The sequence below is a fragment of the Hyaena hyaena genome, unplaced genomic scaffold (genome assembly GCF_003009895.1).
Source record: "Hyaena hyaena isolate Hyena2069 unplaced genomic scaffold, ASM300989v1 scaffold_393, whole genome shotgun sequence".
Lineage (NCBI taxonomy): Eukaryota > Metazoa > Chordata > Mammalia > Carnivora > Hyaenidae > Hyaena > Hyaena hyaena.
Genome location: NW_024081025.1, coordinates 731,387 through 875,565, shown reverse-complemented (window position 1 = coordinate 875,565; position 144,179 = coordinate 731,387). Strand labels below are relative to the sequence as shown.

The window sequence follows — 144,179 nt, the reverse complement described above, 5'->3', positions numbered from 1 at the left end:
CTATTTCTTAATTTACTGTATTTTCTTTAAAATTGTTTTTAATGTTTATTTATTTTTGAGAGAGAGTGAGACAGAGGATGGGGAGGAGGGGCAGAGAGAAAGAGGAAGGCATAGAATATGAGGTAGGCTCTGGGCTCTGAGCTGTCAACACAGAGCCTGATGACGGGCTTAAACTCACAAACCATGAGATCATGACCTGAGTCGATGTTGGACTCTTAACTAACTGGGCCACCCAGGTACCCCATAATTTACTGTATTTTCTAAAGTTTCTACAATGAACCACGTATTTTATTGCTATTATAAATATAATCATATAAATGTGTATATTTATTAAATGTATCTATTTTGCATATTTCTGAAATTAGTCACCATTATTGAACTACTATCAGTTCTAAATAGTACTAATAGTTTCTCAGTTGTCTTATTATTTAGCAGCCCAGACAGATGTTAACTAATTGTCAATAACCATGTGTTACTTCTGATTTTAATATTTCACAATAAATATGATAGCTCTCATTTTTACATAAATATCATGTATTAAGTTACAGAAAGCATTTTTAAGTAGTATAACAAATGCTTATTTGGCATCCTACTTGAGTGTCTGCAAGAGACTGTTAATTATTGTGCTGTAGAACACTCATTCTTTTCTGGTATGCTTTCTCTTCATTTTCTTTTTAATTACATAACTCCTTGAGTTGCAGCTGAGTACTTGGCTGTCCAGCTAAAGACCATGTTAGGAGTAAATTTGGTCCAGTGTGATGTCAGTAGAAGTGATAGCTTCACCTTCTGGATCATGGTTATTATAAGGAAGGAGTTTGTTTTCTATCTTTTTCATTTTTCTGTTGATTGGGATTGGGTGACTGGGTCTGCTGCCTCAGCTCCATGATGGAAGCCACTTCTGAGAATGTAAAAACAACTAAACCACTTCCTTTGTGTCCAAAGCAGCACACTTCACATCTTAGTCTCTACTGCTCCTTCCCTTGTATCTTCTCTTTCCTGGAACTCCACATTGTTCTGAAGTAAACTTGATCTATCACACATAATCCATTCAGCAAATCTATCCCCATTTTTTCATAATATATGTCCAATGCAGCCACTTTTTAGCACTTCTCTCTCTAGACTGAACTTGTCGTAACATCCCTCTAATTGTTCTTCTATTTGTATTCTTTTGGTTATAATATGTTACCCACCAAGTACAGTGCCTTTTAAAAAATGGAAATCAAATTATATCACTTCTGCTTAAAACCCTCCAATTTGCATCCTTTAACAGTTAAAATCCTGGCAAGAAAGTTTCTGAGAGATCTGGCCTCTCTCTTCTCTGACTGCATAGCATATCCTTTCCTTCCTACCCCAGTCCTCTTTGTCAATAGTGGTTTTCCTACTGTCACCAAGATACACCATTGTCATATTCACCCTGGGGATCATATATTTGTTGTTTGCCTACAAAGTTCTTCTTTCACATATTCTCTTTCACATATTCTCTGCATCATCCAACTTCTCTGAGAATTTTTTTTTTCTCACTTGCCTCCTAAAATATCTTCTTCCTTATTTGACACTTTCACTGCATCCTGTTACACTTTTGATCATAGTACTTAGTATTACTGTAATATATATTCTTTTTTTAAAAAAATTTTATTTAAATCCAAGTTAGTTAACTTACAGCATAATAATGATTTCAGGAATAGAATTTAGTGATTCATCAATTACATGTAACACCCATTGCTCATACCAGGTGCCCTCCTTAATGCCCATTATGCAACCCTCATTTTGTTCTCTGTTTAAGAGTCTCTTACATTTTGCCCCTCTCTCTCTTTTTATCTTATTTTTCCTTCCCTTCCCCTATGTTTATCTGTTTTGTTTCTTAAATTCCATTTATTAGTGAAATCATATATTTATCTTTCTTTGACTGACTTGTTTCACATAGCATAATACACTCTAGTTCCATCTATATTGTTGCAAATGGCAAAAGTTCATTCTTTTTGATCACTGCATAGTACTCTTTTGTGTGTGTATGGATATATATATATATATATATATACACACACATATATATATATATTTTTATCTGTCAGTCGATAGACATTTGGACTCTTTCCATAATTTGGTCTTTTTAAAATTTTTTTTAACATTTATTCATTTTTGAGAGAGAGAGAGAGAGAGAGAGGAAGGGTCAGACAGAGAGGGAAACACAGAATCTGAAGCAGGCTCCAGGCTCCAAGCCAGCTGTCAGCACATAGCCCGACGCGGGGCTCAAAACCACAAACCGTGAGATCATGACCTGAGCTGAAGTCGCCGCTTAACTGACTGAGCCACCCAGGCGCCCCACTCTTTCTATAATTTGGTTATTGTTGATAGTGCTGCTATAAACTTTGGGGTGTATGTACCCCTTCAAATCTGCATTTTTGTATCCTCTGGATAAATACTTAGTAGTGCAATTGCTGAGTTGTAGGGATGTGGAGAAAGGGGAACACTTTTGCACTGCTGGTGGAAATGCAAACTGGTGCAGCCACTATGGAAAACAGTATGGAGGTTCCTCAAAATATTAAAAATAATATATATTCTTTTAATTAATATTTAGTACCATTCTCTCTCACTATAAGTGGAATGATGACATGAATGTTGTATTGCTTATCCTATATCCCCAGAACTTAAACTGCCTGCCACATAGTGTATACTCCAAAAAAAATGTGTTTAATAAACCAACGTTAGTGTTATATGAAATTAGAAATTTTATATCTTATGTTGATATAGTTTATTAATAGAATTGCTATTATCCACTTATTCCTAGACTAAACTCTCTTCATCGTGCTCCATTTAATTTGATGTCTGATATTTTTTTTCTAGTATTTTTTTGATATTTATAGATGAGACTAATATAAATTTTTGTGTTATCTCTAAAAGCTTCATAAAATGAACTGCAGCCTTCCACATTTTCTTATGCCTCAGAATTTTCTATAGAAGAAATACTATCTTTTCCTTATAAACATAAAATTGCTAAAGCCAGAATAGTTACTTGAATAATTATTTTATGACTTTCAAAATCCTTTCATGATTAATAGAGCAACCAGGTACTCGATTCCTTCCTTTTTCAATAACGCTTCATTTTTTTCGCCAGACAAATATTTATTCATTGGAATTTTCAATTTTTTTTTTTTTACAAATAGTTTATTGTCAAATTAGTTTCCACATAACACTCAGTGCTCATCCCCACAAGTGTCCTCCTACATGCCCATCCCCCCTTCCCCCCACATCCATCAGTCCTCAGTTTTGGGATTTTCAATTTTAATATCAATGATATTTTATATTACTCTATGATGATTTTAATACCTATCTTCGGTAGTTTTATTCCCTTCTCATTCCCAGTCATATGTGTGTGCATGTGAGTGAGTGTGTGTGTGTGTGTGTGTGTGTGTGTTTGATCCTTTAGATTAGTCATAAGTTACTTCTGCCAGGAAAACCACAGGTTTTTCTCATTGTACCTCTTTTCTTCTTCTTGACTGTTTATCTCCTTTATGTCTCAGTTTAAATAGAACTTCCTTATGGAGGTCACTGATTGCCTCAGTTCAATGAGGTTTCAACTGAATTCCACCATATCTTACTGTTTTGGTAACATTAGTTAACTATAAACAATTATTGAAAAAAAAAGAAGCAATATAAAAAAAGTGTGTGTGTATGTATCTATCTACATATACATATATATGGGTTGGAAGAGACCTGTGTGGAATTTTGGGGGAGTTGGCAAACTTTCTATTTCTTAATTTGATGATGTTAAATAAACTTTTACTTAGTGATAATTTATTGAACTGTAGACTAAATATTTATGATGCTATATTTCACAATAAAATTGTATTACAGACTGAATATTGATGATGCTCTATTTCACAATAAATTTGTATTTAAAACTCCTCTTTTTCTCATTTTTCTGATAAGAACATTACCACAGACCTGGCAACTGTTTAAAAAACCGACATTTGGACACTATTGCTGTGATAATTTGGGGGTTATCGAAATATTTTAAATAAGAGAGTATAAAATCTATAAAATTTAAGAAGAGTGAATTTAGATATAGGAATCAGTTATGAAGATATTTCAATAGTTCTCTTGAGATTATGATTCTGGAAAATATGGAATTATAAGGACCAGGTTTGCCTCCATGCCTGATTCAACCAAATCACAGACAATATTTTGGATAATGGTTTTTAAGGCATTGTATAACTGACAATACAGGACAATGATTTTCCCAAGAGATGGGAAACAAATGAGGTGAGATCTACAATTTCCCAAATGAACACCTTGACAGTGAGTCCAAGCCTTGTGTAGGGTGGAAAACCTCAGGCAGAACCCCACAGGCTCCTTAAGTTGGCAAGATGGAGCTGACCATTTAGGGAGATCAAGACAGATAGAGTTCACAAGACAAAGCAGTGGAGAGAAGGTAGCTACAAAGGGAGAGAACTTCTGAGATATCCAGAAAGTCACTCTCTTGTATTCAGCTGAATCCTAATCAGTTTGTGCATGTAAGGAAAGGAAACCATTTGAACAATCCAAAAGGATTCAGCAGAAAAGTGCCCAATATTTGTTCCGGGCCTGGAGTAGTGCCTTTTCCTACAAGCCAAACTAGAAACTTTATATATGGAGATCTGGATAGAACACCTAAGAGTTATGTTTCATTAGTGGGAAATAACTAGCTATAAGACTAAAGGCTGCTCTTGTCTTGTCTAACAAAGCTTAAAAGCAAGGCACAATAGGATTGTTTCTAAATAACTTAACTGTGTCCCAGAAAAAATTTCAAGAATATTTATAGTAATACAAAAATATTTAGCACCCAACATGGTAAGAATTGTAATATCTAGCATCCAATAAAAAATTAGCAGACATTCAAAGAAGCTGGAAAATATAACTCATAGTAAGTAGAAAAGGAATCAGTTAAAATATACCTAGAATTTAAGTAGATGATAGAATTAGTAGACAAGAACGTCAAAAGTTATTACTGTATTCTGAATGTTCAAAATGTTAGGTAGAGACATTAAAGTTTTGAAAAGATCCAAATAAATCTCTCCCAAATGAAAACTGAAATGTCTTAGATAAAAATACACTGGATGAGATTAATAGCAGATTATTTTGAAGAAAGAAAAATTAAGAAAATATTGAATATAAAAGTGTAGCATTATGTTAAACCATTTTAGCTTTTTCACATACATGTTGCACTTCTGGCTGATGATGCATAAAGATTTGCAGTTAAGCTGAGCTGCACTCACATTTTTAAATGGCATCAATATCAATGTCATCATCCTTGTTGTCAGACTTTAGGTACACTGGCAGTCTTTGAATACACCAGCTCTCATCTTCATCATCTTCTTCACCACCAGAGGATTCCTCCTCTGCTTCCTTTAACTGTCTTATGAATGGTTCTGCTTTGACACAAATCTCTTTGTCAAGGTCTTTTGAAACATACTTCTTAGAGGCCTTTTCTGATCAACTTATGATGACTTCTTTCAACAGATCTGCATCATACACCTCCTTCAAAATATGGGGGATCTTGGAAATGAGCTGAACTTGATGCATCACTACCACACACTCCAAACCATGAAGAAGGTACCATTGAGCTATTTTGTTGTGACAAAATCATAGGAAACGGTTCCTGTATTTCTTAACTTGTTCTCTAATCTTCTCATTAAAAAGAAATTCATGCAAAACAAGAGGGGCCATGGCTTTTACATCCAGTCTTTTTGCTTCAGCAACAATTTCTTTGTCTGATGAGTCAATAATACCTTCTTTCTTTTTCTTAACAAAATCAAACAGGATACTGACCTGCTCTTAAACAGTCCTTTCCAAATCATCACTGAGTCCCAGAACTTTTGCATGGTCACTGATTTCATCCATTCTGCGTCTTTGAGCTTCCTCAGTTGTATCCTCCCCCAATCATCCTCCTCCTCTTCTTCCACAGCATATGGAGGAGGACTGACCTCATTTGGTGGTGGGGGCGTGGGGGCGGGTCTCACTGCTGGACATGGAACCATTTTCCTTGTCTTTGCCCTTCCTGTTTTTCTTTTCCTTTTCTTTCTTTCCTGTACCACTGTCATTATTCTCAGGTGGGTTTTTGAGAATGAACGTGCAGGTATGATGTGTGTCAAGCATGTCTTGATAACCACAGACTTTACAAGAATTGCCTATTGTTTGCTTCTTTGGATTGACATGCAGATCTGTTTCAGGATTCTCACACTCAGGACAGAGAACAAATTTGTTTTTAATGTTTTATTTACTTCTGAGAAAGAGAGAGAAGACAGCGTGAGCAGGGGAGGGTCAGAGAGAGAGGGAGACACAGAATCCGAAGCAGGCTCCAGGCTCTGAGCTGGCAGTCAGCACAGAGCCTGATGCGGGGCTCAAACCCACGAACTGTGAGATCAAGACCTGAGCCGAAGTCGGACGCTTAACCGACTGAGCCACCCAGGCGCCCCAGAGAACAAATTTTTTAATGAATCCATCCAACATGTCTTGTAGCTTATTTGCCTCATGAGACCCATTGACAATGTAATTATCATTCTTTTTTTTTAATTTTTTTAAATGTTTTATTTATTTCTAGGAGAGAGAGAGAGACAGCGTGAGCAGGGGAGGGTCAGAGAGAGAGGGAGTCACAGACTGAAACAGGCTCCAGGCTCTGAGCTGGCAGTCAGCACAGAGCCCGATGCGGGGCTCGAACCCATGAACCGCGAGATCATGACCTAAGCGAAAGTCGGATACTTAACCGACTAAGCCACACAGGCGCCCCTGTAATTATCATTCTTAACATCAAACTTGATCTATGCTCCCAGCTCACAACCAAACTATTTGGTGGGATATGTTGGAGGCCAATTAAGTGCCTTTGCAATGTCAACCATGTTGACTATAACTGTCTTGATACCATTTCCTTTGCCCTCAACCTGGGAAATCAGACAGGGCATCTTGTAGCGATAGAATTGGTCTGACACACTGCAGTTGATATTGACAGACATTTTGGCTTATTAGTGGCTTTATCAATAAGATGAAGAGATCTTTGACTGCAACTTTTTGGTATCTTCTGTTTGGAGAAGAAGGGATGACATAAACGACTGCAAGAGTTCTCAGTCTCTGACATGAAAAAATTTTTGCCACTGAGGCTGTAAGTTTCTTGCTTGTATGCTGTCTTCCCTATACAGGTACCAATGGTTGTGCAACAACTCTCTGGCATGTTCTCACTCTGACTCAAGAAAATAATTGAATTTGAATACATAATAATGTAAACTTTCTAGAAAGCAGAAGGAAAAACATACAGAACATCTGTGATTAATAGGAAAACTTCAAGAGACCCTCTATATGTGTAATTGGAGCCCCAAAAGGAGAAAAAAGAGAAAAGAAAACAAAGAATTTTGAGGAAATAGTGTCTTGACAATTTTCAAATTTTAAGAAAAACTGTAAATCCACAGATCCAAGAAGATCAACAAATCCCAAACACAGGAAACATGAATACACGTATAGCAAGACATACAACAATTAAAGTACTAAACACACGTGATATAGAGAAAAACCTTAAAACAACTGAATGAAAAAATATACATTATGTACAGAGGAGCAAAGTTAAATATAAGAGCACATTTTTCTTCAAAAAGAATGTAAGAAGACAATAAAATATTTTTAAGTACTGAAAGAGAAAAAAAGACCTCTAAAACTAGAATCCTATACCAAATGAAAATATCTTCCAAAAAGAAGGTGAAATGTTTTTATGTATTTACAAGATCTGAGAGAATTTAACACCAGTAGACCCACACAAAGAACATATGTTTGAAAGTTCTTCAAATAGAAGGAAAATTGTATCTCTCCATTTATTTAAATATTCTTTAATTTTTTAAATCAGTTTTTTTAATAAATGTCAGCATTGATATCTTTTACATTTATAGCTAATTAATCATGTGTCTGGTGCTATTATAAATAACGCCTGTTTTAAACATTTTAATTCTAATTTTTCATTGCTAGTATGTAGATACAGAATTGATTTATGGATATTGCTCTGTACTCTACAATCTTGCAGTAACCTATGGGTATGGAGAATTACATTAACTATTTTTTTAAGTTGATTTATTTATTTTGAGAGAGAAAGTTTGCACACACAAGTGGGAGAGGGACAGAGAGAAAGAGAGAGAGAGAATCTTAAGCAGGCTCCACACCCAGAGCAGAGCCCAAAGTGGGGATCGATCTCATAAGCTGTGAGATCATGACCTGAGCCAAAATCAAGAGTTGGACCCTCAACTGACTGAACCACCCAGGCACCCCAGATTAACTAATTTTCAATTAGAACTAGAGCTTTTAAAATTTTTTTGGTTGATACAGTATTATAAGTCATAGTGCCCACAATAATAATGGGCCAAAGAGTTAAGCCAGACCAGAATGTCTGATCCAAGAGTGTCAGCCTCAGATGAGACTGCTTTAATTTTTTATAAAATCAAGAAATAAACCATATGAAAGATATGCCAGATATTAAGGACAATGACAGCCGGAGGAAGTTTACCTCCCCAGAAACTACCTGTATCTAAGAAAGCATACTCTTAGTTTAGTGATCCTAGCAGCCAGTGTAGGACATCTATAACCATGGGTGATTCCTGTCTTTTATTCCTTTCCAATCTTTGAGGTTGTCTGAGAGGATACTATTTTAGTTTACTTCATGTCATCTGGTCATAATGTCTACATCTGGGTTATCTTAATCGCTGTAGTACAGTTCATATCTTACTTTATTTTGTGATTCACTTCTAAAAATTGTTTTAAAGTTTATTTTTAGAGAGAGAGAGTGAGAGAGGGAGAGGAGAGGTAGAGAGAGAGAGAGAGAGAAAAGCCCAAGCAGGTTCTGCGCTGTCAGCATGGAGCCCAACATGGGGCTCTCTCTATCTCATAAACTGTGAGACCTGAGCTGAATCAAGAATCAGATGCTTAACCAGCTGAGCCACTCAGGTGCCCCTTTTGTGGTGCACATCTTGCTGCACCACTGAGCCTACCAGTCGAGGCCTAACTATGACCTTACCATAATAAGCTGATGCTCACTATGTGCAGAGAAACTCTGGTAATCATACAAAGTTAAGCAACATATTGGAAACATGCATTTTCTTGAGATATGAAAGAAGTACATAAATAATCACAAATACAAATTTTATATGCAATGACAATGATAAAAGCTGAAGGAGAAAATGTTGGAAAAACTGGAGCATTTTATTCAATAAAAGGAATTTCTAATGATTTCGTTTAAATGTGAGAGGATTGCTGCATAATATAAGGAGTTCATTAACTTTGTTATATTCAAACGGCAAAACTAAGACTAGTGGGAAGAAATATTAAGAAAGGAAAATTTAAAAAGTGTAAGGAAGAACGTTAGAATCATTAGAGCTGTGGGGGAAAAGGAGAGAGGCAAACCATGAGAGACTCTTGAATGCTGACAAAAACTGAGGACTGATGGATGTGGGGGGGAGGGGGGGTGGGCATGGAGGAGGGCACTTTGGGGATGAGCACTGAGTGTTATGTGGAAACTAATTTGACAATAAACTATTTGTAAAAAATTAAAAAAAAAAGAATCATTAGAGCTGTTTGAAAATAGAAAAGCTTTTTTAGGTAATTAACTCCCTTTTATTGGTAGTGTCAAACAGAAGGAGAAGGGATATATGTCAGGGATACTTTGAGTAAAATTTCTGAACTGGTAGCGGTTTGTGAAAAAGAGATTAATACCTTTTTCCCCCAAAAGAGCCCCATTGAAGTAGGTCACCAAAAATATTTTTAGAAGGGTGAAAACACTACCTTGGAGATAGAAAACTTTAAGTCTCTGTCAGACTAAGAAGGCACAAGGATTTGGTATCCAAACAAGCATTTTGAGAAATCTCAGCCCTGTCCGTGAAGTAAAATTTTGTAGAACCCCATTTAATTAGAATATTAGGAGCAGGCTATTTTGTTTCTCTGAGAATAATGGAGATGTACTCCCTCTTCTTGTCCTTTCGTAGTATTCCAGAATGTTTGTCCAAAGAATAGCTGTTTACAAAAATTAGCATATCACTTTTTTTGTCCCCTGTAAATTAGCATCCCTAAGTGGCGAAAAGATTTTTCCAGGCTTCCAAGGACCTTTATAGCATTCATCAGAGTAACTCAAGCTGAATACATTTTTTTGCTTACACAAATTTGTTGCTAAGCAGAAAATTTGGTACATCTAATTATGTAATGCCACTTATCCTTCTCCCTAGGAAACGCCCCAATTTTCACCACATTAGAGAGCCCCAAACTCAGCCAAAGCATGCTTTCTGCTTCTTCCTGGATACTGGGCAACAGGGTAGTCTATGGGATGGGAAAAAAGAAAGATTCATTACTTCTGTCATCAGACCACTGAACCTACATAAGAGTCCTCTAAAAATAAGCAGTTTCTATCATTACTTACCTAATGGTGCCATTTTTAAATGTCTTTATTTTAAAGAACATGAAGTGCATTTTATGCTAATTTAGGGTGCTGATAAAACTTATATTCAAGACTTCAGAATATTGCAAATGGCATCACAAACAAGATTCTTAAACTGCCACTACACCAACGTTGCTACAAATGTAGGTCTTTCATATTCTGTGACAAGCTTAATAGAATATGCATTTATTGATCTACTTAGCCATTCTATTTGATCTTGGGTCTAGAAGAGACAACTCCAGGTGGAGATACTTTACCCATGAGAAGATACAGGTCATTACCTCGCTCACCCCTACCTTCTTACAGCATAATAATGATGGCATTCCATATATCCTTCATCTCTTCCTGTTGATGCTCTCATCTTCCTAGTCAGCAGTCTGATTATTAACCAGCCAATTAGATTAGAATAATCTTTTTGCCTTTATTACTATTCATAGCAGCAGTTTCTCATTTCTAACGCGGTCTTATTATGGAAGGATCTATGTGAGTTCCTTTGAAGACACCTTGAACTCTCTGCTTTGTATTTAATGTTGTCATTTGTCTGTACTTTTCTCAGCAACATACATTTTAAGAATGCTATTAGAATTAATATGAAATTAATTTATATGTCCATGAACTCAAGTTTGTCAATGAGTTCCTATCTGTGGTTATTGCCTTCTTAAATTTATAAATTTGAACAAAGACATTAGCCTGGTTAACTTTGTAAGTGATATATATTTGTGTGTAGTGGGGGTGGGAGAGGATTGGTATTTTGTGCCTGGTCATAGCAGTTATTACTTCACCATCAGCTCCAATATCAGAGAACATTAAGAAAATGTGACGTCCGAGAGAAGCAAATCCTGAATATTTTCATATATATAGTCATACAAACCAGGCAAAAATCTGTACACTACAATAAAAAGACTGAAAGGAATTTATGATCTAGTTTGATTCATTGCCATTAAGAAAAATATTGGAGGTGTTTCTGAATTCAGATGCTAAAGTTAATACCACCAAAAAGTTAATATCAGACCTTTGTCTCCTTTCATTTGGCATGTCCAAAGACCTTTTTCCATTGGTTCAAGGATGGATGTATGTATACAAGTCAATTTCTTCATGAAACAAATCGATTTATACTGGATTGAATGTCAGGAAAGACTAATTTGCATGCAAAATGTATAAACTTTGTGGAGGTAAAGCTACTTTTCTTGTCTTTCCTGACGTCCTTTGGGTGCTGAACGTGGCACCTGATTGAGCTTGAACTTGTCAGTAAAATGGTTGGTCTTTGATTTGTCAAATTCTTCTCCACCAAAGTGGGTCTCTTCAGGTTTGGACTTCACTTTGAAGATTCCATCTTCAATAGGGATCCTGCTGATTCCAAAAAAGTGTCTTCCAAGAACCAAATTATTACTTGACTCTTTACAACAATATTCTTGTTCAAGTAATTAGAAATAGCAGGAAGAATTGACTTTTTCTGGATTCAAAGCCTTATTAAATAAAGTATGCTTTCTTTTCTCTATAAATAAAAAATAACAATTTTCGTATAAATCATAAATAATAAGGATTCATGATTCAAAATTTAAAATAGAATTAATGATATAAAATTTTAAATTGTGAAGAATTAGTATATTCTTTTTCATGGTCCATTTTTTTAGCCTCCCAGTGTTTAATGTCATGTAATTAAATAATTTTTTAGGCTTCCTCTTCCTTATCTACATTTGGACTAATGAGGATAATCTAAATTAGTATTTTCATTTGGATACTGATTTAGTTCTTTGTTTTCTAGTTCTGAATTTTCCTATATACGGATCCAATGTCTTAGTAATAAGAAATAAAATGTTTAGTGGAAACTCAATTGAAGGTCATTTTGTCTTGTTCCATTATAGCAGAACCACAAAATACCACACTTGGTGAGATTTGACTTTCCATATAATTTTCTACCCAGTGATATAATTTCTTTATAATTTCCTTCTTTTCTGAGCCAGTTTCCTTATTAGGAAAATGTCTATTTGGCAGTAATATAGCTGTCCTTTTTAAAAATGTGGGAAAAACTCCACTCACATTTCAGTTATCAGTTGATTTAGTACATAATGTATGGCAAAATGGCTGATGAGTCTGCAGTTTTGGTCTTGTTTGACTCACCTAGTATTTATCCAGCTAAGAGACCTTAACAGGTGTGGGGAAATGTAGTAAGTGTTGAAAGACATGCAGATAGAAAAAGGAAAAAATATCAAAAGCAAGGACAATAGGTGACAAACACTTAAATTTTTCATGGTGGTGATTTACTACATCCTGAAAGCTGGGTTCTTCAATTTTTTTCCCTTCTATGTGGAAATTATGAAGAAAAGAATATAATATGCCAAAAGTATGTCAAAAAATGAGATGAAAACAGAAAGTAGTAAGACAAACTCATTTCATTTTCTATATGAAACAGCAAAGGGAGAGGAGGCTTCTCATCTTGTCCAACTGTCATCTGTTATTTCCTTTTGGATGTTTTTCAAGGAAATCTAAGGGTTTTTTTTCTCTGCATTTCTTTGTGGCTCTGAATGTTACAGTTAAAATTTTTTATACTTTCTGGGAATTATCAATGTTAATAAGATTTTAGTATCAGAAATTATAGGCAGTAAACAGTGAATTGGTATGAGAAAAGGTATGAAAAGTATAGTCTTTTGCACAAATGTAAATTATTCCATCTACAACTATCATTTATAATATTAAATATCTTTTGTCATCTACCTGAATATTATGATTAATTTTTCATGTTAAGGCTTTACAATTAAAAGAATTTCTAAGGTCTCTAATCTTTCTTTCATTTGACAAATATTAAAATTATACTTCTTGGAATGCAACTTTATTTATGCCTTAGCTGATGCAATGCTTAAACCTGAATTTAATTCACCAAGGTACAAGAGAGGAGAAAATGGAGATAAGAGATTTTTTCCCTCAGTTTTAACTGCTTTTTGTACTGTCTTAAAATATCCATGCTACATTTCTGGCATTTAATAATTGCTACATAGCTTGATAACTTTTTTACAGAAATCGGGTTTATTTATTTTCAAAGAAAATTGTGTTTTTGAAATATTATGAACATTTGAATCCTTGAGATCAGATTACATGTGAATAGAAATAATAGTAAAAATATGGAGAAGAAATGACACAGTAATATAGAAAAAAATATGTTTGTTTTGTATTATATTTGTGCTTAGAGTTGAACAATATCATAAGTGATATTCTATGAACTAAAGTAATTCCAACAAAATAATTGATGAGACAGAGATTTATCTATTATTTATAATTTTATGGGGAACGCTTAAATTGGTTGCCTTTGTCACCTTAATTAATATAAAACATTGGCTATTTGCTCTCTCATCTCATCTTATTTCATCTCATATTATGTTGTATTTTTCTGGAACTGGAAAAATAAATAAGTGAGAGATTTATAATTTTTAAAACATGTAGTTTAGCAACTAAACTTTTGGCTACATACAGGCAAGTAAATACAGATGGGAATAATGGTTTAATAATAACCACTGCAAAGGAAAGAGGTGATTCCCTAGCAGGAAAAGCTTAGAATATGTAGTAAAGAGACCTGAATGTACCCATGGATTTATAATTAATTATCTATTACTTTTTCCAATTAGCTTCTCTGAGTCTTAGTTTTCTTATCTATAAAATGTGGTTTTGAATTTCTATTACTTCAAGTATTTGCAAAAAGAGGTAGTACATAAACTACAATGCAACAGCTATAATAAAATAACCTTTCATAGATAGCTTACTAGACTATTGAATGAATCAAGTTTAACAATATAGAGCTTTATAAACTGTGAAGCACTAAACAAATATTTTTAACAACAAAAAAAGGCAACTGGGGAACACTGTAAACTCTGGTGAAGAAAATCCTGACTCTGAAGCTTGTTGGCGTACTATGAGAAGGGTGCAGTTAAAGAATGAGGCACCTGTTCAAATAAGAAAAGGTTGGGTATAATTGGGTATAATTTTGTAGGGTTAGTGTCTGATTTATGCAAGGCTAATCATATACCTTAAAAATTATAAGTTGCTTTCATAAACATGATTTAATTTAATTTGCTGAATCTTTGCAAGGTGGATTTGTTATAACTCAAATGACAAGTGAAAAGACTGAAAGATCCAATAGTTAAATGCCTTAGCCAAGGCCAAAAAGCTAAATAATCTCAGGCCAGCATTCAAACCTTGGATTTTACCTTCTAAGGTCATATAGTTTCAGCCATATTGTCAGTGATGGTTTGGATATGGGACAATAAAGTAATGAATATGGAAAAAAACTTTAAAATGCCTAGACCAAATATCTCTTTTTTGAATCCATTATTTTCTGCCAAGAGAGCACTGAAGCCAGGAAACTCCTCCATCAGTGGGAATTAGAGGACAAAACCACTTGAATCAGATATCAAACTTTCAGCCCAATGAAAGCAACCTTCAAGAGCTGACAAGTAACCACAGTTTGAGAGTCCATGAAAGTAAGCCAATAAATCATGGTATTTATTAAATGTCTCATTAAAATGACATTAAGATCTAGCCCTTTGCCTATATGATTCCAACATTGCCAGATTTAAACATGATAAAGATGGTAACAAATAACGAAATACCTAGAACATCTAAAAAGGACAGGAAAAGGAGTAGACCATTCTTTCCCTCAAAAAAAAAGTACTATGTTTACATTGCTACTTCCTAAATATTTAGGAAAATATTACAAAGAAGATTTTTAGATAATGACAAATTTCAGGTTTTCTCTTTTAGGAAGTATTTATGCCATAAAATCATGGGTTAGCAGAATAATTTGGATACCTTTAGAGGGTGTTGTATGTGCTGTGACCTGCATATTAAAGTACTTGTATTCAAAAGCTTTAGATTTATTTTATACTTTTTTATCTTTTCCATTTTTCATTTTTTATCTGTAACTGTAAGTACATCAATTTGTCACATTGAAAATTTATATTTGATAATTAATTATAAAAAGTAATAAATCGCTTATCTAGTGTAGAAAATAATTTAAGGTAAATAGGTTTGTGAAATAAATGATGGTGGCTAAAAGATGATCTAAGTCTGTAGGCTCTGCTTTTTATGCTAGGATTTGATAGCCAGTAGAATCTTAATAAATGCTATTTGAACGATTAAAAGTGGATGGGGACTATCCCTGAGTCTTAGTTTTCTCATATATAGAAGGAAGCTAAAAATACCTACAATAGTGTTGTTTTTAGTGAAGAAATTTGTATATAATTTTTATAGTAGTGCCTGAAATACAACAGCTGCTTAAAATTGGTAGGTGTTATATATAAATATCAATTTCCTCTCCTACTTCCTTTTTTTCTATTTGATTCATTTTAAGTGGAAATCTTTTTAGAGTGCTGTTCACACTTGTCTTAAATTGAAAGTATCTAAAGTAATTTTGATGTAGGAAACTAAGCACATAATAATAACATTTATTGAGTTGTAACATGTTCTGAGACTCATAGTCATTATTCTCGTTTTAACTATGGGGAAACAAAAGCTCAGATATGAAAACAACATCTACAAAGCCATTTAGTGATTAAATGGAGGAGCCAGGGTTTGAACCTAAGCACTTGGAACCCCCTAATTCCCATACTTATCCTTAATGCCATAATGTTATGAATTTCAAGTCCTATATTGGGTTTGAACACAGAAAAACTGTTAGAAACTACTAATCCTTTTTTTGATCTACACTGAATATTCTAAATAGACACGTACTGTTGTGCTTTTACAAGTTCAGGCTGTGGTTCTTGATAACTTTTTGGTCTTATGTTCATTGACTAGCACCTTGAGTTATTTTTCCCTTCATAGTCCAAGAGAGTGCTTTCATTTCACTACACTTATATTATCTAGGTTGAGAAAACATATAAGTTATTAAGAACTTTGGGTAAGACAAAATTAAATATACTTGAGGAATTCTTCTCTCACTAAAAGGTATAATATTTAGAGCCTGAGCTTCTGAAATAAAGTTATTGATCTAACAAATACACATTAAGCATTGGACATTAGGCGGCATATATAAAATGGGAGAAGACTTGTCCATTACTTCATGGACCTTACAATCAAGACCTTACAACATGAAATATTATAAGTAGATAAAATTCTACAAAATGGGTTGTGGGTTTAAACTTAAGAAACAAAATGGACGAACATAGAGGAAAGGAAGGAAAAATTTTTAAAAACAAAGAGGGAGCGAGCAAACCATCAGAAACTCTTACAGACCAAGAACAAACTGAGGGTTGCATGAGGGGAGGTGAGTGAGGGGATGGGCTAAATGAGTGATGGGCAGTAAGGAGGACATTTTCTGGGATGAGTGCTGGGTGTTGTAGGCAAGTGATGAATCACTAGGTTCTACTCCAGAAACCAATACTATGCTATATGCTAATTTGAATTTAAATAAATAAATAAAAACTAATAAATCAGGGGATACTCATTTTTGAGTGGAAGAGGAGGCAATATAAAAATTATGAGCACATTTGGAAGAGAGATCAGTACATATTCTTTAAGTGCAATTGAATAGAGGAACTAGCATTTTTTTCCCCAGATCGTAAATGTCTTAAAGAATATAAAGAGGAGATACTAAAGGATGGAAAATACATGGACAAAAATTAAATATTAGGAAAACCTATCCTCTGAATAAATGTTTTCTGAATAAGCATATTTTAACTCAACTCTCGAGTTGGGAATATAGAGGTGAAATGAGTTGTTTCTGTCTGTACCTCTCACCTTAATACCTGCTCCATGTCATGCTCTGCTGAAACTGACTAGTAGCTATTTCAGTAGCATTTACTAGTGTGGCAGATTGTATTTTCCAAAGATGGCAGCAACAATATTTCCCATCACACATGCTCTTTAGCAAGGCAACAATAGAACACATTTCGGGACTGCAGAAGGCAGATGGAAGTGAAGGGATGGCTAAACAGACTAAAAGAAACTATGGCCCAGTGCACTCTATTGCAGGGCTGCAGGGAAGGAAGAAGCTAATATCCTAGTGAAAAACTTGAGGGTGAGGATTGGAATTGAAATCAGAACAATTAAAGGTGTTTTTCTAGAACTGTTTTTCTGGTCCTGTCCCTCCTCCTACTTGCCCATGTGTATGTACTAATGACAGTAAGTTAGGATTTACCAGCAAAAAATACAGTGAAGAGCTTTCTCTAGAGCAACTGAACAAAATTTCCACGAAGTGTAAGGTTTCCTGAGGTAGACTTTGATGTTTAGATTAAAACTGTGTTTATATTGACATCTGGGGACCCAAACCTCCAGGCAGACATCTCATCTGTACTCTCCAACTTAAAATGTACCCTTTGACAAGCTCTACCTAGTGATTGAGGGTTCTTTATTCCTTCTCTTTCAACAAGGGATGTATAAATTCAATAGCAGAGGAAACCATTCAACTAGTTTGAATCAACCTATTCATTTATTATTAAAAATAAAGATACAGGTAGAGATCATTAGGCATGTGAGTCAAACCAGCAGTATGTAAGAGAAAGATCATAATTAACAAAACAAGATCCAGAGCAAGCAGGGATAATTTGAGGAACAGAAGAGAATATTAATATTTATAATTTCTATTTTTAGAGAAATTCAGAAGTTATTATATTCATTTAAACAGGAGAAAATTAATGAAAAAGAATGATTAGAAAAAAACAGAAGGAGCTCATGGAAATTTAAAAGAAGATAAGGATTGCCAAAATATGGCTTAAGGAGGAGTTAGTAGATGAAACTGATGAAGTCTTCTAATATATAGAAAAGAAAGACAAAATATGAAAAAAAGATAAGAGACATAGAGGAGTACTCCAATGGCCCAATGTCTGAACATCTCACAGGATAGGAGTCCCATAAGACAACAAAAAATGTGAAAGGGAACATATGATCCAAAAATAATAAAATTAAATTTCCCAAAGCTGAAGAAACAAAATGTCTTCTGACTGGAAATACTTACAATAGCCTGGCTATGTTACATGAAAATTACACACAAGGAATAAAGGCAAATTTCCAACATTTACCAGAGAAATGATGAGGAGAAAAGAACAGGAAGAGAAAATAGAGGCAAAAAAAAAAAAAAAAAAAAAAAAAGGAGAAAGAGGAGCCCTGTTTTTAACAGTGAAGGTAGTGGAGAGAGACTTCTAAAGTTCTGAGGGGAAAAGATTTTGAGTTTATGATTCTGTGCTCAGCCAAAATTGTCAACTCAGTTTGAAATCCAAATACAAATATTTTAAGACATACAAGGGTTGAGAAGGCCTACCATCTAAGGACTTTTTCTCGAGAAATTGTTTAAGATCTTACTCTAGTAAGTTGTGTGAGAAAACCATGCAAGTGGAAGATCTGAGATCCAAAAGAATCAAACTCAAGTACCAGGAAAGGGGAAGTGTTTGCATGTAAGCTCAGAAGACAGTTGAGAGCAGAAGTAGTTCAGGTTGGAGAAGGGGACTGGTAGGTTCAGAGACAGTCTGTCTCCAGGAGAAAAAAAAATAGAGTTTCCATGCATCACATAACCAGATTAGAATAATGGGAACTCTAGAATAGTGTGAAGACAGATTATTCTTTCACCAAGAGGGAAAAAAACTGAAACTCTGGAAGAAAAGAAAATGTATATATGTTATGGTTAAAATACAAAGAAAACTAGAATGTGGCAGAATAATAGAAAATAAAAAAGTAAAACCTTGGTTTAAGAGCATAATTTGTTCTGGAAACATGTTTGTAATCCAAAGCACTTGTATATCAAAGTGAATTTCAAGAATTATTGGCTAAGTTGCAATCATGTGACATTTGGGGTTATGTACTGCTTGTGTTGCAAGATATCACTTATTTATCAAGTTAAAATTTATTTTAAATGTTTGCTCATCATGTGGAACACTTGTAGAACAAATTACTCATGATCCAGGGTTTTACTGTACACTTGATTTTGATGTTAGCAACATTTCTCCTTGAAAGGCACGGGGGTTAGGGTACTGGACCTGTGAGGAAGTAGCATAATTCTAGTATGTTATTTGGCTTTGAAATTTATATTATTTTATAGACATAGTAACAAAGCAACACATATAGGTGTTCAACGTTTAGAATAAGCCAATGGACAAACATATGGACCATTTTTCACTCATCTTTACACCACCAATATCTAGCACAGTGACTTGTTACATGACAAAAGTCCAATATATATTTATCAAACTGACGCTGAGCAATGATATTATTTCCAAAATGAAAAAAAAATCTAATTTATCAAAAAGACATTTTTCTTTAAGCAAAATTTTATATACAGAAAATCTTGAAGTGTTCTTAAAATGTAAATAAGATGTTACTCCAAATGGGAAGCATTTCAGTGATTTCTGGTTACACTTAGAATCTAAGTTCTAAAACTTCTACACAAGACTCTGTATGGTTGACCTTTGTTTTCATCTTATGTATAGGGTTTCACACTCCATCCTCAGCATCTCTCCTACTTGAAGGAGATTCCTTACCATTATCATGCAACCCTACCACCCTCTAATATTATTCCTTATTTCATCTGAATGTTTGTCACATCATTCTACTCATCACAGGTGTCACAATTCTGCTTCTTAACGTTGATGTTTGTTTTTCAATTACTGCTAGAATATAAGTTCAAGAGGCAACAATGATCTCTGTCTTGGTCACTGTTGTGTTGTTGTTTTTTGTTTATTCCAGCTCTCACATGTTTGTTGATTCACTGAGTAAGCAGCCTGTCTCTCCAGGTCCATATGTGATTTGCGAAGGTAGGATGACATATTTGGATAAAAGAACTGAATGTAATTCCCTCAATTATTGGTCATTCAATCTTTCTAGCAGGTTACGAACCCAAGACACATGGCTGAAGGCTGAAACAGTACAAGTTTTAGTACATATGGAATCTACATTCTCAGTGACACCTTGATGAGTGTCTTAACAATGTCTAAAATAGTAACTTTGCTAAAGAGCACAAAATTTGAAGGGGACTTGTTGTCTTTTGAAAAAAATTTCCGAAATTTGGGCTGCCTTGTCAGCACAAGTGTAATACTTCAGCATGGATAACCTCAGGCCAATGAAGAAGTGGCTTAGTTGTGACAGAGCATGGAATACATGAGGCTTCCCATATTTAAAAAGCCAAACAGATTATTAAGACTGATTTATGAAATTAGTAAGAAAATGTGTGTGGAGTTCATATAGTTGAATTATAGCTGGACTCATTTTAATGAATATGCAAATCATCAGGATGCTACTCTGATAATATAAATCTCCTTTTTTAAAAATTTTTTTAATGTTTTATTTATTTCTGAGAGAGAGAGAGAGAGAGACAGCATGAGCAGGGGAGGGTCAGAGAGAGAGGGAGACACAGAATCTGAAGCAGGCTCCAGGCTCTGAGCTGTCAGCACAGAGCCCGACGCAGGGCTCAAACCCACGAACAGTGAGCTCATGACCTGAGCCGAAGTCGGACACTTAATCGACTGAGCCACCCAGGCACCGCAGAATATTTCTCCTTTTATTGTACCCAAAATTGCTGAGATAAAAAGAGTTTTAAAGAGGATAAACACAGTGATCTCATCAAGCATCATACCAAAACAATAAAAACTGTCATTGAGTATGTAAGGGACTCTGGGCACTGCTGAGCCATCAACATACATGCCTTCATTTAATTTTCCTAAAGAACCTTTGATCTCATCCCCATTGTACAGATAATATCCATATTCAGACACATTATATAACTTAACCAAAGTTACCAATTTAGTAAGTAACAGAGCTAGACTTCAAGACTGTGATGTTATAAAAGATCAAAATCATAAGACAATGAAAAATCAAGGCAATTCAAATGAAGAGAGAAAGAATCTTTCGTAAATTATTTACTCTGTCTAATCAAAATAATCTGAATTCACAGTTAAAAATTACAGTGTTTTTCTTGGTTCCAAGAGTAAATTAGCAAATTGTATGCTAACGGCATTAAAAAACGAAGTGACATGGAGTTCAACGGATTTGATAATGAATTTTATAATGAGAAAATCAAAGAGCTTTAATAAATCCTTTTCCCTAATAGAACAAAGATTTTTTTTTCTTCTAAATCAAACACGTAAAAAATGCCTCTGCTGAATAGGTAGTGTCATTATTAGAATAGGACTTAATGACATTAAATGCCTTGGTAAAAATTCTTAAGAGGTAACATTTGTATATGTTGTACTAAAATTCAAAGACTAACTAAAGCAACAGAATTTTTGGTGATCAAACACTATTTTTAATGCTTCGTTCATAGGAAAAGCAAAAGAGTGTCCTATGTTTCATTGTTATTCTTATAATTCAATATAACTTGGATTATTCTGTGATGAGTAAAGTAAGCTGCCCAAGACTCCAATTATTTCCGGCTGTATAGGATACACATAGAAATAACATAAAAATTTTTTAGCTACCTTGTACCATGTTCCCCAATGATGCTATAGTTACCTAAAGTGACTGTTTAGTGTAGCTGATCTCATAACAACTAGCTATTTCAATTTTTTGATAAATAAAGGACTCACAACTCTTTTGTGTTATAAAAATCTAGCTTCATGATAATGTGCTACCCATGGGGAAAATTTGAGAAGCACACAAGTATATTTTTACCAAAAATGCCTTACAAAACATATGCATACATACCACACACTCCCTTTCTCAATCATTAGTCACATAGCCTGGAAATCAGACATTAGAGATTTGCTTCTTTTTCATTCTCAAAGTCAAAACTTTCTCAAGTAATATCAACTATGATTTGAAATAATGTCAGCCATGCCTGCATAGGGTTTTCTGAGATAAAAAGAATATATATTTCTTAAAAAATATTTGGGCTGAAAAATGTAAGGAATTATTACTATTTATATTTTAGCAGTGAAATTAGTTTAACAATTAACTTTCCTCTATGACTGCAAAGAGCTCAGCATTGTTGGGGTCAACTTTTCCTTTAGTATTTAGTTAAGTGTCATATTTAAGACAGAAACTGATGGTTTCAGATGCATTGAGATGCTTAGTATATAGAAGCAAAGACTAAGAGGAGAAATGATAGATAATTCAAAAAATATAAGTCTAAAGGAGAAAGAGTTGATATGCTATATGCTACTCAAGGCTACAGAATTTGTGCTATCAGGTTAATGTTAAGGGGAAAAGGTTTGGGCTCAAAATAAAAGGTGTGTTTTATTAATCATAGTTGACCAGTGTTGGATTATAATTCATTGAATGAGGGGAAGTTTTATCCTAAGTGTTCAAGAAAAGGCTAATTTGGTAGTTTCTAAAAAATGCTCTAGGAGGAATTTCTTAATTTCAGAGATTTGGTTGGATCCAGTGACTGTTAGTAATCCTATTATTGTCCTAGAAGGACCAGAACATAGTGCAAGGAAGACTTAAACAGTGTGGATACACCATTGTCTCCCAGCCAAGGGGAGAGACCTCACCTGTTTTCCAGGGGAATTTTTCATGATAAGGAGCAATTTGATCATTAGATTCATATAGATAAAAGGAAAAATTAAAATCTGACTTTTAATGAATTCCATTTATTTATTCACCCATTTACCACTTCATCAATATAACGGTATTCTTGGAGTGCCCAATATGCGAAAGCACTGTGATGACAGCAAGCTTGGAAGGAGGCCAGATGCAGCCAGAGTACTCATGGTGTCTAGAAAAAGACCACAGTGATAAGTCAATAGAGAGGAGAACAATAATGTGTTGGAGGCTGATGGATGAGAAGGGTGGGTGATTTGGGAGAGATTTGATAAGAAAGACATGTCACAAAAACATTAGCCAATTTATTCTTTCCTCTCTCCCTTCCTCCTTCTCTTTCTTTCTCTTCTGTTTTTTCTCTCTCCTCTCCCCTATATTCTGGCTTATGTTCAGTTGGAGCAATAATAGTTTTCATCAGTCTTTTTTTAATACTAGCTGTTATGAACTATCTATTTTCCATGAACTCTGACTGAGGGTAGCTTGGCTGTTCATTTATAATAGTACCTCTTTTACATTTTATTAAAGATAATTTATAGTAATATACCTCAAGAAAGGATTTGAGTAAGGTTCATTGCTCTATTACTCAAAAACCTACCAAAGTAGTTGTTTACACGGAATAAATTCTCAGTATTTCTTTAATATATTAATTAATTTGTAAAGGATACCAAACATTTACCATATTTGTAATATTTTGCGCTTTCATATATAGTGTCTTATCTAATGTCCTAATAACCATTCTTTTTATTTTTAAATTTATTTTTATTTATTTATTTTTTTGTGTGATTTATTTTCTTTTATTCTGAGTTAAACATACAGTGTAATAATAATTTCAGGAGTAGAATTTAGTGATTTATTATTATTATTTATAGTTAATCTTTGTATAAATTAATTTTACTATTTAAAAAAGAATTTAGTGGGGCGCCTGGGGGCTTAGTCGGTTAAGTGTCCGACTTTCGCTTAGGTCATGATCTCGAGGTTCATGGATTCGAGCCCCGCGTCGGGCTCTGTGCTGACTGCCAGTTCAGAGCCTGGAGCCTGTTTCAATCTGTGACTCCCTCTCTCTGACCCTCCCCTGCTCACGCTGTCTCTCTCTCTCTTTCTCTCTCTCTCTCTCCTAGAAATAAATTAAAAAAAAAAACCCAAAACATTAAAATAGAATTTAGTTGGTTATTCATCTGACTTAAGCTCAGGTCATGATCTCATGGTTCATGCGTTCAAGCTCCTCATCAGGCTCTGTGCTGACAGCTCAGAACCTGAATCTGCTTCAGATTCTGTGTCTCCCTCTATCTCTGCCCCTATCCTACTCACACTCAGTCTCTGTCTTTCTCTCAAAAATAAACATTAAAAAGATTTTTTAAAAAGAATTTTGACCATAATAAGGTAAATGTATGCAGTCATGAATTGGGAGTAATTAAATATAAGGCTTAAATCCAGCCGTGAAGGACTTTGTAGCAGGTCAGGAAGTATTAAATACATTTTACAATTTAGCAAAATGTGGCTTAGGTAGAATTTTACCCCATATCAAAGAGCCATAACTCTTTTAATCTAACTCTTTTAACCTCAAAATCACTTATTTTTCCATAATAAACTATCTTACTGCCCTATTTTTGCTGATGTCTGATGAAGATAGGATGTAATGGATAAGCATGTTCTCTTTTCCCAAGAATACCTCACTGGTTCCAAACATGAAACACAGCTGGAAGTCTTCAATTTTCAGTCAACGTTGGTAGCACAGACATTCTGTAATCTTGACAGAAACAAAATTTTAAAAAAATTCTTAAGAGAAAACTGAATGTTGTACTGAGTTTTAATAAAATGCTTTTTGAAAGTACATATTGCTTAGCTTTTCTGGGCTCAGTTTCCTTATTTGTAAAGAGAAGACAATTGGATTATATGGTATTTAAATTCCTGGCAAGAGCAGGATTATTTCACAATTATGAAGAAAGTTCTTATATTTTTTTCCAGCTATTAGTAGCTTGTTTTCTTCTTTCTTTTCATCACTCTGATTGTAGACAGTTTTCTAGCGTGATACATTCGTATATGATGGCTGATAGGGATGGCTTCCAAAACACTTATAAGATTATACATCTCCCTATCTAATGACACTAATTTTGTTAACTATTAGAAATTTGGGAGCAGGGGATTTTAAAACCAAATGTCATCGGTTACTCTACAAGTCTGCTTCATATTGGTGTGTCAATTTTAGGTGTTCATTCTTATCTCTTTCTGAAGTGGACAGAAATTATATTCTCTTACTTATATCTCTGAAACATATCACCTCGCAGTGAAAGACATGTTGGTGATATCTTGCTGACAGGAAGAATGGTCTGTGTCAGCAGTAACAACCACGTTCCTCTTTCCTGACCCCGGCATTTATCTGCTGGGTGCCACTTTTCATACCTTCTATAGGCTTGCTGGGGAAATTTTTAACTGACCATTGTGTCAATTTTCTCATGTGGTAAGGATATGCAGACTGCTACACTTGCCAAGTACAGAAAATGGCACTTGCAACAGCCCAGAAGTCACCTCTTCTGACTCTGCAGTGGCCAATGACACAGACTAAAACACGTGAGAACTGCTGCTTGTCCTGGAAAGATAAGCATTTTCTAAAGAAAGAAAACTATTTTGGAACTCCTGGATATGACAACCTTTCTTGTTCACACTCAGTAAACACATTAGCTGGATTCGTCTGATTGTCAATTAGCAGTGCTTTCACCAGGAAGACTGGCACCGATGCTGTTTTTAGCACTGAAAACTCTTGTGAGAGAAATGAGGAATTTAGCGCATTGTAGGTATTATGATTCCTGAGTGTCTGACAGTATTCTCAGGACCATTATAATTAACTTTTCAATCAGAAAAACTGACTTTTGCTGGTGGATTTCAAGAGTTTCTTTTAAAGACAGTAAAATAATAAAGGCTTGTATTGAATCTACTTTCTGAGGCAAGTCACATCTCACATTATTGGGCACTTGAACTGAGGAGCTCATAGGGCAAGTGAGGCCAAGGTCAGGAGGCTTCAGACATCATGGGCCAAATGCCATCTTGTAAGAAATTATTCTCTCCTCAGTTACAGTCCATGCCTCTGGTACTGACTTGTTCTCTCAACAGGAAATGATATTTTTTCCCAACACAAGGAAGGCCATAAAAGGGATCATGAATGACAGTGAAAATCATCAGAATACTGAAATAAAGCAGAGAACTAGACTAAATATGGATTTGTAGCTTCCCCTTTATATTAAGCTGAGCCACACAAAATTGCCATTTTGTTAGTCAAAAAGGTAAAATGATGGCAACTTCATATGAATTAAATGTACATTTTTATGACTATAATACAGGAAAGAGGATTTCGAGAATTTGAAAGTCACCTAGGTGGATTCTTTTTCATGCAAATATAACTTCCTCAAGCTAAATGATCAGATCTATAATATTTTAAATACAGGGTAACCTAAAATCAAATTTTAGTATAAACAGGATGAAAAATCTACTTAAAAAATCATCTATCTTATTTAAGCCCAGTTAATTTGGGGGGCCATACCATGTGGTTATTACTCACATTTAGAGCCAGGATAGAAGGGTTCAAATTGCACATTACGTTTACCTTGAGCAGGTTACTTAACTCCATCTGTGACTCAGTTGCCTTACATTTAAAGTAGGATTGATAATAATACCTATCTCATAAAATGCAGGGAAGATTAATTGAGTTAATCCACATAAGACATTTTGGATGACACTCAGGAAATATTAGCTGTTATAAATACAGCTACTTATAGCCAGTGAAAGAAATGAAATAGATACGCAGATCTATGTTTTTTTGAAATAGATTGTCAGTCTAGAGCAACAGAGCCCAGGACTATATTTTAGTACAGACTAGTAGTGGTAAGTAAGCTCATGTGCTTGTTGGGTGATAACATTGTCAAAGATATTGAAATATTTCACATGGTGATCTTTAGAAGAGCCAAGAACTCCAGCAAGCTCTAAAGATAGATCATCAGCTGCATAGAACTGGTCCCTTGCTGGCTTACAGATCAAAAGTGTTATGACCCCATAGTGAGCCCTTCAGGAGATAAGTAAGATTATATGAGGACAATGTTACTGACTTCTTTGGTCATCATGTTCTAACTTCTATCCAATCTTTGATGTCTGAACTTTTATTATACTGATTCTTGTCACCAGGAAAAAGGAGCCAACTCTCTCTTGTGTAAGAATTGTCTGAGGCTCAAGAAATACATAACAACCAAGTTTTCATTTGGGAGATAAGTTCTCAATATGCCACTAGGGGATGAAATACCTGAGATAGCAGTGTTCATGGTTGGATGAGTGCTGAAAATACAGGGAGGTAGAATCCAAAAGCCAGGCAGATGTAAAGTGACATCTCATTGTGGTTTTTATTTGCATTTCCATGATGATGTGTGATGTTGAACATATTTATATATGTCTGTTTTTCATCTGTATGTCTGCTTTGGAAAAATATCTATTCAGGTCCTCTGCTCATTTTTAATTGTATTATTTGTTTTATTGGTGTTGAGTTTTATAAGTTTTTTTATGTATTTTGGATATTATCTCCTTATCAGATATATCATTTGCAAATATATTCTTATTCAGTAGGTTTTATTTTTATTTTGTTGATGGTTTTCTTCACTGTGCAAAAGCTTTTTATTTTGGTATAGCCTCAATAGTTTCATTTTGCTTAAATACAGAGCACAAACTGGTGGTTACCAAAGGGGAGGTTGGTGGGGGATGGATGAAATAGGTGAAGGGATTAAGAGTACACTTATCTTGATGAGCATCGAGAAATGTATAGCATTATTGAATCATTATATTGTACACCTGAAACTAATATAACAATGCCTGTTAATGATACTTGAGTAAAAAAATAAATTAAAAACAATAGGCAGAATTATCAGGGCAGTGGGTCACTACCATTTCCTTTTTCCACTGGAAACTAGGGAGGTTATGGACAAATGGCTACAGCTGCTAGAAAATGGATCCCTTTCATATGGTATTTATCAGTGGATTTAAAGCGAAAGGTCCCTGGTAATTGTTTTACTCTGATGATGTTAGGGGGAGTGGATGGTTGTACAAATCCTTATAACCTCCCTGTTCTCTCTCACTGTTTCAAATGCTTGTTCTGACAATTCCACAACCCTAATTAATTGTCCAATTACTCCTAATTAAACCAAAGTAAAGGAAAATTACTGGGAAAGAAATACACAATTCAGCTAAGTGGTTTAACTTTAAATTCACAGTATCTTTCAGATGAGCAATTGATACTGCCTTATAGTCCTATGAAATTTTCCTTTCTTTTAGGGTTTGTGGAATCAGTTGTGATGAATCCCTTTTATCCTTGATTTTTGGTAATTTATGTTCTTTCACCTTTTTTATTGACCAGTCTAGTTAGGGGATTATCAATCCTCTTGACCTTTACAAGGGAACTATCTTTTGGCCTTATGAGATTTCTCTGCTGTTTGCTTTCTCTTATCTATATTATAGCTTGTGTCAACTTATTTGGGGTTTACCTTGTTCTTTTTATTTTCTGACTTCTTAAGGAATCTCAGGTCATTGAGTTTTAGAGGTTCTCAAACCTTTGGATCTCAGGACTAATTTGCATTTTTTTAAAAAACTATGGAAAACTCCAAAGAGCTTTTGATTTGTGAATTATATCTATGACTATTAATATTATATACAATATAAAAATTAAAACCAATGTTATATCTTAAAAATGGCAATAATATTACATGTTAACAAAATAACATATTTATGAAAAATAACTATTTTCAAAAACAAAAATATTAATGAGAAGTGACATTGCTTTAAATAATTTGCAAAACTCTATATATGTTGTCTGGTTTTATAGAAGATAGCTGGATTCTCATTCCTGCTTTTTTATTCAGTCTCTTGAAATATACTGTTTGGTTGGAATTTGTGAAGAAAATTCAGCCTCACACAAATATAGCTGGAAAAAGGAGGATTTACTTTAATAGCTTCTTGAGATAATTGTGGATATTCTCCTTTAATACTACCCCAAAACTCAACAAGTGGTAGTTTTTCAAAAGTTAGTTGTAGTGTAGAATCCAAAACCATATTGATTAATTTTTCCTACTCTCTTATATTAAAATCTACTGACCTACTTTAAATTTAAATGGATCTTTAGATCTTTTGTGTGTGTGTGTGTGTGTGTGTGTGTGGTGTGTATGTGTGTAGTATGTGTGTATATGTATATATATAACATCATGCATTGGTTTTCAGAAGACTCAATTCATGGAGTTATGCAAATCTTCCAAAGATTGACACATTTTATTATACAATGTAAAAGTCCCATTTTGTTAATATTGCCACTGATCTCAGCTAAGTCTTTCAACATCTGGTATTTGGAATTGGTTAAATTCACTGTGGCACATAACTGGTTTCCCAACATTCAAAATTTTGTATGAAAGCTCAAATTCTTTATTACTAACAACTCATAGTGTCACTTGTTTTCCTTTAAGTGACAAACGCATTTCATTTATATTTGATAACATGTCTTCCAAACATCCAAATCTGGTTAACCATTCCTTGTCTGTCAGTCATTATTTAGGTAAGAACAATTCCATGAAAAATGTGTCTAGCTCATCTTACAACTCAACCACACAGGTGCTTTTCCTCAAGACTATCATATTTTGGTATATAGCTGAACTGCTTTTATCTATCATATAAAATAATGAAAAGCTGTGTACACCAGGGTTTAGATTTAATAAAATTAATGTTTCTACTTTGTTAATGATATCCTTAGATGAAACTGGCATTTTTCCCCCCTTGCTACTAATGATGGTGCAGAGTGTAATGGCCACTATTCGAGATTGGTGCCATTGCTGTGATTTGTCCTAAGGCATCAGCAATTTTACCCTTTATTGCTTTTGCATCGTAAGTGCCAATGTCCACAAAGTGCAAGAAGACAAAAATAGCATAGCATTATTATGAATGTAGTTTTCTCAAAGTGTCGTGGTTGATCCCAGATTTCTAGACAATCTCTGGCCTACAGTAATAAGAACAGATTCAAATATACACATTCGATAATGCTTTTTCTACTAAAACTTTATTCTTTAATAAACAGCGTATTATTTTACTTATTGGATATTAATTTGGGGGTACAATATAAGCAAGTGACAAATATCTAGAGAGAATAAAGAACTTTTTCTGTAAGCCTTGATGGCTAATCTCTGTGTAAACTAACTTTTTGTCTATGGTTGTTTGCATGGGTGCTTTTGAACAATAGATCCCCAAAGATAAGCTTTTTATTAGCTTTTTGCACTTATTAGAATGACAGTAACTGCCCTTCATTAACTATTAGTGTATGCCTGGCACTCTTCTAAGTACTTTATATTTGCTAATTCATTTGCTTCTCACAATAATGTTGTGATATGGGAATTATTATCTCTGTCGTATAGATGAATGCTTGATAACTTCTCAGCAAAAATGTGCTGAATGCATGCAGTCACTCATCTAAAGTTTCTCCCTCCCACAGTCATTTCCCCTACTACTACTCAGTAATAGAACCTAGACTCAAACCTGGCTATCTATGAAGACTACTCCTGCTACCTCTGTAGGTTTTCTGTAGGGAATACTGTAAAGAATTCTGTTAGGTATCCTGATAGAACAAATGTCTTCCGTTTACATCCTTAACGTAGCTAATTAGTTCTGGAATTTAATTTTCTGTATGTCTTGAGGCAGAGAAAGGTAGGTGCCATCTGCAAAATCCATTCTTGTTTAAGGGTCCCAAACCACTGTAGGCCAACACTGTGTCCATGACATCATAACCCCAGAAACTTCCTTTATTAACTGTATCATCTCACCTTCCAACTTACTTCTCTACCACTGATTATATAGCGTAGTAAATATGTTTAATTCAAATGATTAAGGATTTTTAAAGTTGTATTTTTGTAACTAAAAAGTTCACTTCAAAAATGTTTTTATTAATCTTTCCCTTCTATTAGTTTATCCGTACTTTGCACTGGCTATTTTGAAACTTTCCTAGGTACTGCGAACACTGCTGAAGGACATTTAGAACAGATTTAGAAAACATCTTCAGAGGCCTAAACTCACTTGACAGTATTGGGGGGAAATGCCATTAAAATTGTTTTGATTTTTGAAGTACTTAAGGGTTCAAAACATGCAGATAAAAATAAGGTTTTATCCTAAAATATCTGAAAACCCTTTAGTAATATATTATTTTTTTCTTCTCCTTTTTCATATGGAAAAAAAGTCCCCACACAATGTAATAAATACTTTATCTTTTATTTGATCAAAGTCCAAGACAGTTACAAAGAAATACTCCTCCCCAAATGAAAGAGCACCGTTCTCAAAGAAGAGAACATAGATCTTGAGATCCATGTATCTTTCAGTAGACTGAAATTTATTTGAAACAGAATATAATAATATGATTGAAAGTTCAACCTACTAAAACTAGTGACACTCCAGTATTCCTGAATACCTAACTTTGGCATTTGACTGCTACCTATGAACTCACTATCTCAATAAAACAAAAAACAAAAAACAAAAAACAAAAGAAAACAAAACTAGTTCAATTTCCTTGATTGAGGCTTCACAAAAACTTACGGTTTAATTGTATTTCCTGCACATCTTTACTATGATATTTAACAAGCTAAAAAAATACTGCACTGTTGGGAAATAAACTAGGAAGAGGTCACATAAAAGCTGTTTGAAGTCTGAAAAATTTGGTACATTTGAGCCCATCAGAGAAAGGTGACAGTTTTTACTGCCCCATGAAAACTTCTGGTAGCTTAATTCTGTTACTTGTTATTTTGTCCCCACTATTTTTAAAGGCATTTTTCCTTTACTCTTTTTTCCCCTTCTGAAACAGATTACTACAGACAATACTTAAAACAGTTTTGCAACCCTCATACCATGGGGGTATTATTAAGGGCAGATAAGATCCTGAAGTTTATGGCTTAGCTTATTCCAAATATTCATCACCGAGAAGGCACTTAAATCTTTAGCACTTTGAATATAAACAATGGTGTTTCTTTCCTTGTGATTGATCACATTCCTATTTGCTATTGGAAAGGTATATTGTTTTTACTTGTCAGGTGAAAAAAAAATCCCTGATGTATATGAGATTTATCTTATAATTGTCATCCTGTTTGAAAATTTAAAGCCTATAAATAAAATCAATGTGAACATAAATCAAACCCAAGAATTTTAAACAGGTCTGTTTTTTCAGGAGTGTTAGTTTTTTAAAGGACATCGGTTTAATGATAAATTAAAACAACTTTAATTTATAGATTTTCAATCTGTTTGTCAAAATCACTCAGGCTGATCCTGAACTCCCTACTCGTATCGATTTAATTTCTTCTAAGATCATCAGTGGGCCTTTGTGGGAGAGGTTTTATTTTTTATATTTTATAATATGTTTATATTTTCTACAGGGTCTATTTTCTCCAAAGATTTGTATATTTGATATATATACTTTCTAGGAATTTATAATTGTGTTAAGATTTTCCCCCTATACATTTCAATTTTTTTTAACCTAGCCAGAATTTAAGAGTTTATAACCATTTAATTGACCCTACCCTACTTGACTTTATTGTGTAAATAAAACAAACATCTTCATTCTACATTTCACTTTGATAATTAAGTGTAAGGAATCAATGATGGCTAGTGTATTATGAAGGGAAGTTTGTTTAAAATAAGTGAAAAGAAAATGCTTAGTTAGCCTGGAGAATATTTGGCTATCAGCATTCACCAAGACATGTAATGTGACTAAACTTAAATATAACCAAAGTTAATTTAATAGCATCTTTTTATCTGAGGATAAACAACATCAGGACACAGATAGTCTTCTGGTCTCCAAGAGATTTTAGTCAGTGCCTCAAAATCAATAAGGTACAGAGCTTATGCAGCCTCAGGGATGCATCAAAAAATTTTTTCACCAGACAGGAAGAATTCTGGATTTTTACCAAAAATGCAATATGTATTGCTATTCCAAACAAATTAAATTAATCCAAAATGGAAGAAACATTTTAATTTCATGGTTTAAAGTTCCATGAGGACTTAAGGAAATAAATAGGAAAAAAAAAAGAATTAATAGTTTATCCAGAGTTCTGCACTTAACTTGCTATTGCCAGTAACACTACTCAAAAAACAGGGTTATAATGGGAGTCTGGGATCATATAAATGAAATTAGTTACATATTAGAATACAGACTAATCTAATATAATAAATATACCAATAGTACAGCAGGTCAGACAAAAGGTAGGTTTATTTCATCTTTACATAATAGTTCAAAGGTAAGTGGAAGATTCAAGGTAGGTAGGTGGCTCTGTCCCAGTGGGTCTTCTGGAAACCCAGGTTTCTTTTATCTTGCTCTATCACTTTTTAAGATGTTGACCTTATTTGTATGATAGGAGCTGGTTCATGGCTAAGTGCATTCCAGACACAGTGTGTGATCTAAGAGAACAAACACTTGGAGGTAAGAAAGGGAATAAAGACTGAACAAATATGGGGCACCCGGGTGGTTCAGTCGGTTGAATCTGGCAATGGTCAGCTGAATTTTGGCTCAGGTCAAGATCTCACAGTCATGGTATTGAGCTCTGCCTCAAGATCTGCACTAAGCAGGAGTCTGCTTGAGATTCTCTCTTTCTCCCTCTCTGTTCTTCTGCTTCTCTCCCCTACTCATGCTCTCACTCTGTTAAAAAATATATATTGGGCCAATATGACTTAGGAGTATATGGATATAAAGGGTTGTAGTAATAGAAAGAGAAAAAGAAGTGAGAAATTATGAGCCATTTTAGGAAAAACAGTTCAAATCAGAACTCTAAAAATAGGGTGATCTCATTAAATACTGGAAAAAGAAGACACTTCGGCACTTATCTTGAAGTTCGACTCAAGATTTGATAATATGGAAGAGGAAATGCTAAAGAGAAAGATAGTGACATTTGTATAGTGATTTTGTACTTCACAAATCAGTAACTCAGTCTTAATGATGTGCAATGGCATTAGTATGAATAGCTACTTTGTAATCACCAAGATGTCATGTAGAATCTCACTGAGAAGTAAAAGAGCAGTGTGGGCATGGATATACTTATATCTCTTATTGTTGAAATTCTGAGGGGCATGTTATTTCCTAGGGATCTCCAAGAAGAAAGAGCTGGGAAAGGAAGTACTTAGGCCCCAACAATTAGTACGACTGAGCAATCATCCTGTAAAGCAGAGATCACTGAACTTTTTTCTGAGAAGGGCCAGAGAGTGAATATTTTAGGATGTGTGTGCCACACAGTTTCTGCCACAACCACTTCTTTCTGCTACTGTAGAGCAAAGTAGCCATAAGCAATATTTAAAGAAATGAGCATATGTGTGTTCCAATAAAACTTTATTTACAAATAAAAAGTGGAAGGCTGGTTTAGGTCCCCAGGCAGTTCTTTATTGGCCTCTGTTCTAAAGCAACAAAATGGGAGTAATTAAGTAAATTAGGCAAAGTTCTTTGAATTGTGAGTTTGTAAAAGCTTATAAATAAGTTACACTCTACTAGATATAAATTATTTAGAGAGATGGAGAATAATGTAGGATAGAGTAAGCTGTATTATTTATGAGTCAATGAAGAAGATATTGATGCCCTTAGAAGGTGCAGATACTTTGGAATAGAAGATAATTAATGTTATTTTGGGGGTGCCTGGGTGGCTTAGTTGGTTAAGTGACCAACTTCAGCTCAGGTCATGATCTCACATGTTTGTGAGTTCGAGCCCCTCAGAGCCTGGACTCTGCTTCAGATTCTGTCTCTCTACCCCTTCCACTCCCTTGTTCATGCCATGTCTTTCTATCTCTCTCAAAAATAAATAAATATTAAAAAAATAATTTAAATGTTATTTTCATTATATATAAATATTATTTCCTCTGTAAATATTTTGATCCTAAAACAATATTGATGAACTAGAGTAAGTTGCAAGCAAAATACTATAAAGCATTAAAAGTATATTTAAAGTAACTTTTAAAAAGATCAACAAATGAACAGTTATTGAGTACTTCATTCTAAGGGCTTCTTTCTTTCTTTCTTTCTTTCTTTCTTTCTTTCTTTCTTTCTTCTTCTTTCTTTCTTTCCTTTCATTCTTTTTTATAATTAATTTAATCTGCGAGTCTGAAAAGAATTCGTCTGGCATAGATAAACTTAATCTAAATCTCTTGCCAGACTTTCAAATACCTTCATAATTTAGAAAGTTATGTCAGGAAAAGGTATAGAATTTGAAGTAGAATAACAACTGAAAGTTATTCCCTCCAAAGGATTTTAAACACTAAATAATTTCATTGTTTATACAACACTACAGTGCTTGTAAAGATTATAAAGTAAATGCTATTTTAAAATACTTTAGAAAAACATTTCCTATGTAATAATGCTTGAGGCCCAAACAATATTTTTTGTATACAAATATCTCCTCAGGTAATAAAGGTCATCAGAAGTAATTACTTTCAGTACTTTGGAAATTGATGATCAAGTAAATAATAGCAGTTCACTCTAGGCTTAAAAGGGTAAAAACTTCTCCATTTGTGAGAGTATGCTTGCCTGAGGGTTGTGCCCTAGGTGTGTTAACTGCTTGGATTCTTGAAACTCTTGGGGACTAAACACTTGGGGCCAAATTTGCTTCTTCTAACCAATGGCATCATGTTAAGCCTCTCTCCATATAAGTGTTATTTCTCATCTGTTAAGAACCAATTTGGAAATCTTCAAAAAGTGAAATGGCATTGTGTGATGATGCCCTACACTTGAGGCACTTTACAGTTTATAAAATATTTTAATCAAAATGATTGATCTTCAGGTTTCTGACCACCATGGAGGTAGACAAGGCAAACATGTGGTTCTTACTTTCTCAAGGAGAACATACACTCTAAAAGGTAAAGCCAAATACAGTCCACAGCTTTTAAGAAAGCTGAAACAAGGACAAGATTTCAAGTTTTCTAAGACTGCCAAGTTAGTCCACTTCTCTGTTTGATGCTCATTAACGTCTACACTCTAGTATTTCCAAAGTCCATGCCCTCTTTTTACTTCCCACTGAGAGCTTTGAGATGAACTTTTTGTAGTTACTGGGAATATCACAACTAAACACGTCAAAAAGTGAAACAGCACCTATATAAAAGCTACCTACCATTATAAGAAACCAGAGTTCTTGGCCCTCTATTCTGTATATAAATTGTGTGTCCTTGGATAAATTAAACAACACATCTGCGCTCCGCTTCCTTATCCATTGGGTGAAATGATTGTGCAAGATCCCTCCTACACATACAATTCTGAAGTATTAGTAAAGGAATCCACATTCTTAAAAAAAATCTCCCTGTGTTGGTCTCTCATAGAACTGCTGGAATGAACTTCAGACTGCAATATTACAGCTGCCAATTTTTTAATGGTTTGGACTGTGTAGCACTAACTTAAATCCACCTGTGGGAATAGAGTTGGAGGCAATACACCATCTCAGCTTGCTCTGTTTGCATTTTCAAAACCACTAAGGGAAGTCAGGCTGAAACTGGTTTTGTAAAAATACAGAAACTCTATATCAAACTTGACAAGAAAGATAACTCTATGCCATATTGATGACTTCTGATCATATTAGTAATTTCCTATTGCATTGTTTTGGGATTCAGTTATGTTGGCACAAAATAAAAAACAATATGGTTACAATTTAATTTAGTCTATTACTCGCTCCAACATGGGACACAGGTGCATGCTATTTGAATGTATTTAACTAGTACAGGTTAAAATTTACATAATTGACAAATTGCAGGTTTGATTAGACTGACATCAATAGGAATGCCTGGCTAATATGCATTTCCTGAATCTCTCCTGGGAGGCATCTTGCCTTTCTTATCTTTGTTCATTACCAGGCCTTGATTTTAACTTGATGAATTTCCAAAGATAAAATGGTCAGTCTCACAATCAACAATATCAACCCTATGCCTTTTATTTCTGCTCTCCTCCACTCCTATTTTATGAACTTTAAAAAGATGATTATAAAGGACACATACTTCTCAAGAGTATCCAGCACTGCTGCCCACAAACATATCTTTGTATCCAGCAGACAGGCCTGTGGTCATTGCTTTTTTTGCCTTTCCTTTATAAGGTAGGGTTATCCAGTTCAATTCAGAGGCTACATGCTGAACTGCTATTTCTCTAATTCCAGAAAGTAGCTTGCCATCCAAACACATAATTAAAGAGGGAAGAAGCATGTGTTCCAGAATGGTGATGCAATATTTCGGGGAAGAGTCTGTTAGTGAAATCAGTAACACACCCACCTAGCCACTACCATATTTGTCTAACAGAGGCTATTTTTCCTACTTTGTGAACATTTAAGGTCAAGTATATTGTTTCTATAAATGTGGTTTGAGTCCAAGATTTGTCCATATCAAAATTAATCATATATACCCTAATGAATACAAAACTGTGTAGAATGCCAGAAAACTTATGTGTTAGTTTCCATGTTATAAAGAACTTGCCAATGACCTTTATCAAGTTATTAAATTTTTCTTTGCTTTAGAAATCTAGACTGTAATCTATAAAATAGATTACAAAACTTTACTTGATTTACAGAGAATCATAATTAAAAATTTTTTAATGAATCTTAAGCCTATTATGAAAAAGTAGTCTACAAATACACAGTATCTTCTCACTAATTCACAGATCATTTGTCAACTTGAGCAGTTAATTTTTCTCCTATGTTTAAATTAGATCTTTAGAAATGTAAGATTCTAAAGTACTTCATTAAAAGAAACGTCTTGACCATTTTCACTACCAATTACTTTTCTTCTTAGTATATCTGTTGAAATTATAAAAGAACAAGATAGACTGTTAATCAGAAATGGGCAAGAAATGTTTGCCTTCTTTGTATTTAAATAGGGAGTGTATTTTGGTACTGAAGTATAATTTTATTTATTGTGGGAACTAAACTCAATTTTTCACAGAGGAACTTTTAAAATCAATTACTGATATACATATGAAATATTGTCTGTCTTCCCTTTACCTCTATATATAAATGCAATGTCTCTTTCCTGGAAAGTATGGCATAAATAGGGAATATAGAAATATAGCTCCTTTCATGCATTTCCTAATTGCAGGGTTATATTAGTATTAGTAAGAAATTCTGTTTATTTTTTAAATAAATTTAAATGTTTTTTTTGTTTTTTAAAAGAGAGAGAGAGCATGAGTGGGACAGGAGCAGATTGAGAGGGAGATACAGAATCCAAAGCAGGCTCTAGGCTCTGAGCTGTCAGCACAGAACCTGATGCAGTGCTCAAACCCATGAATCATGGGTTTGTGACCTGAGCTGAAGTTGGGCATTTAACTGACTGAGCCACCTTGGCACCCCAGAAATTCTTTTTTTTTTTTTTTTTAAATTATTACTCCAAAGGAAAGCAAACCCAGGAGCAGAAGAGTAACAGTTCATATCCAATTGGAAACTTGTGTGTGTCACTTTGTAAGAAATTTTGAGAGACTTTTCTGTACTAATCTTTCTGGTATAGGAGACCTGAGAGAAGACAGGAATGTGATGTGCTGATCTCTCATGCCATGTGTAGCTATAAACACCCCTGACCCTTGGAGAATCTAATTCTGGCAAGAGCATTCTGAATCCTACCATCTCCTTCCCCATTTGCAGTGCTTCAAGAAGTTAAAGTAGTTTTTAAAAAAATCCTGGGAGAATTAGACTATCTAAACTTATTTCTCTAGACTTTTCTATACATGTACCAGGATGAACTCCCAGCAGACTAGTTTTTTTCTGAAGTGAATAGAACTTGTCATCTGCTGACAGAAACTGAAGGACAGACTTTCACACCCTCTATCTGAATCTATATAGAGAAATTGTAGTTGGGAATTAATAACATTCATATGATTCTGTTCAAGCTTCTCTGGAAACTATAAAAACGGATTTTGGACATTTCTGCATAAAAATCACCTTTGACATGTCACCGTTATGAAAGATGAATAAAGAGGAAAAACACTCAGGGAAGGGTATGAAGAGGGGAGTGAGGAATTGCATGGCTGATGTTCCATTTCAGAGAAACCAGTTTCCCCAGAGAGTATCCTAACATTCGACTTTATTTTGCTATGTAAATATAGCCTCTACAAGCTTTTCTTCTTCTCCTTTCTCTTCTTTCTGCCTTCTGGAATGAAATTCTCATTTTTCTGTAGCTGAACTTCTGAATGTAGGAATTTGAGAGTTTATTTTATATTCAATTGACTCAACTTACCACACAGCTCTTATTTATCTGGATTTTCATTTTGGTCAGTGTGAAGTAAACCATATTAAGATTCAAGGACAGGTATAATGGAGTGGTAACTTATCAACATTTAACCATCTTCAGAAAAAGAGAACATCCTGGGGTACCTGGGTGGCTCAATCGGTTAAGCGTCTGACCTTGACTCAGGTCATGATCTCTCAGTTCATGGATTTGAAGCCCACATGGGGCTCTGTGCTGACAGCTCAGAGCCTGGAGACTGCTTCAGATTTTGTGTCTCCCTTTCTTCCTCTGCTGCTCACGCTCTGTCTCTCTCTCTCTCTCTGAAAAAGTGAATAAACGTTAAAAAAAAAAAAAAGAAAGAAACTTCCTAAAAGCATTCCTTTCATTGCCTTCATCTGGCATGTTTCTTTTTATTAGGATCAAAGATTCGACAGAGATGAAAGACTCCCAACTTTACACACAAATATATATCATCCAGGAAGAGATCCTTAAGTGGAAACATTCTTACAATAGCTTTCTTTATTTCCATCTCTTTATTTAATGAATTTTCTCAGATACCTTAAAGAAGGAATGGAAGAAAGGAAATATTCTAGGTAGACAATTTAGATTATGGCTGCATTCAACAAACAGATTGAAAAAAATAGTCAACACAGCTATTTTTTTTTAATTTGCTAGTTTGTGTCATGTCGATCAAAGATTCAGATGACTAAGAAATATTCCATTGTTATTAAGATATTTGGCACCAAATTGGAGTAAAATTGGCACATAACTTATTGTTCAGACAATTGAAAGATGCTTTAGGTTGCTTTAAAGTTCCCAGTGACCTTTCTGTACAGAGGACAAGCCATCTCCACATTTCCAACTCTGATCTAAACAGAAAATACATCTTTTATTTCTTTCCAACAAATGAGTAATTCTATGTCGTATAGAGTAAAACATATCTTATTTCCAGGGAACACTAACAAACTCATGTTTGCTTTGTCTTTCTTATCATTATAAACATTTTATTTTTATCATAAAAATAGTACACAATATATATACAGAAAAGAAGAAATTAAAAATTACTTATAATTTCCTGTTCCTCACCACTCAGAGATAGTCTACTGCTGCTGCCCCAGAATGGTGGGAGATTCCACTGATGGGGATTGAGTTAAATGTCCATGGGAGGGTTGAGGATTGGGCCTTGAATCTTCATAGAAGAAAGAGTATTTGAATAGAAGCCTAGATTATTTACATAAAACTGAAATAAAAATCTGCACAGAAAGGAAACAATGAACAAAATGAAAAGGCAAACCAAATAATGGGAGAAAATCACATATACATACAACTCAATAGCAAAAAAACAAATAACCTGATTAAAAAATGGGCAAAATGGGGTGCCTGGGTATCTCAGTCAGTTAAGTGTCCAATTTTGGCACAGGTCATGATCTCATAGCTCATGTAGATTCGAGCCCCACATCGGGCTCTGTGCTGGCAGCTGAGAGCCTGGAACCTGCTTCAGATTCTGTGTCTCCCTCTCTTTCTGCCCCTTCCCCACTTGTGAGCTATCTCTTTCTCAAAAACAAATAAACATTTAAAAATTTTTAAAAAACGGGCAAGAGACTTACTAAATAGATGTTTTTCCAAAGAAGATACAATGAAAAGGTTCTCAATATCATAAATCATGAGGGAAACGCAAGTCAAAACCACAAAGAGATACCACCTCAAGTGTGTTAGGATGGCTATTATCAAAAAGTTGAAAAACAGCAGGTGTTGGCAAAGGTGTGAAGAAATGGGAACTTTTATATAGTGTTGTTAGGACTTTAATTAGTACAGGCATTATGGAAAACAGTATGGAGCTTCCTCAAGGAAGTAAAAGCATAACTATGAAATGATCCAGTAATCCCACTTCTACGTATATATCCAAAGGAAGTAAAATCACTATTTCAAAGAGTTCATTGCAGTATTATTCATATTAGGCAAGATTCAAAAACAAACTAAGTTTCTGATGATAGATGAATGGATAAAGAAAAATGTGGGGTGTGTATATGTATATTATATACATGTATATATTATATGTATACATGTATATATGTGGTGTGTGTATATGTATATTGTATACATATATAATAAAATATCATTCTGCCTTTATAAATGATATTCTGCCATTTGCGAGAACATGAATGAACCTGGAGGAAATAAGCTAGACATAGAAAGACGTACACTATATGATCTCATTTACATATGAAATCTAAAAAAGTCAACCGCATAGAACCAGAGTAGGATTCTGATTACCATGAGCTGGGGATGGTGGAATTGGAGAGATATTATTCAAAGAGAACAAACTTGTAGCCTAAGATGAGTAAATTCTGCAGACCTAACATACAGCACAGTGGCTACAATTAATAACAGTATGTTGTATACTTGAAATTTGCCAAGAGAGTTCTTATCATGGGGGTGGGGGTGGGGGGAAGCATAGCCATGTGAGGAGATGGGTATATGAGTATGCTAATTACCTTGATTGTGGCAGTTATTTAACAATGTAGACATATACCAGAACTTTAAATGGTTCTCCTTATATGCTTTTTTTGATAATCATGCCTCAATAAAACTGGCAGAAAAAGCCTAGTTTCTCCAAAGATTTTATGTTAACAGATACATTTAAAAAATAAAACAATTTCATAGGAAACTTGTATGTTTTTGTCTGGGCTCAGGATCAGCCAGCCTCTCCTGAGGAAAATAAAAATTCTGGGTTATTTTCCCCATGAATTTGAGGTTTGAGATCCCCCTAAAGAGAAATCAACTAAAAAAATTAATATTTGTTTGGGTTATTTGGCAGAAACAAATACTCCACCAATTTTGGGAGGACTCTCCCATTGTAGAGTTGTTATCAAGAATTTCTGATATTAGGAAAATGAAGTGCAAGATAATATGAAAATATATGTTTAGAATGATTTAGTATCAAAATAAGGAATCAAAATATGAAGAGAATAATAGCAAACAATGAAAAGAACAGACTCATCTGAGAAAGAACAAAATAGAAATTCTAGAAATGTTTCCTGTGTGTCCCAGAGACCTCTTAATACTGGATACCCTCAAGGCTTAGCTCTCAGTTCTCTTCTGTATTCCCTCATGCTCTTTTTTTTTTTTTAAACTTGTTATGGAAGTATAGTTGACATGCATGTTATATTAGTTTCAGATGTACAACGTAATGATATTATACATTACAAAATGCTTACCACAGTGTCTGTCACCATGCAATGTTATTACAGTATTATTGACCATATTCCCTATGCTGACTTTTTATCTCCATGACTTATTTATTTTGTAACTGGAATTTTATACCTCATTATTCCCTTTACCAACTTTGCTCTCCCCCACCCTCCCTCCCTCTGGTAACCACCAGTTTGTTCTCTATATTTATGAGTCTTTCTGATTTTGTTTGTTTGCTCATTTGAGGTTTTTTTATTTCCACATATGAGCAAAATCATATGGTAATTGTCTTTCTCTGATTAATTTCATTTAGTACAGAACCCTCTATATACACTCATGGTGTCATAAATTACAAGACTATTCTTTTGTGGCTGAGTAATATCTCATTGTACTACATCTTTATTCATCTATCAATGGATGCTTAGGTTGCTTCTATATCTTGGCTACTGTAAATAATGCTGTAATAAACATGGGGTGCATATATCTTTTCAAATTAGTGTTTTCATTTTCTTTGGGTAAATACCCATTAGTGAAGTTACTGGATAGTATAGTATAGTATTTCTATTTTTTATTTTTTGACGAAACTCAAACTCTTTTCCACGGTAGCTGTGCACAGTCCCTGTGCTCACAAACATTGCACAAGCGTCCCTTTTTCTCTGCATCCTCTCCAACATTTGTTATTTCTCGTCTTTTTGATTTAAGCCATTCTGACAGCTGTGAGGCAGTATCTCATTGTAGTTTTGATTTGCATTTTCCTGATGATGACTGATGTTGAACATCTTTTCATGTATCTGTTTTTCATCTGTATGTTTTTGGAAAAGTGTCTATCCAGGTCCTTTGCACATCTTTAATCAGATTATTTAAGGTTTTATTTTATTTTATTTTATTTTTGGCATTGAGTTGTGTAAGTTCTTTATATACTTTGGATATTGACTTATTATTATATATGTGTTTTGCAAATATCTTCTCCCATTCAATAGGTTGCCTTTTGTTTTGTTGAAGGTTTCCTTTGCTGTGAAAACCCTTTTTTATTTTGGTGTATTCCCAGTTTGTTTTTGTTTCTCTTTCCTGAGGAGACTTATCTAAAAAAGTATCTTAAGGTGGATGTCTAAGAGATTACTGCCTATGTTTTCTTTTAGGAGTTTTATAGTTTTAGATTTGACACCTCATGCTCTTAATGATCTCTCTAACCTAAACAGTTTACTTCAACACTGCATTTGAATATTTAATAGACATCTCAAATTTAATACGTCCTTAACTGAACCAGATCTTATGCCCAAATCTGTTTCACCCACAAATATCCCCATCTCCGTTAATGGTTCTACCCTTCTTCTCTTTTTGTAATATCCATGTCATCTGTTATTGTTAAATCCAGTTGGCTCAGCCCTTACAATAGATCTACAATTGTGCCACTTCTTACCACGTTTATTGCTCTCACTCTATTCTAAATCCCTATCATCATGACTCTTCTAGGTTACTGGTCTCCTGGCTTCCATCTTTGAGCCCTAGAGAGTGTACTCAACATAGTGGTCAGAGATAAACCAGATCTTTCTATTCTTTGCTCAGAATTTTCCAGTGCCTGCCAATCTTGCTCAGAGTAAAATCCAAAGTTCCTTAAAGTTCCCACAAGGTTCTTCTAGTTCTGCCCCCCATTACTTTCTCATCTCATCCTTGCTCCCTCTGTCCTAAGCATGCTAGCCTCTCTTTCCTCAAAACTCTGGGTCTTTGGATTACCTATTTCTTTTTCCTGGAATCTCTTCCCCCAGGTATCCTCATGGCTTCTCTTTCACCTTTTTCGGATCTTAGCTAACACATCAACCCTAGAGATCCCTTTTGTAACCACCCTGCTTAAAATTTCTCCCCACCCCCAGCAATCAGTAGTCCTTGTTCTTTGTTTTTCTTTTCAAAACTTGATTCTTCTAATCGACTATAATTTACTGATTTGTTTCTTGTCTCTCCAAACGGAATACAAACTCCATGTGAGTGTGGGTTTTATAAGCTTTGTTCACTGCTGATGGGATTAAAAAACAACAACAACAAAAAACAAAAAACAAAAACCTTGATGCACCTATTCCTGTCATTCTTAATGACAGTTCTCTGACTTCATGAGAACACAGTACTTTTTAATTTAATTTAATTTATTTAATTTTATTATTTTAATATTATTTTATTATTTTTTAAATGTTTATTTTTGAGAAAGAGAGAGTAAGGGAGGGACAGAGAAGGGACAGAGGATCTGAAGCAAGCTCTGCACTGACAGCAAAAAGCCCAATGCAGGACTTGAACCCACAAACCACGAGATCATGGCCTGAGCCGAAGTTAGATGCTTAACTGACTAAGCCACCCAGGCACCCTAAGAACACAGTATTTTGAGTAGAGTTTCTTATACAAAGTTGCACTGAGAAAAAATATTTTAAAAATACTATGTGGTTAGATAAAGGCTGATAAAAAAGGAAAAGAAATGAAAAATGGTTGAATATTTTAAACTGGACTGGAGGAGTTTGTTGATGAAGCTGGAAATACTAGTAATACCTGTGAATTAGAAGATGACAAATTTGTTCTTTATTTTGGAAAAATTGTCTTTTTAGGCATTTAAAGCAAAATGTCTTGTAAGCACTTTGGTTTTAGAGGTGCAGTTAAGTCTTAGATTGAAACTTTTCTCTTTTGGTTATCCTCAGATTAGTTATAAAAATTCTGAAGTTTAAGGGTAGAGTAAAAAATTTTTATATTTATGCATTTCATAAAAACATTTGGACACTAGTGACTTTAGGAAAAATGAGTCTCTCCCAATTCCTTCAAAGCTGTTTTAAACGCTTTCAGTTTAGCTTTTCCCCTATCTGTCGTGAAATGCTTTTTATCACAGGACAAAGTATCAAATATGATAGATTTTCAGTGGAAGTGATAATTATCCTCAACTTAAAAAAAACATTAAAGAAACAAAGAAATTATTTTTGAGGGATATTTTAAGGTTGAGAATTTAAACCGTAAAGGCTTTATTGTTCTTCTGTTGATCTTTTTTATTTCAAAATATGGTCTTTGATTTTATGCCAAAAGATTTCTATTTTTGCTTTACTAAGAAGTTCCCTGATGGATGATGATATTCTCCATACTCTGGCTAGTGATTCGTCTCGACATTGTCCTGGTGAATTTTATACAAATAATTTTACAAAGGTTTATTTTGTCTCTAACCACCTCCCATGGGAACTTGGGTTTGGCAGCCTTCTATTAGTGATTATAATATTTAGCTTAAGTTGAATCAGGCTGCAATATATTCTATTTAAAAATCCATTTGTGGGGGCACTAGCAGAAAGTTTATGAGAGTATTATGATACTGTTTAATGGAAGGTAGGATTGTCTTTAGCTGTGAGAATAAATAGAATTTGATTAGATTTCAAGAAGTGGTTTAAGGTTCACCATTTTCTTATGTATTTGAGAAGGCAACCAATATTTTAGTATTAAAGAAAACCTCAGGCGTTTACTTTTAAAAACAAGTTAGATTCTTATGGGTTAAATCTATATGAGACAGAAATTTATCCTGAAATGTGTCAAAGATCTTATAGTCTCCCCTTCCCACTTGCCCTTGGCCTGCCTTCATGCTTCTGTCTTCTGAATATCCGTGGCTCAACTCATTCCATTGACCTCTTCTCTTATCTTGTTATATACATTCTCCTTTTTCTCTTATCCAGTCTTAAGGAAATTAAATAGCATTGAGGCGCCTGGATGGCTCAATCGCTTAGCCATTTGACTTTGGCTCAGGTCATGATCTCATGGTTCGTCTGTTCGAATCCCTTCCCTGCTCATTCTCTGTCTCTCTCTCTCTCAAAAAGAAACAAACATTAAAACAAATTTAGAAAAGTAAAAAAAAAAAAAAAAGAAAGAAATTAAATAGTCAGTGTACTGATGACACTAATATTTTTATCTCCCATCCAGAACTCTCTTCTGAACCCAGAAACATATCCAGTAACCTAAATGCAGTTGCTCCTTTAGATATCCCAAAGGCCTATTAAACTTACTATATCCAAAACTCATATTTTCAATATAAGGAGTTCCTAATATTGAACACTCCTCACCCTCAATTCGGCTCCTCCTACAGGTTTCAACCCATTAGATCCAGATACCACAGATTTGCCATTCTCAGAATAATTAATAGCATCTTCTTTAACTTTCAAAATACTCTCTGTGAGGCAAACCATGAGAGACTCTTGAATGCTGACAAAAACTGAAGACTGATGGATGTGGGGGGGAGGGGGGAATGGGCATGGAGGAGGACACTTGTGGGGATGAGCACTGAGTGTTATGTGGAAACTAATTTGACAATAAACTATTTGTAAAAAAAAAATACTCTCTGTAAGTTTCAAAAGTCATGATATATTATTTACTCACATTAGTTAATGTTAACTATTTTCCATGTTTAGAATCCCAACAGATATCTATGCTGCCTCTCTTTCTTCCAAATCTCACATGTAGTTTATTAGCAAATCCCGTGGGTCTTGCTGCAGAATGACACCCACTTCTTACATGTCCATTGTCACCACACTGATTCAAGCCAGCATCTTCTATTACCTGGATGATTGTAATAGCCTCCTAACCAGCCTTGCTGGTATGTAGAGTCCCTTACTAAAGTGTATATGATATGATGTTACTATTCTACTCTAGACCTCAACTAAGTGACTAAGTTCTTGCTACCACTTGCCAGACTTCCTGATGTCAACATTTTACATCCTGCTTGGACTTAGGAGATATAATCTCCTGTCTCAATTTAATTCCCCATTGCTATAGTCCTCTTATCCATTTAGAACAGCTACAACCTCTATCTTGCCCACTTGCCAAAACCAAACCTTGTTACCTGATTCCTGGTCAACAAAGGCTGTGAGACTGGACTTTTGTTCCTTAGGTTGCATCTGCAACTCTGTCCATTCTCTTCCTTTGCTCCTGCTTGCCCCAGCCATGTTAAGTAGGCCATGAATGGCCCTAATAATTCCTGGTATGCTCCATCTTGCTTTAAGTAACTGGTCCAGATCCATTTGGTTGTTTAATTAAGAACATTAACACCTTCAAGTAAAAGAGAAAGACAAATTCATTAGAAGGGAGAACTAGTTTGATGACCAGTAGTAGGGATGTTCATGGTATTGTACTCAAATGTATCTATTGCCAAATTGCCTGTCCTTTGATTTGAAGAATATATTTAGACTTACATTTAGATTTCACACTACAATTTTATTATTTTCAAACACTGACCTCTTTTTAGGTAAATATATCTTGAGAAGGTGAATTTCCACAAAGACTTTAAAGGAATTTAAATAGTTAACTTGGGAAGAAATACACAAATATTTCATCAGAATAACCCTTGAGAAATATAGTCCTTTAAAAATGGTAATAGGTAGTTTGTTAGCACTTGAAATTTTTTTTTTATTTTTTTTAATGTTTTATTTATTTCTAGAAGAGAGAGAGAGAGTCAGCGTGAGCAGGGGAGGGTCAGAGAGAGAGGGAGTCACAGACTGAAACAGGCTCCAGGCTCTGAGCTGGCAGTCAGCACAGAGCCCGACGCGGGGCTCGAACCCGCGAACCGCGAGATCATGACCTAAGCGAAAGTCGGACGCTTAACCGACTAAGCCACCCAGGCGCCCCAGCACTTGAAATTTTTATTCAAGCTCCTTACCCAATACAACTTTTATGATGGCTTTTGCAAGAGTTGAGGTCACATGCCTTTTTCTTAACCATGTCAAATTCTGTACCTATATTCAAAATGAAGTAAGACATGGAAAAATTTTGATATGCCTTTGTTTTTAAACAGTTACTTACTAGAAAGCAAGTGCCTCAGTCACTGATATTTTTGTTTTGTATCTTGCTAATTGCAAAATTGTACTAAATGACTTCAAATTTAACTCAAATAATCACTCTCTTATCCCTTTGTTAAAGTGAGAAATTTGTAAAGGTTTAAAAATAAACCTAGAAAATCCAATAACACAATGACAGGTCATAATCATCATTCTTGCATTAATTCCTACTGAAATCTATACTCCCTTTGCTTCTGTTTTACTATAAAGTCTACCTTTAAAAACTTACTGAGGCACTACTCAGAATGTTTGGTTTTTAACCAAAGTAGCTTAGTGCAATTCAGCTTTACTCTTTGCATCTATTTTTCTGTTTTAAATTCTATTTATTTTACTTTTTGGGCCAGATATTTCCCACATAATTTTCAGTCACAAACACTTCTTTGTGGAAAAGATTAGGAACTATAAGCATGAGAATTTACTCCTTAGTTTCATGTTTTTATACAAGAAAGTAATTTGTAGAGACATTTTAAGTTAATGTTGAACGTCCATGAAAAATCACATAATCAGTGCTGTATACACTTCTAAGTTTCTTGAGAACAGTGTCTTCAAAATTCTTAGTTAACATTTGAAAATATTCAGTTGAATGAACAAGTGAAATATTGAACATACACATTAATGAATGACACTTCTTTAAATTGCTTTTAATAAATTAATGTAAAAAATAGTTTAAAATTATATCTGATCCAATTGTTCATGGTTGTTTTCAAAGACTAATATATGCTTTATTTTATTTAATTTTTTCTCTAGTTTAAGTTTGATTTAGTCTTCAAATATTTTTAAATTAACTTGTAGTTTTGAGATAATTATAGATTCACATACAGTTATAAGAAATTATACAGAAATCTCATATACTCTTTATAGTATTTTCCAATGGTAACATATTACAAGACAATAGTACTGTATCATAACCAAGATATTGACATTAATACAGTCAAAATACAAACACGTCATTAAAAGGATTCCTTATGTTGCCCTTTTATCACCACACTCACTTCTCTCCTTTTTTCCCTAACCTCTTCAACCACTAATCTTCTCTCCAAATCTTCAATTTTGTCTTCTCATTAACATCATTAAAAAAATTATTTTTGAGAGAGAGAGTTAGAGTATGAGCTGGGGAAAGGAAGACAGAGAAGGAGACAGAGAATCCTAAGCAAGATTCACTCTGTAAGCACAGAGCCCAATGTGGGGCTCAAACACATGAACTATGAGATCATAACCTGAGCCAAAACCAAGAGTCAGATGCTTAACTGACTGAGCCATCCAAGTGCACTTCATGAATGTCATTTTAATGGAACAATAAAGTATTTACCTTTTTAAAATTGGCTTTTTCCACTCATTAAATTATCAGAATATTCATCCAGGTTCTCATGTATATTAAAAGTTTTTTTAACCCAAATCAAAACCACAATGAGATATCACCTCAATACCTGTCAGAATGACTAAAATCCAAAATGGAAGAAATTATAAGTGTTAGTGACGATATGGAGAAAAAGAAACCCTCATGCACTGTTGATAGGAATGCAAACTGGTGCAATCATTGTAGAAAACAGTATGGAGGCTCCTCAAAAAATTAAAAATTGAACTACCATATGATTCAATAATTCCACTGCCAGGCATTTACCAAAGAATATGAAAACATTAATCCAAAAAAATATATGCATCCTATGGTTATTAAAGCATTACTCAAAATAGCCAAATTATAGAAATAGCCCAAGTGTCCATCAATAGATGAATGGATAAAGAAGATGTGATACGTATGTACAATGGAATATTACTTAGCCATAAAAAAGAGTGAAATCTCGACATTTGCAACAACGTAGATGGATCTAGAGACTATAATGCTAAGTGAAATAAATCAGAGAAAGATAAATACCATACGATTTCACTCATGTGTGAAATTTAAGGAATAAAACAAAGGAAAAAAAGATAAACCAAGAAACAGACTTAACTATAGAACAAATTGATGGTTACTAGAGAGAAAGTAGGTGAAGGGATGGGTGAAATAGGTGAAGGAGATTAAGAGTACACTTATCTTAATAAACACTGAGTAATTTTTGGAATTGTTGAATCACTATATTGAACAACTGAAACTAATATAACACTGTATGTTAACTATTTTGGAATTTTAAAACAAAGTTATTTTTAATAGGTGAACAATATTCCATGTTTCATACTTGTTTAACCATTAATCTGTTGAAGGACATCTGGACAGTTTCTAGTTGCTGGTTATTATAAATAAAGTTTCAAGGAACATTCTTATGTAGCTTTTTGCATGAACCTAAATTTTCATCTTTTTAAGATAAATAACAAGAGTACAATTGCTAGGTTCATAGTAGTTGCATTTTAGGTCCTTGAACACAGAAAAGAAAAGACTGTCAAACTGTTTTCCAGAGTATCTGTACCATTTTATTTTAAACTGAATTAGTTTCTCCACGTATTTGTCAGCATTTAGTGTTGTCACTACTTTTAAATTTTAGCCTTTTTGCTCAGTATATAGTGATATCTCTTTGTGGTTTTAAGTTGCATTTCCCTAATGAGTAATAATGCTGAACACCCTTTTAGTACTTATTCACTATCTATATATCTTTTTTGATGAAATATATGTTTAGGTTTTTTGTCCATCTTCTATTTAGATTTACTTACCTTTTATCTGCTGGATTTTGAGGGCTTTTCATATATTATAGATACAAGTCCTGTTAGAATATGGTTTGCAGATACTTTCTTTGAATAGGTAGCTGAGCTTTTTATAATCTTAACAGGGTCTTTCATAGATCAAATATTTTTGAAATTGATGAAACCCAATTTATCAATTTTTGCTTTTTTGGATTGGTATGACACTTAAGTAGAAGTTTTGGTTTTTGTTTCCATTTTTCTGGCAAAATTTACTGAAAAGGTTATCCTTCTTTTATTGGTGAGTGAAATGGATGAAGGTAATCAAAAGATATAAATTTCCTTGATTTTATTTCATCATTGGTTTCAGTTTTAAGCATACACATCCTGTATACTTATTAGAGTTAGACTTAAGTATTTAAATTTTTGAATACTTATAAATGGTACTGCATTTAAAATTTTAGTGTCTAGATGTTTATTACTACTATATAGAAATGTAATTGATTTTTGAGTGCTTATCTTGTATCCTGAAATCTTGCTGAACTCCTTTTTTAGCTCCAGAAGGTGTTTTGTATGTTCTTGGGATTATCTATGTAGACAATGATATCATCAGCATATCAGTCTGTTTTATTTCTTTCTTTCCAAGTTGTCTGACTTTAATTTCCTTTTCTTGCATCATTGAATGGATAGAACTTCCAGCACTAGTTTGAATAAAAGTGGTGAGAGCAGACATCTTTTATTGAACTTAATTCTATTTCTTTTCTTACTTTACTGAGTTTACTTCAAACTTTAAATTGTTTTTAGTCTCTAAGAGTTCTGACCAGTGATCTTTATTACATTTGTATGTTAACTTGCATACAAAAATACTCACTTGTAAAATGAAAAAGCATGCCTTCCATCCTGTCTTTGAGTTCCTAAAGACAATATTAAACATTAGTACAACAATATGACTTGAGAATCACCAATTGGAAATATCCTTGCCTTGGCAGAGACAATGCTAAATCTTTCTGTTGATACAGCAATAATATAATCATCAAACAAGAAAATCCCAGTGGAGCTATAAGTAATTGTTTGTACCTCAATTGTTTCTATAAAGTAAGGCAGAAGGAAAGAATAAGAAGAAAAATGTGATAAAACATAGCAGAGAATAACTGCAGAGCGAAGGTCTTCACTAGTAATGACAGGAAAATTTCTTAGGTTCCTTAGAGTCGAGAGACTGTAACATAAAACAGGCTGAGGCCCATAGATTATTCACATTTGGCTTCATCAGTAACTAGTATATGACCTGGGCATGTGAAGTCTTTACTGATGTCTTTAATTTTAATTTAAGGATAAAAATATCTACTTCAAAGAGTTAGTATAAGAATTAGATTAGATAAAATCTAATATTTCTATGATATAATAGTCTGGCACATAGTAAGTATTCAGTGATGGTTTTATTTTACTTTTTCTCTCATTGTTCTGCTTATCCAAAGTGTTCCACAAACCTATCTGATACTAAGGAACAGAAGGTAGTAGCTTATAGAAGGCACATTGCATCATGTGAAATAAAGATGGTAATGCTACATGATGCATCCATAATTGCAATCATTTGTTCACTAGAAAGTGCAAAGACACATAGCTATTGATGTGGACATGTTTGTTTGAGACATTGTATTGTATTTAAATATATATATTATTTTATTGTATATTTATTTATATACAATTTATATTTATATATATTTATATATATTTACATACATATGTATATATATACATATATATACACATAGTGAACATCTGAGAGGCTGGTATTTCTGACACAGTGTGGAAACAATCTAACACAGAGGATGAGGAACCATGAGACAGAAGAAGGACCAACTGGTAACTCAATGAGCAAAAACAGGAGACAAATGAAAGCACAACAGAGCATATTTCCTAGTGACTTCTGTCTAAAGAAGGAACATTGGTACTTTGCTCCAGAATTGCATAAAATTATGCTTGATTAAATCTGTAGGTGATTATTCATTGTGAAGATGGAGATATATTGTTCCTGGATCTTGATAAATGACAGTTAATGATAAAGAGAGATGTTTTGTTTTATTTTATATTTATTTTCATTTCGAAAGCTTTATTAGGTAAAGAGGATCTGTATCCTTTTGGGTGTGCTACTGATTGCTACTGATTACACAATTGTTTTTTCAAAACTATGCCAGGGGCATCTGGTTGGCTCAGTTGGTTAAGCGTCTGACTCTTGATTTAGGCCCAGGTCATGGTCCACAGTTTGTGAGATGGAGCCCTTCATCAGGCTCTGGACTGGACAGCACAGGAGCCTGCTTGGGTTCTCTCTGTCCTTCTCTCTCTGTACCTCTCCTATCACACTTTCTTTCTCTTAAAATACAAAAATAAACAAACATTTTTCTAAAACAAAACAACAACCAAAAACTATGCCATACAGGAAAGACTCAGAATTACTGCAAATATCAAAGAAGATTATAGCTGTGTAGTATCAGTCTGTTATAAAAAAGTATTCATACTGGATGGCTGAAATCACTGCTCCAAAAACAAGGCTGAAAGGAGTACATTTTTCTGGGTGGATGAATAACTGATCTTTGATGCTTACCTCTTTCTAATTTAATCAAATATTTTTGAACATTCCTGTTAAAGAACTACAGAGCAAATCAAGATGCTCCCCCTGGCTGTTGCCCTTTTAGTTGGCAGGAACTGATGAGCTGTGTAATTAGATAAGGGTTCCCACCATACCAGTGGTGCAGTAATGTTTTTCATCTTTTCCATTATTGTACACTTAACTATGAAGCATACACTCATTTGGTATTCTAAGCACTTCTGATTGATTTACAATGTCAGTAAAATTTACAGATTATGCATTCCAAAAAATAAGAGGGAATTAATGTCTTAGGAAAAGTTTTTAGCATAGCTCCTCTTGCCAACATTAGTTTTTTTAGCATTAGTTCGTCTAAGTGTACAGAAGCAAGTAAACATGGATAAATGTAATCCTATTTAAATTGCTGAGAATATTATTTTCCATTTCATTTGCTCTGGGTTTGTAAGTAATAGTTCTTGATGTATACTTTGAAGTATGTCCTGATTTTTATTAGAGATGTCAAAACAATGTTTAAAATGCTATCTCAGGTGTTGTCATAGGACAACATCTTTGGACATACTACCCCCCCCAAAAAAAAACCACATGTACATTTAAAACAAATATGAATCCATACAAACAATAAAAGAAGCATAAAATGAATTTCGAAGACAGAATATCAAAGCTCCTCTTGGTATTTCATAAATTTTGCATTGTCTGATAAGACAATCTCAGATTTTTCACAATCTACTTTACCCTTACTTACAAACTTCATGTACCTTATTATAAAGGCTATTCAAACAACTGAGAAACTAGATCTCTAAAATCTAGTTAACAGAGAGATTTGATGGCTATATAAAATTCTTCCTACTGTTACATAAATCACAATGTGGATATATCAGTAGAGAAAATAAGTGTTAAATATAATGGTTATATATTATTGAAAGTAAAAATCAACACTTTGAAGTCTGAGTTTAAATAAGCTCCACAGAACTTTGTTTTATAAGATAATTACATTTAAGTGTTAGACCATTCTTTAATTTATGATTTACAAAAGGTAAATCTACTATTTTAGGAGTTAAGTGAGTTTTTAAAATAAATATTTAGAATTTCCAAAAGGCATTTTAGCTGTTAGGAAAAGAGCCAGATTTTTAACTAACAAAAGAATCTATTTATAATCAAATTCTGAATAGTTTTTTGTTCAGGTTGCATTTGAGTAAATGCAGACAGAATTGCTTCATGGAAATTTAGAAGTATGGGTGTTTGTCTGATGTGAGACACATAACTTGGCTTCTGAAGAAAATGAATATCCACATGGGATTAGGACACAAACATTCCTAATGTTGGAGTCAGTGAGCAGAGATTGTAAGAGACATGTGATTATGCCAAACTATGATTAAAGGTGATTTTTCTCTTTGGGTATATAGCTTATGTGACTCCTGAGAAGTCTGGATGAGAGGAGAATTTTCTTTGTTTTCTTTGTTGTTTTTATTTTGATTCATTTTGGGTCATCATTTTGAGTGCATTTTTCATCAGATCTTGACAAATCTCTTTGGGCTGTCTTATGACTTTTGACTTTAGAATCTAAAGATTGAACTATTCATATGTTTCCTTTATAGAAGTCCAAAGAGAAGAGCTACTAAAGCGTTAGTTAATTAAGAAGCTACACTTCACTTACAAATAATTATTCGGGTATATTATGAGACTAGGCTCATGTTTAAGCGTTCTGATAAATGGGATTCATAGAGCTTCTCCAAAGATTCTTGTGGTGAAGGAGTATTTAGGTTAAAAGGTGGCGAACCAGTGGGCAGTTATGATGTCAATCCCCTGTTTCAATCAGCACAACTCCACCTTTGTCTCTTATTTTCCATGTAGGCTTTCACTTAAGAAGAAGTTCGAATGAAATTTGTACTGTCTGAACTCAAATTTACATGCTTTAATAAAAGAGACATTATTTAGAATTTAAATCAATGCAATTCATCAGCCAGTTTATCAATTTAAGTGTCTTCTATGTGCCTAGCATTTTTTTCTGTGCATTTTAAATTATTCGAAAAAATAGAACCATACAATAGCTTCTATGATTTAGTTTCTTTAATTGAAGTAAAATTAACATATAACATTATGTTAATTTCAGGTGTATAACATGAGTCACTATTTGAATATATTGTGAAATGCTCATCACAGTAAATCTAGTTAACATTTCTCACAATACTAGTTTTTTTCTTGTAATAAGAGCATTTAAGATCTATTCTCTAAGCAACCCTCAAACTTACAATATAATGTTACTAACAGTCACCATGTTGTACATTTCATCCCCATGACATTTAATTTATACCTGAAAGTTTATACCTTTGTACTCTACCTTGATACTTCTGGCCTATTCCCTAGATCCTGCCTCTGATAATCATCAGTCTATTCTCTGTACATATGAGTTTAGCAGTTTTGCTTGTTTGTGTTCAGATTTTACATTTACTTTACATACATGTGAAATCATATAGTATTTGTATTTCTCTGTCTGGCTTACTTCACTTAGTAAAATGCCTTCAAGGTCTATCCATGTTGTCACATGGCAAGATTTTCTTTTTTATGGCTGAATAATATTCCATTGTATTTACATACCATATTGTCTTTATACATTTATGCATTATTAGACACTTGCTTCTATGGCTTGGCTATTGTTAAAAATGCTGCATAGAAAATGAAGGTGCATATATATTTCTGAGTTAATGTTTTTGTTTCCTCTGGATAAATATCTAGAAGTGAAATTGTTGAATCATATGATAGTTCTATTTTAAGTTTCTGAGGAATCTACATAACTGTTTTTCATATTGGCTACACCAGTTTACAGCCCTTACCCCTCACTGTAGATGAGCACAGAGTCTCCACTTCCTCACCAACACAGTTATTTCTTGTCTTCCCCCACCCGTCTTTTGATAATAGTCATTCTGACATATGTGAAGTGACATCTCATTGTGGTTTTGATTTGCGTTTCCCTGATGATTGGTGATGTCAAGCACCTTTTCATGTACCTGCTCACCATTTGTATAACTTCTTTGGAAAAATATCTATTCAGATCCTCTGCCCATTTCTCAATGGAATTGCTTGGGTTTTGTTTGTTTTTGCTGTTGAGTTGTATGAGTTCTATAAATATTTTGGGTATTAACCCCTTATTGGATCCATGATTTGCAAATATTTTCTCTTATTCAGAATAATTGCCTTTTCATTTTGTTGATGTTTGCTGTGCAAAAGCCTTTTATTTTGATATAGTTTATTTTTGCCTTTGTTGCCTTTGCTTTTGGAATCAGATACAAAAAATCATTGCCAAGAATGATGTCAAGAAGCTCACTGCCTGTGTTTTCTTCTAAGAGTTTTATGGTTTGCAGGTCATGTTCAAGTCTTTGATCCATTTTGAGTTAGTTGTTTTGTGTATTATATAAGATAGTGGTCTACTTTTCTTTCTTTCTTTCTTTCTTTCTTTCTTTCTTTCTTTCTTTCTTTCTTTCTTTCTTTCTTTCTGTTTTTGTTTGGTTTGTTTGTTTGTTTGTTTGGGGATTTTTTTGCATGTGGCTTTCCAGTTTTCCCAGCATCATTTATTGAAGAGACTGTCCTTACCCCCATTATACATTCTTGTCTGTTTGATGCATGGGTTTATTTCTGGGTTCTATTTTGTTCCATTGATCTATATGTCTATTTTTATGCCACTACCATAATGTTTTAATTACTATGGCTTTGTAGTATAGTTTGAAATCAGAATGCATGATGCCTCCAACTTTGTTTTTCTTCCTCAAGATTGCTTTGGCTATTTGAGTTCTTTAATAATTTTCTTACACTTATTTGTTTTTTAAATGTTTATTTATTTATTTTGAGGGAGAGATTAGGGTAGGGGCAGAGAGAGAGAGAGAGAGAGAGAATCTCAAGCAGGCTGTGCACTCTCAGTGCAGAGCTCTATGTGGGGCTCAGTCTCATGAACTGTGAGAATCAAGAATCAGACAATTAAGTGACTGAGCCACCCAGGCATCTCACTTAATAATTTTGGGAGTACATCAAAATAAAAAGTTCTTCCACATCAAAGGAAGCCATCAACAAAACAAAACAAAACAAAACCTCTACTGAATGGGAGAAGATATTTGTAAATGATGTGTCCAATAAGGGGTTAATACCAAGATATATAAAAAACTTATACAACTAAACACCAAAAAATCTCCTAACAATCCAATTAAATAATGGGCAAAGGATCTGAATAGACATTTTTCCTTTTTTTTTTTTTAAATGTTTTATTTATTTCTAGGAGAGAGAGACACAGCGTGAGCAGGGGAGGGTCAGAGAGAGAGGGAGTCACAGACTGAAACAGGCTCCAGGCTCTGAGCTGGCAGTCAGCACAGAGCCCGACGCGGGGCTCGAACCCACGAACGCGAGATCATGACCTAAGTGAAAGTCGGACGCTTAACCGACTAAGCCACCCAGGCGCCCCTGAATAGACATTTTTCCAAAGGAGACATACAGATAGCCAACCGACACATGAAAAGATGCTCAACATCACTAATCATCAGAAAAATGCAAATCAAAACAACAATGATATGTCATCTTACACCAATTAGAATGGTTAAAATCAAAATGATAGTAAATAACAAGTGTTGATGAGGATATGGAGAAAAGGGAACCCTCATGCACTGTTGATATGAATGTAAATTGGTGCAGCCACTGTGGAAAACAGTATGGAGTTTCCTCAAAAAATTACAAATAGAAAACTATATAATTTAATAATTCCACTACTGGGTATTACGCAAAGAATATGAAAACACTAATTTGAAAAAATAATGCATACCCCCATGTTTATTGAAACATTATTTACAGTAGCCAAGATATAGAAGTAACCTATAAGTCCATCAATACATGAATGGATAAGAGAAATATGATATATACACTTGTATACACAATGGAATATTATGCAGCAATAAAAAGGATGAGATTGTGCCATTTGAGACAATATGGATGCATCCAGAGAGTATTATGCTAAGTGAAATAAGTGAGTTGGAAAAAGACAAATACCATACAATTCTACTTATAAGTAGAATCTAAAAAAATGAGTAAACAAAAAGCAGAATCAGACCCATAAATATGGAGAACAAACTGGTGGTTGCCAGAGGGAAGAGGAGTAGCGTGTTGGGCAAAAACAAGTAAGGAAAAGGGAGATATAGACTTTTTGTTATGGAAAGAATAAGTCATGGAAATAAAAGGCACAGTATAAGGAATCCAGCCAATGATATTGTTAATAGTGATGTAAGGCAGCAGATACAGCTACACTTATGGTGAACAGAGAATAATGTGTAAACTTGACAAATCACTAACTTTGTCATTGAATTTATAACATTGAGTGTCAACTATACTCAAATAAAAAAATAAAGTTTAACCTGTCATTGGCAACTTAAAAATTAAAAACACTATTTACAAGAGTGCCTGGGTGGCTGTTAGTTAAGCATTCGACTTCAGCTCACGTCACGATTTTGCAGTTCATGGGTTTGAGCCCTGCATCGGGCTCTGTGCTGACAGCTCAGAGACTGGCTTTACTTTTCTGTGTCTCCATCTCTTTCTGTCTCTCCCCTACTTGCTCTCTGTCTCTCTTAAAAATAAATAAACCCTAAAAAACTTAAAAATATAAATTAAAAATCATTATTTACAAACCATTTAAAAATAAACAATAATTAATTGAGAACCAAAATGGTTCTCAATTGAAATGTCATAACTGTAAATGCTCAAAAGAAATAATTTAATCAATTAGAAAAATAACAATTAAGTATATGTAATAGTAAATTAAAAGTAAAATAGTTATCAATAAATAAGCATTCATTAATAAATTAGGAAATCACAGAAATTGGGGTTATTCAGTAACTAACAAGGTGTGCCTTCAGAAAGATCCATGAAGTGGAAAAGAGGAATCATTTTTGGAAGTCTATTTAATCAAAGAAAGGAGACTATAGAAATTGACATTATAAATAAGAGTATCATAGTAGTAGGATGTATATTAAAAATATCATCTGTCTCCTTGTTGCCTATGATAAAAAGCTAGATGGAGAGAAAACATAAGAAACAATGATTTAATATAAATGTGTCAAGTCTTATAAATTAAAACTGTTTTCTTTTTCTCAGCATCTTCAGATAGCAAATGATTCCAAAATTAAGAAATGGCTTCTAGTCAAAAATCATATTCAAGCCCAAGGCAAACCCTTGTGAAGACCTCAAAAATCTTTGAGATATTATCTCACAGATCCCTTCAAATAGTCAAAAGTTCCTGCATGTGTCTTAAGGACACAGTTTGCTCACCCTTTCTAGTAAATGTTAGGGCTTCTGAGAGTGTTAGGGATGTTGTTCCTCCTCCTGCTGGCTCACAGAGATCCCAGGAAGAAAGTATTTAATTCAAAGAGATTTGTAAGTGGATTATAATGGAGTCAATTACAAACTGACACACAAAAGCTTTTTAAAGAATTATACCAGCTTAGACAGAAAGGAACGGAGAATACAAAAAGGGAAGAAGAGCTATGAGTTCCTTCACTTCCATGGGCAGGAAGAAGACCCAAAACTCTATTCAAGTGTATGTGTGGGCTAAATTTTATTGAAAAGAAAGGGTAAATACAAGGGCCTTGATGGCAAGGCCAAGAACCACAGTAAATAACTCCCAGGTAGTAGCACTGAGCTACAGTCAGAGAACTGGCAATATGTGCAGGCTGAATTTCAGAATTGTTATGGACCATTGACTCCTGTGAGTCTTATACTTTTATCCTTTTTGAGTGGAAGTGTGCATAATGATTATCTTCTGCCTCTCTTATCATTATACGTTGGATATGAGGGAGGCAGATAATTTGTCCCTTTATTTCAAAAATCATTAATTGAGTGGAAATGTACCTGAGGAACTATATTTTGAGCATCATTCATACTTTCATCTGATTTAGTTGACAAGATCCTGGATTTTCAGCTTGTTGTAATGAGATGGTATTGTGGGTCTTGGTAAAAAGGATGAATATTTTTGTCATGTGGGAGAGATGTAAACTGGCAGGAGAGGGAACTGTGGCAGATTGTATTTTCTTCAAATGACCACGTATGCTTGTATCATATGTTATATTATAATGTACTATATTGTGATGAGATGTGGTATTATATTGTGTTATACTGTGATGTCATATTATATCATATCCTATCACACAAGACCTTCTCATGGAGTGATATTGATACTATCAACAGGAATGGGGAGGAGGGATCTATATTACTTCTCCTTGAATCTGGGTAGGTCAGTGACTATGATTGAAGTGACACTATGTGACTCCCATGGCTGTGTCATAAAGTTTCTTCATAGTTCCAGTTGGAATACTTACTCTTCTATTACCATGCTGTGAGCAAGCCTAGGCCACAGACATAATGGAGAAGGAACACTCTAGTGACAAAAATATGGGGGGAAATAATGAATTGTGTTTTTGTAAAGAAATTTTAGAAAGTAGACAAAGCATAGAATATTTAGTGGATGCTGTCATCAAAAAAGAATATAGTACATGACATTTTCAATGTATGTGAATACTGTTTTGTATAAATAGTTACAGGATTTCAATATCATGAATGGGAATAATATACCACTAAATATACTTGAGTTCATTTATTCAATGGTAATTCAAATTACACAGCCCAAGACCAGAAGCTCATAGTTGTTTTCTACCAGAGTAGGTAATAGAAATCAGCTTCCTTTCCTTCTAAACTGAGGCTCTACCTTGAGCCATATCAGCATTTTTTTTTCAGCCTATACCATCTATCATTTCCTTAGTGCTAACACAATTTCCCAATAAATAACACACATAAATAAATGTTGATGAAAAGATGAGTGAAACTCTCTAGAACATTGATAGGTGCTCTCCTATGCCCTAGGATTACACACTTGAATAACCAATGATTAATGTCCATGGGAAAGCACATTTCAACAGACTGCATCAAAAATATCCCATTCTTTCAATTGAATTTATTTTGGGTAATTTGTCTTTTTCTAAACTATTTATCTTTTTCATGTTTTGTTAACATTAGTTCAACAATAACAACACAGTTTTCTTACCAAAAAAATCTGTTCAGAGGGACAGGCAAATATTTCTTTTAAATCAACCTTATAAACTCATGCAAAGATTACTGACTTCCCTCTACACAGATACACCTCGATACTGGGTGGTAAATACCTTATGTGTTTTGTATTTTCATACAAATGAAGTCTTTTTTAAAGTATCTATTTATTTAGCTAAAAATAAGTAAACAGATGTTATAGTCATTAAGGTTTATTAAATATAATTCTTTATGAAATACCATAAGGAGTGAAATGTTACTACAAAAAAACTCAGATTATAAGATTTTAGCCTTATGCTGCTTAAATTCTGTATATTAGTGAAATACTTTTATTTCAATCATTACCATATTAAAATGGTCAAGAAATGGAAACCCCAAATATAAAAAAAAGCTTTATTTTTACTGCTTTTAAAGATTTCTTTGGAGAAATTCTAAAATATAATAATTTATCTTCATGTGAAGTATGGTTTAGAAAGTTATAGAAGTGAAAAATCTTTCCAAATAATAAAATAAATAGACTCTGTATAAATATAATATGGAAATAATCTCCTCAGAGTGGGTGGGCTTTAAGCATGTACTTTCCCCATGGCAAAATACCACTGCTTTGTGCTTCGCAGAAAACAAAAAATTAAAAATGTTCAATACATTGTTTTGAAATGTATTTTAAATATTGTAGAATGACAAAACAGATTAATAATTTCACCAGAAGAGAGTAATAACTCGTGTTACAAATTTAATCATGAAAAGAGTCAATGCAGCTTAGTGGGTAAGTCCCAGGTACTGGAGCCAGACTTCTTGGATTCCAGTTCTGACTCTGTTAGGTACTAGCTGAGCATTTGTGCCTAGGTTTAAGTTATTAAACCTCTCTGTAAATGGGATAACCACATGACCTACCCTTGAGTGTAGTCATGAACATTAAATGTTAATATGTGTAAAACCCTTAAAACAATATATGAGACATTCGAAGTGCCGTTATTTTTTAAATACATTTTTAAAGTTTATTTATTTATTTGAGAGAGACAGAGACAGCACAAGTCAGAGAGGGGCAGAGAAAGAGGGAGAGAGAGAATTCTAAGCAGGCTCAGCAACATCAGCGCAGAACCCCATACAGGGCTTGAACTCATGAACTGCAAGATCTTGACCAGAGCTGAAGTTGGACATTTAACCTACCGAGCCATCCAGGCGCTCCTAGAAGTGCCATCATGATGAATAGATTCTTTTTTTTTTTTTTTGCTTATGCTTATTGTAATAATAAGTACCATTCAGTTAGCACATAGAAATATTTCTATACATCCTCCAGAAAGATGTTAAGACTTTTAACCATAAGAGATTTTCTTTTTAAATTTGTAATGCTTTTCCCCGACTACAGCTACACCTATCCCTATCTCTCTCTGTCTCTCTCTGTCTGTCTCAACAAGAAGATATGCTATAACATCTTTTTTGTCTTAATTTATTATGGGCATGTATGCTCCATAGTCTTACATATAAATATTCGTAGATAACCTTTAAATTGGTCTGCAATATGTTGGAAATGTTTTCTTATTTTTTAAACTAGTTATACTTATTTTTATATAAACTATAAAATATAATATAATATAAACTTATATTTTATATAAACTAGTTATACTATACTATTTTTAAACTAGTTTATAATATTCTTGACATTCAAGTGTTTTATAACAATTATTTTCTTAGTATGAATGTGTAAAAAAGACTTTTCATTGCCATAATTGTCCTACAGATGTGTTCCTTTATTATTATCCCATTTTCAAGGAGATATTTGGGGGAAAGAAATATGGTCAGTTATTTATAAAGATATTTATATTAGAAGGTATATAACTTTGCAGTCTTGATTATGCAGTTGTGCAAGATCACATATCAAAATGGGGGATCCAGAGAATATTCATGGGAAGGCTTTGGTCACCATTTGTCTGGCTCTTCTCCATTGATGGTGAGTAGAGTAGTGAGTTGTGAAAAATGTCCAAGTTAAGGCTACTCTTGCAAGATGGATGTGCTATAATTCATATGTATGTATGTGTGTGTATATACAAAGTTTTTCTTATGAAAAGTACCTTTGCATCAATATTCTCATTTTTAAGATTTTATTTTTAAGTCATCTTTACACCCAATGTGGAGCTCAAACTTACAACCCCCAAATCAAGACTGGCATGTTCTACTGATTGAGCCAGCCAGATGCCTCATGCATCAATATTTTTGATTATCTCCTTGAGATGGTTATAAGACTTGCATCAAAGTTTACAAATGTCAAGGATCTTATATGTGGTGGATACGTATCGTCTGGGCCGTGCAGCTTCTCCCAGCGCTGCTTCTGGAAATTTCACTTCACTGTTTTCTAAAATGTGACTTCCAAAGAACCTTCCATATGCTGATTTAACTCTGTGTCTATAGCCTTATTGACTAGGCCTGGATGCCTTCATTTCCACTATGCAGCGCAAGTCGACGTGCAATGAAGGAGGAAATGAAGTTCACTTATGGAAACACAGATAGTGTCTTAATTGCAGTAGAGTTCCCAGTTTCAGTGGTGCACGAGCTGCATCCTTGTCCTTTTTGTGACCAGACTTTTTAACTCTTCCTTGGATATCAGGAGTTTCCCTCAGTCTCTCTCTTATTAAGGAAGCTTGAAACGGAGTCATATTAGCAAACAGTTGTTCAGAAGCCTGTAACAATTAACCACCACTAGAGCAGGAGCTGAGGGCACTCTAATGGGAACAGGCTTTTTAATTTGTTCAATTTAATAGTTTGTAATTGTTTCGATTTGCATTTAATTACCAACAAGGTGAGACTTTTTCCCATATGCTTATTAGACATTTATATATCTCTTTTATGTATGTTGGTTCATATTTTTATTAAAATTCATATTTTTGCTATGTGTAGACTTATTCACATTTATATATAATTTCTAATATAAAATCAATGTGTGTAGTTATTGTAGATCATTGCAGAGAATTTATAAAACCTGGAAAAGTATAGAGAAGGAACATTAAAATATGTCTTTCTGAGTGTTTCTGTTCTAAGCCATCTCACTAGGCATCACAATGTTAGGTTCACACTGTACTTACTAGATTGTGATCTTCTTTCCCATTAACATGTGCTTAGCCATTTTTCCCAGCACTATGTCTTACTCTAAAGCATAATATACAAACCTTGCTTAAATAAACCCCTATTATTGGCCATTAGGCTCATTTGTACTTTTTATTCTAACTAAATATAATGCCCAGTACCTTACACATAAATATTTGTAGATGACTTTTCTGTTGTTTTTTTATCTTAATTTCTTTATTGTGGTAAAATACAGAACATAATATTTACTATATTAATTCTTTTTAGTGTACTGTTCAGAAGTATTAAGTACATATTGTTGTATAACCAATACCACCGTCTATGTGCAGAACTCTTTTCTTGCATAATTCAGAATCCATAGGTATTAATAATTCTTTATTCTCCTTGCCCTATAGCCCCTGACAACCACCATCCTACTTTCTGTCTTCATCATTTTGACTATTCTAGAGTAACTCATATAAGTCGAATCATACAGTATTTGTCTTTTTGTAACTGGCTTATTTCAATTTCCTTTCTTTCCAAGGCTGTAGACTATTCCATCATATCTATCTATCTATCTATCTATCTATCACATTTTGCTTATCTATTTTGTCAGTGGACACTTACATTGCTTCTATGTTTTAGGTATTGTGAAAATGTTGCTATGAACATAGGTGTATCTTGCCAAGAATCTTGCTTGTGATTCTTTTAGGTATATACTCAGAAGTAGAATTCCTGGATCATATGGCAATTCTGTTTTTAATTTTTTGAAGAACCACCGTACTGTTTACCACAATGGCTGTATCATTTTACATTCCCACAACAGTGCACAGGACACTTGAAAATATACTGTTCAAAGGTCATTTCTCATTGCTCCTTGAATCCTCTCACTCCCACAGACCTGGTCTTTCTCCTGTACTGTGTATTGTCCCTGACACACAAACAACAAATCTGAGAACTACATACACTTCTTATTAACTTTTCTTCACATTTGCCAAGATTTTATCTCCATTTCTGCTTCTTCTGCTTTGGCCCAGGATCTCATTATTTCTTACCTGAATGTCTTCAATGACTCCTTACAGATCTCCTACCTTTTGTTTCTCCTTTCTCTAATCTGCACATGATATAGTAAGCAGCTGGATATATCAACTTAATGCTCTCCCTTTCCCATCCTCCAAAATAATTTCCCAATTATATATCTTTCAACCATGTCCATAGACAGAACATTGAGGATGAAAGCAGCAACCCCCTGATGAACTGTGTCTCTATTACATGGCTCGTGTTGGACAAGAATTCAGTACCAGATAGTATCAGTAGTCTTCATGAAATGGTGGACGAAAGACATTCATATTTCTTATTTCAATATTGAAGAACAATTTGTGATGACTTTTTCAGTACAAAAGAATATGAAGAAAAACAGTATTTAAAAATAAATTCTATAAATATGATTGGAACACTTTGAAATAATTTGTAAAAGAGAGGGACATTTGTAATGTGAAACGTTCTCTATGTCTCCTTTCCTCTCTACTTACTTTTAGAGTAGTCTTTCAAAATGAAAATTTAATAATGCTATTCATTTGCTTTGAAATCTTTCAATAACTTCCCATTGTCCCTAGGACAAAATCCCAACTACTATGACAACATGGAAAGTGCTCCAGGACTAGTCTCATGTCTTTCATTTTACCATGTTATGTGAGCATTAACTCTTTTACACCTTTTTTCAAGTCTTTGAGTGATATAAATACATGGATAGATAGATGATAGATAGATAGATAGATAGATAGATAGATAGATAGATAGATAGATAGATAGATGATAGATAGATAGATGATAGATAGATAGATGATAGATAGATAGATGATAGATAGATAAATGTAACTCTTCTGTGCCTTGTGACTTTTCTGGTTTCTCTTATTTACTTGTCTTCTAATCTTACCCAGAGGGCCCCTTCTTCTAGAAGTGTCTCCTGAATGCCTCACAGGCTGGAATTGGTGTAGCAAATGAACACAGTTTGGGAATTGAATACCATCTCTACAATTAATATGGAATGTTAATCTCTAAAATTTGCACCTAATTGTCCAATTTAGGTCACTGAAACTCTAGGCAAAGACCTGCGTTTGGCAAATATTAGGTACTTTTACAAGGAATGTGTGAATCAAGGGGTTTCTGTGTAAAGCTGGAGATTTCTTTTATCATTTAATTCATTCTCCCTTTCAGAGTTTTTGAAAGTTTATGAAAAAACCTATAGAATCTCAAGAAAGGTATTAACATCATACTCGAGGGAACAAATCCTCTTTGCTCAGATGGAAACTATCTCTTCCTGACCTCTTTATTTACTGAAACACAATAAGGCTACATCACATATGAGGCTGTTCTTTGTAAACTGGCTAATTCTAATTCATTTGGCTGAATAGTACAACCTAAAATGTTTTTATGGCTCACACTGAGAATGTTTTTACTGAGTTCTTTCTTTCCCCCTCCCTCCAACCGTGTTTTTACTGAATTCTTGTACAACACAAGACATGTAATAAGTATTATCAGTTCATCAAATGATTGCTGGCACATTCCTGTTGTTATTATTATTGCTTTCTGGTACACATCATGGATGAGTTCTATGTATGTATAATTCTTTACTCCTGCACATTTTAAAAAATAGTGCTTAGATTGATGGAGATCCGACTGTAGTTCAGACTGCATAGGTTCAAACTTCAGCTCTGCCACTTACTAGCTTTTGACTGATGCAAATCACTTTTATTTTCTAAGAATCCATTTCCTCCTACATAAAATAGAGATAATAACAGGATATCTAGGAAGATTAAATAATATGGTTTATATTAAATATTTAGTTTCAGTGCTATTAGTTACTGTGTAATCATAATTGGTCAAACTATTGTTTTGCTATTAAATCTAAAAATCATTTTCCCCTACTTCACTTACCTTTACATACTTAACTAATGTACAACCCCAAAAGTGAGATTTCAGGGACAAAGTTATCTCCATTTTTCTTCAGATCCAGACATCATCATCTAAGTAGAGGTTATTTTGGTTATTATTGTTAAGCAGTATGTTGTTACTTGAAAACGATTCAACTTGACTTTTAATTTTCATTTACCTTTATTCCAGATTCAGGTATATATGTTTCATTTAAGAACAGTAGACAAGATTACTTTCGGTAGGTTTTTAATAATTTCTCATGAAGAAAAAAAAATAATGTCTGGACATTTGGTAAAATTCTAAGTCCCTGGACATTTGGTAAAATTCTAAGTCCACAAACATAATTTAAACATTTTTTCTATAGGAAACTATAAAATTGCCATTCACCCTCAATTCTCCCATTTCTCGTGGATAAAGTATCTGTAGCTTTGTTAAAATCTAGTGCATTAAAGACCGAAGAGGTGAATAATAAAGCACATAATGTAGTTAATTAAAAAAAGAAAGAAAGAAAAACAGCAGTAGGCTTTTCTTTTTTATTAGAACTCCCACTCCCACCACAAACAAGTTCACACTTTTATGCTTCTAGAAAATCATGAAGTCATGGGTTAAGATTTGGGGATTACATATCCATAGCCCTGTTTGGATAAGAAAACATAATAAGGAATTGTAGGTGAGGAATATATGCTCTATAAAAAAATATTTGTAGAGACAGAAGGATCCCATATAAGACCCTGGTTTGTGGATTACATTCAGTGGGGAAAGTCTAAATAAAATCAATATAAAATTTTTTTCCAGGAATTTTATTATTTTGATTAACTGCTTGTTTTTATCATATGTTTACATTTACCATTAAGGTTTCACTTCAAACTCTGAGAGCACTCTGAGCAGATAGATTTGGCATAAGGATGGTAGAAGTGAGATGCCACTTCACTGAAAGATGGATATCTGCTGTGACTTGGTATCAGGAAGCCAGTTCCAATAACAAAAATTTACTTTACCTGTTTTTCCCTCCTTACCTTTCTACCTTTTCTGTCTTCCAACTCTGCTTTAATGCCATTATTTCCAACCACCTCTGGGATCCACATTTTATTCAACCACACTTTTGCCTCTCCACTGTAGGTTATCTTCGACACCAGTCCTTCTTGTTAGGTCTATAAATGTTCTAACATCATCTCCCACATTTCTTCACTCTGTCTTCTGCACAACTACCTTCACCAGTCTCTTCCCTTTTGATTTAAATATCTTGATAAAGTAGTACATATAGTCTGTCTCCATTTTTTTTTACTTCTCATTTATACTTCACATCATTAGAATTTAGTATTTTTTTCATCTTCATATTGAAATAGTTCTCTCAGAGAGTCAGTAAAATATCCTAAGTATCATAACTAACTAACTAACTCATTATAATATAGTTAGTAGGTACATTCAAATAGCTACAAGTTAGTAACTACTTGAGTCTAGGAATTATGTCTTTTCTTATTTTTGCAATTCAGGTATCTAGAACTGTATTTGATACATGATAAACACTTAATAAATATTTATTGGATTAAATATTCAAGCTTCTTGATAAATAATTCTGACACTCTGGAAAGAAAACAAAACTGAAATGAGCTTTTATTAATCCTCAGCAGATCCTGTGGAGAAGTACTGTTATCTCCATTAGAGAGTAAAGAAACTTATTAAGAATAAATTGATATTTCTTGAGTACATTTTTTATAGGCATTACATTATGGGATTAACATACACTTTCTCATTTATCCTCTCAACCATCCTAGGTATTTGGAATTATGATTTTCATTTTTACCATTAGAAACTTAAGACTCACAGTTTTATGTATTTAAAATCGCACAAGTTGTGAGCAGCCACAAAAGATTGAAGCCCAATCTGACTGACTCTAAAGTTGGTGTTCTTTCTCCTCTTTTTTTTCTACACACATTTACATTTTTTAAATGTTTTATTTATTTCTGAGAGAGAAAGAGAGAGAGACAGCGTGAGCAGGGGAGGGTCTGAGAGAGAGGGAGGCACAGAATCTGAAATAGGCTCCAGGCTCTGAGCTAGCTGTCAGCACAGAGCCCTATGCGGGGCTCAAACCCACGAACCATCAGATCATGACCTGAGCCGAAGTCGGACACTTAACCAACTGAACCACCCAGGTGCCCCTCCACACACATTTAATATCATGTCAGCAGACTTCCAACTTGGACCTGAGGACTCCTGGTTTCTCCAAACACTTTCCTAGGTGTTCATTGGAACACAGAGTTTTAGATACTCAATTTCTAGTCAGGGTATCATATGAGTTCTGCTTTCCACCTTTTATATCTACCATTCTTCCACCTTAAAAAGAAAGACATATTAATCCCTAATCTTGCCATAGAATATTGTCCCAGATAGTTAAAAAAAAAAAAAAGAAAAGACAAATGGCAACTTCATAGGGACCAAAAGGCAGTTCAAAACATCAGTGTCTAGGAAGTGTTATCAAGACACCATCTCTGTCTCAGTTATATATTTTTCATGGAAGAGGAGTTAAAAAGTTTCTAATTTAATTCTGATACATCAGTGTTAAATCTATAAGTAAGAGAAAAATAAGTCAATATAATAATTTATAATTAACATTTATAATATAGAATAATGTTCTATATTTTCAATATTTTTCCCACTTGTAAGCTAAATTATTTCTTTATCATTTTTTCTTAACATGGGCAAAAATCTTCTGCCCACTGTCACTCTCCACTACTGTTTTCATTTATTAACTGTATTATATTTTGATTAATTCAACATAATGTGTGTGATGTAAGACTCAGTAACAGTGACTAATACACCTTTGGTAAGCCACACCCTGAAGTGGTCAAATACTTTCCCTTCTCTTTGTTATTTTCACAAAGTCTTACTTATTCTAGCAACAAATAATATTTATTAATGAGTGCATCAGCCAGTTGGAAAAAAGCTCCATCCATATTACTAAACAATGTATTCCTCAAAATGTACTTTTATTATAATAACTATCAACATATGGATTATACGTATATTGTTTTGGTCAGTCATGTACAAATAATATTTAAAGAAACTGTTTTAATACTTAGACTCTGAAGTGACAGAAAGTTAAATAAAAGGCATTCAAATACATTTATATGTTTTTGTTACAGCAAAAAATGTTAGGGTGATTTTAAGGATAACAATATATCAAAATAGGACATAGTTATGTGGGGAAAGTAGAATGGAAATATGAATCCAAAGAGAAAAGGGAAGAAGTAAAACAGTTACTTAAAAGAATTTGCTCATGTATTTTAAAAGTAAATAATGATTGGTATTAAAACATTACAATATATGTTACGTTGGATAAATTGAAATAATGAAGGAGTTTTATTTTAAAATGTCTAATTTAAACTGCATCAAAATCACCATATTTATAACTACTTAAACTTTGGAACCTTGTTAATTTATAAATGTTCCATGGGGTAGAAATGTTTTTGGAATTCCTTTAGGAAACTTGTGAGCCAAGCTTTTGAAGACAACTTTGTAAAAGTGATAGAATGTGGGAAGGAGTGCCCTGAATATACGCAGAAAACTCCAAGGTCTCTGGCAGCTTCTACTTTCCCAGAGGACTCACTAATCCTGTGAATTTGGGCAAGTTACTTAACTTTTCTGGGCTTCCCTTTCCTCAGCTACAAAGTCAGTATAACCAAGCCCACCTCACAGGTAGTTGGAAGAAGGGAGTTTCAATAAAGAAACAAAAACAAAAAAATATTGCTAGTATTTTTATTGATATAGTTATTGTTACATTTTAATGACCAGGCACTTAATGGCCCTGATATCAATTTGCAGTGAATATGCCAGCACTTAGGAAGGGCGGGTCTGTGTCAGCTTTCATATCCAAATTTCTTTCACTTAGGGCACAAATGTTCACATTTGCCTCAGTGTGAATCTGTTTCTTGTTTAAAATTTTTCTTGCCTTTCCTGTAACTGCTTCTCCAGTGCTCTTCCTTCCCCTCCCCAAATATTGGCCCTAGGCCCACTCAAAGGTTTCTCTCTTCACTTTTGTCCAAAACTGCTGGTCTCAGCATGAACTCTACCTTGTTGACTTCCTTCACCCGTCTTCATGACCAACCCTGCTCCCCTCCAACACAATTTAGCCTTCTTCCCACCGGGACCAGTAGAGACCCATTCCACCTTAAGCAAAACTCCTAATTCTTCTGGAGTAACTCTATGCAAAACTATTTTGAGATTAGATGTTATGCATGATATCATATTAATTATTTAACATGTTAAAATTGTCAAAAGGAAATGCTGATAGACAGGCTGAGTTATAGGTTGTTTTACAGCAAAAATACGTTATGTCAGTAAAACAGCAGGAAACCAAAAGAAGCTATTGTGCACTGAATTAACTTCACAACTTTCGTTGTGAGCTACATATTGCACTCAGTCATGTCGTAAAGCAATAATGTCCAGAAATATGCTAAGGAATTGATTAAGAGGGAATCTTGAATTTCTGAGATGAAGGAAATTGTAGAAAATATAGCAACATCTTTCTTTTGCAGCTTTATTAATAACCTACATGAAAATAAGTTTATACCACTTTTTAAGTTAACAAGGACAGTTGCAAAATGTTATCAGAGAAATAGAGGAGATAGTTATCCTAGAAATACGAGATGAGAATTCTTTCCATTAAACATAAATATAGGCAACTTTCTTCCACTTGTCAGTTTGACATGCCAATCCTTTCTCTCCAGCCCTTGACCACTTATATTCATATTTAATATATACAAATAGATATATATGCCATACATGTAAGTTATAAAGCACAATAATAATAATAATAATAATAACAACAAAACACTCTTTAATCTACCACCTAACTTTAAGTGATAAAGTATTATTAATTCTGTGTTAAGTCCCTGTGCTCCACCCAACCTTTCCTGCATTTTCCACCTATCTCCTACCACTCTCCATTTGCTTGAACCACAAATGATTTGTGTAGTCACATCCAAATGCTTCTACTCATCCTATTTTTTTTTTTAAATCTCTTCTCTTTCTTGTTTTTTATTTGTTTAAATTGATCCCATGCAACAAGGGCCAAGCAAATCCTAGCTCTTCCATTACAACAATATCCTACACCACTCTGGGCTCACATTTAATTCTTATATCTGTAGCATCTCCCGGCTACTTTCCTTCCTAAAATAGTAGCTTATCTTAGCTAACTATTGGGTACTTTCTGTTCATTGGTTCAATAACTCACGGAGAACCCATCAGGTCTGTCACTGGTCTATGGTCTATGCAGTGAAGCCAGAGCTGAGCTGCACTGCTTAGAGGCATCATTTTAAACACTCTTCCCAGTGATCTGTGTGCTAGCACTGGTGGTCTCCGCAGTTTACAAATGAGGACATTGCGGCTTCGGCTTCAAGAGCCTAAGCAACTTGCTTAAGGTCACACGGTACATAAATAAGTGGGGATGCTGAGATTGGCTTCAGAGCCCAAGTACTGCTAATATGCTGTCCTCACTGCCATACTTTTCACTGCCACGGTGGTGACCCCACTGGCTGAATGGAAGGTCACATGCTTTGTACACATGGTCGTGTCTTGGTCTGCAGATAATTCCTAAGCGTCCTAAGTACAATCTGTTCTTGGTCAGAGTTCCCTAGAGTCTTTTTTTTTTTTTTCCTAGCAAGCAGCACTTTTCTTCTCATTTTCCTAGTTCCAATCTTTTGTTGAATGACTGCTTTAAAACTCACATTTTCTTTGATCCCTGTGGTTTAAATGGCTGCATTTTATAGACTCAGAGGCATTTAATGTCTGTTAAGGAAAATGGGAATAATCTCCAAATCCCTATTGCATTTCCCAAATTATTTGCAGATTTCAGTTACTAACTGAACAGAAGGCCTTCATTCAAATATGAATAAAAAGAGCAATATGGCATTTATTCAACATTTCATTTTTTCTTCTTGATTCTTTTTACTTCCCAGCTGTTCCCATTGTCCTTTTTCTTATATCCAGACCATGCCAGCCTTGCCAATCTTGGCAGAGAAGGGATGTCTGTCCCAAGAGGAAAACTGAGCTTTCTCCTGTCATTTACTTTAAATTTATCTACTCTAAGCTCCATTTCCTAGGACACTAGCCTCTCCATATTGAAATGATGATGGGTGCTGGAGGGTCTAGAGATTTTCTCTTTGAGATACATTATATTAAAAACATGTTACATTTATAGCTTATTCTAAGAATAATACATGTTAACTAAAATAAAGTTTGGAAAATTTGGGAAGTGTAATTTCCTTCCATCGTTTCTTACTGTTTATTTTATTTTTACAAAATTAAGAGCCATATTATTTGTATAATGTTAAACTTGAATATTTTCTACTTATTATTTTTATTAAAAATGCTAAAAAAGTATGGTAGGAAAATATTAAGAACTATAGCCATGTAGAATTGAAATTCCTCAAATAGAAAAAATGTTATATGAAAACAAGTAAACATCAGAAAACGTCTGAAATCTATGATAGATAAATGAACCGTAAAACAAATAGACAAAGAGCTTCCACAAATAAAGATGAATGACCTAGTTAAAAGCAGTCAAAGAACACAAGCAATCAATTCATAATAGAGCAATGACACCCTAACAACATTACATATTTTCAATCTTTTAAATCACTATCAGTTAGACTTAAAAGATACATTATTATTTCAATTGTAATTCTCTAATAATGAGTGTAAAGTCACTTTAACTACAACCTTTACAAAAAGAGTTGCAGTAATGATTGGAATTTCAGAATGAATATAGAGAAACTATGTTTTGGTGATAATTAATCTTCCAGTTATACCATGGGAGTAGCTTATCCTGCCTCTTAGTCTGAAAGTTTCATGATGTCATGGACCATTTCTTTTTGTCTTCAACATCTGGTTCAGAATGTAGAGATAATATATGTCCAATACATATTTTTAAAAGAAAATCTGATGTTATTGAGGTTTTTAGAATCTCTCTTTTCATTAGTATTATAAATTAAAGTGTGCATTTTAAAAAATTATTATCTAATGGTGTCACCATGGAAATAGTTGCTGTTTTACTCTTTGCTCAAGGGAGTTTAATATCTGTCTCAGCTTCAGCACATGAGGCCTAAGGGTGTGATTAGCAATATATGGGAGTAGGGCACAATCAACATGATGCTGCTTAGGTTTATCGGATTAAATGTTTTGCTGAGTCATCACAAGTGACCTGTAAAAGGAGAATTGGCAATAGGACATTTGTGAAATAAGGCAGGGTAAGAAAAGAATGATGCAAAGAGACAGAATGACCAGAAATTAATTTAAAAGTGGGGGTAAATTTAGCAAACTAAGCAAAAGGAAAGAATTAATGCTGAGAAAGTAGAACAAATGAGTTGTATGATTTTGGCATCTATTCGGTGTTTATGAACTCATTCACTGCATTCATGTCTCTTTGGGCCCAGATCCTGAGGTCACAGCTGTTCTTAGAAGCTATGTGGGTGGGAGCTGGGACAGTACCCAAATATGACAGCATTGGCTGACGTGTGATTATCTCTGTGTCAAAGGTGATGGCTAGTGCTGAGGTGCTACCATTATGCTGCTACAGCTTCCTAGGAAATTTGTGATCAGATTTTAGGATGATTTGTACAACAAAGCATAACTCGTCACTTCTTTAAGTGTGGGCTGCATGCAGCACCTTCTTTTCAAAACAATGTAAAAAGAGGGGAAAGAGTGACTATAGTGGAGAAACTTGACAGACTATCTCAGCTGTCTAATTAAAGTTAACATTAAAGGTGGTAAGTCATGTTGATGATATATACCCTTGATATGATATGGTAAAAATCGCACTTTACCTCTGTGTTCTTACTCCTAATCCTGGTATAACCATGGAAAATGTATCAGACAAATCTCAGTGGAAAGGCTCTCTAAAAAATACCTGACCATTACTCCTCAAAATGGTTAAGGCCATCAAAAACAAGGAAACAGGCAGTGAAACCTCCCAATCACTGGGGATTGGCAGTCTTGCTGCTGAAATGGAGGACTAATTGGAACAATGTTAAAAATAAAATTTCAAAAGATGTGAAAAAAAGTTTTAAAACAAAAAAATCAAAGTTGGAGCCACACCTATAAATAGGAAATTGCTAGCAATTTCAGAGTTGTGTTTGCCTTTTTTTGAGATCCAATATTAGCTGATCTTAATTTTTATTAGTCCATAAAAGATGTCTTTAAATATCACGTGTTGTCAATTACACTATTTATTTTCTAGCAAAATTGTATTTTCTGATACTATATGATTCTAGAGTACAATATAAGTTTTATTTGAACTGGCAAATGTTTTTCCTTACAAGTAGAAGTTTGATTTTCTTAGAATATGTTTTCTGCTAATAAATAGTAAATGAAATGTAGTCAACCAGTTTTCTAAAGAAAGAAACTTCTCATACACGTTCTTCTTCCCAGTGTACCTCTGGGTGTGCTAAAAGCACTCCCTAATGAAAACTTGCAAAGTTTTCTTTTCATTCTTCAATGTTATGTGGAGCAGCCATTATTCAGGCTCTGTTGATTTAGTTACATGCACTGGCCACAGTGTAATTTATCACTACAAGCGTGTACAGTGGTCTCCTTTCCTGTGTTTCCTGGATGTTTCCTTGCCTGTGTCAGCATGATGATTGATTTTTTTATTTTCTCTAGTGTAAAAGTAGTAGACACATGTTTTTGTTGCCTATGCATTCATATTTTATGGACAATAGTAAGAATGAACATGAAACTAACAACATTGTTTTTTAAAACATTGTTTTTTTTAAAAACATTGTTTTTTAACATTGTTTTTTAACAAAACATTGTTTTTTAACATTGTTTTTTTAAAAAATGTTAAGAAATGAGAAATGTGATTTGTGATATAAACTATTAATATATGTCATCATTGTCCTTGAAATTAAAGTCATAAATTGGAAAACCAAATCTCCATTTCTATACTTCTATTGCTATGTGTATATCTAACATAGAAGAAATATTAAATAGAGATTTATCCTAATGGTTGTATTATTTGACCAAAGCACATATATTTGTAGTTAATAATTTCTATCTCCTGGGATTTATATTTTACGATAAATATTTTGGAGCTTATTTGAAATTGCTATTAGGTATATCGATATGCTATTGGAACTAAAAATAAGATCCATGCTATTTGATTGAAACATACAATGAATAATAATTTAAATAAAACAATGTGACAAAAGCAGCTAGAAAAACTCCTTTATATGATCTTGTCGCAATGCAGAAAAAAAAAAAGGTTTAAAAGTACATAGGGGTATTTTTTGGACAATAGAAAGAGCAAAAATGAAGTTCACAAAATACAGAAACAATTTTGCCCATCATGTTAAGCAATCAGTATTATGGTAGAAAGTTCTTCTAGTATACCCTTGATATGGCACAAAAACGTAGACTTCCAAGATCTCTAGGACTGGAAAGAAACCGCAAGGTCAATCACCTTGTCATTGAATAAGCTCATTCAGGGTTTAAGGCATGGCTGTCCAGTTTTTGCTTGAACTCTTCCAGTGAAAAGTTTGGTTACATGCTAGAGCAGTTCTTTCATCTTGAACAACATGATGGATAGAAATTCATTATGTTAAATAAAAATCTGTTTTCTTGCAATTTCCATCAGTTTTTCCTGGTTTTGCCTCAAGTGGATAAATCTCACAGCCACAACACAGTGAAGATCATATGGACTAATGAGTAAATTGCAAGGTATTTCTCTTTTCTTTCTTTAAGCACAGCTTTGATTACATAATTCCCAATACAAAGATTTCCAATGGCTGCCCCACTGCCAACAGAATGAAGACCAACTTCCTTTATTTCTACAAGTGATAGTGACCACTATCTATCCCAAACATCTGCATTATTTTTTATTGCTATCTTCATTGAGACATTTATCTCTTTCTCCCTTGTGTGTTAGTAATTTATATATATGTCAGCTTCCTCTTACTCCACTGTGACATCCTTAAAAGCAGGATCTCTGCTTGATAATAACTTTATATTCTTACAATCTCAACCTTACAGGAGACATTGTAGTTCCTCAGTAATAAAAGAATAAATCATGGCCTCACAAAATGGACATGCTCCAGATGGCTTTGAGAGAGCAGAACACAATAGAACCATTTCTTCTCTTGTCCTTGACACTCAACTTCTATTAATGCAGCCTCAAGTTGTCTTTACCATTTTAACAGCTAAGTCATGTTGCAAGTTCATTCTGACCTTGTAGTCAACTCCAACTGCCAAATCTTTTCACATGAATTGCTGCTAATCCTGTAAGTATGAGGTTAATTTTTTTTTAACAGAAATGTAGAACTTCATGTTTCTAGCTCTTAAATTTCTCCTTGTTTTTTTTCTGGCTCATGCTGTCATATTGTTGAGAATATTTTGAGCCCTGATTCCAACATCTCTTCTATTAATTCTCTCTTCTAGTCTTGTATCATCTAAAACATTGGTAGTCATGTCTTGTCTTTCTTCATCCAAGTGTTAACCAAATGTTGAACATTTGACTGGCCACAGTGGAAACATGAGCATGTTAGAGAAAGAGAGCTCTCCTTCCAGATGGCAGCAATGCAGTCATCAATGCTTATTTGGTACAATCAGTCGATCAAATGTGACCACATACAATGACTATCACCAGGTTTAGGAATTTTTCACTCTTTCACCAAATATCAGAAGAATTTTCTTAAATGTCTTATGGAAGTCACAATGAACTCCATAATAAATTGTAGTTTTTTAAATACTTATTTATTAAAGTCCTAGTAAGTAATACATTTGTTAAACACCTAGTGAGTTTGAGGCACTCTGCTAGATGTGGAACAAAACATACCTTTTTGATATTATTATATATTATAATATATAATATTATATATTCCAGACATTATTATCCTGATTTTGAAGATGAGAAACAAAGTCTCAGAATGGTAAAATACCTAAGAGATTTCACAGCTGGCAATGTCAGGATCAAGCTTCCTACCTAAGATCCAGCTAATGCAATACCAAATCTATCCTTAATTCTTCTCTTTGCTATAGTTCTTACAATCAGTCCTTAGCATCAAGTCCTGCCAGCCCCATCTCCAATATCTATTTCCCAAATTCTATTTTTCCTTTTATCTCCATAATATTCTGGTACTAGCAGACCATCATCTCTTCCCTGGACCCTATAATGGTATTCCATCTGATCTCTCTGTTTGCCTGATTGCCCCTTATAGTAATTTCTTTAGCTACCAGAATCATCTTTTAATCCTGAATAAGATAATATCAAGATTATATCATTCCTCCACTTAAAAGCTCTCCCAGTGGCCTCCCATTGCACTAGCAAAAATTTTAAATGCATTTTATATGCCCTTAAAAAATTATACATCTGATTATCCCTCAATTATTTGCTACATTGTTTTCCATTTCTCATATTGTGGCCACACTGGGTTTGCTTGGCCTTCCTTACATGTCATCAAGCTTACTTTTTCTTGCCAGAAAGTTCTTCTAGCATATCCATGTACATCTGGTTCTATCTTACATCAAGGGTTCAGTTCAAATATTCTCTCTTTAGTTCTTTCCCTCCCACCTATCTATTTGTTTGTTCCCAGTTCTTTGTTATTTTGTTGTGTTATTTATTCACTTCTTGTGTATTTAATTAAAATTATATTTATTAATATCTTTACACATTTTTTGTTTATTTATTTATTTTGAGGGAGAGCAAGAGAGTGTGCAGGGAGGAGCAGAGAGAGGGTGAGAGTGAGAATCTCAAGGAAGCCCTGCATCATCAGTGCAAAGCCTGACATGGGGCTTTAGTTCATGAACTGTGAGATCATGACTTGAGCTGAAATAAGTTTAACCAACTGAGCCACCAAGATGCCACTGTTGATATCTTTTTATAAAACACATTTTCTCCTATTAAATATAAGCTCCATGAGGGTCAGAGACTTTTATTGTATTTTTCACTTCTATATTCCCCAAACCTAGCTGATAGTAGACTCTTTGGATATACCAGTTAAATCAATGATATAATTCTCTGATTTCATAATACTAAAGAAAGAAGTCTTTCTTCTAAAAAATCAAGCATTTTCCTAAACATATAAATAGCAACTTAGATTAGGAAGGGGAAAACTCAGTAGGGTAGAATTTTAAAAAATAAAAGAAGAACACATTTAATGCTAATGACTGAGGAATACAAATGAAAGTAAAAGCACATTGAAAGAGAATGTACTTTCACATCTTGACAGTATTTTTCAATTTATGATGTATCATTTCTGGCACACAAATTAGAGGAAATAAGTGCAAGGGAGAGTGATGCATATGAGGAGAAGTGTAGGCAAAGGTGTGGGTGGGTATTGCTTTATTTCTTATAAGAGAACATTTAAAATCTTTGCTCAATAAACTATGAAAATTTATCTATAAAAGTAAGGTTGTATAACTTAGCAGGCATTAATATCAATGATAATAACTCTCAAGTGATTTTTTTAAGCTAACTAAAAATAAATCTCTACATTTAACAAGATATGTTCTATAATTCCAGGAATTAAGAAGAAAATTACTTTTATTATACATCTAAAAGGCTTAAATATATGTAAATATGCATAAATCTTAAGCATAATTTTATAACAAGTTATTTGGTAAGCTTCACATTACTGACTATATTATTATATCTAAGAATTTATGTTGATATAATAGTTTTACTTTTATTGGAAGGATTTTAGAGGAAAACTTGAACATTTTTTCCCAAATATGTATTTCATTATTCAAAATCAAGCATAAAGATGTTTGCCTCCCCACATTTGCTCAGGATATTTTATTTTGTTTTTTGGAATGCCTTACCCCTCTTGGCAAAACTATATAAATACCCCAAGATCCAATTCAATTGTCACCTTTTCTATGGAGATTTTTCTGATCCCCTTTACAACATATATATAATGTCATGATTAGTTTTTCCCTCTCTGATATCCCCAAAGTTGTTTCCTATATCTCTATTATAGCACTTATACTTCATTTTCATTCTCAAAGGATTTCTGGTCTAATGTGAGATGACAAATACACAACTTGTATTACTAATGTTGTACTTTTCAGGATTTCTAACAGTAAAAAAATATCAAATCCAAGATTCCTTTCTCCTTCCCTTCCTTCCCTTCCCCATTCTTTCCTTCCTTCCCTCCTTCCTACTTTGCTTTATATATTTATCCAAAAAATACTTATGAAGTGCCTACTATTTACTAGCTACTATTTTTAGTGGTAAAAACATAGCTGTGATTAAGAAAATCCCTCCTACATTCAGTGAAGTAGAAAATAGAAATGTCAAAAAATAATGTCAGCTAGTGATAAGTGCTGAACATAGAATAAATAAGCAAAATAGGCTAAAGGAGGGAAAAAAATGACTGGGACAGAGATTTCCATTTTTAGGATCAGGGAAGGTTCTCTGGGAAGGTGCCATTTGAGCTTAAACATCAATGGCAAGAAGAAACCAATTATATCAACTTTCTGGAGAAGAATCTTTCAGCAAGTAGACCAATGAGCGACAAATGCTAAGAGGAGAATAAATTTGATTTGTTTTAGGGATAAAGGGAAAACTGAAGAGATTTTTTTTATATCAATCAATATAGATTTCTCAGCAAAAATTATTTCTAAAGGATAAAGTTATTTTACAATAACAAGATGTCATTATCAAGAGGACATAACAATCCTAAATATGTAGACACCTAATAGAAAATATTCAAAATAAATGAAGTAAAAAAGAATAATAAAAAATAATAATAATATTAATAGTACAACTAAAATGAGAAACAGATAAATCTATAATTGTAGTGGGAAACTCCAACTTCTCTTTCTCAATAATAGATGATCATGTAGACAAAAAGACAACAAGATTAGAGAAGACCTGAAAAACTACTAATATTACCTACTTGACATTATCCATCCCACAACAGAAGAATACACTTTTTTTTTTCAAGTGCCAGTGGGACGTTTACCAAGGTAAACCATATTCTGGGCCATAAAACAAGTCTTAACAGATGCTAAATGATTCAAGTCATATAAACTATGTTCTCTGACCAGCACTGAATTAAATTAGAAATCATTAACAAATGTATATGGAAAATCCTAAGTATTTGTAAATGAAACAACACATTACATTTAGTAATGTGGGTTATTTAAACCCATAAGTCAAGGAAGATATTACAAAAGAAATTAGAAAATTGTTCTGAATTAAATGAAAAATGTATAAAATATGAAATTCAGCTAAATTAGTGTTTGAGAGAGAACTTTATAGCTTTAAACTTTATATTAGATATGAAGCATGGTTAAAATTAATGACCTTAGTTTACTCCTAAACAAACTGAAAAAAATGAAAAAATTCAACCCAAATTAAATAGAAAGGAGGAAATAAAAAGATAATAGCAGAGATCAATAAAGTAAAATTGAAGAAACAGTAAGACAATCAATAAAAATTTTTGAGAGACATATGGTTCTTTGAGATGATCAATAAAACTAGTGTATCTTAGGCCAAATTAATCAGGAAGAGAGAGAGAGAAAAAAAGATAACAAAATACCAATATCAGGAATCAGAGAATGAACATCATTTCAGATCTTACAGGCATTAAAAGGCTATTAAGGAAATGTTTTTGCCAAGTTTATGACCATAGATTTGACAAATTGTATGAATTGGGAAATTTCCTTAAAAGATAATAGCTACCAAAGCTGACCCAGATGTATTCTTCTTTGGTTTCGGCTTTATTTTCTCTTATTGTAGAAGGGCTTCCATTACAGGGTGATGATGTTGAGTATTTGTGTTTCTCTTTTCTTTCTTTCATGAAATGAAACACAACCTTTTGCATGTTTATATGAAAAGAAAAGGGGAAAAAAATCCCAGAGAAATTTTCTGATTAACTTTTCTTAGGTAAGGTACCTAACCTTTGGCAATTACAGTGACCATTCCTGGGCCATATATTTACTCCTTTGGCCGGTAGGCTAATACAGTGATCAGCAGACTCTCAGAAATACATGGAGTAGGGAAGGGCATCCCTCCCAAAGGGACTGATATTATCAAGGGAAAGGGGAGAGGTATGTTTGGTTGGCAAAACCAACATATGTTTCAAGATCTATAATTAAGGAACTTCTGTGGAAACGTGTAGAAGACCACAAAGATCAAGTCTGAGCAATATCAGCTTGAAATTGAGTGGTTTGTTCGGAAGTCAGACAAAAACGCATCTTGTTTCTCTAGTGAACAGAACTGAAAAGGGAAGCTTGCTTCCTTTGTCCATTATTGAAGTATATGAGGGTGAACCATAACAAAATTAGTCTATTTTATTCATCATAGTAAATAATTAGGACTACAAGCAAACACACAAATAAGCAAATATGGCCCCTGAAGCTTACATGGCCCCTGGAATAGATAAATGGTTATAAAAACATAATGATTATACTGTATATAAGTAGAATAATGATTATAATACCACTGTCCCCTGTCATTTCTGCCATCTACTAATGCTTTGATCAGTTGTCACTGATTTTTAGTCCCTGATTTACTGATACTTTTCCTGAATACTACTACTACTTTAATTCTTGGCCATTTTAACAAATATGACAGTAATCCTTTTAGTACCTCACCGTGTGGATCTCTGAGTAGGATTTGATGGATCCCAACTACAACATCCACGGAATGTGTTTCCTCAGTGTCACTTTGAAAAATTGTCCTGCAACCAGGTAGGGAATAAGCTGTGTGTTTGGTTTTTTTTTTTAATGTTTTTATTTATTTCTGAGAGAGAGAGAGAGACAGTGTGAGCAGGAGAGGGTCAGAGAGAAAGAGAGACACAGAATCTGAAGCAGGCTCCAGGCTCTGATCTAGCTATCAGCACAGAGCCCGATGTGGGGCTCAAACCCACGAACTGTGAGATCACGACCTGAGCCGAAGTTGGACACTCAACAGACTGAGCCACCCCGGCGCCCCAAGGGGAGTAAGGCGTTTTACTACCACCTATTCTAAAAGCATCATTATAGTATCCATGAGATGGCTTTCTGTGTTTCTGAGGTCTCAGTGCTTCTTTGAAGATGTTGAAAAATTTCTCATGTAACCGGTAGTCCATAACTCCTAACATAGGAAAAGAAACACACATGCATTAATGTTGCATGAATAGGTTACAAGAAATTTTCATAATTTCTTTTTTTACAAATGGTGATATGGAGGCTCAGAGATAGTAAGTGACTTTGTCTAGTTGAGCTCTTCTCAATCTCAACACTATGGACATTTGGGGCCAGGTGATTTTTTGTTGTAGGGAGCTTTCCAGTACACTGTAGGATGTTTAGTAGATTCCCGGGCCTATACTAGTGGCACACCACTTGTGACAAGCAAAAATATGTTGGTCATTGCCAAATGTCTTTCAGGGGGCTAAATTGCCCCTCAGTTGAGAACCACTGGTCTAGAAGCTGATACAGCATTAACCAAAATGATCTTTATTTATTAGTAGGGACTGAAATGTGTCTTATAAAAATTATTTACTGAACATGAAATAAATTTGATGTATACATATGGACACTGAGATTACATATTTATTAGCAACACTCCGGTGATGTAAATCTCTGAAAATAATGGCATGGTTCTATAATCGAAAGGAAAATGCTCAATAACTTTGGTGAAGTCCTGGATCCAAATATGTGTATATTTTGACTAAATAATAGAATGGCATCTTTAAGCAAATTATTTAAAGCTTTGTACATTCAGTCCAATGACAATTTAGATTCTCCCCAAGAATTAAAAAATGCATTTCCTGTCTGCAGTGAAGTACAAAATGAAAGAATCACCAGAGAAAATGCAATGACTGGACCTTTCAGCCCAGCCCAAATAAACACTTTTATTTCCTCTCCTTTTCTAAAACAAACACAACTCAACCAAAAGTTTATCTTTTCTTTATTTGGAATTCTATCGTGGTGCTCACATCACACAGAAAAAGTGAAATGTTAGTGAACAAGCATGCCTCAGTAGAGGAACATAAGGCATTTATTACAAACGAATTCCAAATAATTAGTGGAGGAGATCATGAAATGTGCAGAGGGAAAAAGGGGGCTGAATTTCAAACAGGAGGGGGTCTGAGCCATTAATGGGTAATCTGCACGACTTTTGTTAATCCCCTGGGGCTCCTGTTACAGGTGGTTCATATTTCTAAGCAATGAAGTATGTGAGATGAATGGAAAATTTCTCTTTAACATTTTCCACTACCCAACCTTAGCATGAAAGGCCCTATACCAGATCAGGCAGCTGGTTTATTACAACTTCTAATTCAGAAACATATCACTGTTCAGTATTCCCACCTTTTGCTACTCACCAGAGATTTTTCTTTCTGCATTTTCCTGGTGTAGAATTTCTTTTGGAGAAAGTTTACAGTTAGCTTTTAATATAGACTACAAGTATTATTTAGTTTTGAAAAGACTAGAGCACTTGAGCCAAGGTTCATATATTTATTAGGTCTGAGAAGGGGATTTCATGTTTTAAAAGAAGTTACATGCATTGTACATGTGAAATGGCTCTAACCTCCAACAATAGTCGCAAGGGAGATGAATTAGAAAAATGTGGATTACCTTTCCTATAAACATCACATGTCAGTTTAAACTGACAAATGTGCAAAACACGGAGAAAAAAACTAAAAACAAACCAAAACAAAAGCGGTGTGCTGCCTGACCCTGAACTAAGGAAAGGAAATATTACACTGGCACTTCTATTTTTCATATTTAAATTATTCTTAAATTTATTCCCGTGAGCCCCTGCCACAGTCTCTATTTCTAGTGAAGTTGGTCCTCTTATTTCATTAAAATTCCAGCTTCCTTTCTCTCTGTGCCTTCTCCTTCTTACTTCTCCTTTCCAAACGCGTTCCACTCACACTTTGCAACTTGTCCTGTATAACACTCCTGATGTTAATTAATCAAAAGCTATTTCTGTCAGTTTCTAAATATATTTAAAGATACAGCTTTGCCCAGTTCTCTAGAGTTTTTAATGAGGTGCAGCACTGGCCTTACGCTTGGAATCACCAGAGGAGACCTGAAGGAGGTGAGATGCAAATAGGACTTTAAAGATTTGTGGGCTATTTTATAAGAAAGAAAAAGACATTGATAAGTCTGTTTCTTATGTTGTTTGTCCTCTCTCCCCTCTTATCTTGGTGACATCAATTTTGAAACTTAAGCTTTTCATTAAAAACTTGGAAAATGCCGTCAGGGCTTTCTAAGTGCTGTTAATATGTGATTGTTGCAGCAATTTGTTTGTGAACTATTATCTCACCTCCAATCCTTTTTCCTTCTAATGATTCACACTCCGTTGCTACCAAAATTCTTTTGCTGGTATTCAGATTATATTACACCACTCCTCTACCTTGAAGATTTTATTGGTTCTTGTTTGTCTATATTATAAAGTCCAAACTCGTTATCATAGGATGCAATTAAGGTTGTTCATGATTTGAGCCCACTCTGTCTATAGCCGCATTTCCTGCAACTTCCCAGCTCTTTCTCTGCACTCAAGGACCCAAATAGTTGGCAGTTCCTCAAATACATCCAGTTATGGCATGCCTCAGATATATTGCAGGTTAAGTTCCAGATGACTGCAATAAAGCAAATATCACAATACAACTAGTCAAATGAATTCTTTGGTTTCTTAGGGCACATATTTTTTTATTTCCAAAAAAAAATAGTGCATATACCTTGATTTAAAAAGTACTTTGTTACTAAAAAATTCTAACCATCGTCTGAGCTTTTAGGGAGTTGTGATCACTGATCATAGATCACCATAACAAATGACAATGAAAAAGTTTGAAGACTTGTGAGAATTACCAAAATGTGACACAGAGACATAATGTGAACAATGGTGTTGGAAACTTGGTGCCAATGGATTTGCTCGATACAGGGCTGCCAAAAACCTTGAATTCATAAAAAACACAGTAATATCTGCAAAGCGCAATACAGCGAAGCACAACAGAATGAGGCATGTCTGTATTTCCTATATCTTTATAATAGTAGCTAATGCTGTTCTAAGTACTATATGTAGATTAAGTTACCCCACGTGAGAGAACTGAGGGACAGAGTGTTGAATAACTCATAGAAGGTATGTGTTGACAAGGTTGCTTTGACAGTATGTGTCAAAGCAGAGCCAGGTTTGAACCCAGGCAGTCTAGTTCTAGAGTTAGTGATTTTCTTCATCTTTCCTTCTATGTTTACCTGACACAGTTCACTTCAGTTTTCAAGGTCTAGCTTTAGTTTCGTTGTTTTCTTAAGTTCTACTGTTATCTCTCTGCCCCAGACTAGGTTAATTTTTATCCTCTGAGCCACTACCATGCTTTAAATATTCTTCAAATATATAATTATAAGACTATAATATATATTGCAATTAATTATTTACATGATTCCTCTTAATTCAGGTTCCAAATCTCATTATTTTTTTGTTTTTAGCTCAGTGTGCAGCACTGTGTTTTACTTGACAAATAAATGAATGAATAAGTAAATGAACATCTTTTGGTAAAAAGTTTATTTATTTAAGCTACAGTCAACATGGGGTTCAAACTCATGACCCCAAGATTAAGAGCTACATGCTCTACTGACTGAGCCAGCCAGGTGACCTGAATATCTTTAATTTAGTTAATGCTAGGTACATTGCTCTTTGTTGAACTCAATCTCATTTTACACCTAGAATAGCTGGGAGGTAGAATGATGGATGATTTAAAATTTTTTTTTTATCTGTAAGCAATCACACTTTTTCTAAATAAAAAGAAAACAGTTTATTTAGATCAATTTTTAAAATTTGGGGAAACAAAGATAGTGATAATAAAACCTTGTCCATGTAAAACAATATCCCAAATTAAGAAAGATGTTCTGTTAAAAATTTTTTAATGTTTATTTAATTTTTGAGAGAGAGAGAAACAGAGTAAAAGCTGGGGAGAGGCGGAGAAAGAGGGAGACACAGAAACAGAAGCAGGCTCCAGGCTCCCAGCTGTCAGCACAGAGCCTAACGCGGGGCTGGAACCCACGAACAATGAGATGAAGTCAGACACAACCGACTGAGCCACCCAGGTGCCCCTCCTTTTTATTTAAATGATATACCTCAGCCAACATGTATAAGATACTTAAATGCACAGTAAAAATACCAAAATATTTCACCCTATTTTAGAATACATGGAATATTATGTTATGAAAGAATTATACCTTATCTTCTATATTAGGCCATCCATCTAGTCAAGAGCAGACTAAGAGTTCAGCTGAATTTCCCAAGTAATGGCAACTTGGTAGACTTGACTGAGAAAGGTACTGGCTTTGAATTATGATGCAGTTTCAACAATGGTTCCCTGTTTCATCTTGCCCACCACGGGTGATTGTAGGATAAATAGTTTCTGGCTTAAAATGTATACAGCTTCATAGATCAAAGGCAACCCGTTTGAACTGCATCCAGAAACACCCTGGTAGCCAGAGCAAGTCGTAATGCACAGACATTAATACGATCCATCTGGCGGAGACCCTTAAGCAAGGAAGCTGCTGCTGCATTTTGTAGTAGCTAAAATGATCCAGTGGTTTTCACAATAGCCCCTGCGCTATCACACTCTTGTAGTATGCTGGAAATCACGAAAATCATGGGTGGGACATTCTGCATAAAAAGGGAGATTGTAATATCTATGTAAATTGATGAAAAAAAGTTATTCTGGGTTTTTGTTATATTGATTTGCAGGTATCACAGCATTTAACATTAAGCAGTGTGATGCATGCTTGATATGTGTTAATGTACCAAAGAATGGTTCACAGTCTAAGAAACTCCATTTCTTTCTTGAGATTCATTTTTTACATTTGGTATTAAAGGCAAATAATATATTCCAAAGGTAGTTGATATCCACCACAGAAATTTAGATTCACAGTTTAAATATTATGGCATTTCTAAGCTAATACAAAATAAATTATTACTCTTTTAGTAGATACCACCAGCACATTATGTGGATATTCAGAATCAATTAAAATTAAAATGCATCCTATTTTAGGAGGATTCCAGTTCCTCACTGCAAAATACACACACACACACACACACACACACGCACGCACACAATCACACATGTATATACACATTTGGGATTGCATAATATATTGTTTTCATCAAAGCAGAAGTGTCAAGCCTTTCTAAGTTAAAGCAGGATATTTCTAAATGGGAAAGGCAATATGTAAGTAAGTACTTTAATAATATATTATTTATTTTTTGTAGAATTTTATCAGGTAAAATTTTTCTAACTTCTTTCCCCTTCTTTTTACCATGTACTATGAATTTTTTAAATAAGTGGATATACTAATCAATGAATTTTTTAAATAAGTGGATATACAAATCAGTGCTCAAAATCAGAGAAACAAAAACAAAACAAAACAAATTAATGTGTTTTTACTAGCTTGCAAAAAGCAGAAAAGAAAATAATGTCTTTAAAGGTGTTATGTTTTTTTCTAACTTATCATATTTTAAAATAACCATTAAAGCAGAATGAAGAATTTTAGCACAACGGAGTTCTCAGTTAGTTGAAGGAGTGGGTGGAACCCATCAGAACTGTCAAACTCCATCAGAAATTTCCCCAACTCTCCACACCTTCACTTTGCTCACCACCCATCCCTTATTACCTGAAATGATGTGGACCACAGACATCTCCTGGAAACTAGACAAATTAAGGGGCTTCATCATCCAAGAGCAAGAAGAGGAGAGTTGAAGAGTTTCTCACATTGGGTGTGCTCTGGGCACTGAGCACTAGTACGTTCTCTGGTTTTCATCCCAATGCTTCTTTATGTTGAATCTTTTTCTGTGCCCCAACTCAAATTCAAACTCCAGACCCAGGGTAGAGTGAGAGAAACTCCAAAACCTTAACGCTGATGCACATAAGTTTCCTAGAAGGAAACTGTTCAGTTAGGACATGTTTACTGGACAAGATTCTTTTTCTTTTCTGTTGCTTCTGTCTAGAATGTTATTCCCTTCTCTTTTGCCTAGTAAGTTTCTGTTTATTTTTTAAAACCTCACCTAAATGCACCTCCTTTCTGAAACCTTCCCTTATTTTTTAAGGCTTAGTTAACCATTTCCTCCATTGAGTTTGTATTCACAGTGTGGAAACTCAACATTTTGTTAGAGTTGTATAGATGTATACCTGTTCTTCTAAAGTGTGAGTAACTTGAAAGGAGGGTTTCTTCTTGTTTATGCATCTTCAGTACCTGTCCGGATCAGAGTAGAAAGCTCATTTGATAACTTGTTAGTTGTATTTACCTGTATAGAATAAATGTGCTGACCTGTCCTGCTCATTTGTGTTTATATACAAATTCTCGTAGATTTTTTTTTTTACTTTTGTTCACAGTTGAATAACCTAGAGAAAGAATGAGCAAATGTATCATTAGCAGTATGACTCCACTGTGGTGTTCACTTGATAAACTTGATCTTAGCACTAAGGTCATACTTGTGTCATTTTTTTAACCACATATATTTAATACATACATATATGGTTCATATAAAGTGTACTTGGCCTTTCCCTAAATATTAGGAACATTTCTGATAAGAAGGTTCCACGGCAGTACCTTAACAGTAAAGTACAAGTATGATCGAATGACGTTCATCCCAGTAAAACTCAGAAACTAATGGAATCTTGCTTTTCAGGCAGCCCTTCATCTAAGAACTCTAGCAACTTTGGCCAAAGTATCAGATATCTTCTCAGCCCTACCTGTGGTTCTCTTGGTTTTACTGTCTTTGGGGTCCTTGGCTATCTGTTTCTCCTCAGCTGATGTTATGGTGACTAGTTCTGTGTGAGCTCCAGTCAATTTCCTTTTAACCTGTGGCTATCAGGTATGAGGTGCTGTAGACATAGTCAAAGCCTGAGCACATGCAGCTTAAAAGTGCAGGGAAATTAATGGCTTTGGAGCTCTTCACCTTTGGCCAATGAGAGACAGCAAATATTGAAAAAGTCCTGTGAGGTGGTTAGTTTATATGCAGACAAGTCTTTCTAAACTCAATTCTGTAAGATCAAACAGCGCTGTTTGACATCAAGCAGTGGCTAGCTAGGTTATGCACGCTTTAGATTTGTTCTCTCTTCTTCCTTCTCCATTCCTCTTTTTCTGTGTTCCTGTCTCCTGCACGCCTTTCCCACTGAAGTATTAGCGAATACTATTTTGTAAATGGCTATTTTTTCTCCTCGGGAATCCAGGCTAAGATACTCAATGAATTTTTCTTATACATTTATTAGGAACTAGGTAGTATAAGCGCTTTAAAGGGTATAACATGAATAAGGCACAATCCTCTTAAGGACCAGATAATCAACTGGGTTGTAGCACCCAATTGGGAAGTAGCACCACTTGACATAGGTACATTCAAAATCATAAAGGCAGTTTTAATAGCTTATAGGGTTCCAAGGAGGAAGAAGATTATGAAGAGAAATTCAACCAGCTACTCAGTGGTATCTGGATCCTAATATTAAAGTCCTACATTTTCATTTCTTTTCTTCCTCTCCTTGGAGCTCTGTGTTACAAGCCAGCTATCTGAAGATAGAAGGACCTTTTCTTTTCCAAATAACAAACAAAGAACTTTTCGGAGAGATAGGAAATCATATCGTCAGCTGGAGGAAAACAGAAAAACCAGGAAAGTAACAAATACAAATACTGCATATTCTTCATAGATAAGGAACTGTATAAGCACAGAAGGAGATTAAAAGAAGGTAAGACTTGATCCTATCCTTGGTTTACTTACAAGCCAATCCTCTTACATAGAAATCCATTCCCGTGGTGGTGGTAGTAGTGTTATTTTGCTGCAGACTGATTTTCCTACCAGGAGCCTGAAGTGTTCTTTTTGAGAAATATGTTTTACAGCATGCTTTCTCCCCGCTTTGTCACTGAAAACTACACAGAGGTTTCTAGCTCAGAGTCATGCAGTGACAATGCAGGAATTCTTTTCCCCAGAAAAGCTCTGCATTATGTTAATATCACCCTCCCTAAACAGTAAAATGATCAAGCAGGCTTAGAGATTGAGGAGATGGTTGTGGGGAGAGGGCTACATTGTGATTTTTTTCAACCTATCCTGGATTTCACATGAGTGACCTTTAAAGGGAACAGTGAAATCAGAACGTATCTAAATCTAAGGCTTTTATTTATCAAATGTTAAAGAAACAAAATGTTCTGTTCAGATAAATGGTTCTGGCTAGTAGATAATAGAAATATCCAATGTAAAACATGAAAAAAAAATCACCTTGCTGGTTCATTGCAGCTGTCTTAATGTAGTAGTGCTCTGCCCCTCTGTTCCCTACCTGGCTGCCAATATACTCTACCGACTGTAGCACCCCTGGGATCGGTGGAGGTCAAGGATACAGGTGAAAGAGAGAGCTCATCTTTCTGGACCATCATATGATTAATTACATGAAATGTTGCTGTGGCAGCTCATAACACATCTATTTTGGAGATTAGACTTGTTCTTAAATATTTGAACATTTTTATTTAGAGCCCAGGGAGTTTTATGAATGGAAATGATTAATAACATCTAGGCCCCCGCATCTGTACTTAGAGGAACCAGAACCAGCTCTTTTGAGTGTCACTGATAAAACACTCAGTCTGTGTCTCTTCAGTGGGAGTTTGCAAACACTCTGTTCCAGGTGGGACACATTGCTCAGAAAGAGTTCCCATACCTGGTCCTGCCTTAAGGAAGAATTGGCATGACACAACGGGCTGGGTGAATGAGAGGATCCATCATCCATAATGTCCTTGTAGCACTGGGCCCTAGAGAATGTGTTCTTAACTAGCAGCTAAGCTGTTCAATTTAGACTTGGTCTAGAAAAAGAAGGAAGATGGTGATGGTGAGGAGGAGAAAGAAGAGAAAGTGGGGAGGGAGAAGGAAGCAGGAAAAGGAGGAGGATTCTAGAAACTAATGCCATGCAAAGGCCAGCTCAGTACTTCTTAGGGTGACTTCCTCATCCTCTGTATTCTGGTGACTGTTGATGTAAGCATCTTAGAATTATGCTCTGTTAGAAGTCAAGCAAAGGCCCAATCTCAGAGTCTGGAGTGCCTCCAGAATCCTCTGCCATTACCCTCTCATTAGTTGATTAAGACAAGTCCATTCATTTTCCTGAACCTCATTTTTTTCAACCCACAAAGTGGGATAACTACAGTATTATTGAGAGGATCAAATACTATATTACTTATAAAAATGATTCACAATCCCAAAAGCATTGACTACATGTAATTATAATAATAACATATTAGGAAGGATTCACATTGATGACTTTTATGCATTTGGTAAAAGTACTTTGAGGATTTATTTCAACTCCCTAGAAAAGTGAAACAACATGACATTGTCTTTTTGTAATGTGTGACCCAGAGACTTGGAGGCATTGCTAAAAATAAAGAGTAATTCTTGCCATGAGATTGGACCCATAGGATAGAAATATAAGGGTACTTCTAAACTGCAGTTGATAGGTACTGGAAAGAGAAGATAATCCCATTTTAGACTTATAGCCCCATAATGACAGTATTATGACTGAAGTACCAAAGTTCTGAAGGTAAAATGTTTATGCTCTTGAAATGCTCAATGGTCTTTTGTGCATAAAATGGAAAGGATATTGGCTTAGAGAAAAATAACAAAATGTCCTAAAAGGATGTGTGAAATATTTCTTGCAGGTGCAATGTTCGTGATGCTTCCTGTCATGCATTCAAATATTTCTTATGGAGAAATACTCAGAGAATAGTAGACAACACTGAAGAATAATAAATGACAATGGGATTCCCGGTCACAGCTTCTTTACTTTAGCCTGGATCGGGAAGAACTTGAATCTTTTTTAAAGTTTACAGATCAAGGAGATAGTGTAGGACATTTTTAAAAAGACAATACTGACACCTCTTTCTTTCAGGATGTCTTGAACAAGCCCAAGATACAGAGATATTCATGCAGTCCCAAAGTGTGATGTGGTTTTTCTTATTATTCAGATGATCTTAAAGTGTTATAATACTCTCATTTCCTATTGATTATACTTTTCTGAAGATGTCGTGAGAGCATCAGCTAACCTCTTTTCTTGAGAATTTTCTCTTGCCCTCAAAAAATCAGTCTGACCCACTGAAAGCCAGAGCAGTCACTCCCTCTATGCTCAGGAGGTCAGGGAGCAGCAGGAACCGAAGCTGTCTTCTGTCAGTGTGGACTCAGAATAAAGCAAGCTAGTCTTACCTGTCTCTGTACCTTCCCTGAAGTCTTTTCAGAATCAGCTTTGGCTGATAGTTATCTCAGATATTTGAATTAAAGTATGAAAAACGCCACCCACCTGGTTTATTGCAGCTGTCTTGATGTAGCTAGCATCACCACCCCTCTGTTCCCTACCCTTCTACCAACACACCCCATTGGCTCTTGTACCCAGGAATATTAAGGATGAAGGTGAAAGAGAGAGCTCATCTTTTGGGCCTATCTTCTGCCACACCTCCAGAACTAGTAGCCATATAACTCTGGCTGTCCCTTCTCTCTTGCCCTTTCTGTCTTTATCTACGCTGGGCTCTGGACTTGCATTATCTCCCCGTCAACTGTTATCCAGACTGCCTTCCACTTCGACATTCTCTCTGCTCAGTAAAATGAAAAGTCAACCATTGCTTTTCAGCAATTATTGAAAAAAAGTTTTTGAAAATATCCCGGATAATTGTTTTACAATTGGACAAAAGATATGTTAAGAGAAAACCCTTTACTATGTAGGGTAGTAATAAATCTTGCTTAGAAGAATTTTAGGAAGTTTTAGAGTTAGGAGAGAGATGGAGTCCTTGCAATGACACTTTTGGCTGACCATGAGGCAAGAAGGGCTGCCAGAGCTGAGAATTGGAAATAGGTGGTGCATGCTGGCTGTTGGATTGTGCCTGTTCTGGCCTGATCCACTTAGACCTATTTTAAAGGGAGCTCTCCCTGGTATGGGAGAGACTAGAAATGAGGAAGGAAAAAATACCAAATTTAGCTTCTTGTTTGTAGTCCCAGCTCACATATGACATGAGCAGTAGTGGTTGTACAGAGACTACACAGAAGTCTCAGGCTCAGAAAACAGCCCTCCAGTGGATGGGCTATAGTGGCCGTTTTCAAAGATGGTCCCGAGCCAGCATCATCTGGGAAGCTGAGAGATGAAAACTCTTGGGCCTTACCTCAGATGTCTTGTAGCAGAAACTTTGAGGATGGACCCAGTAATCTGTGTTTTGATAAGACTTCCAGGTTAGTCTGGTACAGGCCCAACATTTGGGAACCACTAATGGAGAGGTATGTACTTGGCATAGGAAGCTATGGTGAAAATCTCAACTGCACCACAATTTATACCCCAATTTGTTTTAGAAAGATTTTAAGGTGGCTGCCCTTATTTAAAATTACTATAGGTTATAATCTGAATCTCTTTATTTAGTTATATAATAGGCTCATGATATCAGATACAGAATAATATAGGTAAAAAGACTGACACTGAAAAACAATATGAAATGTCAGATAAATTATTTTCTTCCTAGTTTCTTTCTTTTCCCTTCCTTCTTTTCCCTTCTCCTTTCCTCCACTTCTCTCTCCCTTCCTTTCTCCATTCTTCATTCCTTCCATCTTTCCCTTTCCCCTTTCTTTCTTACTTCTGTGTTTTTGCTATATGTGTTACCTATAGTTCCTTGGTTTTAAATTAACCATAAATGCTCCAAGTATTGAATTTATACTCCATTAATATATTTATGAAAAAAATTTTTAATGTATTCAGTCTTCAAAATATGTTTATTCACAGTAAACCTTACCAAAGAAGTTTTTTACTAAGCTTCAGTATGAGTCAGAAATATTTGGATTAAATTGCCCTATTATCTTTTAAACAAAACATAGTTTTTAAATTATGGGGAAAATTCCTTGGAAAAGGAAATTTTAGAGTTGGGGGGAAAATGTTGAATGTTTTTCATTTATTTATTTTATTTTTAAATATTTTTTATTTATTTCTAGGAGAGAGAGAGAGAGAGAGAGACAGCGTGAGCAGGGGAGTGTCAGGGAGAGAGGGAGTCACAGGCTGAAACAGGCTCCAGGCTCTGAGCTGGCAGTCATCACAGAGCCCGACGCGGGGCTCGAACCCATGAACCGCGAGATCATGACCTAAGCGAAAGTCGGACGCTTAACCGACTAAGCCACCTCATGGCTTTCATTTAAACATCAGCCATGCTTGTGGGCAACTAGCTTGTGGACAAATTATTTTACCTTAATGACCTTAATGATCATCAGTTTTCTCATAAATAATAAGATTGGTAATATGACTCTATAAAACTATAGTAAAAATTAAATTAAAAATATGTGAATTCTTGTGGCAGCCACATATTAATTTATAGTTTCCTTTTATAGGGAAGCAAGTCACTCCTGCCCCCATGAGTAAATGGAATAGATGTAGGTTCAGATATAATCCCAGTATATTTCAGAGTAGGGGAGTCACACATATGAAATACAATTGCTATGAAGTATTAATAAATATTTACAGATTAGCTCTGATTTCTAGTTAATAACAAAAATAGAAAAAAGAAAATACTGATGATAAAACTGGGACTTCCATTCTATAAAATGCCAGGAAACCTACCTCTCTGAGTAAACAAATTATTTAGTAGAGTACAGATATCATTCATGTGCATTTCATGAATGAAACAGTAATGACCCATTGGAATATCGCTTGCTCAGTTACACTTTAGAGCATTACATATACAGAAAAGAAAGTGTTCAGTTTCAAAAATATATAAAGCAATAAAATCAGTTCTAAGTAATGCCATTAAGTTAGATTGATGCTGAATGCTTCGCTGAACTGAGTTAAGTAGCTGCGTCCAGTCATGTGAAAGAGATTTTCATTTGTAATTGTTAATGAGCAGTTGCAATCAAGGCAAAGCAATCTTGCTCTTCATTTAATTGGCTCAAGTCTTGCTTGAGAAATGAAAGTACAACAAGTCTCTAATTCTGTTCCTTCTCCCTAGCTTACCGTAAATTCTCAGCCCCTGAGACTTCTTCCTGTTTCCTGCCTCGCCTTCTGTACTATCTCCACCACTTGAAATCCCCTATAGTCTTGAGAGACTCCTTCGAGAAACCCTTTTCTATTATCTCTTCACCTCCTTAAGTTAGGCAGAATGTCTCTGATCTTTGAATCCCCATGAATTTCATAGATGATGCTTTACTCTATTTTGTTTTGTAACTTCCTTATGACTGCTGCCTCACGAGCCCTCTGAGGAATCTATCTTTGGCATCACCTGCAGTGTCTAGAACAGAGCCTAGCACAGTACTAGATACATGGAAGCGTGCAGAGTTAAATTACTCTAGCAAAGTTGGGAGGTGTTGTGGACAATATAACATGGTTGGGATAATTCCTAGAGCAAGAGCCAGATTCACTTCACATGTTTCACTGAGTAAGCCATTTTGGCTCTAAAGATAAAGCCACACATGTAAACAATTTGCTTCATCACAGATCTGTTTCATTCGTTCCATGTATATTTATGCAAAACCTACGCACTTCCTCCTCTATTTTATTTTTTAATGTTAGGGCCAAATATACACTGGCCTGGGAAGTATGTCTTTCCCGTGATTTATTTTTTTCTGGTATGGACACAGTGACACTGATACATTACAAAAAAGGCAATTGATAAGATACAAACCATTAAATGTAGCATTTTAAAAGTCCTGAAATAGAGCAATACCACTGTTAATGTGCATCCTTATAGTTTTTTTATTTATATACTTATGAGGCAGTTCTAGACTGAAATACTTAATATGACAATCTAATATTTCTCACAATACATACATAGATGTTACTTCATTATAACACAAAGTTGAAATAGTTTGATGAATAATGGTCTTCTTCACAGAACAAATGTTGATTTGAATTGATCCCAATTTATTATCTAATAACTAAATTTTAATTGCTTTCAACCAAGAAAGTCTGAATAAAATTTTATCTAATGGCTATAAATTCCTCAAAAACATCCTAAGAAAAATTCTCAAATTTGATGCAAATATGTAGTTGAGTGGTATTACTTAACCACTCATGAATGCAACCAAATAGTGAAGAAAAAAACCCTTTGAGTTAGTATTTTCATTTTTTTCTGGGTAGGAGCACCTGGGTGGCTCAGTCAGTTAAGTGTCCAACTTTGGCTCATGTCATGATCTCCCCTCCCATCAGGCTCTATGCTGACAGTTCAGAGCCTGGAGCCTGCTCTGGATTCTGTGTCTCCCTCTCTCTCTGCCCCTCCCACTAATACTCTGTCTGTCCCTCTATATATAATTTTTAAATTATAGAATTATAAATTTTAAATTATAGAAGGTGAACTTAAAATTATTTTTAAGTATGAATTGAATTTAATATATAAAATTACCAGAACACTCTTTTAAAAAATATTTTTCTTTTTCTTTTTTCTTTCTGTTTTTTAGTTTTTCTTTTAATTTCACATTCTCACTTATCCTGAATACTAAAGCATTATGATAACTAATTCCAGGAAGATACTGTGGGGTTTTAGATGAGATGCTCTTTTAAAAAAGGTCTAACATAGAGAAAATTCTCTGAGTAGTAAAGGGAAGATCTGTGACCTGATTTTTTAGGTTACTAAAATATGGTTTGCTGATGAGAGATTTACAAGAGTGAACAAGAGATCAAAGATTCCTTCTGAATGTTTGAGGTTCAGTAAACACCAAATTATTACTTTCTAAACAAATTTCTATTTTTAAAAAAAGCCCTTAAGATTAGAAAGTGAAATTTAATCTATGTTTGAATTATTGTCATTTGTGTCAGGAAAACATTATTTTACAAAGCTAGTTCATGTTCTTGGATCAATTTGGGTAAAGGATCAATGGGTAAAGGAAAAAGGATGAAAGGAGAGACAACACTGAAATTTTTAAAATAATGTTTAATCTCAATTTCACAAATGAAAACCAAAAAAAAAACCCACAATAATTTGCTTTTATTCTTAAAATAATTCCTTTATTAAATAAATGCAAGTAATATTAACCACGTTTTACACTACCTTATCTCACCAAGTATTAATTTATTAACTAGGTGAAAACTTTAAATCTATGTTCTCCCTTTCTTTCTTTCTTTCTTTCTTTCTTTCTTTCTTTCTTTCTTTCTTTCTTTCTCTTTCTTTCTTTCTTTCTTTAATAATGTTATTTATTTTAAGGAGATAGAGAGACAGTGCCAGTTGGGCAGGGACAGAGAGAGAGGGAGACACAGAATCCGAGGCAGGCTCCAGGCTCCGAGCTATCAGCACAGAGCTCTACGTGGGGCTCAAACCCACAAGCTGTGAGATCATGACCTGAGCAGAAGTTGGAGGCTTAACCGACTGAGCTACCCAGGCGCCCCTATGTTCTCCCTTTCTGTAAACTGATAATAAAATGCTAAGTATTTTAATGATATAAAGGAATTTGTCTTTATGTGTTTATTGATTACTTTGGAATCAGTGATCAAGGCATATTGACTTGGGATAATAAACTTTAATTTTTGGTGTATTTAAATGTATTAAATGTTTATTTATTTTGAGAGAGAGTGAGCAGGAAAGAGCCAGAGAAAGAGGAAAAGAGGATCCAAGCAGACTCTGCACTGTCAGCACAGAGCCTCACACGGGCTCGATCCCACAAACCAACATGGTTTGTGTAAGAGTTAGACACGTAACCCACTGAGCCACCAGGATACACCTTGATGAATATTTTTTTCATTCCTCATCTTTATTTATCAGGTAAACAGCAATGTCTATGCATCTTACAACTACAGAGACGTGATATTGGCATATCAACACAGTTAGTTTTTATACTGCCTGCAAAACCAAGAATGTCATTTTCACCATCTAATTTAAAATAAAAAACTTTGCTGAAACTAAACAGGAGTTACAAATGCTCAAACTACTCAGTGAATCAGTACTTCATTTAAATTAAGACTATTGGATATCTTGCTGTACCTTGTTCTGCTTTATAACTGTTCTTGTTAGATAATGTGAGCGACGTATATTATACCTTTCTGTTTTAATACATATCTGGATGAGAATTTTTCTTAATAAGCAAAGGTTTTTTTTTTTTCTTTTCTTTCCTTTGTGGCAGGAAAACTAGATGATTCTTTTGAAATAGCTATTCTTCCAAGTTGGCACTACCATTTTGGATTTATGGCACCCAAAGTAATCATATGTGATCTTCATATTTTAACATTTCACTTCTCAAAATGTTACTAGGACTGCTGTCAAATTTGACTCACTCTGTAGGTGCAAATCTTAGAATTATCGATTTTCAAGAATCCTCGTGAGAGTCAACTGTGGAGCTGGGATTAGAACTGTGGCATATCTTGGCTCCAGTCTGGCCCTCAGACCACATTATCTTCCATGCAAATTAATGAATTTACAAGAGTTTCATGAAAGGTCAGACTGAAACCAATAAAAGCAAGGAAATGCCAATTACATCAGTGGGTAATGTAGTACATGTGTCATATAAGACACACTGTTTCCAGAAGACATTTTGTACATGATTATCTGCAGATTTCATCTCAGCCTTTGTTTACAACCATGTACTAAATATAATGCATTTGACTTAATACTTAAATATTAGGAATTTAAGAAGTATTTCAAGTTCCCAGATTAGAGTAAATAACATATGAATTATAATAAAATTATATTTTGCTAATGAAACCGTTATATGCAGAATCAGTGGAGAGCATTTAAACAAAAATGATGCTTGCAGCTCATCCTTTTATTAATTCAATGAGATTCTCTTGTTAAGGAACTTCCAAGGTGATTCTAGGGTTTGGAGAGGATTGGGCACACCTGACATGTCTTACTAGTTTGTTAAAGGCTATTAAATAAGATTCATTATTCATGCATTGGGTGACTCTGTTGGTTAAGTGCCTGACTCTTGATTTCAGCTCAGGTCATGATCTCATGGTCATGAGAGAGAGAGCATTGTGTTGGCTTTGCAGTGAGTGTGGAGCATCCTTGGGATTCTTTCTCTCTCCCTCTCTCTCTGCCCTTCCCCCACTTGTGCATGTTCATGTGCTCTTTCTCTTTCTCAAAATAAATAAATAAACATTAAAAATACTTATTATTTATATTCAAAGCACTTATTGTAGTGTCCAGCACATAGTAGTTGCTCAGTAAAAGTTCCTTATTGATTTTTATGGTATGTTGTTGAGAGTACGTATGTTCTCTCAATAAGAACTGTCACCAAGTTCTGGCATACAAGATACAATTACTGTACAAATAAGTAGAACTCAAACAAGCATTGATCCTTAGAGTACTGACCCCACTTCAACCATGGCATCATATTCAGTGCTACAGGGGCCAAACATTGAAATTACAGATTTGACCTCTGACCTTTAAAAATTAGTTATCAATTGGGGAGAGAGACAGAGCATTTTGATTAGAATGAGCTTGAATTAACTCAGGATTTGTGGTAATGAAGGTAACTTCATGTTGTTTTCACCAGGTTTTTATTTTATTTTATTTTATTTTATTTTATTTTATTTTATTTTATTTTATTTTATTTGGAGAGAGAGAGAGAAAGAGCACAAGCAGGGGAGAGGCAGAGGGAAAAGGAGAGAGAGAATATTAAGCAGGCTCCACACCCAGTGCAGAGCCTGACATCAGGCTCGATCTCATAAACCATGAGATCATGACCTGAGCCAAAATCATGAATTAGATGTTTAACTGACTGATCCACCAAGGCACCCATCATTAGTTTTTTTTAAACCCTTTAAATAATAATTCTTTTAAGATTTTAAAATTTATTTTAAATTGTTCTAGTAAGGCATTCCTATTGCAAGTCAAATAAAACTTAAAAAATTGTAACCAATCTATTTTCCTGTGACCAATCTATTTCCTTCCCCAGATGCATATCTTTTCAGGCTCTTCCAGACCCTCTTCAGTGCATTTACTTGGGATGTAACTTTGCTTTTGTTTAATTTATACATAAGTTATAAAATATAGGGTATATTCTGTAACTTGCTTTCTTCACTGTGTCATTGACAGTTCAGAAGGAGCTACCTTATTCTTTTTAACTTCTGCATAGTAATCCATATATGCATAAGCTATAGTTTATTACTGTCTTATTGATGACCATTTGTGTTAATATCATGGATTGTAATTCTTAGGAAAAGGTAGCAAGAAGCCTGGTCAGTGTTAACCTATTTTGCATATGAAAATAGGAACAATCGAAAAAGTTCATTAGAACATCGAATTAAGTTTAATAATTTTTCTTAAAATAATATAAAAGAATTCTAATAAGATTGTATGAGTCCATTATTTTAACTCACACAAAGCTAATAAAAACATAACTTTAAAAAGTTCTGGGTCGGGGTGGAGTGACTGATGGCACTTGAATTCACTAGTGGCTTGCAAATGTATCCCATGTGTTATTTGCCTTTGAGGAGAACTGAAGATGGGCACCTTTCAATTAACTCTGTAGTGATGGAGGAAAATCTTCACTAAATGACCTATTCTTTTTTTTTTTTTTTTTTGCCATTAACTATATATATATAGTGGTGTGCTGGGAATTTGCAGTAGTACCTTGTGCTACAAAGTAAACATCTTTTTAGCTTCTTGACATTTCAAATGATTCATTTTCTCTCTCTTTTCTTCTCTCCCCCTGCTTCACAACCTCCTTTTCTCTGAGGCACTTCTTTTGTTATCATGATACAAAATATGAGCACTGTCAGCTCCCAAATTATAATGTGTTCATCTGTTTTTGTCTTCTTAGTATCCCTTTGGGTGTATGTCTGACCCTCTCCCAGTCCACCCGAATTTGCTGGGATGGTAATTGTAGGAACCCCTCTCCCTTCATTCTCATCCTTCATCCCATCCTACAGAAGTTGATGTGTCTAGACCAAGAGATTAGTGTCTTTAGGGGAGATGAAAGAAGGAAAGTAACTGGATTGGAGACTCCCTATCACATCACTGCAGCACTCTAAAGAGATGGTCTCTGAGATATTGAAATTAGATCCAAAGATTCAGGTTCCTAGGTTTCCCAAAGTTTATTCAACTGTCCTTATGCTTCTCTTATGTCCTTAGGATCTTTCTGATAAATTTTGTTCTTTACTTAATAGAACTACGTCAGTTTTTTGCACAGAGCTCTTAATGATACATGAATTTTGCATTTTATAGACCAGAGACTGAAAGAAGAATCTTGTTTATTTCTCCACTCCCATCCAAAACTTTTAGCATAAGAACTCAGCTCATCTTAGAGCAGGAAAAGATGACTGGATTTATCAATTGGGACAAAGGAGGCAAGTTGCATTGCAACCATGTTGAAAAGAGAAAAATATAATATAATATAAAATACCTATCACCCACACCAAAGTTCCTTGCTTCTACCATAGGTGACCTAAATCTCCTTCTCTTCACCATATTCCCAACCCCGCCACATACACACTGTTTCCCAGCAAGAACAATTTAGTGTGTAGTGCATCCTCCTGTCTTTTCTTCTGATTGGCACATCTACTCCCTTTCCATCTATAAAATTTACACCATCTTTGAGTCCTATATTCCAATGAAGTTGTACTTCAATCAACAGGCCATATCACTGTGTCATTTATTTGTACTAACCTGTTAGCATCTTTCCTAACATAGAAGACCAGAGGCAAATAAAGGTTTAGGAGTAGGATGTGAGTGCAAAGTTGAATAAGAAAGGAACACATGAAAAGCAAGGGAAACAGAAATTTAGGATTTCTGACATCCCATTATACTATTGTCTTGGTCACATGCTCTGAACTTTTAATTCCATTTGAGTGCCTTGCAAAGCTCTTTTGGCCCCAGTCATTCATTTCTTGGTTGTGGATGGATGGAGTGTCATTCTAAGTCCTATGTGCTCCTTCTACTTGCAGAACAGCTGCTGAAGACTTTACTGCCTTTACATGAACCCCAGTTATTCTCCAGCTCATATCAGGGCCCTTGAGTATATAGCAAAGATTGTTTACTCTGCCCTCAAAGAAAGAAAAGTTTTCTATTCTTCTCTTTATGAAGGAGAGATGGGGAGTGACTAGTGTTCCAGTGCACACTTTACCAACTTTCAGGGAGGAGAATATATTGGTTGGTAGGAAATTATGTTCCGTTTTTAAATCATTTCAACCTCATGGAATATTTCCCCTCATATTCTACTGTTTTTCTTATCTCTATTTAAATGAGAGTGAGTCAGGGCACCTGGATGGCTCAGTTGATTAAGTGTCCGACTTCAGCTCAGGTCATGATCTCACAGTTCATGGGTTTGAGCCCCTCATCGGGCTCTGTGCTGACAGCTAGCTCAGAGCCTGGAGGCTTCTTCAGATTCTGTGTCTCCCTTTCTCTCTGGCCCTTCTCTGCTCAGGCGCTCTCTCTCTCTCTCTCTCTCTCAGAAATAAATAAAACACTACAAAAAATTTTTTTAAAATGAAAGTGAGTCTAAGTTTCCATTAGCATTGGTATAAATTCTGAAAGCAAAGCATAAGGAGTCACCATCCTTCTGGAGGCTATCAGGAAAATTGAATACTCAGTTGTATACTTAGATGCTGAAGAAGCTGTTTCAGCAGAAGTTGGCTCATGTTTGTTCTTGTTGTGCTGCTATAGGTATTGGGGGCTGGGTGTTGACCTCTGCAGTTCAGTGGGTTAGTTTCCTTTGGGCCCTGAGGCTACCTGATCTCACCCCATCCTCTGTCCTTGCTTCTCTTCACCGATCCAAGTTAAGATTACTAAATTGATCTTGTTTGCCTATCTCTTTTGTGATGCATAATGGCTTACATATGTTAAAGTAGAATATTTATGATTATAAAGCCACCTGGTTTCTCTAAAAATACTAGGAAGAATGCCTCATTTCTCCTCCTGATTAGAATGCAGAGCATGGTCTTTTTTGTGTGGGTTTTGTTTCCATAGTTCTGCTATCATGACAAATTTTATGGGGTATTGTGTACCAGGCTAATGTTACATCCATCTCAAATAACCAACACTAAGAATATAAAGAAAAGGCAATTAAAACTAAAACTTCTTAAAAGAACAGAAATTCTCCAAGGAAAGGAAAATGAGACGTAAAATATTAATTCAGCACACAGATGCATCTAAAATCTCTCTCAGGAAAGTGGAAAACAGCAAACATCTGGGAGATTTCAGCTGTTGAAGTAAAATTACAGTCATTGGTTACAGAGACTTTTCTTGCCCCTTGCTTGTAAACAGCCAAATAAGTCCATGGAACAATGTATAAATAGGAGAAATCGTCAAATCCCAAACTAAATATCCCTTGTCAGGATAAAAGACTAACTTTTGGGCAGAAAGTCAGAAAAGTACTGAAAAAACTCTTACGTTTCCAAAGTTTGAACTTTAGAATACAAGTCATAAATCAGCCCCCACCTACTTCACTGATCTCATTCCCTACCCCCCTCCCATGTGGGCCCTCCTACTGCTGCCTGAATTCACTAGCACTTCCCATTTGATGCTCCTTCTCCTGGTGGACTCTTTGTCCAAATACACACGTGACTTTCTCCTTGACTTCCTTCAGATGTCAGCTAAAATATCACTTCCTCACCTTAACCTGAAGTATTTCTCCTTATAATGTTGACAATTTCCTAAGTTACTATACATGTTTGGCTTCCCTTTCTAGAATGTTGGCCTCTGGAGGTTAAGGGCTCTGTTTTGTTCACTGTTAAATTTCCAGAACTTGAGACTGTGCCTGGCACATGGAAAACACACAGTAACGTTTTAAGCGATAGACTGAAAAGTCTAAAAGAAAGAGAAAGACAGAGTGAGAGGCGCAAGATGCAACATCCAGATTTCTCTTTCAGCGTTGAGCTTGTCCAGGATCCCCTCAGCTGCAGACAACCCCTTGCCAAGGTCAGGTCCTTTTGTGCATGATCCATAGACAATGGCTGACTGAGGCAGATGTATAAAGTCATGGCTGTTTCAATACATCATGGGAAAACTGATGAGCCATTTCAGTTCCAAAGCTAACCTGAGGGGTTGGCTGGAGCTGCCGGGGTCCACATCACAGCTGCATTTCTCTCTTGGTCAATCCTCTGTCTCTCCTCCATCTCCACAGGTATTGATTCCAAAGACATTCCTGAAAAAAAAAGCCCAGACACAAAGTCTACTTCCTGGAAAACCCAAAGGGCAACAAGATGGAAAAATGGGAAACATCTCCTCTTTATAAGGAACTTCTGTATTTCACAAAACTTCATTTCTACCCAAAAGTAAATCTTTTCATTTGGTTGATATTTGTGGAGAAACTAGCATGTTCCTAGCACTGTTTTGTGATGGTATAGCAAAGAAAACATGAAGAAGTTTTGTGAGTTCCATGATCCTTGTATTTTAGTGGGAAGAATAAAAAATAATAAGTAAACAAAGGAAAAAGTAATTTGCAGTATTGATAAGAGATATGAGGAAAGTCAGGTAGATTCTGGGCTAAGAGTGGTAAGTGAGGAGCTGCTTGTACCAGGATTGTACCCAGATTGTTTCTGGGGCAAGTGGTTAAAACTGAGATTGGATGGTGAGAGGGATCAGGCCTGCCTAAGGCTTCGGGAGGATCACTCATACATATTCATCATGTGAGGACTTCATGGAAAACACTAGTAAAGGTATCAGGGTTACAAAGATTGATATGCCATAGCCCTCCTCTGAAAAGATCATGTTCTCATTGATAGTCATAAATAATTGTAATGTTTTCAGGTAAGGGAATCTGGATATTTATTGCCCTTTTGATTTGACTAATTATTAAGTCATTATTAACTGATAATAGCTTTGTTGAGCACTTATACTCCAAGTCATCTTCTAAATAGTTTTCACATGCAGAAGCCTTATTAGGCCATTATGTTGTTATTATTATTATTAAACCATTAAAACCAAGGCACAGAGTAAATAATTTCCCAGAATTATAGTTAGCAAGCAGGAGAGGCAGAAACAACATCTCAATAATTTGATGTCAAATCTAGCACTCTTGACCTTTTGTATTGTATTGAAATTTTCTCTTTTTGTGTTAGTAGATATTCCTTCCTATATGGAGTTCAGAATAAGTGTATGTAAAAAAAATAAAGTAGATGCTTTCATTTTGCAGCAACAAATAATTTTCTATGCCAATATTCCGTTCAACTGTTTTGCAAAATGGAAAGTAGTATAGTCCTCATTAAAATAATGTATAACTCAATGATACCATGTGTTTTTACACACTGTTTCTATTAATAATCTGAGAAATTTGAAAGCATCATAATCAGTTATTCCTGAAGGTATAAATGGAGATTTTCCTAGATTTTCTTCCAACACTAAAACTTGAGGGTGGAACAAAAAATTAAGCAGTATTTGCCAAGGTAAATCCAAAGTACAAGAAAACATTACAATGCACCATTTTAAAATATAAAAGTAGAGTACACAACAAATAATGAAATATATGTATAAATGTTCATTTAATCCACAGAGAAGTGAAATGTTCTCATGGTCATGGTTCATGGTTCTCCAGTGTCAGAGTGACTGGTATAATTTTCCATTGGATAAGGTACTGTATCATTTGCAATTTAAAGAGCGATTTTTAGATTTTTGTCCTCACTCATCACTAATTGAATCACACAGCAACTGGATATTAACGTTTCAGTCTCATTAACAAACATTTGCTTGCTTCCCTATGTCTACCCGAAATCTATCGCCAGAGGAAATATGCATCAAGCCATGGCAGCCTACATCTGATGTCTTTAAAAGTAAGGGAAATAAAAATGGTAAATTTGGTGTTTATTATATGCCAAGAGCATTTCTGTTTGTTATACAACAACAATTTATAAAGTACATATTATTTTAGAGATGATGAGGCTGGAGCTTGGAGAATTGAAGTACATTTCCTTGGGTCACACAGCTATTGAATTGCGGGGGATTCAAAAACCCAAACTGCTTTAAATCTCACACTCACAAACACTGTCTTAAATTGAGGTAAAACTAAATGCATAGGTGAGTATTCATTAGCAGCTATTATATTTTTCAACTACTATTTCTACCTTTTGGCTCAATGGACAATCTTCTGTCAAGAACAAATCTAGTAGGGTTTGCCCAGTTATAATAATACATCAGAGTTCTGGCAATTTATCTTTATATCACCACTTAAGTGAGATTTTATATTCTAAGAACTAGGTCCTTCTTTCTATATGTAGGTCTTTTAGAAATAACCTCTTACTGTGTTTATGTTTCATGATTTAATTAGTGATTGGCTTCACTGCTTCTGCACTTCTATTTTATGTCATTTTTGGTGCACATGTTTTAATCATGATTATATCCTTGACATATTTTTCTGCAAGACAAAATATTTTAGCTACCTTATTCTAAAACAACTTTATTTAGATATAACTCATATATCATACAAACCACTCACTGGCTTTTAGTATATAATTTACTGGCTTTTAAAGCAAACAAGTCATTGGCTTTTAGTATATTCACAGAGTCATGCATCCATTACCACAATCAATTTTAGAACATTTTCTTTACCCCAAAAAGTAATCTGTACTCCTTAATAGTCATTCCCTAACCTCCCCATACCCTTAGTCCAAGGAAACCATGAGTCTGTTTTTTGTTTGTATGTACTTGCTTGTCTGGACATTTCATACAAATGGAATCATACAATATGTGTTTTTTGATGACTGCCTTCTTTCACTTAGCTTAGTACTTTTAAGGTTCATATGTGTTGTAGCATATATCAATACTTTATTTTTTTATTACCAAATATTATTCCACATTGTGTATGTGTATATATATATATAGTACTTATTAAAAGAAGTTCAAAATATCTTTAAGGGATATGTGGCAACAAACCATTACAAACTAAAGAAAAAAATTGCACAGTGGAAAATGTAGCCATATTTCTACATTTTATTTATTTTTATTTTTTAAATATTTGTTTGTTTGTTTACTTTGAGAGTGCACATGCACACATGCACAAGCTGGGAAAAGGCAGAGAGAGAGAGAGAGAGGGAGAGAGACAGAGACAAAGACAGAGACAGAGAGACAAAGGGATAGAGAGAATCTCACGTAGCACAGAATCTCTGACAGCAAAGAGCCCCTTGTGTGGCTCAATCCCACAAACCAAGAGATCATGATCTGGGCTGAAATTGGACATTTAACTGACTGAGCCACCCAGACACCCCCAAAACTGACCTTTTAAAAATTAGGAGGGAATATATTAGGATAGAAGATTTATATTTGAAATATAGTCAATCCCAAAGCAGCAAATACTGCATGGTAAACTGGAGTGATAATGATGATAATTCTCTGAATGAACCGCATTAGTTTGTATAATCATTCATTAGTTTGTATAAGGCACTTTGCCAGAAAGATTACAGGGGCACTATCAAATAAATTGTGATAATAATTCCAAGCAAACTTGACCTTGGTCCATGTTTTGAATTTATATTACTCTGGCAAATCAGCAGTATCACTCTATTGTTCATTTATTCCTATTATGTCTTCCCACTCTGTATAAGACAGTATATGTGCAATGTACATGTGGTAAATATAAGATCGATCTATTGCAAAGCTGAAAACTGGCTACAACAGATATCTCTTTGCCAGGAAGCGTTTGAAGTAAAAGACAAGGGACACTCATAAAGGAATGAACTTTAAGTAATGGTAAGGTGTCCACCAAAGAGCATTGGAGCCAATCGGTTACCCATATACCTTGATTGGCTCATGCAGTCTGTTTATGCCTGCTATCCCAGAATCGTCATTCGTATCTTTCATTTTCACTCTCAAAAAGCTTAAGAGAAAGATATAAATTATATTTTCATAGTGCTTACAAAAAACCTCCTATTGCAATGAGAGACATATGAAGGAGATAAGATATAGCCCCTGTCAAGAATTAGGCAAGTCTTCAAACAGGGCTCTATTTCATATGGGACAACTAAAGAAATAAGGAAAGAAAAACTGCTGATGCCCTCTCCTGAATGGTGTCAGACTTTCCCAGAATGGGCTTCCCTTACATGTCTCTGACTCTTTATTTGATGTGTGCTTGGAAATACAGCTATAGCCACCTGAGGGGTAGCATGGAGATTGTATATGAGAGCATAGTCATCCTAGGGACTGGATCACTGGATTCTGTATATTGAAACTTATTTCCAAGCTCTTCCTACCAGAACTGAAGACATTGTTAATATCTACCTACCTCTATCAAGATCTGCTCAAAACTGTGGCTGGACCTGGATATTTTGGTAGGTCAGTGGGTTGGGCCTTAAAGAACTAGAATTGCTGAAGTAGTAGCTGACCTTATTATTTTCTCCTCAGGATACTTTAGAATTAAACTACTTACTTAGAAGGGGTTTGCTGGTGGGCAGAACACTGATTTTTCTTTTCCCTAATCAGTGGGGATTAGAACTAATGGATCCAGGGGTGCCTGGGTGGCTCAGTCAGTTGAGCTTCCAACTTCGGTTCAAGTCATGATCTCAGAGTTCATGAGTTCAAGCCCCGTATCAGGCTCTGTACTGACAGCTCAGAGCCTGGAGCCTGTTTCTGATTCTGTATCTCCCTCTTTTTACCCCTCCCCTTCTCACTCTCTGTCTCTTTCTCAAAAATACGTAAACATTAAAACAAAACAAAACAAAGAAACTAATGGATATATAAGACTGATTTTTTTATCATATTTAGTGGCAAGTTCCTAGTTGTAATTTTGAACAACTTTCAACATTTCCTCTAAAAAGTGAGTCCTCTAAACATTGAAGCACATGAATCAAATGGAGAATTTACATTTTAGAGCTTTGCTGTCTGCTGCTTAGATAATTGGCTAGAGCCTAGTATATGTCACAAATTTAGTCACCTGGTATACAAACAGGAAATAATTGTACATATTTTAACTTTGCTTTGAGTTACCTTCATGAGTTGCATTTGCTAATTTGAGGCATGACCCTGAACAGTTACAGAGAATTTGTCTAGTAAAGAAATTATTCCATAAGAAAAAACAAGCATATTAAGAATCCCATTTCTCTCAGAATTTTCACCTGTGTGAAGGTAAGCAGAGCCTTCCATATATTTGACTTTGGATTTAGTAAAATTCCCCTTTTAGGAATAATATGAAATAGGAAAAATACGGCTTATCTTTCTCAGTCAGTGTGATTTTAATACCATGAGTGATTGTGTCCCTCGTAAAATGGACAGTTGGCATCGCTGTTCTCTCTCTGGAATGACATAGGCACACTCTTCGATGAGATTTTTCAGTAACAGGGCAAGATTTTCCAAGTATATACCAAGTTTTCACCTGTTATTTTAAGAAAAAGTCAGAGCTTTAATGGTGGGAAAACTCTTCTGCCTGTATATTAGGGAGCTATTGTCTGAATGTAAAAATGGATTTCTATGACCCTGACATCAAGTCCCAGAAAATGGTCAATAGTCTGCTTTTACGGAAAATTGTATCTTGCGTTCTAAATTTTAAAATTTTCTGGCAAACCATCTGTGCTTAAAAATAAAACAACAAGCTAAGGGGTAGAATGTCTTACTTTCTCAGTGAATATTCTGCACTGGTTGTTGTCTCAATTCAGGGTGCCTGAGGATTGGAGTTCACTGTAGTAGAGAGAAAGCAGGAATAACTGAGAGCATGTTCATACTGGATTATTCTGATTTTACCTGTCACTTGAAAGTGAATAGCATCTAAATGGGTCTAAAACGTCTCACACTATGTGATTAAAAACAAAAAGGCCACAGAACATAAATGCAACCACATAGATGGTAAATAGAGCATTAAACTTAATTCTGAGATGGGGGCGCCTGGGTGGCTTAGTCGGTTAAGCGTCCGACTTTCGCTTAGGTCATGATCTCGTGGTTCGTGGGTTCGGGCCCCGCATCGGGCTCTGTGCTGACTGCCAGCTCAGAGCCTGGAGCCTCTTTCAGTCTGTGACTCCCTCTCTCTCTGACCCTCCCCTGCTCACGCTGTCTCTCTCTCTCTCCTAGAAATAAATAAAAACNAAAAAAAAAAAAAAAAAAAAAAAAAAAAAAAAAAACTTAATTCTGAGATGAATAGAAAAATGAAGCAGAAAGAGTCATGCTTTCCAAGTCTTCTGATCAAATAATGGAAAGAGAAGGGGTCATCAAATAAGATCCTGGAAACAGAAGATGCTGAGTGTGAACTATTTTGAAATCCTATCCAAACCCCAATATACATGTACAGAGAACAAGTATCTGTGTGTTCTGTTGGATGGTTGTGTGGTTTCGGGATTGGCTCCAGTTGCTGCAGTCAGCTTCTCTGGGATCTATCCTGACCCTGTGCCAAGAGGACATCTCTGTGGAGACTAGCACTATGCCCTCAGCATGGGTTTCTGTCTTCAGTCTCCAAATCACTTTCAGTGTCATGTACATCCTTAGCACAGCACAACACTTATGAAAGCACTTTTTTCTGGTGTTTTTGTTATGTTATTACCATTGACATCTTAGTTCTGGTGGATTCTGGTTCCTTAGAACACTAGTTTGACTCATGGAAAAGTGTTGGGGGTATGAGTAGCAGAGAAAATAAGTCATGTTCTGAAACCCTATATGCTCACATGATCTCAAATTAAAGTCAAAATTGAGTTTTCAGTGCTTTTGGTTTTTTTCTTAAGTTTGGAAGATGGTACATGTCAGGACAAAATTTGAGTATGATGATTAGAAATATTTTCTAAAGTAATTAATTTTAGCACTGGTTAATACTGAGGTTCTTAATTTGGTGTACATTTTTAATATTGTCATAAATTTTATATAAACTTGTATTGGCCTAAAAACAACAACAGTAAATTAATATCTGGGTCCATTGTAATAATCAAAATAATCAACCTGACAACTTCCTGCCTTATATAAGAAGGTAGAATATTCCGTATTCCATTCCATAAATATTTGAATCCCTTGTTTGAGTGAGATACACTACACTAAGATGCTAAAAAAGAATGCAACTATGAACCCGTTTGAAAGTAATATTTAGATCTAATAGTTGTAGATATACCTTATGTCTCAGGCACAAATACAAACCAAGCATGGTTTAGTTCTTAATAATGAAAAACTGAGAACATTTTCATTGAGTTGACTCTACTTCATCCTAGTTGCCATAAAGCTAAAGATTACAAAGAATATGGATATACTTATTTTAGTTCTTGATCCAAAAGTTGGTACTGATGGGGCACATAATAAATCAAAATGGGTTGATTTTATATATCATACATTTATGAGAACAAATCAAGCCTCTCTAACAATCAACAAATAGTTTCAACCTTCTGCTGTCAAAAAGAGAAAAATAAAATAACCTTAACCTTGTACTTCCTCTTTCATTTTTTTAAAACTTAAACCTACATGTGAGTACTTCCTTCTAAAACTTTACATCAGCTATTTCTCAACTTGCCTTGCTGTATGGATTTCATATTTTGTCATTAATCATATTTGTCAGATACGTTCCCCAATGGATGGACAACTTTACAGATTGATTTCCACCTCCAAAGTGTTAAATTTCTTTCTATTCACAGGGTTTAGTTCACAGTGGTGCTCACTGAAAAATACCTGTCAAAATTTTGGACAAATTGATCTTTTTGGATCTGAATCTTCTCATCCGTAAAACAAAAACAGAAAACCAAGAAGATCAAAAGAGATGATATATACATTCCTATATACATTTCTGGTAGCTTTAAATAAGTATAATATAGCATGTGGCTTAATGTAAACATAGATAACAAACATGAATATTTACTACTATTATAAAAAGTAGTCAATTGTAGAATTTAGTCAGTAGATGGCACTGTTTATTGTGGTATTAGCATTAAGAAAGCAATCATAGAATGCCCGTTATCTCACCTGACCAGGATGGAGGTAAGCGAGAAGGAGGCTCTGGTTGTACTGAAGAGAAGACAGATTCTTTAGGGGTTAGAGTGACCTTGAGAAGGAATCCAGCCCATCTTCCTGGCTCATTAGACCTATAAAAAGAAAATTCTATTTCAGATATCTTTCAGAGTGGTGGGTATTTTTAACATACTTCATCTATCTCTTTCAAATTTGAAACAATCAAAAATCTTCTATCCAAATAGCATCTTTTCTTTCATGTCTCTATATTCACTCCTGAGTGGAATTAGAAGCAATTTTCCCATTCTTTTCCTGTAAAATCCCTCAGGTCTCTCTATAGAGAGTACTACTACTTACTTTATGCATGTACTTTTTTTTTCCTTGGGGTCATCAGTTCTGGGAAACACACCAAATGTATAGGAAATGACCATTCATATTCTAATACATGAATTCTAATAGTAGAATACTATGTCACATTTTAATATGTGACTATATAGCTCACATGTACAATCTAGAATTTATACAGTATTTAATTATTAAATAATTGAAATATGTAAATATTTACAGTATACAACAGATATACATAGCATTTCCATTAGCCAGAATCAAATCAAACCTTTTGGATGAATTAATAGAGCCAAAATAAATAATACAATTCATAACTATTAGGTACAAAATGTTATCAACTCTCATCTCTTTTCGTCTTTCTCCCATTTTTCTGTGTATTTTTCATGAATTTAAAATTTCTAAATGAAAATAAATTAGAAATTAAAGCGTCATGTAAGTAAACTCTAACAAATAAGTATTCAGAGTAGTTCTATTGTAAGTTCAGAAGGTTAACTATCTTGGATCATAAGATCTCATTCCTTTATCTTTTAGCATTTCAAGGAAGTATTAGTACACTTAAGCTTTTTACAATTCTGTTTCTTCCTACTATATGTGAAGCCTCTTAAAATCAGAGAATATATATTTGTCCATGAATTGCATGACCCTTACACAGTACGTGATTAATAAAGATATACAGTGGATGCTTAATAAATGTGGGTTAAATGAATATTTTCACCCAAGTAAATTCAATTATTCAGGAGAATTATCAACTGCATTCAAAATATAACTTCAATAACTGTCATGTAGACATTTATTTCCCCTATGATAAATCTACTTATCATACTATACCAAGACTTTCCAGTAGCTTTTCTTGTGTTGTTAATAAAAAGTAAAAACAAGTATAAAGAGAGCTACTGAAAAAAATAATCCTATTTAGAAATATTATTAAATAACTATCTTTTCTCACCTTCTGATTGTTATGAATATATACATTATATCATATTATTCTGTACAAATGCTTTTTTCAGACAAAGCATCATTATAAGCCTTTGTTCTGTTACAATTATGAGCTTATATACTGTTTTTAAATTATTTAGAAAACTGTGTATTTTTTTCTTTGATTCATTTTGTTTGAGGATTTTATATTTATGTTCTTTTGTTTTACTGCTGTGAAAGTTTTTCTTAAACTTTAATTAATGGTTATTAATTATAAGATGGTATATGCACTGTAATTTTGTTCTATACAATTCCTGGGATTATGTCATGAAGGAGCCTTAGTCAGAAAATTAACATATTTGATTAATAAAGACATTTACTATTTAAAGAAATTACTTGGTATCCTGTGATTCATTTGGGATCCTGTGAATTCATTAAAATAAATAGACAGCCTTTCTGACAAAAAATAAAGATGTAGATAAATGCATGAAAGGGTGTTAAAAATCACTAGCATTAGGAAAATGCAATTTAAGACCTAGATGAGATATAATCACACATCTATTAGTACAGTTACAGTAAAATAGTGACAATACCAAATGCAGGAGGGGATACAGAGAAACTGGATCTTGCACACATTACCAGTGAGAATGTACAGCTAGTCTGGAAAACAGCTTAGTTTTCTTAAAAAATAAAAATACTGTTATCATACAACCCAACACTGGCAGTTCTGTACATTTGTTCTAATAAAAAGAATGAACTGTTCATAATGCAACAATTTGGATGAATCTCAAGGGCATCATGCTGAGTGGGGGGAAAAAAAGAAGAAACAACCCCAGTTTCTAAGTATCACATACTGTATGATTCCATTTATATAACATTCTTGAGATGATAAAATTATAGAGGTGGAGAACAAATTAGTGGTTGTCAGAGATTATGGATGGTGGCAGGAGGCTGCTATAAAAGGATAGCAAGAGAGGAAGATCTTTGTGGTGATGACATAGTTCTGTATCTTAATCATGGTGGTCATTACACAAATCTACACATGTGATTAAATATCATAGAATTATACACATATTGTACTCATGTCAATTTTTCTGGTTTTCATATTATACTACAGTTATGTAAGGTATAACCATTGGGGGAACTGAGTGAAGGGTACATGATACTTCTCTATTCTATCTTTGCAACTTCCTGTGGCTCTATAATTTTTCAAAATAAAAAGCTTCAAAATGTCATGTCGCATCTTGTCTTAAATTTCGAAACAGACAATGTAATATTTTTCCTTTCTATACTGAATGTAATTTTTAATACTCTTACACTTTACACTTGTTCTCTTCTGGTGGATTGTTTCAAACTTCCTAGATTAAGCTATCATTGCAATCTCTTCTTCTCTTTAGTTTTTTTTTTAATGTGTATTTATTTTTGAGAGAGAGAGAGACAGAGACAGAGACAGTGTGAGCAAAGGAGTGGCAGAGTGAGAGGGAGACACAACAGGCTCCAGGCTCTGAGTTGTCAGTACAGAACAGTACATGGGGCCCAAACTCACAATTCATGAAATCATGACCTGATCTGAAGTTGGACACTTAACTGAATGAGCCACCCAAGGGCCCCTCTTTTTATCTTTGAATGGTGGTAAAGATTAAGGTGTGTACGCAAAATTTGGCAATTTTTCTACTTAACAGCAAGGATGGTTAGTATACAGAGTAAGATAAAGTTAATTGGAAAAGAAATATAATCACATAGGAGTGTTTATTTTTAAAATAAAATTTTTAATTTCTCTTTTTAATGTTTATTTATTTATTCTTGAGAGAAAGAGAGAACAAGTGAGGCCGGGGCAGAGAGAGGTGCACAGAATCCAAAGCAGACTCCAGGCTCTAAGCTGTCCGCACAGAGCTAGACTCAGGGCTTAAATCCACAAACCGTGAGATCACAACCTGAGCCGAAGTCATATGCTTAACTGACTGAGCCACCCAGGTTCCCCTAATTTAAAATATTTTAATGTTTTATTTACTATTAGCTGGAGGCGTACTGACTCTAGATCATTGTTTTTGGTGATTGTAATGAAAGCACTACCAAACCAGAACTTCCTTTCTATTTTATCTTATATATTTAAATGTGAACAGCAAAATAAACTATTAGGAATAAATCTTCCATTTCTTCTCTAATCAAATGATGTACTATGCAATGAAATGCTTTGCATTTTCATTTGGTGCACAGATGTGTTTAGAAAGAACCTGACTTGAAATTTGGGATGTCTAGCCATAAATTATTTTCTGCCTCTTAGTGTGACACAGAGGGTATGAATTTTAACTACTGAGTCAGTCTACTGCTATAAGATCCTTTAAAGCACTACTATGAAGGACTTTTGAAATAAAAAAGTGAGATACTTATCTGGTACATAGCTTAGGGTGTATGTTTGGAAAACACTACCAATTATATGTCACAAAATCTGTAATAATTTGTGATTATTCCTTACTATCATCGCTTAACTTGTCAAAATGGCCCTTTAAGTCACTCAAAAATACTAAAATAACATTGATATTTCCAGCTCAAATTCTAATACCTGGTTTATTAAACCTTTTTGTTCATGAACATTTGGCCTAAAAATATTTTTTATATTTCTCTACAAACATGTATAAAATAACTTCATAAGCTAAGATGTAAAATAAAAAGCTACGTCTTACAAGCCTTTTGCAAAACCTATTGATACTTTCTACATGCTGAAGTAATTTTTTATATTTTCACTTTTATCTTCTAATTGCCAATACATAATTTCAGAAGTGTGTTTATATAAGAAGAAATGGTTCTTCTTGCTTCGGGTCTGATTATATATTTTACATCTGGCCAAAGATGCTTAATTGCATTTGTACATGTCTATATCTTAGTCTTCATTTCCATTATATTCTGTGTTTTTAAATAAGCTCCATGAGGACAAAGCTCAGAAGCACTGTCTGTAGCCCTGAGTGTAAAGTAGACTGCATGGTGGGTACTCAAGATAAATTTGATGGTTATGATTCTGTACTTAAGATTTTAATTTATTTCAATTAAATACTTGCAAACAAATTGAATTTACTTTAATGAAAATTTTTAGGGGTACTTTGCTGACTAAGTTGGTAGATCATGTGACTCTTGATCTCAGGGTTGTATGTTGGAACCCTACGTTGGGGGTAGAGTTTACTTAAAATAATTCTTTCAGAAGTATTAGTCCCATACATAAAAGGAGAGGCAGTATGAGAGTGTGCAACAATACTCTACTGGTCACCAGAATAACCTAAGAAGCACAGCCAGGAGACAGTGTAGCTTAGCCTTCCTCACTGTGGTTTAGTCTTCCTCACTGTAACTCCCAGGCACCGTCTTTGTACACTGCAACAATCTTTGCTCCACCTCCACTCAGCCTTGTAGACTGGAAAATAACTGCACTTGGTAATATGGTTATATAAAATGGGAAATATCTTCCTCAATTTTTCAGCACATGTCCCCTTTCGGTAGGTATGAAAACTCTCATCTCCTTTTCTGAAATTAATTGAAATAGCTAAGTTAATTAAGTGACTACACACCACACACACACCATACACACACACACACACACACACACACACACTCCAACTCAATTGTAATTAAACTACTGAACATGTTTCAAACTTATTCATCACCATTAGTCTTTGATTCTTATATATATACATTGATAGAAAGACTTTAGTGAACACATTGATATAAAAACTCTGTGTAAAACCAACTCTCACTGGCATCAGAAACTGGGAGTATGTTTTGGGTTGGAGTGTGATTTGACATCCTACTGCTTTGATGTTTTCCAAAATTTCTTAAAATGTCAATCGTATATACACATTCAAATATTGTTATTTGACAAATGCTCCAGGGCTCAAAAGAAGAGAGAGAGAGAGGGAAAGAGAGACAGAGAGACAGAGACAGAGACAGGGACAGAGAGGGAGGGAGAGAGAGAATAAGTCAGGAAACTTTGATCTGTGAATGTGAAAGTGCAATAAAACCTGGTTGGTTCTTGAATCTCATCAGTCAAAAAGAAATCAACTAGTTTTGCAGGCAGTCAACTTTCTCATTGCCTGCTCCTAGGCTATACTAAAGCCCACATCATTTGCCAACACCCAGGGACCAAAGAACTTAATAAAATGCTCCTTTAGCTTGTTGGGAGGAACTTCTCCAGGGTGATCCTCTCTCCCTCCCACAGCATACCTTCCTTACCACTGGCACTCCAGATTCCACGCCCTCTTTACTTTGATCTTTCTGACTTGTTTCACTCTGTCTGCAATTTAGAGCTTAGTTTTGGTCTGTTCACTTCTGAATCATTTGGCAGCTTCCAGTATGACCTCTAGTGACATAAGTCAGAAGCCATGTCTTCCTATCTAAGATAGCAACAGTTGAACCCATTTCTCTTGCTCAACCAAGAGAACTAAAACCAAAACCAAAACAACAAACAAACAACAAACACACAGTCATTTTCAAACAGTTACTTAACTGAATTCTCTGCAGAGTTGCCCTAGTCTTTTTAGCTTAGTTAGTAGATTACATAAGTGAAATTATAAATTCTCATTATCTGAAAGAAACTATACTAGGCTGAAAATGAAGTTGGTCAGGGGTCTGAAACTGACTAGTTATTTTTAACATTTATACTACATAAAGATATTAGCACATTAGGGATTGGACTGTAGCCATATCAACACAGGCAATTATTGAAATTCTTAACAAATGTGAATATATGCACACAAGCACATATACACATACAAACATAAACATGTCCTAATGTCTTTCATTAGGACAGTCATATGATTGGTGCATGATGCATTAGTTTATGTTTAAAACTCTACTTGAAATTCATTATGAAACTGAGTTATTGGGGTTTGGAGATAATGACTGAATGGTAAACTTCAATTACTTAGGCTAAAAACAAACAGATGATTTAAAGATTTTTAAAAAGAAATACACATATTCATAAGAAGAAATTTCGAGTATGGAAAGGTAAATTACAATAAATAGGCGCAAAATTATCTGAAGCTTCCATTACTTTGCAGTTGTGAAAACAGCTTATTTTAGGATGATATCTGAAGTGGGAGGAAAGAAAGAAAAATGTTGTGTGACAATTCTTGAATTACAGGGATCACCCATATAGTACCCCTCCTGTCTTGTTCTTTTTGTGAACTCTTCGGTTAACCGTTGATGTGTTTGCTTAGTTTGATGGATTTTGATCTCAATTTATTCTGCCTGTCCTAAATAAAAGTCTTTCAAATAAAGAAACAAATAGCAAAGCTTCAGTACTATGCTTACCTTTTTTCAGCCTAATATTTCTCACTCCAAGCATCATCCTCATTTTCCCCTCCAACTCAAGGAAGAAAGGTGTTATTATAGGCATCCTATAAAGAGAGCTCCACTTCTTCTGTCATCTGATGGCCCCTCAATTTCCATAAATTCATAAAGATTGTGAAAAAATCTGGAATGATATTTCACCAATACTCTAAATAAAATCATGTAGACTTCAACATGAGATCAAATAAAACATGACAAGCATTATCAGCATATGTCAAATAAAGATTTAGTATAAAAAGGCTAAGAAAAATTCAGGATCCATGAAACTTTAATAAAAGAAAGTTTAATGTCAAGGAAACTGAAAGTAGAATACTTTTTTAATTTTTAAAAATGTTTTATTTAAAAAAATAAATAAAATAAAATGTTTTATTTATTTCTGAGAGAGAGAGAGCATGAGCAGGGGAGGGTCAAAGAGAGAGGGAGACCCAGAATCTGAAGACAGGCTCCAGGCTCTGAGCTAGCTGTCAGCACAGAGCCTGACGCGGGGCTCAAACCCATGAACCGTGAGATCATGACCTGAGCTGAAGCCGGACGCTTAACCGACTGAACCACCCAGGCGCCCCAAAAGTAGAATACTTCTTATAGGAACTATTTTGTTTGCAATACACAATTTGTGTGAGAATCCTGGGAGTATTGGAAATCTTAGCCAGAGCAATTAAGCAAAAAAAAAAAAAAAAAAAATTAAAAGGCATCAAGATTCCAAAGGAAGAAGTAGTACTATCACTATTTACAAATGACATTATATTATATATTTAAAAACCCTAAAGACTCTATCAAAGGCTGTTAGAGCTAATAAACTCAGTAAAGCTACAGGATACAAAATCAATACAGAAAAATCTATTGCATCTTTACACTAATACCAAACCATAAGAAAAAGAAATTAAGAAAACAATTCATGTATAATTGCTTTAACAAGAATAAAATATCTAGACCAGTATTTTGAAATTTATAAGACATTATTGAAAGAAATTGAGGAATACAGGGGCGCCTGGGTGGCTTAGTTGGTTAAGCGTCCGACTTTCCCTTAGGTCATGATCTCGCGGTTCGTGGGTTCGAGCCCCGCGTCGGTCTCGGTGCTGACTGCCAGCTCAGAGCCTGCAGCCTGTTTCAGTCTGTGACTCCCTCTCTCTCTGACTCTCCCCTGCTCACGCTGTCTCTCTTTCTCTCCTAGAAATAAATAAAACATTAAAAAAAATTAATTAAAAAAAAAGAAATTGAGGAATACATAAATAAAAGGAAAACTGTTACATGTTCATGGATTGGAAGAATTAATATTGTTAAAATACCATACTACCAAAGCAATATATAGATTTAATGCAATCCCTATCAAAATTTCAACTTTATTTTTCACAGAAATAGAAAAAATAATCTTAAAATTTTTTTGAAACCACAAAGGATTTTTGAATAGCCAGGGAAGTCTTAAGAAAAAAGAACAAAGCAGGAAGCATCATGCTCCCTGATTTCAAACTATATTACAATCCATAATAATAATATAAAAAAGCCCAAGATTAGCATAAACACAAGCACACAGATCAATGGGAAAGAATAGAAAGCCAAGGTATAAACTTATGTATATGTGGTCAATTAATTTATGACAACAGATGCAAGAATGTGTAATGATGAAAGGATAGTCTTCTCAATAAATGGTATTGGAAAATTTGGACAACCACATGTGAAAGAATGAAATTGGACTACCATCCATTTCAAAAATTAACTCATGTATTAAAAACATGAATGTAAGACCCGAAACCATAAGAATCCTAGAAGAAAGCATAGGTAAAAAGTCCCTTTGACATGGGTCTTGGCAGTGATTGTTTTGGATCTGATGCCGAAAACAAAAGCCATAGAAGTAAAAATAAACAAGTGGGCCTACTTCGAACTAAAAGCCTTCTGGGCAGCAAATAAAACCATCAACAAAATAAAAAGGCATCCTAGTGAATGAGAGAAAATAATTGCATATCGTAAATCTGATAATGGATTAATATCCAAAATCTACAAAGAGCTCATAATAGCAAAAAACAAAAAACAAAACAAACAAACAAACAAAAAAACCCCAACAATTTGACTTAAAAATGGATAGAAATATAAATAGACAGTGTTTCTAAGAAGACATACAGGTGGCCAATAGGCACATGAAAAAATGCTCAACCTCAGTAATGATCAAGGAAGTGCAAATCAAAATGAAATATCACATCACACCTGTCAGAATAGCTAGTATCAAAAGGCAAGAAATGCCAAGTATTGGTGAAGACATGGAGAAAAGAGAACCCTTGTGCACTGTTAGTGGGAATGTAAGTTGGTGCAAACCACTATGGAAAAAAGTATGAAATTTTCTCAAAAAATTAAAAATAGAGCTACCATGGGGCACCTGGATGACTCAGTCTGTTAAGCATCCAACTTCGGCTCAGGTCATGATCCCACAGTTCGTGGGTTCGAGTCCCGCGTCGAGCTCTGTGCTGACACCCAGCTCAGAGCCTGGAGCCTGTTTTGGATTCTGTGTCTCCCGCTCTCTCTCACCCTCCCTTGCTCACGCTGTCCTCTCTCTCTCTCTCTCTCAGAAATAAATGTAAAAAAAAAAAAAATAGAGCTACCATTTATCCAGCAATTCCACTTCTGGATAATTATGGAAAGAAAACAAAAATATTAATTTGAAAAGATATATATGCACCCCATGTTCAATGCAGCACTATTTGCATTAGCCAAGAAATAGAAACAATCTAAATGTCTATCAATGGATGAATGGATGAAGAAAATGTGGTGTGTATATACATGTATGTGTATACACACACATATACATACACATACATATATACACACATACATATATATGAATACACACATATTCATATATACAAAGTAATATTATTCAGTCATAAAAAAGAAGGAAATATTGCCATTTGTGACAACACTGATGGATCTTAAGGGCATTATGTTAAGTGAAATAAGTCTGACAAAGACAAATACTGCATGATATCTCTTATATGTGAAATCTGGAGAAAAAACTTATAGATTGAGAAAACAGACTGGTGATTGCAAAAGGTGGGGTGGGGTTGGAAAAATGGACAAACTTTTTTTAGATTAAATAAATTGGATAAAAATTTAAAATAAAAATTTTTGAAAATCTACAATTTTCTAAGTGTATAACATGTTCTTTTAAGAATTCATTGAGATTGCTGTTTCTTAAAGCCCTTAAACTCTGAAATATACAAAGACTACATCTCAGCATTGAAACTCTCAGCATTGAAACTCAAAGACCATTTAGATACAACGTGATGAGTAGATGTATGATAATCTCTTATGTCAAGTCTGAAATACGCTTCTCCCAGCCATGTTAAGTCTGCTGGAAAAAAAAAAAAACTTTCAAATGATCTGGCAACTTAAAGCAAAACATATGTTTCGATATTATGCTATTTTTCTTAGGAGTAAGCCATGCCATGTTGCAAGAAGGTGGGTTTTCATACTGCATTTCTAATTACACTCCTGAAAAAGTTATTCCATACATATTATGCAAGAATCTAACCTCAAAAGAAAGAAAGTTCCAATTTAAGAAAGCTGGATAACATTTACATGGTTATGCATTTCACTACACCTCATACCTTCTTATTTCCTCCTGCCTAATTTAGAGCATGTGCTTTCTTTATTCATTTTTGACTTAAAATTTTATGACTTAATAATAATTTGATAAATTTACTTAGAAGAAGAAACTTATCTAATGACTCATGTAACGAATGCTTACAAAATAAAAATATGCATATTATATCGCCTGTTTCCAGAGTTACTTAGTCTTGTCCCAACTGATTCTGTAAGCCTTGAAATAAAGCAGAAGACAGAAGTTCTGTGGTTTGCGACCCTTTCCAAACTATGTCAATTTATAGTCATTGCATGTGAATAAATAACTGTACATTATTATAATTTTTTTCTTGTAACAAAATTCTGAATGAGCCCAAACATAGAATTGTGAGTCTATTTCTCTATAACACAAGAAAAATAAGAATTTTTAGATAATAAAATTGAATATAATCTGTTCCTCCATTCCTCTTCATTCCCCTCCCCTCTTCTCCTTCTCTCTCTCTCTCTCTCTCTCTGTTTATCTCACTTTGTTTCTTTCTTTCCTATTTAGCTGTGTCAGGACCAAATCCTAGAGGGGGCCTGGCCATGTATAAAATTTCTGATTGTTTATCCTAGTGTTCCAAGGATTCTTAACTTTTAAAAATAGGTTAGAAATGCCACTTGCTATTGCAAGATTTTTGGATTTACACTTTTGCTTTCGGAGCTCATCAATTCTAAGACATTTATATATTTTTAATACTAACAAATCTGAAATTAGGATGTATCCTGCAATGATGCTACTTAGTATTTTGTCATAGTTTAATTGGTAGGTCTCCCCCCCCCCACCATGCTTTACAACTCACAGCATCCTAAACTTTGGTGAAACATTGTAGTTAAGATGGACAAATTGATTTGACTCATTAGTTCATTTACATTTATGTTTCTAGTAATCTTTCGTATTCTGCATCTTTCCCTGGCCTCAGCCCATTGTACCTAACCTCTGGGCCACAGTTTTCCTGCCTATAGATTAAAGAAAATACATCAAGTGGTTTACAAGGCCTCTTTCATCTTGAATGTGTTCCGATTTACTTCTTACCGCCTAGATGATATCTTTGCCCTTCCTGAAGAGGAAAATCACTCCGGGGTACAGTGGATCTCTCCATGTCCTTAACTGAATAAAAACAAAAGATAGCAATACAGATCTTAATGGGGGTTGGTGGTAATAATTAAAGAGTAAGCTCTCACTTAAGTGAAAGAAAGTTTATGTCAGGAGACACCATATAAATGCTTAAAGTTGTTAGATCTGATAGTTTTAAAATCTTCACATAATTCAGAATACTGGGAAGACCTGTGGGACTTTGTGAAGAAGGTAGAAGCGATTCCAGTCTTGTTTTGATTAGTGGAGAAAATGTCAAAGAGCTGACAATCTTCTTGTGTTCCTTAGTGTCTTTGAGAGTACCAGGCACTTGAGGATGAAGAGGGTAAGGACTAGCAAGAATGTAGTTCTGCACCATATTCAGGTAACACATTGCTCTTTATAGGGATTGTTGCCAATTTGTAGTACTCAAGCCAGAAACCTGATTTCCCTCCTTTTTCATGACTCCTCCCATCAAATCAATACAAATTCTATTGATTCTAATTAATAAATATCTCCCAAAGCTTCCTGTTTTTCTCTATCATCATTGTCACTACTCTTATTCAGACTACATCATCTTTCTCTTGGATTATTGCAACAACTTTCCAAATAGATTCCATTTAGCTAGTCTTGCCTTTTCTTGTGCATTGCAATGAGGCGATTGTGTGTGAAAGCTTTTAAAGTCTGAGGCATATCTAAAGTACTTCCTGCTGCGAAACGCGAAGCCACCTAGATACAATGTGATGAGCAGAATTATATGCACATCTCTAATGACCTTTGGGTTTTATAAAGTTTAATGATTATTGCCATTAGAAAAAAGTCCAGCTCTATTTTTTTCTTTTCAACAGTGCTTCCAACCTTTTTCACATTATGACACATCACAAATCATAATATTTGTATGACTTACAGTGATAAATTGAGAAGTGTTTGGGGAGTCTACATTGATCCTGATAAAAAAAAAAATAATTGCACTTTATTTAGATCATATAATTACAGTAAAAAGAAAAATACAGAGTGTTAGGAAATAAACTAAATAGTTCTGTGTAAACCTTTGAAATAAAACATTTTTAATTTTTTTCAACTAAGGAATTTGAATTTGCAAACATGGGTAAACTTTTATTTTAGAATTTATGTTTGAAGTGTCTTCACCCAATTTCCAATAAAAAATTTTTAATGATCACCTCTCTGAAATCTTGATAGTTACCAATCTGTAAAGAACTTTGGTCTCATAAAAAGTAGCAAATGATAGAAGTGTATTAGTTACTCTTTTTACATTTGATGGAAACTCCTTTCTCACCATTAACCAGAATTTAAATAACTTGAACTACTTAAATAGTCCTTTAAAAACACAATTTTTCCTAAATCTAATAGCTCTCTTTTTGTCTCTTTCTTTCTCTCTGTTCTTTTGATGACCAGTATCATCTCAACATTTTGATGGTAATGCAAAGAGATTTCAAAATTTCAAAATAGCGATGAAACTTTTCCTCAAGTATAAATAGTATTGCTCTAACAGAATGTACCAGTCAGAGTTCTCCAGAGAGACGGAACCAACAGGAGAGAGAGAAATAGAGACAGAAACAGAGAAAGAGAGAGATTTTTATTATGATTGGAGGTTTGGTGAGTCTAAAAGCTGATGGGAAAGGACGGCAGGCTGGAAACTCAGTAAACAGTTGCAATTCAAGCCCTGTAGAACCAGGAAGGCAATCTGATAGGGAATTCTTTCTTGTTAGAGGAAGACTGGCCTTTTTTATTCAAGCCTTCAACTGATTGGATGAGGTCCACCCACCTAATGGTGGACAATCTGCTTTAATGAAAATCCACCATTTTTAATATAATTCCATCCAAAAATACTCTCACAGAAACATCAAGAATGATATTACCAAATATCTTGGCACTGAGGCCCAGAAAAGTCAACATTAACTATCACACACACAGTTTTAATAATTCTTAGGATTCAAATGATGATAAACTAACTAAATATCTGTAACTAACCATTTCCCTTTCCCTTTCCCAAAGTAAAATTTTTCTTTGTGAGTACACATTGCTATAATATTTATATGGTCTTTGCATGTTTTGGTTAACATTAAGTACTCCAAATTTTCAGTTAAGTAACCTTTTTTAGAGAAGCCAATAATTTGCATTTCATTTTACTTTTGTTATTGCTCATGAGTATCAAATACAATCCAGGCCTAATCAGTACAGAGTGAAGTAAATAATTCTCTAATATGGAGTAAAATACTCTGAATTTAAGTGCTATGCACAAAATTACAGGTTACAATAGGACTTATAGCTAGATGCTACTTACCAATGTGATTGAGGTTCAGAGAGGTTAATTAAAGTACAGCAGTGTAGAGCCAGAAGGAAAAACCTCAGGGATGAAGAACACAGGCTCTGCAGTCACAATATTGGAACCAAAACTTTTCTGAAGCTTGTTTCTTGCCTCACAAACCTGATTGATATAAAGAGTAAATGAGGCGGGGGGAAGGCACAGGTCGCACATAGTGGCTGTTGCAGTGTAAGTTTTCAAAAAATAGAAGCTGATGTAATTTTTGTTTGTATTTATTTTTTATTTTGTTTATAGTTAACTATAAACTATGTCCTAAGGAAGGAGCTGGGATTTGAGTTTAGGACTCTTTTTGCTAAAACTCCTGGTCCATAAGCTATTTCTGAACCTGTTATTTTTGTAGAACTTGTCAGGGACTAAATATCCAAAGAGAATAAACAAGGAAGAAAATGGACAAAATAAATCCTGAAAAAATAAATTATCAATCACCTCACACAAGCTTCTTATCACCAAGATAAGAGCAAGTGGCAACATTTCCCTAGATTGCTATCAAAACACAGTGATAGCATTTGTATTCAATGTGCCAGAAAAGGGAAATCTTTCTCCTGTTTACTTTCTCGTGTTCATCTCTAAAATTATGGGGGAAGAGGAGAGATATTAGTGGAATCCTTCTTGAAAGGCTGACATGAATATTTAAGCCCCTATCAGTGCCAGCTGCAGTTCAGAATCCTCCACATTCCATCCACTGGCAAAGAAGTCAGCAACAGCACTAAGTGACTCTTTTCTTCTCTCTGACCATTTCTCTTATTGGCTTGTTTAGATTTTTTTTTTTAATCACAAGTGCTGAGCTTTTTTGAGGGCAAGGCCTATCATATTTTGCTCAAATCTGGCTGTGGTTACAGTGGTTCCTGGTCCTGTTGCTGAAATTGCATTTCTGATCATTCAAATTAGGCCTCTGGAAATGGCTCATTCTGACCGTGCTAGTTGTTATTTCATATTTCAGTCTGAGAGATAGAACTATCGGCTCTCTTCAGAACCAACAGTCACAATAAAATCACGTTTATCTCCCTTATTTTAGGTGTTTCTGGAATATTCTGGGAACTGTGGAGAAGTGAAACATGAAATAGAAGACAACACTCCTTATTCTAGAGCACATAATGGTAAAATACATATATGCTTAAGGACAAGTATGTCCCTACATTCATCACATATGTTTTACTTACAAGATGCAGGACAATATGTTAGAGGCTACAAACAACAAAAAGCTGTGTTATATATGTTTCTTGTTGTTAAACACTTAGAACTGAATAGGGTCACTCATTTGAGAAAATGATACATACTCTGAGTCTTCCATAATAGATTCAATGCCAATCAGCAATGACTGTGGGGGGGAAATCTCATATGGAAAGAGACCGGGTAAGAAAGGATAAGGGAGAAGCAGGGAGCTCTTAGTCATGTAGCTTTGTTGTAACACAGAGTAAGAATTAAAATCATTAGGGTTAAGTCTACAAACATAAGCTGATAAATACTACAAAAGGTATTGAGTTTGTATGTGGGAGAATATTTAAAGTGCTTTAAAAAAAAAAAAAAAAAAGAATTAGCTTAATCAAAGAAATGTTCCAGGCACATTTATAGAAAGGTTAATGTATCATTAGTGACAACAAAACATCAGGAACAGGGATTTGGAATGAGATGTTCTTCAGTCTATGTTAAATTGCCTGAGTTTGAATGCTTAGAGTCTTGAACTAGTAAGGTAATGTTGAGAATTTAGAAAAGGACATGAGTATATTAGATATTTTGAGTATAGATCCTCTAAGACCTAGTGACTTTTAAAAGTAAGAACAAATAAAGTCATCGCTGATATTTTGAGAATGATCAAAATAAATTACCTGGACTGTAGTTGAAGGATTTGTGCAGAAGTTGGGAATAGTGATATGTGGACAAGAGCAAGGAATGGAAGAAATGAGATTAACAGCTGGTCATCTATCAGGCAGTTAGGAACAGAAAGGTAAGTCTGAGGAGAGAAGTCAGTAGAAAACAGAAATTTAAACCTCATCTACGGGGAAGTGATTACTGAAGTCAGGAACACTGATGATATCACTGGGAAAAGAAGTGTCAGAGAACAAAGGGAACTTTGTTAACCACTTTTCGTTACATCAGACATTGCATTTGGTGTTTCAAATTTAGTATCGCATTTATCTAGTGTAAAAAATCTTGGAAAATGTCCAAGAAGGGGTGTGGAAGAAAGAAAAAAAATCATGGAAGAAGAGTGGGAGGAGAAATGGATAAAGGAAAAAATCCATATATTGTCCTATTCTCTAAGCAAAAAGAATGCAAAGAGGTGGAGGTCAAACTATTTTGTCAAATACTGAATGGGAAGCAAGAAGAAGGGCACATTGAAGATGAAACCAGAGAAAAGGTTGATTTGTAATGATCTTTGAGTTTCATGACATAAAGTGTGGGGAGGAAGAAAACAAGATATCAAGGCATAAAGAACAAGTTTGTAAAACGTTCAGGGTAGCACATCACAAAGATTAGGGTCTTTTCCTTTTTATGCCCTTAGCACTAGAGAAAACAATACAGTTTCCCCTGTACTTTATTCCTTGCATCTTCTTCCTTGTGGTTTTTTGTTTAAATTTTTGTTTAAATTTACAAAACTAATACTAGAAATACACCAGTGAATTGTTTTCCTTCCTAATGGTTTTGTGCATATTCTGTGTCAAGTACTATTGCTTTGTATATACCACCTAATTTAATTTCAAAATGACCTTATTGTTATTGTTATATTGTCATTTTTATTTGTCAGTGAGGTACACAGAGGCACAGATAGATTAACTAGCTTTTCTGATAGAAACTCTCCAAATAGAAATTAGAGGCAATCTTTTATGCATGAATTATATGTCTTTAGCATATGTGACTTAAATACAAAAGTATTACCTGCAGATCCATGATGTTAATTACCATCTTATGCTTATTTCTATTTGTGTCCAACAAACCTAGTGAATACTGTTCATATATGCTCCACATAGGGAAGATATGGTGGCCTTCTTTTTACTGGGAATGAATACCTTCAAAAGTGAATAAAATTCAAACAGATGAATGAAATAAATTTACAAAAGCAGTATTTTGGGAAAACAAAATATAAGTTATTTTAATTCAATATGAGGAAAATTAAGACAGTTGCTAATTCTTATAGTGTGAGCTTTTTGCTACATATTATTGTAATAATTGAGGTGTTAGGTTTTACATGAGACAGTCTTTCAAAGGTATTTCAGTTTCTTGTTTTATGTGTTTATTTCAAGGGCTTTGTCATTTCATTTTTCCTTATGTGGGTATATTTTATATTGATATTTTAAATATTACTTAGGTTTTTCTTTCTGAGTTTTTGTAATTTATTAGGTTCCAGATTTTTATACCTCTTCTTTATTGTTTCTATTGCAAAACTATTAGAAAACTTGCTAAGTAAAAATAATGCCATAAGGGCGGAGTGAATCTATTGTTTTTATAAAAATCTTTCCAAGTTCTCTTCATTTTTGTTTTAATATTCAGCCACAGAAACTAAATAAACAAAACGCCTCTAGGGATGAGAAGAATGTAAAACACACACACACACGCACACACACACACACACATAATATTCATCTCCTTATGAGGCACATTTAGAGTATTAGGCAGGTGAAGAAAGGTCTTAAAGACAACTGTTTATTTTCTCACTCCAGTCTTAGTGAGTCATGCAAAGATGTCTCTTATTTTGTTTCTAGAATACGCAAGTGTTCCTTGAGTTCAATTACAGATGTCACCAATTATCCAGATATTTGCTCAATTATTCAGATGTTTGTCAACTTTATGTGACGGAACTGAGTGTCCCAGATTGACTTGAGCTATTACTTTAATGCATGGCAGAGTTAGACTGAGGAAAGTATTAAATGTAGCCCATTCACATGGCCTTAATGGAGAAATAAAAATTGGTACTTATATGTTCCCATTAAATCCCGTGGTCATGCCTATTCACTTTGGTTAAATGAACTCAATAAAATTTGTTAGAGAGGTTCTGTCCTAAGAATCTAAAGACCTAGTCTGAAGGGATATCTTTTGAGTGTTTATTTAGTTGTTTAATTTTTTTAAGTCTAAGTTGATTATTATATTTTATCCTTGCCTTACTTAGATAAAGTTCAAAGCTTAGAATATCACATTAATTTCCTTAAAATAAATTGCTTTCAAAATAAAATTAATAGTATTTCTTAGGCTACCAAATGTTACCTAGTGGTACAGAGAATGGTAACATAAGGAAAGGACAAGTTTTAGAAACAAATTCATCTGGTTTTGAATTCCAGCTCTGCTATTATAGATAATTTGATCTTGAATAAGTTTCTTAATTTCCCTAGTCTTCAGTTTACTCCTCTGTAAATATCTGTGTTATTGTAAAGATTAGCTATAATGAACATAAAATGTCTGGCACTTTATAACTTGTAGCTTTTATGATTTTCTTAATTTCTCAGAATAAGTACATTTCTTTAAGATGGAATGTATCCTGTCTATGTGGAAATTTAGGGGCGCCTGGGTGGCTCAGTCGGTTAAGCATCTGACTTCGGCTCAGGTCATGATCTCGCGTTTAGTGGCTTCTAGCCCTGCTTCGGGCTCTGTGCTGACAGCCAGCTCGGAGCCTGGAGTCTCCTTCGGATTCTGTGTCTCCCTCTCTCTCTGTCCCTTCCCTGCTCACTCTGTCTCTCTCTCTCTCTCAGAAATAAATAAAACATTAAAAAAAAAAAGAAATTTAATCTTATTAGTACTTGTGATCCTTCCTCAACATTAAGTGCGCAACTATTTGATGCTAATATGGATTTGTTCATTCAACAAACATTTTTCTGATACCTACTATGTTGCTGGTCCACTCTGCATGGAAATATAGTGAGGAACAAATGGATATAGTCTTTGTAAAATTAGGGTTTGAAACTAATTGGGAAGAAGGAATAAACAAGTAAACGATCAGATTTTTTAAAAATATATGATGGGGTTGGCACTTGGGTGGCTCAGTCGGTTGAGCATCTGACTCCTGATTTTGGCTCAGGTCTGACTCTTGATTTCACTCAGTTGTGGGATCAAGCCCTGTGTTGAGCTGAGCATGGAGCCTGCATACAATTCTCTCTGCCCCTCTCCCCCATTCACATTCTCTCTCTCTCTCTAAAAAAGAATATGATTTTGAAGTATACTACTGAAAAAAGACAGGCACTGCAAGAAAGTAGAACTGAGTTATATTAGATTATCCAGCAAGTTTCTGAGTAGGTGCCCTTTAAATCAATTCCTGAAGGACATGTATGGTTACTCGGTAAATTATGGAACAAATGCCAATTCCAGGCAGCAAAATATGACATGTAATAGTCTTGTGTCTGGAAAGAACTTTCTGCATTGAGAAACTGAAACAAGATTGATGGCACTGAAAAGTTGGGACAGGAGTGGCATGATCAGGAGGAGGCTGGGGTAATGGAAGAGAAAGGCCATCAAAGGCATTTTAGAGTAACTCTTGAACTTGATCGTGAAAGGATTGAAATGAACAAATTCTTTATTCTCCTCCTGCCTCTTTCACCAAACCTGTTTGAAAGTTAAAAAAACAACTTCTTACATGTGTAGTGCTTAAAACCAAGAAAGAACTCTCAGGGGACTAGACCATGTAAAGAAATCCTGAAAGCAGAAGAATGCAAAATGTGCAAGAGAACTTCTGTCACTGAATGTGAGAAAGAGCAAACCTGCTTCATCACTTCAGTAATAGATACTATGGCCCACAAGCATGGGTAACCAACGAGTTGGTTAGCTGGAGTACCACAAAGGGGACTATGTAAAGCAAACACTGATAGCCCTACAGAGTAAAATGGGCAAATTCATAATCACAGTGAGAGGCTGAACATCCCTCTCACAGAAACCAACCAAGAAACCACCCACTAATAAGAAGGGGTATGGAGGAGTTGTGTAATGCACTTAACCAGCCTGACTGAGTAGAGCTATACAAAGAAGCCTGTACCAGGCACACAAAACTAATATCATTTTCAAGCACACAGACTACAGCCACAAAAATGTATCATGCACTATACCACAATGAAAATGTCAGCAAATTCCATAAAGGTGATATTATACAGGCTGCATTTACTTATTCATCAAAAATTACAAGAAATTCTGCTACTCAAAAAATCTCCATATATAAGGAAATTAAACACATATGTGTGTGCAAACACACACACAACCAAATAATTATGAGGTTAAAGTGCAAATCAATATGGAAGTTGTAAACAATTCAGAGCTAAACAAACAAATGAAAGTGTTATATAACAAATCTACTGGAATATGAAGCAAAACTGAGAAGAAAGTATATGAACATAAGTGTGTCTATCTATTTATTTATTTTTATATTTGATAGAGAGAGACAGAACTCAAGCAGGCTAGGGGCAGAGAGATGGTGACAGAATCTGAAGGAGGCTCCAGGTTCCAAACTGTCAACACAGAGCCTGACGCGGGGCTTGAACTCACGAATCCTGAGATCGTGATCTGAGCTGAAGTCAGACGCTTAACCGACTGAATCACCCAGGTGCCTCAAGTGTAGCTACTTAAAAAGAGTATTAAAAATAAATGATCTATGCTTTTAAGACAAGAATCTAGGGAAACAGAACAAAATGAACAGATTAGAAAAAAAGGATTAATGTAAATGAAAGCATAAACCAACTAACTAGAAAATAAAATATGAAAAATTGAATAAAACACAAAAAATAGTATTTTGAAAAGATTAATGTGATACTTGTGGGGAATAACTTTAGGAATCCCCCCGGGATTACACCAGTGGGTTAACAAGGCATAAAGAATTACAAAGCCATAGGATGCTCACACCCCCATTTGGGTAAACAAGATAAGACACTCGATAATAGGGAGGTGCAAAGGCACCCCAGAATAGAGAAGTGATGCAGAGCCCCTGGAATAGAGAGGGAGGGCAAAATTCCTGGAATAGAGAATGGTGCAGAGGCACCTAAACCAAAGGTATGTGAGGTTAGCAAGATTAGGCATTCAGGACAAAGCCCCCACACCCATCCCCCAATTTAGTACTATAACAGAAAGCTGCTTTCACTGGAAGGAAGGAGCAAGTTAAGTAAACAGGTAAATTGGGCTATTGACCCGCTGTGCTGCAGCGTGGAGATGATTTACAAAAGAAAAGGTGCCTTGTTAACCTTAAAGTGTTTTTCCCAATCTGTTTTATCCCCTAGGCTAGCTAAAATAGACAGACAGGGCACCTCCTGTCTGCCATTAACAACCATCTGCCCATCTGCCCGAAGCCTGGATTTTATTTTATATTGACCCAAACTTCAAACACTGTATATCTTCAAAACCCCCTTTCCTTCATGCCCATGAGTTGATGTTTACTAATTCATTGTCTCTTTGTGCATGCCTATCATGTTTGTAAACCTCTGATCCTAATAAAAATGGGGCGAGGACCCTTATTCAGGGTCTTATCTTCTCCTGGATATTAGCCATTTCTCTCCTATTTTTAATCCTGCGTCCTGCCTTCTTACTAAACAAGAGAGAACTTTAGACCCAGAGTCTATGACAGATACTTTAGTAAATATGATCAAGATAAAAAAGTATAGTTAATTGTAGACATGAAAAGGGAAATAAGAGCAATACAGAACAGACTGAAAACTTATAAGAAAAAAATTAATTTCAGAGCAATTTTTAAATAGATTGGTTAAATAGATAGTTAATATTTTAAAAACATGTACACTGAAAACTATATAAAGCTTTTGAAAGAAATTGAAGAAGACACAAAGGAAAACATTCCATGCTCATGAATTGGAAGAACAAATACTGTTAAAATGTCTATACTACCCAGAGCAATCTACACATTCAATGCACTCCCCATCAAAACAACTCCAGCATTTTTCATAGAGCTAGAATAAACAGTTCCAAAATTTGTATGGAACAAGGAAAAAACCTGAATAGCCAAAGTAAAGTGGAAAAATAGAACCAAATCTGGAAGTATCACAATTCCAGAATCAAGCTGTATTACAAAGCTGTAATCATCAAGACAATATGGTACTGGCACAAAAGCAGACACACTGATCAGTGGAACAAAATACAAAACCCAGAAATGGACCCACAAATGTAAGGTCCACCAATCTTTGACAAAACAGGAAAGAGTATCCAATGGAAAAAACAAAACAAAACAGTCTCTTCTGCAAATGGTGCTAAGAAAACTGGACATGTAGAGGAATGAAATTGGACCACTTTCGCACATTTTACACAAAAATGAATTCAAAATGGAAAAAAAGATCTATGTGAGACAGGAAGCCATCGAAATCCTAGGGGAAAAAACAAGCAGCAACCTCTTTGACCTCAGCTGCAGCAATTCTTACTTGACATGTCCCCAGAAGTAAGGGAAATAAAAGCAAAAATGAACTACTGGGACCTCATCAAGATAAAAAGCTTCTGCACAGCAAAGGAAACAATCGACAAAACTAAAAGGCAGCCAACAGAATGGGAGAAGACATTTGCAAATGACATATCAGATAAAGGGTTAGTATCCAAAATCTATAAAGAACTTATCAAACTCAACACCCAAAGAGCAAATAATCCAGTGAAGAAATGGACAGAAGACACTAATAGACTTTTCCAAGGAAGACATCCAGATAGGCTAACAGATATGTGGAAAGATGCTCAACATCCCTCATCACCAGGGAAATACAAATCAAAATTACAATGAGATACTATCTCATAACTGTCAGAATGGCTAAAATTAACAACTCAGGAAACAACAGATGTTGGCAAGGATGAGGAGAAAGGGAACACTTTTGCACTGTTTGTGAGAATTCAAACTGGTGCAGCCATTCTGGAAACAGTATGGAGTTTCCTGAAATAATTAAAAGTAGAATTATCCTACAACCCAGAAATTGTACTACTGAGTATTTATCTAAAGGATACAAAATACTGATTCAAAGGGGCACATGCAGCCCATTGTTTATAGCAGTGCTATCTACAATAGCCAAATTATGGAAAGAGCCCAAATGTCCATCAACTGATGAATACACACACACACACACACACACACACACACACACACACTGGAATATCACTCGGGGATCAAAAAGAATGACATCTCACTATTTGCGACAATGTGGATGGAGCTAGAGGGTATTATGCTAAGCGACATAAGTCAGGCAGAAAAGGACAGGTATCATATGATTTCACTCATATGTGGAATTTAAGAAACAAGACAAATGAACCTAGGGGAAGGGAAGGAAAAAAATAAGATAAAATCAGAGAGGGAAGCAAACCATAGAGACTTTTAAATACAGAGAACAGACCCAGGGTTGCGAGAGTGGGGGTGGGTGAAGGGTTGGGCTAAATGAGTGATGGGCATTGAGAAGGGCACTTGTTGGAATGAGCACTGGGTGTTATATGTAAGTGATGAATCACTGAGCCCTACTCCTGATACCAATACTACACTGTCTGTTAGCTAACTTGAATTTAAATAAATAAATTAAAAAATTAAAAAAATGTGAATGTATGTGCTTTCCTAGTCTATTTTATTCAAAAAAGTTCATAATTGATAATAATTAAAAATATATTGTTCAGGAAATTTTTTAAAAAGGAGGAGAAAGGAGCTAAAATGTTTCAGGTAAGTAAAAACAACGGTAGGCACACAGGTGTACACATGCGTGCACACTTTCACACACACAAGCGCAGTGTTTCCTTTCAGGCGTGTTTTGGACCTGTACCATATTCTATGCCAGAGAAGTTGTCAGGGACAGAGGTAGCAGTTGGAATCTCTGCCAAGGAAGAGGCAGGAGAAGCATTAATTGTTCATAGGGAGCAGGGGTGCTTGAAACAGAAAAAAAAATAAGTCATATAACATTATTTATTAATAACATTCACGGAAGCCCCTGAATCCTAAGCAGACATATTTTGTACTTTCTGTTCAGGCCCAAATCTCAGAATCTAGGCTATGAGAATGCTTAATTTGAAGACCCCAAGAGTCCAAAGAAAACATGAATGACCTCTAATCACTCCCTCCTAATAATAGTTTATGTGATTTTTGGTTCTATACAATCTTTCTGAAAGTATTTATTTTCCCAGTCTGCACCACTCTAACAACTAAAATGTTTTAGAAAAATGCACACAGTCTTCAAAATCATAGAAACTACCAGTAAGAATAGAGAGTGGAAAAGGACAAGAGACCATCTAGTTTCTTCTTCCAACTCTTAAATATGCTTTCTTATGATATGAAATTTTATCTATTTGTTATTTACACTTTTTAAAAGACAGATAAGCTTTTGTCTCTACCATCAGTGCTGGGACAATACATCTAGAGGTGACTGTATCACCTGTGACTCAACTGTCTTTTCCATGTTAAGGTCACTTAATGTAGTGATGGGCTGGTAATGCCATTATGGGGCCTCATTTTCCCTCCTTCAATTTTGATTTTTAAATACTATGTCCTTTTTACAAAGAATTATTTTAAAAATACAAGACATAAATAAAATAGAAGTAAATATGATGAAATGTCATGTTAAAAACATATACAACTTAGTCTGCTCAGCCTAGCACCACAGACTGGGTGGCCTAAACAATAGGAATTTATTTTCTTGTGGTTCTGGAGCTACAAGGCAGAGATCAAAGTGTCAGCAAGGCTAGTTTCATCTGAGGTCTCTCTTCTTGCGTGGCAGGTAGCAATCTTCCATGTTCCATGGTCTTTCCTCTACCCATCTGTGTCCAAATATTCTCTTCTTATAAGGACCCTTGCTAATGTTGGATAAGGGCCCACTTTAATGACCTCAGGTTAAGTTAATTACCTCTTTAAAGGCCTTATATCTAAATAGAATCATATCTTCAGATACTGGATTAGCATTTCCATTATGAATATTTTGGAGGGGGGCACTATTCAGCCTATAACAGGGGATTTTTGTGAACTATACATTTAAATTGGGGAAAAAAGAAAAATATGGCATAAACATAGCTGATAAGACCATTGTGTAAGGCAATGAAAGAAAAATGATTTGAGAAGCCTTTAAAATGCCTAAAACTTGGCCAATTAGTCAAGCAGTTGAAATTAATTCTGTCTCCCCTACCATAACTTCAGAGTACTTTGTTGTTTTCTGTAGTTTGTTGTATTAACTGACTTAATTGTGTGAAGATCTGTTAGACGATGCCTTGCACACAATAGGGACTTAGTAAGTATTAGTGTTCCATGTCCTCATTGTTAGCTAGCACTCATCTGTCTGCTTTTAGTGAAATAAGGTACTCATGTGGCTGTCTCCCCAACAATCATGAGTTCCTGAAAGGTAGAGATTTGCTTCCTTTTCTCTGTCAACAGACACTGAAGCCACTTACTGCTTGACCCATAGAATGTGGTAAACCAATGTTAAACTTCACAGGAAAAATAAAAACAAGAATTTACCATTTCTTAATCTTTTTTCCTTAAAAACCTGGATTATATAAATGCTCTAATACATGCTGAATGACATACAAATAATATATACTTAAATAAGTACACAATTTTTTTGAAACAACAGAAGAAAACCAATTTGTTGAGGCATTGTAGAGGCTCATGAGAAAAATAAGAAAGAGCTAATTTTAACCCATAAAGAATTCCAATTTGGTGGTGTTTGTAAAATGCTTTGAAGACACAGAGCAGTGCATGTGCCTTTTTTTTTTTTTTAGCTTGGCAAAAAGGAAAAAGACATTGCATACATAAAACCAGATGGAGTGTGAAAAACATGAAGAAAAAAGTGAAAACTAAATCATTAAAAATACAGTGTTTTGGAAATAATTGACATTTTTGTTGTCATCTGGAATAAACAAAGCTCCAAGTTCACTAAGAGAATAATATTATTTTTTAAATGTACAATTTGTAAATGTTTTTCTATTTTTTGTTGTCATCTGGAATAAACAAAGCTCCAAGTCCACTAATAGAAAAATATTATTTTTTAAACGTGCAATTGGTAAATGCAGTTTTATTTTGAAGATGTTTAATTAGGAAGATATTAATAGTTTTATCATTATACTGTCTTCTAGAAAATAAAAATGGGATGTCTTTGTCATGATGGGCTAAACAGGAAAGCTTTACTTGACCTGCATGCATCATCCTTGCATGTGAGACTTGTATTTTGGTGTGGGCTACAGCTACTGTGGGTGGCTCCTTCATCATGTATTGTTTCTGTTGTGGTATGTTTTGTTTTCCTACTTCATTGAACTCTATTACAAAACACTTACCTTTATTGGTGTAATTCACTAGTCATTTCTGTGCTGCCATTCCAATACTTCACATTCAACATGGCAGTATTTTAAGTAATTCAAAGTGTGTATTTTGGAAGAAGGCTGGCATGGTTTGAAGAGCTCTGAATTAGGACTTGGCTGGGATTAACATTCTGCCTGGCTAGGCATTAGATATAAGACAATGGGCAAATCATTTAATTTCTCTAATCCTCTCTTTTCTTATTTGAAAGATGAAGGAAATATATATTCTTGCTAACCAATGTAGTTGTGATGAGGTTTATATGTGAAAATGTATATAAAAATGCTTCCTAATTGAAATGTGACTTATTTCTATTTGTTTAGCAGGACTCAATATTTGCTGTCTTCACATTGCCAGCTCCCATACTTCAGATCCTATCAATGGTAAGAGATACCTGTTCTCTACATATACTACTCAGAGAAATTTTAGCAAGCAACCTTTATTCTTGATAAGTTTGGCTGCATGATAGAAGTTGGTGTATGATAAGACATAAACAAAATTCAGGGTTGAAAAAACATTCAAGAATATCTAATTAGGTTTCCATTATAATTTTCAAATCACAGGACTGAAGCCCAAAGGTGGTCAATAATTTCCTTAAGATCAGTGTGCTCTGATATTTAATTTAATGCTTACTATGTCTGATGGATGATGCTACTGGAAAAAAAAATCATTAGGTTACCTGGACTACAGGGCCTTGTCTCAATTTTCTAGATCAAGTTTCAGTAAATGAAAAGTAGACTATCACCTGTTTTTGTAAATAAAGTTTTATTGGAACAGAGCCATACCTATTTATCTAAATATTGTCTATGGCTGCTTTCACGAAGCAGAGACCATATGGCCCACAAAACCTAAAATATTTACTATTTGGACTTACAGAAGAAAATTTGTCAAGCTCTGTTTTAGGATGACATGATTACTTTTATAAAAGTTCTTTTAGGATACCTTAAAGAGAGTGATACATACTTGTTAGAAGAAACTTAAATTTTAGAAGCGTATAAAGTGAAATTTAAGAGAGAAAACTTTTCATTCATTTTGGATTCTTTTTCTCTCACCTTTGGAGCCTAGCACAACCACATGGCACAGAATTAGTGGTCATCAATGAATATTTGTCAAGGGAAGGAAGGAAGGAAGGAGGGAGATTAGAAGGGAGAGGCAGGAACCAGGAAAGCTAGGTGACAGGCAGAAGGTCAGATTGGTTGAATTCAAGGTCAATTCAGTCATGATGATGAGAAAAAAAAAACAGTGATTTTTTTCAGACCTTCACGTTGTTCTAAAACTTGATATCCACCTCTGCCACAGTGTGAGTATTTTGAAGAAGGTAATAGATTTTATCTTGTAGCATTACTTTTTCTTTCATTTTAATATTGGAGACATGCTACGTAAGAAGCAGATTGGTGAGGGGTGTGGTTCTGGGCTACTACCTATACATAAGAAAATAAATGTCAAAAATGCTAATTTGCTTTGGCAAAAGGAAAAGAGTTTGTTTCCTTCTTTGTTGAGCAAGAAAATATGAACCTCATGGTTTGCATGTAGAGTAGGGCTTCTGAGACAGGGAAAAAAATTTCACATTAAGCAACAGATTTTCCCATAATAAACAAAAGAAAGCAATGGATACTTCTGAAATACTCTCCATCCTGATTTCCTAGAGGATTACAGACCAAGGGTTGCCTTGGCAGGCACTTAACCACACTGTTTTACTGAAAGATTGCTCTCAGGTCACTAAACACAAATTACACATGCTTCTGTCATGCTATTTTAAAAGCAGGTTATTATAAAACAGTGCTGACCTATGAATTCTCAAGAGAAACGTGTCATGAGAAAGTAACCATAGAAGTTTACCTATTTCCTTCTTATATTCCCATTTCTTCTCCTCACTTTTGCCTGGTGAGGTAATACAATATAGAGCTTTCGGCTTATTGTTTTAAGCAGAGTTCATCTAGTTCGCTTTGGGTTCCTGGGTGGTGAATTGCTCAAAGACCTCCCATGCGTAGCAAACCTTTGCATTGTAATCTCATTACACAACAGTGAAGATTTGTGGAATGAATTTTTTCCCCTTCGCTGCAGTTTGTTTCTACCACATAACAATGTGATACAGAGTGAAGCTGGCACAAGTCTCTGTATGTGATATTAACTTGGAACTGCTTTTTGGTTGTCATCATTGACCATGTCACCGCTTTGTCACCTGCCTCCTAGATTTTGTCAACTCTAGCTGGGTGTCTCAGATCACTTTCATCCCTGTGGAATGTGCCTGCACCATTGGCATGAGGGCCAGTCCACTCAGACCCCCACACAAGGCTATCATCCCTGAAGGCGTTGTTTTACTTTGCATTCTCCGGATTTGTGAGATTAATAAAAGCCATCTCTCCACTCAGATGGGATTGGGGGGATGGGGAGGACTCCAAGAACGTCAGAGGAAGAAGCACTCCCTGTAGCTATTTGATTGTGAGATTGATTTTCTGAAGTAAAATATGTAGTGGCCCCTTTAAACACGCATTTTCTCTTTCCAATATGGTGGCTGAGTTTTCCTCAAAACTCAAAGAAAAAGTGTTTATGGAACCCCAGAATTCCAGTCCTCAGCATCTGTTTACACTCATAGAATGACTGAGTATGTGTGAAAAGAAAATGGAAGAAACCAAGAGGATAAGTGAAGAATGGCCCCGTTCCTAAACTCTTTTGAGGATATTTGATTTCTTTTCTCCTTCATTTCCCTCTTCCCTAGTTTCCTCCCGCCTCTTCAACAATTTTACTCTTTGTGTACAAAAGGTTGCCATTTGGTGTTCAAGTATTAATTTTAGTACTTAAATGTTGCAGCCAGTAGTTCTTCAACAGCCCTCATATTGTCTCTGCACTTTTAATGTACAATGGACACAGCATAAACAATAAGATTTGTTTTATCTACACTCATAATCACAGATTTTTGTATATGCTTTAGAGTAATAACACCACGTATGGAAAGTTTTAAAATGTTTTATTCATTTCGTTAAAACCATTGGGTCATATCACAAAACGTGACTGAACAAAGAGAAACATGGAGAGGCAATATGGGGAAGAAAGGACTCAGAGTTCTCTGCTAGAGGGCTGATAAAGAGAATAAAAATGATAATTTTAGTATCTTATACATTTCCCTTCTCTATTTAAAAAAATTTTAATAAGCAGGCCAGCCCGTAGCATCATTCTTCCAGGCTTCTTGCTCTGTTCCTGTTTAACTACATTAAAACCTGTCTGTAAGACCCCCACTGGGAGAGGGAAAACATTCCCTTTGCTGGCAGGTGGTCTTTTGCAAGCACTTTCCAATTGAAAACATATGCTCCTGGGTGTGAGGAGGCTTCTGGTAAGTAGGGGGAGCTCATGCCAGGGAATGATTGAATTATATAGGCAAATTCAAGTAAACATGTTCAGTCCTCCCTTTTTTCCAAAATAAAGGTGAAGGCTTTTGATGTCATGTAGGAGCTCTCTATTGTACTCACCTTCACCTCCAAGTTGAAAGTCTTCCTTAACTGTTATATAACGTAATTCGGCACTTAAATCCTCTTATTAGTCTTAAACTAAGCAAGACTCCCTTGCTTCTCCTTCCTTTTCCAGGTCTTCACCACAAAGACCAGTTAGGCTACCAGCAACATGGGATTGGTGTTCTTAGGGATTAGATCCCTGAGATTTCTTTAGTTTATTGAAGAGAGGAAAGTTGCTGAAGAAAATTGTTTTGATGAAGAACCAAAAGAAGATCTTTCTCCATATTGAAAGAGGGGGCAAGAGTCTTTTGGCAAAGATATTTTTAAAATGATAAATTTGTTTCAGGAAGGGCAATATGTAAATGACCATTTGATAAAGAGTCAATGAAAAAAGTTCAAGAAATTAACCGTAATGAAATATATCTTAAAAAAGAATCTTTGGGGTGCCTGGGTGGTTCAGTCAGTTAAGTGCCCAACTTCAGCTCATGTCACAATCTCATGGTTCCTGGGTTCGACCCCACATCAGGCTCTGTGCTGAATGCTTGCTCAGAACCTGGGCCCTGCTTCACATTCTGTGTCTCCTTCTCTCTCTGCCCCTCCCCACTCATGATCTGTCTCACTCTATCTCTCAAAAATAAATAAATATAAAAAACAAACCAACAAACAAAGAAAAAAATCTTTTACTTACTTCAGACACTTATAATGTGCCTTTCCCTGTCTGGACACATTTTGATAAAGGCTCAATATGGTTAAAACTCTGATAACTTTTTGTTATATTGCCTAGCATGAAGAAAGAGTAAGTTTGCCTCATGAAAATTAGAATTTAATTGAATTTTGTAAAGTATGAAACCCATAACAACATTTCCCACAATATCTCAAACTTTTAAAATAATTGAGGATTGCACAGAAGCAATGAATAACTCCATAATGTGGAGAAATGTTCTTTACTTCAACGTCAAAACACTTTATAAACAGTACTGTATCTCACAGTGAAAAGAGGAGGTCAAATTAATGCTATTTTAAGCATTTGATTATTTAGTTAAGATTTGCTGCATCAATATACCACTGCTTCCCCAATGTCAATGCTTTATATGAAATTTCTATTACTTGAAAGTTCAGAGGTTTCTTTATTGGCTCAGAAAGTAATATCACCTTTTTGTTCTTCCCCGATAAGAGAATTTAGAATATTTGCTACAGAAAGTGAATCTAAACATGTTAAAAGGGCAAATCGTGCTGCTTAGCTTGAAAAACATTGAAAGTGAAGGATATTCCTCTTATTTTCTTTGTAGCAGAAATATCTGTGCTGTACTTAAAAACCAATGGTTTATGCGTGAACTAGTTTACAATACATGTAGTGTTATGCGTGTACATTAGCATTCCTAGGAGCTGCATGAATAACCGAGTAAAAGGGGTCAAGAAAACATTGGACTGTCCTTCAGTTATTACAGACTAGTTAGAAACTGGAAAACAAGCTAATTCTGACTTTAAAAAAACATAATAATACTTTGTTTTTATATAGTGCTTTTCAGACATGACTTCATTATTTAACAGAACATTCTTCTGAGCGTAGGTAGCAAGAGCTTTCTGCAGTTTATAGAGGCATAAACTTGGGCATAAAAAGATTAATTGATTTCTGCTGGGCAGAGAAAATCCATGCTGAAGGAAAAGAGAGACCAAGTTTCTACAAAGGACTCCAGGGCCTGCTATTTCTCCAGTAAATAGAAATCACATCATCATTAACCTTTGTAACAAGTTCTTAGAGTCTTTGCCACAACACCAATATTAACCACCTTCATGGCGTTGATTAAAAAGTT

At 34.7% G+C, this 144,179-nt stretch overlaps 1 pseudogene; it reads right to left on the bottom strand.

Moving 5' to 3' along the window:
* Positions 1-5,259: 5,259 nt before the first annotated feature.
* On the bottom strand, positions 5,260-6,989 carry LOC120244790 (annotated as a pseudogene).
* Between the last annotated feature and the right edge of the window lie 137,190 nt (positions 6,990-144,179).